The sequence below is a fragment of the Panthera uncia genome, chromosome B4 (genome assembly GCF_023721935.1).
Source record: "Panthera uncia isolate 11264 chromosome B4, Puncia_PCG_1.0, whole genome shotgun sequence".
NCBI classification, from domain to species: Eukaryota; Metazoa; Chordata; class Mammalia; order Carnivora; family Felidae; genus Panthera; species Panthera uncia.
Window position 1 is genome coordinate 120,300,387 of NC_064809.1, and position 142,245 is coordinate 120,442,631.

The 142,245-nt window shown below is 41.0% G+C and overlaps 1 protein-coding gene and 1 long non-coding RNA gene across 2 annotated transcripts; both read right to left on the minus strand.

Annotated features, from left to right (window-relative positions):
* Positions 1–10,855: 10,855 nt before the first annotated feature.
* Positions 10,856–39,037, minus strand: LOC125919491 (uncharacterized). Its single transcript, XR_007456805.1, has 3 exons — positions 38,968–39,037; positions 15,985–16,043; positions 10,856–10,951 (listed from the first exon to the last, which is right to left on the minus strand). It is a non-coding gene; the product is annotated as an uncharacterized LOC125919491 (long non-coding RNA).
* A 105-nt stretch (positions 39,038–39,142) lies between these two features.
* Positions 39,143–121,197, minus strand: CB4H12orf42 (chromosome B4 C12orf42 homolog). Its single transcript, XM_049626717.1, has 5 exons — positions 121,095–121,197; positions 43,915–44,236; positions 39,610–39,775; positions 39,399–39,521; positions 39,143–39,333 (listed from the first exon to the last, which is right to left on the minus strand). Exons 1-5 carry the CDS (start codon positions 121,195–121,197, stop codon positions 39,295–39,297), a joined length of 753 nt encoding a protein of 250 aa, XP_049482674.1. The 3' UTR covers positions 39,143–39,294.
* Between the last annotated feature and the right edge of the window lie 21,048 nt (positions 121,198–142,245).

Sequence of the window (142,245 nt, forward strand, 5' to 3'; positions counted from 1 at the left end):
CCTGGTGAATCATTTTCTATGTAATGATAATTTTTTTTAATGTTTATTTATTTTTGAGAGAGACAGAGACAGAATGTGAGTGGGTTAGGGGCAGAGAGAGAGGGAGACAGAGAAGCAGAAGCAGGCTCCAGGCTCTGAGCTGTCAGCACAGAGCCCGACGAGGGGCTCAAACCCACGAGCCGTGAGATCATGACCTGAGCCGAAGTCGGACGCTCAACTGACTGAGCCACCCAGGTGCCCCTGTAATGATAATTTTTTAAATAATGTTTTTTGACTTAAAGGCTATTGGAAATTTATATGATTATACCAGTTATATTTTGATTTGTAAATGCATGGCGTATCTTTTTCTATCCTTTTATATTAAAATTTTCTGCATAACTATGCCTTAGCTACACCTTTTATTTTAAAAAACCACACCTATAACTGAATGTGTGGTTGTACTTGTAGTGTTTGCTCTTAAAATCCAGTCTGGAGATTCTGGGAAGATGGTAGTGACAGTGTGGTTTTTTTTAATCTTTTTTGAATCCCCACATTAAAGCAGACACAGCAATTAAATAGCGAAACCAAAGATCCATGTACAAAATTACAATAAAATTAGCAACAACGTATGCCCTAAAGGAGCAAATGGAGACAAGCCAGCAACAGTCACAAGACACACGTGGTATTAGCATCTGTGCAGGACAAAGTAGAGGGAAGCAAATAGGGTTGTGTCTACTGTTGACCAGAACCCCCAAACAACCAACAGTTATTTCCTGGGAAGCACAGAGTGGCAATTTGGACCACCAGACACCACTGAGAATGGATTTTTCTCTCTCTAATCCCAAGTGGTTGAACGAGTTGGAGCACTTTAACCCTTATGAACTTTCAATCCTGAAATGCTCTTCCTTTCAATAAAGAAGCCACGCTGTGGAGAAACTACTAGAAATAGAATAAAGTTGAGCAATTTAAGGAAAATTAAGATGAAACAAAGAGAAGATTCAGATCCAAGTGGAGTAAGGAAGACAGTCAGGAAATCTTAGGAAACAAGGAGCCATATTTTTAGACATTACATAAAAATAACAGAAGAGGGAGCTTTGTGACATTAGAATAGCATCCCTGAATCTTGTCTCATTCTGAAAGGTCAGGATAACCAATTTCACATAAATATGAGCAACAGAGAAGTATTCAAGGGCAAATCCCATGTAAAGTTATAATAAGAAATGAGGCAACATTTCTAGAGAACATAAATGGAACATAACATTTCTAGAGATGATGAAAGCATGCCTGAAAATTATGTTCACCAACAGATCAACATGCAACTTACCATTTCAAACTTAATTAAAAGACACCAAGAAAATTATACAGGATATTAAAAAATAACATAAATCAGAATTTTTCAAGCTGAGACCTGAAATGACAGAACTCAGGAAAGTATCAAAAATAAGAGAAAATATGCTTTAAGAAATTAAGACCAAAATACAAGGATACAGTGTAGAAAAAATACACAGCAAATGAATGAAAGGAAATAGAAAATGAAAACTATTTTTTTTTTAAATCAGGGGAAATAAAGATACTACAAAGCTTCAAGAGAAAGTGACAAATACAAAAATGGACAAAGAAGATCTAACATACAGATACTAGGAGTCCCTGATGAATAAAACCAGAGCAAAAGACTAGGACATGTGCAGATTTTTTAATTAAAAAAAAAAAAAACCTGAAATAAAAAAAACAAACAAACAAACTTGTCACTACCTGACACTATTGGCTTAAAGTGACCACTATCAAGAAGAATCCTAGCAAAATCAATAAACTTTCAAGAAAAAGGGAAAAAAATCCTTTGGGCATCTACTAAAAAAGATCATGTGATTTATAATGGAAATAAATTAGAGTTATACCAGACTTTTGACAGGAAAGTATTTTATTCCTAAAGAAAATAAATAGCATCACTAAGGTATTTAAAGGATAAAAGTATGAGCAATGGTTTTCATATTTACTAAAAAACTGACTTTAAAGAATACTGGACACAAATGAACTGTTACCAACATGCAAGAATGAATGGAATACTGGGGCGCCTGGGTGGTCAGTTGGTTAAGCAGCTGACTTCAGCTCAGGTCATGAGCTCGCGGTCCATGAGTTCGAGCCCTGCATCGGGCTCTGTGCTGATGGCTCAGAGCATGGAGCCTGCTTCCGATTCTGTGTCTCCCTCTCTCTGACCCTCCCCCATTCATGCTCTGTCTCTCTCTGTCTCAAAAATGAATAAACGTTAAAAAAATTAAAAAAAAAAAAAGAATAAATGGAATACTATTCTAAAGGGCCCTTCCTGAGGAATTTACTACAGAATAAGTTTCAAACAACCTAAATGAATGAAGGACTAAGACTAAATATGAGCTTGAGGGAGAGAGGATATTATGTAATAGATGGATGCTCAGATAATGTAGATATCATAATGTAGATTAAAATGTGATCATAATGGCTAGAACTATGTCACATACCAAGAACCTGGAGCAAATGTTACGTTTCGTGACAAAACATTTAATTTGAAGTCGTGAACAAGTCAGAGGTGCCCCATCACCACTTCTATTCACTATCACGCCAGGGCTCAAAAGAGGTTTGAGGTTAGGAGGAATTAAGTAACTCTCCCAAGATCAAGGTCAATTGGAGAGTAAGTAATGGAGTTAGGACTTATATCTGCATCTGCGGAACAGCAGCACCTGGTCTCTTACTTACTACTCCACAGTCTCTCCATAAAATATTGTCATTTCTCTGGTTGAAACTGAGATGGTATGTTTTCACCTTAAAATCAGAGTAAAGGAAAAATTATATAATCTGAATAAATTCAAAGCAACCAGTTATCTCTCCCAAAAATATCATTCTAGAACTAAACCAACATCATTGTAATAAACATTTCTAGTCTGCTGCTAAGAAACTCACAGGTGACCAGCAGGCACTTTCAAAACAAAAAAAAAAAAATTTTTTTTTAAGTGTGAGAAACTTGGAGACTGTGCTGTGTCCTGAAACATGAGTAAGCCCCTAATGCCCCATTTATGGAGTAGGTCTTGCATTGACACATGAAGAAGTTCTTTTAATTAACTGGATAGGAATTTAATATCTTCACATATGCAAGGCAAGTCGACTTGCCCAAGCAACCAGATACGCCAAGCTTTGTATATTAATTCTGCTCTTTGGCTTCTGAGCGAACTTTCTAAGTCATGGGCATTCAGAGTTGTCTTAAGTAATTGATTTTTTACTCAACTGTTCCTTGGAAAAATTAGGATATGCTAACCAGTGGCAGAGAGCACAAGGTGACCCAGTGAATGAAAAACTAGTAATGATAATAATAATAATAAACCACAAGAGCCCAAATAAAAATAGCCAGGAAATTAATTTGCTGAATATCATGTGGTCCTTACTAAATGTGGACAAAGACATCTTGAGAACCTTGCCAACAGGTGAAACTCGCAATTAGGATACCCTGCAAGTGCATAGCTGTTCTTGTACGACTTTTTCCGAAACCATTTCCAGGGGTGCCCATACTCAGCTAGTTTTTGTGTTCATCTTAGGGGTCCCTTGAATTCTCAGTTTAACAAAATTGAGGACATTTTTTCCTAAAAATAGAACATTATTTCATCTGATATTTTCCTTGAAGAAATTTAAGAGTGTCACACTTAGGATACACAGAACACTTCCTACAACATTTCTTAACTGTATCATTTATACCTTTAGCATTTTATTACCACTTTATTCAATGTATTTCACTAGGGTCACAAACTCTGTCTCTGTGTATGAAATTATATAACCCTAAGAGTAACTGTCATAATTCTGATTTGTTTGTAAATTATCTCCCCATCAAAATTCATTTATGATTCTTTATGCAAAAGCGCTACAAAACTTGTCTGCTTATATTCCTGTCTTTCGTAAAACTTGACAGTGATTACTATCCAGGGGAGACTTGCAGTAAAATAGTCTTTGAGTGGAAATAAATTTGTTTATTTTTTTAAGATTTAACTCTGCTTTACATACTAAATTCTGTAATTTTGATTTTTCCCCTCATTCAACAAATGTTTATTGAGTCTGTACCGTGTGCTGGGAACACGTTAATATTCTATTCTTCGTAAAGCAATTTTTTCACAGAATTACAAAAAACAAGATCACAGAATTTCACAGATGGGAGGTGCCTCGGGTTACTCATTCAACACACCGATTTTAGAGAAGATGAGGGGATTTCGCAAGAGATTGCAAAAGTAAGTTTGCAAAAATAGTGTGGAGCCTAAGGGAAATTAGCGGGTTGGTGCCGCGATGGGACTGACCCCCAGATCTCTTGACTTCGGTGCCAGGACTTCCCCTGTCATGAGTGACTTCTTAGAATTTCTAGGATGTTTGTAGACGAGAAGGCCATCAGAGCGTGCCATGTACTGCGCCTGGAAACGGTTACTGGTTATTTCTGGTCACAGTGCCTCTACTTCAACAGAAGAGAAATAAATCCGCACGAAGAATGTTTATGATCACAGCCGAGAAACTTGAAATTGCGTGCACGCGTTGATTCAATAATTCTACTTTTAGGGGTGTATCCTAGGGAAATAATGAGAGATACACACAAAGATTCATGTGCAAGTTTATTATTGCAGGCCTTTTATCAAAATGTCCCACCGTAAGTTATGTGACACCTATCCAGTAGAAAACAATGCAGTTTCAAAGGATGTGGGGTCGTGGGGCAAAATTCACTTAGTGTAATGTTAAGTTTTGAAAAGGTACATTGCCTACAGTCTAATTTCAGTTTAATAAAATGAAATTGGATGTGCGAGGTGGTACCTTTTGGTCTGAAAAAAGTAGACCAAACTTGTAAGTGTGATTATAACCACACTGATGAGTTCAGTCTGTTTTTTGAGTAATAGAATTACCAGTGTTTTTAATTTTCTTCTTTTATTTTTTCTGCATATCTAATTTTATAAAACAAACACATATGCACGTATAAAAGTAGAGGGAAAAGAAATGTTATCTTAAGAATACCTTCTATTCAAGGTACACTGGCCAGTGGCCAAGCTGAACAGCCACCCACAAGAAAACAAATTTGAGTTAAGTGAAGCCATGATACCCCTCTATTTCAAACTTTTGGATGGTCTCTTCATGGCTGGTCTGCTGTAAGGCTGTCTTTCCTATCTGGATAGAAACGGGGGCAGGGGGCACCCACAGAACCATAAAGGCTTCAAGAAGATAACCCTTGGCAGCCTGGCCACGTGGTCCCTGCAGGCAGCTGTGCCCTTCCTGCTCCACACGCTCTCCGCCTGCCCGCCCTGGCCTTGAGACCACGAGGCTAATCCCATCATGCCCTTGCATACCTGGTTATGACCCCAGGTCCTCCCATGCCACCCTGACTCTCACCCCTATGCATCTCTGTGCATCCCCTAATCTGACCCAATCTCGCGTGCTCCTTCATGACTCCAGACGCTTCTACTACAGCCTGGGAAAGGCTGTTTGGTCAGCGGCAGCATGCCCTACATTGGCCACCTCTTCTTTGAGCGTCTCCTTCACTTTTGTTCTTTAACTGAAGCCTGACTGTCCCCTGGAGCCATCCTTTAGTTGAGAGGGACTGGTGTTTTTCTTTTAATTTTTTTGAATACTTATTTTTGAGAGAGAGACAAAGCACACGCAGGGGAGGGGCAGAGAGAGAGAGGAAGACAGAATCTGAAGCAGGCTCCAGGCTCCAAGCTGTCAGCACAGAACCTAACACGAGGCTCAAACCCACTAACCGTGAGATCATGACCTGAGCCAAAGTCGGACACTTAACTGACTGAGCCACCCAGGCGCCCCAGAGAGGGGCTGTTTTCTCATTCTCTACCACCGGCTGGAGGGTGAGTTACCTCTGTGTTTCTCACTGTGGCTTGTGAAACATTGTCGCCCTCCACCCCCTCCCCTCCAAAATACCAATTCCGGTGGAGTTCAGCCATCAACATGTACCCTGTCTTGGGAATATATTTCTTTAATGCGCAGCATTGTTAGTTTCAAACCTGATGGCATGACAACGCTTCTAAAACACGTACATCGAGTGAACCCACACATGAGGCCTCCCCACACTGTAGGTCCCAGAGCTAGTGCCACCGTACATCAAGTTGTGCCATCGTAGCCGGGGTAAAATGAAACCAATCATACTGTTGAAATGGTTGAAAGAGGAAAGGGTTTAATGCAGAGCAGACTGCCCCACAGTCTGCTGGGACTGTGACTACACAGTCTACTGTGTCCCAGAGGATTCAGAAAGGAAATGAGCGGCTGTCCCATCAGGAGTGAGCCAAAGAGAGAGCCCTGGGGACCTCGGCCCCCGCAGTTCCCGATGGCCCAGGCACACAGCAGACCCTCCACACATGCTTATCAGCTGACTCAACAACGGATTTCAGTGCCACTCCACACAATTTAAACTAGTTTAGCCTACAAATTCCTAAAGGCTGACATTTCCCGTTCACTAATTCACAACTTAGCAGGTCATGTGATCTTTGTGTGCAACTAGTTTACTTCAAGACTGGACTGGGTAGGGTCTGTCCCAAAGAATAGAAAACAGATGGACTTAAGAGCTAAGAAATGATTGTTTACTTATAACTCCCAAATTAAAGTCTAAAGCAAAAGCACACCCTGATCATATGGTACTTTCATCCGATTGGATGACTGTCTCCATCTCTTATGTTTCTCCTCCTCTCCTTTATTTATCTGGCTACCTGGGCACACGGAACCAAGAACATTGCCACTCGTTCTCTACAGTACTTGCTGTCCTCCAGCAAATACTTATCAAGTGAGCTCCATGTGGCAGGTGCTATGGGAAGTGTCAGGGATGTGACAATAAATAAAACTGATTATGTCCCTGACCTGTTTACCTTTTACCAAAGTGGCAGATAAGTGCCTCACAATATTTTGATTCTATTTCTTATTTTTTTAACTAATTAATTTATTTTGAGAGAGAGAGTGTGTGTGCATGTGTTTGTGTTGTGTTTGTGTGTGTGTGTGTGTGTGTGAGAGAGAGAGAGAGAGAGAGAGAGAGAGAGAGAATCCCAAGCAGGCTCCATACTTTCAGAACAGAGCCCAAAGTGGGGTTCAATCTCATGAACTATGAGATCATGCCTTGAGCCGAAATCAAGAGTTGGATGCTTAACTGACTGAGCACCCAGGAGCCCCTATTTTGATTCTATTTCATCCTGTTCCATTTTAATAGATTTAGAGTTACATTAAAAAGTGATAAAAACCATTTTAATAATAATTGAACATTAACAAAGTAGTTTTACACCCAGTATCTTATTTGACGCTCAAAAAAAGTCCCATGGAGTAGGAAAGGGGAGGCTAGTTTTACTGACACCATTTTACAGATGACACAGGCAAAGCATTGAACAGAATGATATTAGCTGGAGTCATTCCGAGGGTACATAGAAACTGAAACACACATCGGGTGGGGGGCATGGCAAGTGGGAAAGGGAGAAGACAGGGGTTAGCATCTGCTAGAGAAAATACAGTCCAGACGCACTGCCTGCCATCACCCTTCAAAATTTCTTAGACTGGTTTGTTAGTTGATTTGTTTGAGTTTTACAGGACTCATGCCATTGTCACATGCTATTGACCTCCATGCCTGAACATCTTGCCTTGGAAGGTCTGTTGACCAAAGCTACCTTTGATCATCCTTTTTTAATATTTCGTTTTATTTTTTTTAATTTTAGAGAGACAGAGAGAGAGCACAAACGAGGGAGGGACAGAAGAGAGGGAGAGACAGAGAGAGATTCCCAAACAGCCTTCACATTAGCCCACCACCCTGCAATCATGACCTGAGTGGAAATCAAGACTCAGACGCTCAACAGACAGAGCCCCCATATGGGCCCCTACCTTTGATCACCCTAAACAGATATCCTCTCGCTGACTTTTGGTGGGAGACCCCTGGTAGGGTGTAATCCATCAGCTTTACAAGCAGAGAACAACATGTTTGTCCAGACAAGTTTGCCAACATCCTCTGAGTTTACGCTCCTTGAATACAGACACTGTGTCTTCCTTCTATTAACTCCCACCAAAAGCTTCTAAAAGCACCAAACAAGTGATTACTGAAGAGGTCTCTTTAAGATCAAATCACCATAATTGAATACAAAAATATATTTTCATTTGGAAATGATGCCAAAGCTCTGAAAACTAGACATCCAAAATAGAAGGAAGAAATCTTATAAAACTCAATCTGCAGGGCTGGTTGTATTTATGTGTGTATCTTTCATGTTGCAGGGCAGATGGCCTAGTCCTGGACCGTCCAGCTGAGTGCTATTATTCAAGAGAACGTGCATGCACTGTGTTACCAGAGAAGTCGGGGAGGGGAAATTTCTATTAGATTATCTAGTCTGAGCAGCCCCTTCTGCAAAGTTCTTTTTGTCTGTTGTCAAAGTGGCTGTGTTTGTATCTCTTTGTGGTTTTTAAATTCTAAAGAAATTTAAAAAAATAATATAAAGGAAAGCAAAGGAACGTCAACTTGGTTAAGGTAAGCGTGTGCAAAAGTGGGGCCATCTCTTCCATTCCTGTATAGATTTGGGGTGTAAAAACATCAGTCAGTCGGAACCCAGGTTAGTCTTGAATGTTTCTTGCTTACCTTGACTATTTAAACTTTCTAAGTTGGTTCTTTTCTGTTCTTCATCTTTTTTTAAAAAAAAAAAAGAGTATTTTTAGATTAAAGAAATAACATATTTTGTGAACAGGTGGGGAGCTAGAAAATTCCAGTCACCAGGTGTCACACTATCAAACAGCAGGTGTAAAAAGTGGAAAAATAACATTCTAGGGTATCTGGGGAAAATTCCAAGAAAGACCAGACAGTTATTATCCTAACCCCTGGCAGCCATTTCGCTTTGCAACTTAACTACAAAGAAAATATGACTATTAAAAAGATATATGCTAATTAGGAGCACCTTCTAATCCAAACCCAGGGAGAAGCATATAGAGAGCAGAGTAGAAGCACACAGTGCCTGTTTCCAGCGTCCCCAGCTTTTTTCTAAGGTTATTCTCAGAGGCAGGGCCCGTCCATCGTTCACTCGCCTGTGGAAAGACTTCCAGTCTCAGATAGAATGTTTTCACTTCCAGAAACTGTCCTTGGTTCCAGTCAATTCACCAACACTGTTTCAGGTAGTAAGGGATCGGCAACAATGAAAATAGACACTGGCCTCATATTACTGAGCGTCTAATGAAAAGATAGACAACACACATTCAACAAACATTCATTGAGTGCCTACTGTGGGCCAGGCCCTATTCCCGTGATACACATTAACATGGTACATATCAAAACCAGGTACTGAGGAGGGAAAAGAGGAGTTGTAGTGTGTGTGTGTGTGTGTGTGTGTGTGTGTGTGTGTGTGTGAATTTATGCAAGTTACAAGCACATAAGCAGTATCACAATTGTTCATAAATTGGATTCGAGTTATTAAAAAATAATAACAAATGACATTTCAATCATAATTTACAGTCTACGAAGCACCTTCACATCAGGATATTATCGGATGCTCAAAGAAGTCCCTTTGGATGGGGAGGACAGCTAGTTTTAATGACTTCTTTTTTTAAAATTTTTTAAATTTATTTTTGAGACAGAGAGAGAGGAACACAAGCAGACGAGGAGCAGAGAGAGGGAGACACAGAATCCGAAGCAGGATGTAGGGTCTGAGCTGTCAGCATAGAGCCTGACATGGGGCTCAAACTCTCAAACTGTGACATCATGACCTGAGCCAAAGTCGGACACTTAACCAACTGAGGTGCCCCTTAATGACTTCTTTGTACAGATGACAAATGCAAAGAATCAGTAACTGGCATAAAGCTATAAACACATGACCTGGAAGGTACAGCAAATTCAGCAAGGGGCTGCCTCTAGGGAGGGAGGAAAGATGAGGCGTGAGGTGGGCAAAAGGAACCAAGGTGACTTGAAGTTTGTCGGCAACGTTCCATTTCTTCTATTTAAATGAAATCTGAAGCTGAAGGGGCAAAAAGTGAACTTCAGTTAATTCTTGGTGATGAGTAAACAGTTCCCCTATGTGATACTGCTTTTCTGCATTTTGAAAAAAAAAAAATCTTTCAAATAACAAAGAAGGAAAAAACTATGACAAAAAGGGAATTGATAGCATTTTAAGAATGCTTACACTTCCCTCCCTGTTGTCACCATGTACTGCAGGAATTAAATGTCATCGAGAAGTGGAGTTTGTAGCCTGCATTAGTATTGGTGATTAGCATCTAATAAGCTGTCTTTTCTTTTTGTTTTCTTTTTCATTTCCTTTCCTTTGCTTTTCCCCTTCTTTTCTTTGTCCCTACATTCAGCAAATACATTACTCTGATTTATATAACCATTACAGCAAGTAGTTTACAGGTCTTGTAATCCTGATTGTAATCTTGAGCATCCTGAATGCAGGTCTCCTGTCTCAGTCACCCTTGTATATTCAAGGACTGGCACCATGATTTGTTAACAGGTATGTAATAAATGTTTGTTGCAAAATACACACACACACACACACACACACACACACTCACACACCACAAAAACCACCAGTAGGGATCAAGCTCACCATATCTTTTAAGTGTGGCTGTCTTAATTATAAGTCCTCCCAAACTTGTAAGCAACATTGCGTGGCATTATAGTTGGAGAAAAACGAAGACTTGGTATTGATTTTTTCCCCCGATCCGAAGAGAGTGCAGGTGTTTAAGCATTTATGAAATTGATTGACTCCTCCTAGCAGCCAATTGATAATACGTTTAAGCTTCGGAGTGAGGCTGTAAAAGGTTTGATTATATTAACAATACTAATAGTCATGGGTTCATAAATCTTAAGAGAAGGGATGCATATGTCACATACACTGCATGAAAAAGTTGTCCTTTTATCATGGATAACTCACTATTGTGTGGAGACCTAGTTGATCAGCTCTTCCATTATTTGAATAAGTATCTGATGTCTTGTTTTCTTTCAAGAAGGCAGGTGCAGGATGAAGCAGGAAGCCTGCCAAGAAAGATGATAAATTACCATTTGGTGCCTGCGACCAGAGCCCTATGATTGCAGGCTGCCAGGAATTAAGAGGAAAGTAACCAGAAACTAGGAGGGAAATGACTTCTGACTACAACTCCAGAGGTGTTTACTTTCTGTCTTCATGATCTTTGTGGTATTTCAAGGGTCTCTGTTAGCTTTGTAACCTACAAATGAAGGGCTGTTTTAAAACAATCATACGCTACCACAAAATGCTATGTTACACCTGCCAAAGTCAAATAAAAAATCAGAGTTGAGAGAGAACCGGTCAGTGAAAGCAAATAAATGTCCTAAGTAGGCAAATGACAGGGTAAAGCGAAGGTGAAGTGTGGCTGGAGCTTTGTTTGAGAGCAAGCATCTGGGCTGGCCTCGGGGGAAGCCTCTGGTGTGGCTGCTCCCACCAGTTGCACTGAAGAGGGGCACACTCATTTTGTGTTTCATCTTCCGAAACTCAGAAAAAAATTAAGAACAGTAAGTAGCAATCGCAATCATGGTCTTCGGAATCAGTCTGCTCCATTCGCATCTGTCCGCCCACAGGTTATCTTTTCTGTTATCCTATGACAAGTTTATAAACCAGTTTTTAATATTCATGCAATGACTATTGGAATCACCACGGGCAATGGCTGTTCTTCGTTGGTTAAATTCAACAAGGATTTATTGAGCCTCTAAAAAGTGCCTGGCGCTCAGCTGGGTGCTGGAGATACATGGACAGAAGACCCAGAACTTCCCCTGAAGTAATGGTGTGGTGGGGGAGAGACAAAGTCAATGCAATATGATCAGCATGGTGGTAATGGTACCAGGGTGTCATGGGAAAGCACGGAAGTTGTACCTTGGGAACCAAGTGAGCTCAGGAAAGGGCTCCCAAGAGTGGTGACGTTCAGACGTCCCCTGGCAAAGGGTGGAGGAGGGGAGGTCCTCTGGGTGCTGGGGAAAGAATGAGCTAGAGATGTCGACATGAACAGCATAACCCTTTTTAGCATCTCAGCTTTATGTCTGCAGCTCAGGATAAAAGTGTGGATGGTGAGCTACAAAGTGAGAGCTTCTCAGGGTTTCATGACAAAGGATTCTGGATTTCAGACTAAGGACTTTAGACTTTATACTGAAATTAAGAAGAAGTCCCTAAAGGATTTGAGCAGAGGAGCCATGTGGCCCATAAGCATTTGGCAGCAAATATTTATAATACAATATGGTGGGCACTGTGAGAGAAACACGATCGAAGTACTATGCAAACATTAAAAAGCAGCTCTTTGCCCTGGGGGTGGAGAGAGGTAGAGCAAAGTAGTTACACTTCAGATGGGTTTTAGTGGACCAGTAGGAGTATACCAGACACAAAGGGAATGGAAAGAATTTCCAGTAGATTGGGGTGGGGGTGTTGGGGAAAGATTAAGAGAGAGAGAGAGAGAGAAAGGGAGGGAGGGAGGGAAGGAGAAAAGGAAGGAAGGAGGGAGGAAGGAAGAGAGGAAGGAAGAAGGAAAGAAGGAGGTGGGGAGAGAGGGAGGGAGGGAAGGAAGGAAGGAAGGAAGGAAGGAAGGAAGGAAGGAAGAAGGAAAGAAGGAGGGGGGGAGAGAGGGAGGGAGGGAAGGAAGGAAGGAAGGAAGGAAGGAAAGAAGGAAAGAAGGAAGGAAGGAAGGAAGGAAGGAAGGAAGGAAGGAAGGAAAGGAAAATTTGTAGAGAGCTGTGAAAAACTAAAGAAACCTCTGATTAGATTATGATTCTTGGTTTTCTGTTCTCAATAATCTTACAAAATTTAGGTCTTAAAAATGAAAGCAAAATCCCAAACATGTCGGCTTGATACATAAAAGGAGCTGTAACCAGTACTCATTTTATTCAAACTGAGCCTATTGGTGTTCTTTAGTTACAGCAGTAGCAAAAGTGAGATCATTTTGACAGTTTCCTGGAGTAGGGTAGGAAAGAATTGTGAAATAGAGGACAAAAGCAAGAACCCAGAAATGTGGATCCTATTATTTCCTCTGCTGGGGACAAAGCAATAATTCTGTAAGTGTTTGTTTTTTTCTCAGCTCTAAATTAGCCAGAGGGTACCTTGTTGTGTGTCACAAAGGGCTGTGTAACTTTCACCAGCCCCAGTGGCCTCCCCTGCAGAGGGGGAGGGAGGGCGTTGGAAATACTCCTCTCCGCTGGAGGGCTCAGCACCTACCCTCGGGGTCTGCACTCGAAGTTGGAAATCACTTGTTACTACATTGAGTACACTAATAGCCTAACCACAGCAACCAGACAAACAAGCCACTTTGAAATCATCGTCCTTGGGAAAATACAATGTTCAGATGCAACTTTCACACAGCGCTGAGACTGACTGTGTCTCACAGGCAGCCCTAGAGAGTGGCTTTGAATCCGAGGGAGAGCAGGAAAGTGAATCACAGAGGAGCAGAGACCCATCCTCTGTGATCCTGGGTCTGCCTCTGTGCCACTTGTGGGACTCAGCAAGACACTCCGTTTGAGTCTTAGTTTACTCTTCTGTGAAATGGAGACACTGATGCCTATTTCCCTGGGTTTTTATGAGGAGATAAAGAACTATGACCAGCATTTTAGAGACTGTGGCGTAAATAGAAACTCTGGGTGGATGACGGTGAGGCTGGATTGCTCACACCACGATGAGTAAGAACGAGGGCACTAGCCATCGAAGGAGTCAGTCACTCTGAGCCAGTCTTCGCCACTGGCAGGCTTCAACTGACACTTCCTTCCAGGAGGTTCCTTTAATGGTCTCACTTATTTCTGCCATGTTGCTAGCTTTTGATTATTATTTCAGAAATAAACACAGCACTGATGTTGGCCACACTGCTATGACCAACATAATTTTGGTTCTACCACCAACTCTGTGATGTTGGGCGCATCTCTGAACTGTCCTGGCACATTTTCTCATCTATGAAATGAAAGATGAGCACTCTTTAATTTCATGTCTGTCCATCTGTCAACTTTACCAGTATACAGAACTCGGTGACTAAAGCCCTAAGAGGTGAGAATAAAGAGGTGGTGTGAAATTGGATGACTAAATTAAGCATGACGTTAGCGCCATGGAAGAGGAACACGCTGTCCTGGGCCGTAACATTGACCGTGACTGTGTTATTTCTCCTTCTTCAGCACTGACTCAACGGTGTTGACCTTAAAGAGACACTCATGCAGTCTGCTGAGCTGAACATGTTTAGAACGAGTAAGGAAATGACCAGAACACTCAGTGCCTACTATGTGCCCAGCACTGTGTGAAATCTCTGCACCCTCCCCACGGCCCCCCTGAGCCAACTGACCAAGGACCACAGCGATTTCACACCTTGATAACTGGGAAGCAGCTAATCGGTGATGGTACCAGGGGTCTGCCTCTGGTAGACCTTATGCACCAGTCATTAGGTTGAATTGCCCCGGTGGGAAAACTGGATTTCATTTACTACATTTTACATAAAGAGCACTTTTGTTTTCTTTCATTTTTTTCTTTTTTTAAAAAAAAGAAAGAAAGAAGAAAAAAAAAAGAAAGAAAAAAGTTAGTCAACATAGTGTCATAATGGTTTCAGGAGTAGAACCCGGTGATTCATCACTTACATACAACACCCAGTGCTCATCCCAACAAGTGTCCTCCTTAATGCCCATCACCCTTTTAGCCCATCTCCCCCATACCCCTCCAACAACCCCCAGTTTGTTCTCTGTATTTAAGGGTCTCTTATGATTTGCCTCCCTCTCTGTTCTTATCTTGTTTTTCCTTCCCTTCCCCTATATTCATCTGTTGTGTTTCTTAAATTCCACATATGAGTGAAATCATGTATTTGTCTTTCTCTGACTGATGTATTTCACTTAGCATAATACCTCTAGCTCCATGTTTTTGCAAATGGCAAGATCTCATTCTTTTTGATCGCCGAGTAACATTGCATTGTGCCGAGTATGTGTGTGTGTGTGTGTGTGTATATATATATATATATATATATATATACACACACACCACACCTTCCTTATCCATTCATCAGCCAGTGAACATGTGGAAAGAGCACTCTTCTTTTCTTTTTTTTTCAATATATGAAATTTATTGTCAAATTGGTTTCCATACAACACCCAGTGCTCATCCCAAAAGGTGCCCTCCTCAATACCCATCACCCACCCTCCCCTCCCTCCCACCCCCCATCAACCCTCAGTTTGTTCTCAGTTTTTAAGAGTCTCCTATGCTTTGGCTCTCTCCCACTCTAACCTCTTTTTTTTTTCTTCCTTCCCCTCCCCCATGGGTTTCTGTTAAGTTTCTCAGGATCCACATAAGAGTGAAACCATATGGTATCTGTCTTTCTCTGTATGGCTTATTTCACTTAGCATCACACTCTCCAGTGCCATCCACGTTGCTACAAAGGGCCATATTTCGTTCTTTCTCATTGCCACGTAGTACTCCATTGTGTATATAAACCACAATTTCTTTATCCATTCATCAGTTGATGGCCATTTAGGCTCTTTCCATAATTTGGCTATTGTTGAGAGTGCTGCTATAAACATTGGGGTACAAGTGCCCCTATGCATCAGTACCCCTGTATCCCTTGGGTAAATTCCTAGCAGTGCTATTGCTGGGTCATAGGGTAGGTCTATTTTTAATTTTCTGAGGAACCTCCACACTGTTTTCCAGAGTGGCTGCACCAATTTGCATTCCCACCAACAGGAGCACTCTTCTTTTCTAATGAACAACTTGGGACACATACTGGGGGGACTGCAGTGGTTTCTGTTTCCTACAGAAAGTAGGCTCGTAGAAAGCAGCGTAAGACCAAAACAAGATAGAACTGTCCACTTGGAACTGTTGAAGGTCTCTTTCTTTAGAGAGAATTTAGGGACCGGTCCATCTGAACCTTTCCTTACACCCAGGAGAAAATAGCCCCGGGACACGTGGCTGGTGAGAGGCAGAACCACTCAGGCCTCCTGACTGGCCTGGGACCCGCCTTTCTCTGTTTCTTGACTGTCACCCAAGCGTACTTTCTGCTCACTATTTGATCACGCTTTCCGCTTCCACGAAATCACAAGTTCATCATACTCACACATGAAGTCGAGTTTTGCTCACTTGTTCCAGCTTATTCTTAAGCTCCCCGTGTGTTCCCTGTTAGACACAAAGCAGAAGAGTATTTTTAATGCAGGTTGTTTTCTTTCTTACATCTTAACACCTGCTGATGTTTAGCTGTCAGGATATTAGTCACTCTTTCTATGCTGGCGTGACTCAGTATCGGAGCATCTGACAGCTCAAACTCATGTTTCCAGCCTGGATCCTCCAGGGACCCAGCGGGTGAAGCCTTTTTAACCTTTTAGCCACTGAGGTTAAAAAAAAAAAAAAAAAGGTAATAAAAGAATAAGAATGTGTTGCATGTACATAATTTACTACCTAGTGAAACGATAAATAAAATGTTGATGGCTGTAACGATTGCTTTTAGGAATTATTTTAAAAGCAGACACATCATTGAATATTGGCCACGTCCTGCCGTAATGGAGGGCGGGAAACCTCTGGGGACGTCATTTTAGCTTCACCACCTCTGTCGTCTTCGGCACATCACTGAACTCTCCTGGCGCATGTTCTCATCGATTAAATCAAAGGTCTGGATTCTTCATCTATTTAAATAAGCTTCATGCCCAGCGAAGAGCCCAATGCTGGGCTTGAACTCACAACCCTGAGGTCAAGACCTGAGCTGAGATCGAGAGTCCGAACTTAACTGACTGAGCCACCCAGGCGCCCCAGGTCTAGACTCTTTAATTCCTAATTTCATGACTGGAAAATCTGTCAAGTTTGTTAATATGCAGGATGCTGTGTCTAAAGGTCTAAGGAGGGGCGCCTGGGTGGCTCAGTCGGTTAAGCGGCCGACTTTGGCTCAGGTCATGATCTCGCGGTCCGTGAATTTGAGCCCCGCGTCCGGCTCTGTGCTGACAGCTCAGAGCCTAGAGCCTGCTTTGATTCTGTGTCTCCCTCTCTCTGACCGTCCCCCATTCATGCTCTCTCTCTGTCTCAAAAATAAATAAACGTTAACAAAAAAATTTAAAAAAATAAATAAATAAAAAATAAAGGTCTAAGGAGTAAGAATAAGGAGGTGGTATGGGAATAGGACCAGTAAATGAAAAAACCAGAAACTGGGGAAAAGTAAAAGAGAAGAGGGGAAGGGGGTGGAGGCAGAGGCAGAGGGAGGGTGTAGGAAGGAGAAGAATAGAAGCCCCAGTGTATACTTGATTTCTGAATTGGTCTGAGGCAGCATTGACATGTCCACAGTTTCAGAATTGACACACTTGTGCAATGTCTCCCGATACTGGTTCTTTTACTTTCTAGTTAAAGTCCAAGAAGGGAAAGCAGAATTGTTAAGTAGTCAGTGTGCTGTCTAGGGTCAAGAAAAATCCTCCCAAGAGCATCCCTATGCCCTCCCCTGCTTCCCCATTTTGTCCCCTTTCCAGATTCACAACAGGGTATTACCGAGGCCTTATTCGGGGACAGAAACCATTCCGAGTGCTTTACATGCATTCCTCCATTTAATCCTAGCAACAACCCTAGGACGTAGGTACTGTTAGTAACTCTGTTTTACAGACCGGGAATTTGAGACACAGAGAGGTTGAGTAGCATACCCAAGGCCACACAGCTGTCAAGTGGTAGAGCAGGGTTCAAAGTCAGACAGTGTGGCTGCGGTGTCTGTGCTCGCAAATGTATACGTGGCTGTCCGGAATCAGACCCTCTTGGGCCCTCACATATGAGATGGTTAACCTCGGGTGCATCTTTAAACCAAGACTCATCTGGGCATAGAAACAGGTATTGGTTCGAGCATCTGGGTGGCTCAGTCAATTAAGCGTCCAATTTCGGCTCAGGTCATGATATCGCACGCAGTTCGTGAGTTCAAGCTCCACGTTGGGCTCTCTGCTGACAGCACAGAGCCCATTTCAGATCCTCTGTCGCCCTCTCTCTCTCTGTCCCTCCTCTGCTCATGCACATCCTCTGTCTCTCTCAAAAATAAGTAAACATTAAAAGAAATAGGTATTTGTTTGTCTGAGGTTTGTCAGTGTATGTGTGTGTGTGTGTGTGTGCACGCATGCACACTGTGTAAAACCATATTTTCATATGTACTGAATAAATGAATCCTTCTCAAGTTTTAGCATTTGCTACTGGGAAAAAAAGCCCCAGAAATACAGCTTGTTCAGATTTAATAAGCAGAAGTTTCCAGCTGTTATTTTTTCGAGCTAGCCAAACACTCCATGCTCAATTTGAAATTTGTTTCCTTTAGTTTCCAAGGTCCTGACTGATATGCCAGAATATCTCTTTCCTCCTGATATCTTAACTACTTGGTTCTATGTACAGTTAGGACATTTCAGAGTTTCCTTTTGTGAGAAAAGAGACAACATTTGGAGAAAAAAATCACTCCTTTTTTTCTCATCTATGGCTTATTTAAAAGACTTAAGTGAATGCCTTACCTAAGTTCAGCTGAATTTTAATCCTTAATTACCAATTCTGCATTTTCATTGGTGTATCCTATATCTCCATTTTCCTATGACTGACTTCTGGAAAAGAAGACCCTTACTTCTGGGAATAATTCATCTAGAAACATTGGGATAATAATTTGATTGAAAATAAATTCATTGAAAATTAAAAATCATTTAAGATGAAAGAAAAAAAGTTGATGGAATTAGGGGAAAAAGATATAATAGTTATCTTTTATACTGTAAAAGAATATCATGAAAAACCTTACGCCAATAATTTTGAAATCTATATTAAACGCATTAATTTTTGGAAAAAATGTAAAAAGTCTGTACTGACACGAAGAAACAGAAACCTTGAATGCCCCACCTATTAAAGATAATGAAATCATATGCATAAAATCCTTTCTCTCCCCTCAAAATAAAGTTCTAGCATTCAATTTATTATATCACATCTCATTTAGCTTCTGGAAAATGAAAGTAAAAAAATAAATAACTCTTTGCAGTGCCTGGGTGGCTCAGTCAATTAAGTGTCCAACTTTTGATATCTGTTCAGGGCATGATCTCACGGTTTGTGAGTTCGAGTTCATTGTCGGGCTCCACACTGACAGTGCAGAGCCTGAATGGGATTCACTTCTCTCTCTTTCTGCCCTTCCCCTGCTTGCGTGTGCATGCTCGTGCGCGTGTGTGCACACACACACACACTCTCTCTCTCTCTCAAAATAAATAAATAAATTTTAAAAAATAAACTTAAAAAAACTTTCTTACTATAATTATGAAAATCATTTTTATCTTGCAGACTCCTTGAAAGGGTTACAGGGACCACTAGAAGCTTTCCGACCATACTGGACAACCAGTGATAAATAAACACATCTGACCCTGATCAGGATAATTTTTAACTCTTTTAAGGGATGCAACAAAGGCCTGAATAAGATGGAAAATAAATCATTTTCATGGGTAGATTGACAACATTGTTTAAGGTAAATTTCTGTCTCAAAATTGCTCAATGAATACCAAAAATTCCAGCAAGATTTTTGGGGTGGGGGGGGTGAAGTGGGTGAGGGAATTTAATGAACTCATTCAAAAATGAAAATATTAAAATAGAGGTACACAAATAACAAATTTTTAAGGAGAGCAAAAAAATTTTGTTAAGACCACGTAGTTTTATTGAAAACTACTAATTTTTATGTTAAAGTACTTTGTTCTCATCTTATCAGAATGTAATTCTACAAAGTTGTGAAACTAAGAGTAAGTGATAAAAAATATTGACTGAAGGGGTTGCTATGGAACAACAGTATTTAAATTACAGTGTCATTACCACCAGCCTTGGCCTCCAAAGACAGAAATTGAACAGTGGGAGCAGGAATTCTCTAGTGCAGTACCATTGGGATGGATAAGATAAAATGGTTTTCCAGTTTAAACATTTCTTCTTTTACAGGGAGCCTGGGGGGCTCAGTTGGTTAAGCGTCCAACTCTTGATTTCGGCTCAGGTCATGATCTCACGGTTTGTGAGTCTGAGCCCCATGTTGGGCCCTGCACTGACAGCATGGAACCTGCTTGAGATTTTCTCTCTCCCTCTCTCTCTGCCCTCTCCCCACTTGTTTGCACATGCCCGTTCTCTCTCTCTCTCTCTCTCTCTCTCTCTCTCTCTCAAAAATAAAATAAAATAAAAAATAAAATAAAATAAAATAAAATAAACTTTAAAAACTAAATAAACATTTCTTCTTCGAAAAAGTCATGTAATATTAGAGACAGGGCATCAGAACATGACTCTGATCTCCTCAGATTTCTGACTCAAACAAAGCTGTGAAATCCAGTCACATCCCTCAGCTGAGGGCGTGGGACACCCAACTGGCTCCACTCAGTAGATGCTGGAGAGGACCCACACGGCTTAAGCAGTACTCCATCAACAGTATGACCTGATGAAGAGGGAATTCTCATTGGAATTCCAGAAGGTTTGCATTGGCTCAGCAAGCATTCACTTTAAAGGCCTTTCTTTAGCTGTTCCATGGGTCCCTCCAAAGTGACCCCACTCAGTGGACACACGGGGGAAATAATCTCTCAGAAAAGTTGGTTCAGTTCATCTTCAGATGTATCAGCAAATGAGGGGACAGTTTTCCTCCTGATCACCAGGGCCAGCTCCCACATGTGAGACTCCCCTTGGCTCTGATGGACATCACCACTTGCCCAAGAATTGACTTGAATTCAGTGTTGTCTTTCACCAGGAGTCTTAAAATGTATCAATACTGCATCAACTAATTTGTGTAACATACTTAAGATAATATTTATTCATTGAAAGACCAAACATATTTCTATGCAAGATCACTTTTCAAGAGCAAACCACAACTTTTAATTACACTAGCAAAGTTCATAACTATAATTGTTGTCTTTTATCGTTGCCAGAAAAGAAAAGAAAATAGGCCAAACCATTTTCATTTTGTCTTTCATTCTTACAGATTTGAGTTTGAAAGCCATAGGGTCAGGTGTTGATTATTACCCCTGTGTAACCCAGACATCCACGTGGGATGTGCTATTATGTGCTATTCCAATCCCTAGCAAAATGTAAATCTCAGCCCCTCTTTACTTTCCCAGACAGAATCCACTGCCCAAAAGTATAAGTGATTGATAGAGATTTTACTCAAGATTGTAATGAAAAACAGTAAAATCTTTGACATCATACATTCCACAGGAGAGCACAACCTCAAAAATAACTGACTTGTCTTTTCTCCTAGGACCCCCACCTGCTCTCCCAAATAGATATTCTACATTGTTTTGCTCAACACCCTGCCCAGTCTTCATACCTTGCTTTCCTTCTTCTCACTTTCTAGGATTCCCCACCCCCACCCCACCTCCCCCCCCAGTATAGCCCTGTCTTAAACTGGGAAAATGAGTTGCATCCCATGCCTTCCAAACTTTTATATTCTTTGTCTGGGTGCTGGGCAAGCAAGAAGCTCTCTGGTGATCACAACCCACTTCCTAGGAAAACAAGGAGGATTCTAAATAATAGCTCAATGCAATTATAACAGTAACATCAACAATAACCTTACTCAATAGAGTCTCAATGAAAAGTAAATAATGGTTGGCCATTTCCACTGATTCACCCTTTCTGCTGCCAGTAGCTGCTCTGCCCAAGATCTTGCTGTACTGAGGGCAACACCAATATGCTGAGGTATGTAAAGCAGTGAGGAAAATACAAAACAAAAATCTTAACTTGGTCATTACTTTCTAGAAGCTTATTTGTTGATGAAAGTTTATACTCTTGAAAGGTTGCTGTACATAATGCTCACCCATTCAAATATTTTTATGCCTCTATTCTGATCCAGAAGCTTAAATCTTAAGGATTTTAATATTCATCTCTTAACAAAAGTCATACCTGCTATTTTTATTACTGTCATATACAGCACTCTGCCATGTTGGAAATATCTGATTTGTTAACTTACTGCCTTCAGAGGGATCAACTAACCCGGGCTCATGTAGATTATAGAAAATCCATTTAAGAGTTAAAAGGTTATAAATGTAGCACCATTAATTGTTATTTAGGGTGTTTGTTTTTGCCTGTATTAGTCAGGGTTCTCCAGAAAAACAACGAACAGGGTGCATGTGTGCACACTCGTGTGTGTGTGTATAATATCTATCTATCTATCTATCTATCTATCATCTATCTATCATCTATGTATCTGTTGCAGCTTCATTCTGTAGGCAGTCTGCTAGCAGAGTCCCCTCCTTCTCTGGGGAGGTCAGTCTTTTCCTTATAGCCCTCGATCGATTGGATGAAGCCCATTTGCATTATGGAGGGTGTTATGGTCCAAATGCTCATGTCCCTCCAAAATTCATATGTTGAAATCCTAACCTCCAATGTGATGGTGCTGTGGGGGAGGGCTTTTCTTGGGACGGTGATTGGTCATCACAGTGGCGCTCTCATGAATGGGATTAGTGCCCTCATAAAAGTCCAAGGAGGTTGCTGGATATAAAATCAACCAAAGCATCAATAACTTAATACCAGCAAAAACACACGAATGATACTCATCTCTCAAAGAGGTGGGCCATCACTCCCCATCTTTGATGTTTGGGCTGCGCATAGCAACTTCCTTCCAAAGAGGACAGTATGGAAAGGTAATAAAAAGAGTGACTTTACAGGGGAGGAACCTGACAGTGATTTCTCTCACCTTCTTTCTGCCATGTGGGGACCCAGCAAGAAGATGGCCCAGATGCAACCCAGAGAAGGGCCCTCACTAGAACTTGACCATTGGTGGCACCTTGATCATAGACTTCCAGCCTCCAGAACTGTGAGAAATAAATTTCTGTTGCTTACAAGCCACCCAGTATACTTTGTTATAGCAGCCTGAACTAAGATAGAGTATAATCCACTTTGTCCAAAGTCTATTGATTTAAATGTTAATCTCATGTAAAAAATACCTTTAAATCAATATCTAGATGTTTGACCCAATATCTGGGTACCATGGCCTAGCCAAGTTAATACATAAAATTAATCATTATGTTAACAAATGTAAAAGTGGGAAATATTTTCTATGGGAAGCCTCAGAAGCATTTTTGATTATTGATTGGATCTTTTTACGATAAAGGAAAATGGGGGCGCCTGGATAACTCAGTCTGTTGAACATCCGACTTTGGTTCAGGTCATGATCTCACGGTTGGTAAGTTCAAGCCCTGCGTTGGGCTCTGTGCCGACAGCTCAGAGCCTGGAGCCTGCTTTGGATTCTGTGTCTCCCTCTTTCTCTGCCTCTCCTCTACTCGTGCTCTCTCTCTCCCAAAAATAAATAAACATTTAAAAAATTTTAAATGGTAAATGAAATTGAAAATAGCTATTTTCAAGATATACTTCTAGAAATCATTTTTTCCCCTCCACTGGACAAAAACAGGCTTTAAAAAAATCATCTCTTTTATTCTCCACTAAGAAAAAAGAGGAAGCAAAAACAGTCCAAGTGGTAATATCACAGACGAAGCATTATGGGATTTGCAAAAATGAAGCCTGCACCGTCATCTGGAAGGAAGGCAAAGGGAGCACTGGAGGGAGTTTTGGGGACGCTGGATGGCTTGTCTCTGCTCACCCACTTGGCTCTGGCTGGGCACGTTGTATCTGTCATCAGCATGAGTGAGATGCCCCATGACCTCTTGGTACGTACTGATTCAAAACAGCAGGCAAAGACAGGTAGACGAGACAAACCCCTCTTTGGCTGTTCACATTAGCAACATGGACATTTCACAAAGGCTCTATGTGGGGAAGACACCCTGGGGAGGAGGGTCTGATGACACCTCATGACAATGGTTTTCAAGTTATTCCATAGAAACACCTTTATTATCAGAGGCAAATGACGTGTGCGTGAGTGAGTGCACAGACCCATACACGGACACCAGGAGGCAGAGCCCAAAGGATCTTGGCCCAAAACGAAAATGTCTTTGAAGTCTTCCATTTGGGCTTTAAAATGTCATATGAATGTTTCATTTTTTTTCCCTATTCTTTTTAATGTAATACAAAACAACATCTCAAACTGACGTCTGAAATTGACAAGGTTCCCCAGCATTTCATCCTGTGCCTTGGCGTGTCACCATCATAATCTGTGGGCATGGAGTGAGGTGCTGACAGAGAACACAAGAGTCAGTGGCTGTTACCAACAGAATCTGTCCACTTGTTCGTGTCCTCAACCGCCATCTGGCTTATCACCCTCAGTAGAAAATCAACATTCTCAAAAGCAAGTCCAAAGCCCTCATGGTCTGGTCCCCATCAGTGTGTCCAGCCTCATCTCTGACCACAGTCTCCTCACTCTCCGTGTCCCAGACAAACTGGCCTCACACATGCTAGTTTATCTCCTCTCCATTCTTTTTTTTTTTTCAACGTTTTTTATTTATTTTTGGGACAGAGAGAGACAGAGCATGAACGGGGGAGGGGCAGAGAGAGAGGGAGACACAGAATCGGAAACAGGCTCCAGGCTCCGAGCCATCAGCCCAGAGCCTGACGCGGGGCTCGAACTCACGGAATGCGAGATCGTGACCTGGCTGAAGTCGGACGCTTAACCGACTGCGCCACCCAGGCGCCCCTCCTCTCCATTCTTGGACCAGCTAATGTCCTTCCTGAAATGTTCTTCCCTTTAACCTTGTTTCCCTTTAACTTCTTGTTTCAACCCCCTGAAGAAGTCAATTTTCTCTGAAGCCAACAGCATTGTGTGTCTCCCACCCACTGGTGCTGAGCTCCTTCAGGAGAAAGGTAATGTCTGCTCTGTACCAGTCTGTTTCTCGTGCCTCACACCTTCCTTGACATGTAGTAGCTGCTCAATAAATGCTTTATAAATGACAGAATGAATGAGCTAGGAAATCGTTCGTCTTCTTTCAGGTCCAGTAAACTAAAGCCAAGAGAGAATAAGTAACTTGCAAGAATTTTCAAATGCAATGCATATTTTCTTAAAAGTCCATTCTAATTATTAGGATGGAAAAAAAAGTTAGCCTGGAACCTTTGTGCCAACTTCATCTAAGGCACAATTTAGGTAACTTTGGGGATAAAGAAGAAATTTGAGTGGCAGAGTCGCGTCTAAACCTTGGGACAGCGGCACCTGGGTGACTCAGTCAGTTAAGCATCCAACTCTTGATTTCAGCTCAGGTCATAATCTCAAAGTTCGTGAGTTTGAGCCCCATGTCAGGCTCTGCACTGACAGTACAGAGCCTGCTTGGGAATCTCTGTCTCCCTTTCTCTCTCTCTGTCCCTCCCCCACTCGTGTTCTCTCTCCCTCTCTCTCTCTCAAAAATAAATAACATTAAAAAAAGAAAGAAAAAAAAAACTTGTGACAGAGTATATGAATCTTTCCTGAGTTCTGACCCCTGAGTGGTCCTAATCAAAGCTGTCCCCTGAGAACATTAAATGACATGGCAAGGGCTTCTTACCTTTCCAAAATTTCAAAACTGCCGTAGATATAAATAACTATTTGGAGTTTGTGTTTTTTATTCCATCATGCCTATTTGGATGCATAGGGAAACAGAATGTTTTGCTCACGAGCATCATCATCTTTTGACCATGATCTTGTACTGGCTTGAGACAAATCTGAAGGAAAGGGTAGAGTGAACTAAAATTGAAGCATAGAGCATTCATTCAGTAATCATTCCACTGGCTTTCTGGAGATCCACCTGCCGCCTAGAGATGCAAGGAGAAGTGACCAACACTCCCCAACCACAGGTGGCTCAGGGCTTTATGGGGAACATGGGCATCATCACAGAGGCGCTAACCATCTGTGATTTGGGTCTGGTTCCTGAGCCCTCTCCATCTATTTCCTCACCTGCAAGTGACAGCACCTACCTCTTAGAATTGCTGTGGGATTAAAAAGATAATGGCCATAAAAGGCTTAGCAATACCTGGCCACAATGATTCACGTCCAATGGAATGCTTTTGCTTATAAGGGGCAGAAAACCCGACTAGTGGTGGCTGAAATCATGTAAACGCTTGTAATTCTGTTGACAAGAAGTCTGGAGGTGGGCTGCCCATCACCTGTTTAGCAATAACAGGGACATTATCCAGCATCTCTGGAACTCTCTTGACCTGCCTATCCAGAGTAAAGATGGCTGCCGCTGCCCTGAACTGGGACTTCTCACATGCCTCTCCTTTAACAATGATGAGTAGACCTTTCCTGAGCAGCCCAACAGATTTTTTTTCTGCTCCACTGGTCAGAGGTGTGGATAAAGTGCTTAGCACATACTAAGTAATCAGTACACTTCAGCCATTCATCATTATCAGTATTATTATTACTATTACTTTGGAATAAAGAGGCAAACCATCTGTAGTTTCTCTTTATGATTAAGACTCAACTTCTAGATGTTTGCCCCTCGTGCTCGCTTCGGCAGCACATATACTAGATGTTTGCCCCTCTTTTCTGAGGTCTGACATAGAGAAGAAAAATAAATGGATCCGCGAGTATGGGAGTGAATTGGAATAAAATCAAGTATTCTATGGGATAGCAAGTAGGAAGGGTGGTGCCGAATAAATGGACGTAGTTAAAACAGGATGGAGAAGGTAGAGTCGAGGGAGGTGGACAAAGCTGGAGAATGCACAGAATCATAGAAAATCAGCTCTGAAAGTCCTTCTCATTTTTCAGATGAGGAACCCAGGGCCCAGAGAAGTGAAAAAACTTATTCAAGGTAATACAGAATTTAAATTAGAAATCAGGTCTCCTAAAGCTGAGGCTTAAAAAAAAATGTAATGAAAAGGCGTTCTCGGGGTAACAGAGAAAAAAATACCTAAAACAGACTCAAATTATTTGTGGGATCAATTGCTGTCAATCTGCCATATTTTTATCCCTCCACCCTGACCCAGGAGGGGTTAATAAGCAGAAGTTTTCTGACTGTTAACAACAGAGAATTCCAAAGTTTCTTCGGTTAGTTGAGTGACACAAAAGCCCAGGGGACATAACTTGCTTTCAAAAGACTTCCTAATCTATAGCATGTGCTTTAATGACAAACTGGACTTTTGATTCCTTGCCCCTGGTAACAAAGAGGAATCTTGAATTCAGTACTCAAATAGGTGGTCTGGGTTCCAATCATGGCTTGTTTTCCCTTGAAAAAGTCCAGTCTCTTTGTCCCTCTGGAAAGAGAAACAGCCACTCAAATCATAATCCAATGATATTTAATAGTATATATTGGCTTTGTTTCCTGAGTTAGCAATTTGTCCATGGTCTGGATACATATACAATAGATGAGAAGTAAGTGATGTGTCAAATGCTATCTCAACATGAATACATAAATATCTGATCATTTTTTGGATCCTAAAAATGATGGGATAAACTTGAATATCAGAGAGAGACAAAACACAAAGAGGCACATCAGAGGCAATGGCAGCCAGAGCTAAATCCTTAGTAATAATAATGATAGCTAATACAGGATCAACACCTTCCACGTGTCAGATATTCTGCTAAGACTTTGATGTGCATTGTCTATCGAGTTTAATCTTCAGGATGACCCTATAAGGTGGGGACGGCTTTTGACGACCCCACCTGGTAGATGAGGCAACTGAAGTTCAGAGGGCATCACCCAAGTGGAAATGATAGGCCAGGATTTAAGTATATCCAATTCTATACCGTAGAAACCAGACTTCAGTAGCTTAAGCAAATGAGTATAATCTTCCTACATAAGTAGAAGTCCAAAGGTAGAGAATTCAGGGCTCACACTCCAGCTCAGTTTCCTTCTAGCTTTCAGCTGTACCATCCTTAGCTTGTGGCTCTTGTCCTCGGGGTCAGGAGATGGATGGCTGCTCCATCTCTGGGTATCGCATCTGTCATGAAGCAAGAGGGAGAAAAGCAAGGGACAAAGGACATGCCGGCTGAATCTGTTCCCTTTTCTTCAGGAAAATGGTGGTCTTTCCAGGAGACTTCTGTTTCTAACGAATTGACCAGAACAGGTTAACACAACTACTCTAGCTACAAGGAAATGCGGAGATGAGAATACTTTTAACCTAGCGTATTGTTGCCCTAAATAAAACTGGGGTTCTGTTACTAAGAAGCAGAGAATGAATATTGGGTAGACAATTAGCAGTGCCTGTCACAAATCCGGATGGCTATTGAATACTAAAGCTCAATAAATACATGTGTACATAACCTCTGTGCCAGCACAAAAATCAGATATTCTGTCCCCACCCCAAAAATGTTTGAGGCCAACTTGTCACTTGAGTGATCGTTTTTGTTACACTGCCTCTTCTGAAAACCCAGCCCCGGAGTACAGAGGAAGGGGGCCTGAACGGTGTCCAGCCCTATAATCGCCACTTGCCTCCCATACCCTTTGTCAATGCAGTAAATGACCATCAAGCCTTCTGCTCCCTGATGACCAAACACCGAAAATAATTTTCTTTGAGAAGACTTTGTTCCACCTAATTTGTGAGTAAAATTTCCTAAGGGCAGCAGTGAAAAGCCTAAGATAATGAGGAAGTCTTCAAACTCAGGGGAACGGATGAGCCCTGCTCTCAGAGTTACCATACACCATTAATCAATTGTTACTAGGCAGAGTCACGGAGCCCAGATAGAGGTCAGCAGATCACATGACCCACGGCCTGCCAAACGGCCAGTGTCCTGCTGCTCCAACGAAAGCAGGAGTGACTTTGTAACTATTCCCGCTTCGCGGAATTCACAACCCACACTGATTTCTCATCTCCACCCTTCAGTTCAGACTGCAGAGAGCCACGGAGTAAAACGAAGTAGAAAGCTAGAGGTGGGGGCTAAGAGGTCAGGGTTGGGGCGTCGCAGAGTCAGGCGGGGGACTTGGCCATACAGCTTCCAAGAAAAAAAATTGGAAATACACACTACATTTAGCACTCCATGCAATTTCATTTAACGTGTCCTTATGAGAGTTCTCGGTACTTTCACTCATTATTTTCAATACACATTCAAATTTAATCCTGCCTTCTTTTTTTCAACCCAAACCACAGATGCTAGAGTTCACCATTTTGCACAGAGCACGGTATTTTGAGTTTTCAGGCATTTTCTAAACCAGACGCCATTATGCCAGACTTGTGACAGAACTTGCTCTTCATTGACTTCTGTTTGATGCTGCTTATAGGTAAGGCACTTTATTTATAAGTATCTTTAGATGGTTCTGAAGGTAAATACATAAACATTCAGCATCTCTAACTATTTCTAACGTTAGCAAAACCTCAAATCCGAGCTCCCCGTTAGTTCATTCTTCCTCCGATTCTGACATTTTCTTAATACTAAAGAAAAATATGAAAAAATAAAATAAAAAGCAAAGAAAAATATGAATTAGAACGAAAAGTAAAATTACTTATTACAAGGAACAGGGCAATTTTTATTTTATTTTATTTTATTTTATTTTATTTTATTTCATTTTATTTCATTTTATTTTATAAATGATTCCCTCCTATCATGGTTCACCGTGTTCTTTTTAGTCATATGTGGGACACAGTCCTTGGCAACGGCCACGTTTAATGGAAATACACAAGAGAACATCCAGAGAAACAAACTGGACGATGTTAAGTTTCTGCTTCCATATCAGTTCAGATATGGAACATTAGTGCTGTTTCATTATATATTTGGAAGCTCCCAGTTTTAGTTTCTGAAGTGAGAGAAATCTTCAATTTTGTAAAAAACGTTCCCTCAATAAAGAAAAATCTATGCAGATCTAATTCACCATGACAAAAGGTGAAGAGGCAAAATGATTTAATTTAGGATCTCTGGTGTCTATCTTTGTTTAGGCTAAATCTTTTGTAACATCACCTCTTCTTGAAGTTCTGGAAGTCAGAGAGCATGTCAGATGAAACACTTAGCAATCTTTCTGGACAGGGCAAAAGATAATGAAAAGTTAAATCCTGCATGTATTTTGAACAACAATTCCACTTTTAGGAATCGTCATTACAAAAATAACCAGAAAAGTACATATAAGGATATGTAAAATATATTCATCATATTCATCACAAAAAGTATCTGCAGTAGTGAAGTTTGGAAGTCCCAAAAATGTCCTAACATAATGAATTGGTTAATTAAATTATGATGGTACAATGAAATTCCGTGTAGTATTTAAAATGGTATGATAACAACTATTTGTTGATTTGGCAAAGATAATCGCATTCATTGCAATAGGGAAAAAATCCAGACAGTGTGTGCAGTATGGTCTAATTTTTCCAAAAAATAAAAGTGCAAAAAATGTAATAAGCTAAGAAAAAGATATGAAAGGATATGCTCCAAAATGTAAACAATGGTGGTCATTGGGTTATTAGGTCATAGATAACTTCCACTTTTTCCACAACAGACCAGGCATGTCAAAGTCTGAGCATTGTATCTGACACATGGAGAGTGCCGATACATATTAGGTATTATTATTATTAGGCTTTTAGCTCTGCCAGCCATTGCCTCTGATGTGCCACTGTGTTTTTTCCCACTCCAAGTAATTTCTTTTGCCATTCTTTCCTTTTTAACAATAATGATAAAACTATGCAAGAAGTGATTTCCATTTTGAGAAAAAAAAAGCTGGGGAGAGGTTAGGGGAGAGGTTCCTGCACCAAGGCCAGCCTCCCCATCTGCATGCAAAGGGCCTAAAGGGTGAAGCGGAGGGAAGTGAGGAGGAAGGCTCAGCACACTAAATGAAAGGCAAACAGTATGCATATCAGCATCCTAAGATGTACCACTCCGCTGGGAAAACCCAAGACAAAAGAATTATCGGACACAACAGTTCAAAGCATATTGCACCTGTCAAAACGTCTGTCATCTTCTATAGAAATGCACCATTCTGCGAAAGAAAAGGGAAACTTTAGCAAAGTCACTCAGGAACAACAGCTTACTTTGTCTCCTTCCTCTGGCCAACTCCTCCATCTGAAAGCCATTTAGCGCCATGCTAAAGATTGCCTGGAAGGACCGGACAATAGGAAGGTCTCTTTCATTGTCAAGGACAGTTACACTTTGAAGATGACGCTCAAAAGAGGTTAAAATGGGTCAACAAGCAATTGTTGGGCTTATGCGAGGACATGTGAAGAGAATATTGTTAAAGTCACACACACACAAAATCGCGATCTCAAAGAATTCAACTTTAACCTAGAGGAGGTGTGGGAAGGAAGGCACTAACTTGCAATACTGATTTCATCCCAGAGAAAAATTAGAGAGAGGGGAGAGGACTTGTTAATAGTTTGGGGATGGCCTTTGCCATTCCAAACCTCTACCCACAATACGTATTAGAAATAGAAGTATAATTTGGGGCAAAGTGACAAAAATGTGAGTTTTTAAAAAAATGATACAAAATGTGCAAGGGGTGCTAATTCCAAGCAGGCTATGTTTGTCAGAATGATATTTTATGGATGCTCTTTAGGAAATATGCGTAGCGTTTAGTTGGATGACAGGTAAATGGCGGGGGGGGGGGGGTGGTGTGTATATTTAAATGGAGGTTATTACTTTTGTACAATTTCTTAGACATCCTTAAAAGGAAAGCCCAGAAACCCCTCTGAGAAGAGCTGGTCTAGAGAGAAGCGCTAGGTTTATGGCCTGCATAGGTCACGTGACTTTGGACAACAGCCCGAACCTCGCAATTCTGTTTCCACCTGTGCCTAAGGGGGTAACAACGATAAGCCACAGGAATGCCGAGAGGATTAAAGTCTCCAGGAGGAATGAACACATATGTCTCCCCAAAAACTTGCACACAAATGTTTATAGCAGCATGACTCGTGATAACCAAGAAGTGGGAACAACCCCAATGTCCACCAACTGAAGAATGAATAAATGCAGTGTGGCAGAGCCACATGAGGGAATATTGTTTGGCCGTGAAAAGGAATGATATACGACACCTGCTTACAACATGGATGAATCGTGACAAATCACATTAAATGGAAAAAGCCAGCCGCAAAACGCCACATATTATATAATCCCATTCATACTGAGTTCCCAGAATAGGGACATTTATAGGGACAGAAAGATTAGTGATCATTTAGAGCAGGGGCAAAGAGGAGGGGTGGAAGATAATAGCTGAGGGGTATAGAGTTTCTATGGGAGCACATTTTCATGTGATCACTAGCTGTGATCACGGCTGCACAGATCCGTGAATATACTAACAACCGGTAAAATGTACACTATAAGCAGATGATTTGCATGATATGTGAATTATATCTTAAGAAAGCTATTAAAAATAAATAAACAAATAAAAGGAGCCAAGCAGGAATGACCGTCAGATCTTCACGGCAAAAACAAAACACAAGAGAGGAGGGTGGAGATACCCTGTGATAAAGAAATCAGCATAGCACTTGGTCCATAGTGAGTTTGCACAAAACATTGACTATCAGTATTATTTGTATGAATAAATATGAATCATTGTGTATAGCTTTGGAAAAGAGTATTGCTATGTAGTCTGACTAATAGACTGACGTTTCCAATTTAATCTTAAATTACTCATCTCTGAAGGTTTTTTTGTAAATGCAAGTGTATCCCCTAAGATCTAAGGACAATCTATGCCTAGTCTATTTAAAAATTTTTTTTCAAGTGAAACGCAGCTTTTTCTCTCCTTTAAAGAGCCTGCCATTTAAGTATATTAAATTATTTATGATTGTCAAATCTTCTTGTAGCTTTAGAAGTTGACTAGCTACAGAATCAAACATGGGAAAATTGAGAAAGGTCATTCATTCTGAAATACACTCATAATTGGATTCATTCTTTAAGAAAAAAAAAAACCTCTTTGGACCATTTTTCAAAGGCCATGCATATTACGCCTTGATTAAAAAAAAAGAGTTTATTGTGGTTATCAATTTTCAAAATCTCAAACAATTCAAAAGGATGAAAATGGTCAAATTCACTCCTTTCTCCTATGAGAATTCAAGTCCTCTCTCTTTCTTCCTCACCAACATAGATCTACAGGTGTATTTCATTTTGTAAAATAAATGATCTATGCTTTTGGCCTTGCTCAGAGATAGATTTACTAAGAAACAAACAACACTTAAGCTTCAGGGCCTTCCATCTGCAAAGGTTCTTCCCAGGCTGTCTACCCAATAATATCCATAACTTTATATTCTTTTCCTTAAAAAGCCCCCCTCAAAATGTGGAAGCTATAGGCCCCATAAAAGGGAATCTTTTCCTGATTGTTACTTCCCATTCCATTCATTTCTTTGCTCCTTCTCCAAAATCAAAGTTCAAATCCTGCCACAGGAAGCCTTCTATGACTGTTCCAACTCAGACTGACTTCTCCCTTCTCTAAGTTGCCACTGCTTTTATCCATTAGGCAACTTCAAAATCCTTTTTCCAAAACCCTCCAGGTTGCGTTCAGGAATTTAAATGTTTTTGTACGTGATAGTGTATAAAATGCCCTATATATTATGTAATGGTGTATAAATTGTGTTTTATGTAACACTACCCATCAGGTCCAAGGTAACCCCCCTAATCAAATATATTAATGCATCTTTGTCAATATACGTTACTATTCACTCCAGTGAGACAAAGCTATACAATGTCTGTGTCTCCCTCTCTCTCTGCCCCTCCCCTGTTCATGCTCTGTCTCTCTCTGTCTCAAAAATAAATAAACCTTAAAAAAAGTTTTTTTTTTTAAAAACTGCACTTTTCTAAATTGGAGGTTCTAAATGGAATGGTTTGTTAATTTATCAACTACATATATTGTTTTTTTTTTAACGTTTATTTATTTTTGAGACAGAGAGAGACAGAGCATGAATGGGGGAGGGTCAGAGAGAAGGAGACACAGATTCCGAAACAGGCTCCAGGCTCTGTCAGCACAGAGCCTGACGCGGGGCTCGAACTCACGGCCGTGAGATCATGACCTGAGCCGAAGTCGGCCGCTCAACCGACTGAGCCACCGAAGCGCCCCTACATATATTGTTTTTTAATGCACAATGTCTATAAGCGTGGGTACTGGAGGCAGTCATCATTGCGGCGAATTGGCTTCTCTGTTTCAGTTTCCCCACCAGTAAATGGGATACTATGACTTACCCCAAGCGCTGTGATGAAGGTACAGTACTTCGTAGAGGGACACGATCACATGATCACCAGAAATAGTACTCCCTGGCAGTGTGAGCAGACGTTGGATGAAAAGTCCTTAAATTAGCCCTGAAGAGGGCGCCTGGGTGGCTCCGTCGGTTGGGCGGCTGACTGGCTCAGGTCTTGATCTCACCCTTCATGAGTTCAAGCCCCACCTTGGAATCTGTGCTGACAGCTTGGAGCCTGGAGCCTGCTTCGGATTCTGTGTCTCCTTCTCTCTCTGCCCCTCCCCCGCTCACACTCTGTCTTTCTCTCTCAAAAATAAATAAACATTAAAAAAAAAACTTAAAAAAAAAATCAGCCCTGCATAACCAATGATAGTGTTGTGCCAGTTATTGTTGGTATTGGTCACCAAAGAAGGACTTGCGTTTGCATAATGTTCTTACTTTTCAAAATGCCTTGATTTGATAGAAAACTTAACTCCCGAAATCACCTTTGCTGTAAACAAAACATGTCATCCCAAATTCACAGTGACGAAAGTCCTGCCAAAGGATGGAGTGACACTGAGTTCAGGTTCACGTATGCCAGAATGCATTCTTGGTTCTCTGGATCCAGGGGGATCTCAGCACCTTAGCTCTTCCTTAACTCCCCGCTCTGCAGCACCCCATCCCTTCCACAAATCTGATGTCAGCTCCAGTAGCCTTGAAAAAGTGCTGCCATCTTTAATGAGCCTCAAAACCACCTTCTCTTCTTTTATTTTCTGAGCCTTCGTTCACAGAGATGGTGTTTCAAACAAAAAGAACAATGTGATAATAGTCTCAGACCCCACTTTGCTCTTCAAAGTGTTGAAACATATTATATGTCATCAACCCATAGTTACCAACTCCCACTCTGTACCTTGTTATCAGGAGGAAAGGGATAAGCATAGACTTTCTATAGTTACCTCACTTAGGCACCCCTATCATGGTATATTTACAGATTTATAGATGCTGTCTGTTGTAAGTGGAATACACACACATATGCACATATATGTCAACTTTAATAATACACTATATAATAATGTAGCTTTGTATATGAAATAAATTGCATAATATATAACATTAATATAGTTTTTATTTATTTATTTTTATTTTTTAAAATTTATCTTAGCAAGAGAGAGCGAGCTCATGAGCCGGGGAGAGGGGTAGAGGGGGGGAGAGAGAGAGAGAGAGAGAGAGAGAGAGAGAGAGAGAGAGAATCTTAAGCAGGCTCCACACTCAGTGTGGAGCCTGATTCCTGACGTGGGACTTGCTGTGGGGCTCGACCCCACCACCCTGGGATCATGACCTGAGCTAAAATCAAGAGTTGGATGCTCAACTGACTGAGCAACCCAAGTGCTAGGTGCCCTGCAGAGCTAATATATATATATATATATATATATATATATATATATATATGTGTGTGTGTGCGCGCATATATGTGTTTATATACCTACACATACATATATATGTATCTTACAACTGCTAAAAATAAAGCTTCCTTTACCCATGAAACAGATATAATAATGAGTACTTCATAAAGCCATCGTGACTAGATGAATTAATATATGCTAAACACTTACAACAGTCCCTAATACATAATAAACACTTAATAAATGCCACCTGTCATTATAATTATTTACTTTATATATTATCAAAGGATTCCTCGTTTGTAAACATTATTCACTGAAGAGTGTGTTAAATATTTAGTTTCTTCAATGCACCAATTTAAAAAATTTATCAATATCTATTTTCTTTTTTTTAAGTTCATTTATTTATTTTAAAGAAAGAGCAAGAGCAAGCAGGGAAGGGCAGAGAGAGAGAGAGGAGAGAGAGAGAATCCCAAGCAGACTCCATACTGCCAGCATGGAGCCCAACGTTGGGCTCAAACTCCCAAACTGTGAGATCATGACCTGAGCTGAAACGAAGAATTGGATGCTCAGCCAACTGAGCTACCCAGATGCCCCATCAATATCTATTTTCTAATGCAAGTTTCAGTAAAACATTTTTTGCTAAAGTAGCATATCATCTTCCTTACAAGACACTTACACTATATGGTAAAATGTACCATAAGTTGAATCACATACCCCTGAAGAAATATAAGCAAGTTGTAATTCAGAACCTTAGTAACAATTATTTTAAACTATAGGACTTTTTTCTATTCCTCAGTGATAGTACTATAAATAAATACATATTATTTATATCCTAAAAGCAATTCATCCTCAATTATGGTTGTTTAATTCAGCATTGTTTTCAGAAATAATGGCATTGAGAAAGATTTAACTGCATTTACATTGGGGCATTTGTGTCTAAGTTCTAATAAAAAAGTAGTCGCCATTCAGAACTAGAACACCCACAGCCCATGAGTGTCACAGTCAAATTGAAAATGTCCCTCATCCATCACTATCAAAGCATGGTCATGGATGGACTGACCAAACTTCTCCCAACCATGTGTATCCAAAATGAGAAAAAAATAACTGGAAACAGTTTGTTACATTCCTCCAAGGAAGAATGTGTTCCTGGAGGTATTTATTAAGGGATGCTTTCTTTCTTTTTTTTTTTTTTTTAATTAATTTATTTTTGAGAGACAGAATGTGAGCTGGGGAGGGACACACACACACACACACACACACACACACACACACAGAATCTGAAGCAGGCTCCAGGCTGTCAGCACAGAGCCCGGCATGGGGCTTGAACTCACGACCTGAGCCGAAGTCTGATGCTTAACCAACTGAGCCACCCAGGCACCCCAAGGGTTTCTTTCTTTAGTTCTGATACTTTCTTTACTACCTTGAAAAGAAATCCTTAATCTGAACCTTACCAGTTTACATGAATTCTGGTATATTTAGAATAGAGTTTAAGCAAAGTTTTCCCACCTGTGTTCCATAGGACACAAGTGCTACAAGATATCGATAGGTGCTATTTAAAAATATATATATTGGGGCACATGGGTGGCTCAGTAGCTTAAGCATCTAACTTTGGCTCAGAGCCTGGAGCCTGCTTCGGATTCTGTCTCCCTCTCTCTCTACCCTCCTGTGCTTGGGTTCTGTCTCTTTCTCTCTCAAAAATAAATAAACATTAAAAATGTGTGTGTGTGTGTGTGTGTGTGTGTGTGTGTATACACACAAATGCACACATAAATCAGGATTTGCTGACCAAAGTAAATTGAAAAACACTGGGCTAAACAGAGTTATCAGATTTTTTTATCATGCTAATTTCTGGGGATCCTTAATATGTTACTGTGCTTCTCCAAGAGGGAGCATGCTGGACAACATCCCTCACACGTATTTATCTATAGACTCCCCATCTCACAAAGCGTCTTTGTAATTCCAGTGTTCCATGGAACACACTTTGAGAAACCTCTTTACAATATGGTATACCACATATTTCACATCTTTTGCTTGTATCCCTTTTCTCAATTATGAATAGAATTGCTTCCTCTGTATTGTATTTTTAGTAAATTCATTTTTTCACTTCCACAAGTGAATCTATTGATGATATCAAAAACATTCTCCACCCTTGTAATTAACGATTATAAATTTTTGGTTAATTGGGGCACCTGGGTGGCTCAGTTGGTTAAGCAACCGACTCTTGGTTTCGGCTCAGGTCATGATTTCACAGTTTATGAATTCGAGCCCCCAGTCGGGCTCTGCATTAATAGTGCAGAGCCTGCTTGGGATTCTCTCTCTCCCCTCTCTGCCCTTCCCCCACTCCCTCTCTCTCTCTCTCTCTCTCAATAAGTAAATAAACTTTAAAAAAATTTTCTTGGTTAACTGTTTTATAATCACTTAAAGCAATAGTTTCTTGATCTGAAAAAGTTGTACTAACTCATCATTAGATAGCAAATTAAAATATCCCAGAATCAAGGGATGCCTGGATGGGTCAGTCGGTTGGGTGTCCAATTTCGGCTCAGGTCATGATCTTAGAGTTCGTGGATCTGAGCCCTGCATTGGGCTCTGTGCTGACAGCTCAGAGCCTGGAGCCTGCTTGGGATTCTGTGTGTGTGTGTGTGTGTGTCTCTCTCTCTCTGCCCCTCCCCGACTCGTGCTCTGTTTCTGTAACAAAAATAAATATTAAAAAAAGTAATAATAAAAAATATCCCAAAATCAAAATTTTACGTACACCCAGGAGTTAACCACACATTTGTCTCCAACCAAATGGCATGAAGTTGAACTTATAATTGTCATGTGAACTCTGGTGAGCAGGTGCCACTATCCCCTCAGGAAACAATAGCAACCACCACTGATAACCCATATGCTCTCTTACAATAAGGTCATGTTAATACATAAATACTAAAAATAAAAAATGTATTTATTATAAAACCATAGTCTGGAAGAAGGTAAGCTCTAAAGTTCGGGGATCCTTTTTTTCCTTTAAAGCGCATTACCCCTAGCGAATGCCAGGAAATCAAATCTTCCTCAAAGGACTAAACAGACTTCTAAATGTTAAGCAGTTACTGGTTATTACATTTCATTCCTATTAAAATTTGAGACGTAAATTTGGACGTTAGATTTGATAAGCCTTGAATATAGGCATATTCTACATACTAATTTGAAATGAAGGGGGGGTCAGAATGCAGGAGGATTTATGAACTCCACTTATCAGACTCTCTGAATACAAGCCTGGGGGAGGAAAACAGCAAGGAACTTGAGTGCAAATCTCCATAGGGATGTATTGGTCTCATTGATTTGCGTTTCTCTTTCAATGCTGAGAAAAAGAATACTACATGTAAAAAACTGAAGTAAAATTAAAATCATTTGATAGAGTCAGTCTCCGCATTAAATCATGGTGAAAAGACGCTGTGTTTAACCTAAGTTAACCGAAGTAAAAAGTAGTGCCTAAAATGACCGATTTGATCGAATGTTAGCTAAGGTTCTCCAGCGTTTCTTTATCACCAATAAGAGAACTCAGTATGTCTTTTGCATTAAACTTAGTTCCAAGAGTCTCGGGACCTCAAGGGAGGATCCAGCTTCGGGTTTCTGCCATAAAGACCTTAATATGGTCTGAAGAATTCCCCTAGGCACCTCAGGAGTAATCAAATTTCGTGTTAACTATTAAATTACAGACATTCAATTATGTGTCCCAACCCTCTGTTTAGAAATTCAAAAGGCCCTTAGAAAACATCCCTAAACCACAGCTCGAGTTGGCAAATGAAGCCGTTTACCTGCGAGAGCCAAACAGAGAGGGGTCCTCACAGTCCCCGCAGGCGCGGTGCGAAGTGGCACGCCGCGTACCCCATCCCCATTGTGAGGCACAAATTCTTTGTGACACCGGGAGACGCCGCAGAACAGAAATACTATTAGAAATGCTTCAAAAGGAACATTTTGGGCGGCGATAGAGACTTTTGACATTATTTATTAGGTTCAAAACTGCTCCACAAAAGCCGAACAATGGTTCTGTGGAAACCAGTACATCTGAGGCCCTTTCTGTTGTTCTGGGCAGGCATTGATTCCAAGATGGGCAGCACTCGCGGACAATTCCCTCGCAGCGGTCAGTGTAAGGGAGCATTCACCCTCGGCCTAGGAGGGGCCTGTGAACAAGCCGTATGGAAACGCTGGGGTGGGCGGCGGGGGGGGGGGGAGGAGAAGAGCAAACCTTGATTAACCTCTTGGAGGGAAGGTGGGTGGGAGCACCGACGGGCAGAGGAAGGGGCGCCTCTGCCAGATTGCCGTGGAGGGAGGCTTCCGCCTTGGGTCCCCTTTTCTCCCCCCTCCCCCCCTTCCCCCGGATGAGGATGCTTGGGGAGCATCTCCGGTGCCATGGCAACCGCGCCCCCCCCCCCCCCCCCCCGGACTTCCGGACGCGCCCCAGGGCCGGCTTTGGAGAGGTGGGTCAGCCAGAGCGACGACTGCGTCTGCCACCCTGTCCTCCAGCTTGGGCTCTGGGGGACTCTGGGAGACCCCCCGACGAGGCCGACGGGGCCTGGCTTCTCCTGCAGAGGCCTGTGGCGCCGGGAGGCCTCGCAGGGGAACCTGGAAGGCAGACAGGGAGGAGTGGCACTGAAATGGGTGGAATTCACCCGTCCCGCCGGGACTTGCAGAAGGTCTCCGCTGATGACTGGATGTTTGAGAAATCAACATTTGCAATGTGCTGAGAGCGAGTGAGAGAGCGAGAGCGAGAGCGAGAGAGAGAGAGAGAGAGAGAGAGAGATCCCTGGCATTACCTTTCATGGTTCCCCACATTGCTTTAAGAAAACAAAATGCCATCTATTCCTTTCCTGCTGTTTGAAAGCACCCCTCCAGGGGAGCACGGTGGCTTAGTTGGTTGAGCATCAGACGTTGGCTCAGGTCAGGATCTCAAGGGTCTTGAGTCTGAGCCCTGCCTGGAGCCTGGTGTCAGGCTCTGTGCCGACAGCTCAGAGCCTGAAGCCGGCTTCAGTTTCTGTGTCTCCCAGTCTCTATGCCCCTCCCTTGCTCCAGCTCAGTGCCTCTATCTCTCTCAAAAATAAACATTAAATTTTTTTTAAAAGCACCTCCTCCAAAAAATAATTTTTACAAGATCCTCATAAACCTTGTTAATTCAAGGAAAACTGTTCAAAACTGCTAAAGAGAGGGGAAACAGAAGAATCCATGACTAAAATAGAGCCTCCAATTCGGAATCAGGGAAAAGTTTTTGCATGGAAAACTAAGTGGCATCAGAGAACATACAAAACCAGTGGATCCACAGCCCATGTAGACTTCCAACTAGTAATTTAAACATCCAAAAGGCAATACTCCCTAAGTTTTATTAGAAGTTTCAAACCATGGGGCTCCTGGGTGACTCAGTCGGTTAAGTGTCCGACTTCGGCTCAGGTCATGATCTCCCCGGGCTCAGGTCAAGATCTTGTGGTTCCTGGGGCGCCTGGGTGGCGCAGTCGGTTAAGCGTCCGACTTCAGCCAGGTCACGATCTCGCGGTCCGTGAGTTCGAGCCCCGCGTCGGGCTCTGGGCTGATGGCTCAGAGCCTGGAGCCTGTTTCCGATTCTGTGTCTCCCTCTCTCTCTGCCTCTCCCCCGTTCATGCTCTGTCTCTCTCTGTCCCAAAAATAAATAAAAAAAAAAACGTTGAAAAAAAAATTTAAAAAAAAAAAAAAAAAAAAAAAGATCTTGTGGTTCGTAACTTCCAGCCCCACGTTGGGCTCTGTGCTGACCGCTCAGAGCCTGGAGCCTGCTTCAGATTCTGTGTCTCCCTCTCTCTCTGCCCCTCCCCTGTTCATTCTCTCTCCAAAATAAATAAAAACATTTAAAAATTTAAAAAAAAAGAAGTTTCAAACCAGCTGAAAATTAAAACAATCCAGGAATTCGCTGATCCAGATCTATACAACACCTACATACACACTAATATTAATAATAAATTCAGTGATTTTCTTTGCCCAACCAAATACTTTTTATGTAAAAGATATGTTTACAATACAGCCAATACTGAAAAAGAATATATACATATTCCATCTGATTTCCATGTATATCTATTTTTTCCTATGTAGGGTTTTTCCCTGAGAAATTCTGCCCATTTTCCTAATAGCCTAATTCTTCAGTAGTACAGTGAGATAAGTTATGGGTTTTAAACCACTTCCCACAAGTTTTTAAAGGACATTGAATAGCGTGTAGATGTACAGAGTATTTGGAACCACCTATGGGATCATTCACATTTCAAAAAATATGCATGAGATTAAAGTGCACAGTACCTTCCTTACAGTGGGTGTCCAAGAGCCAGTCTATCTCTCGGCAATTCAATTAGTTCATCGCATACTGTGCCCGGTATGTATTGGGCACCTCCCACTATACACTCAACATACCTAAGCCAAACACTGAAAAACTTCTAGTGAATTGGATTTTTCAGTGTGAGAATTATTTCCTGGAAATAAAGGTGAAATGGCATTTCTCTATCTCCAGGTAAGTAAAAGCTTTTAGAATGCCGGACATACCACTTTCCGAAAACTAGATGCTTAATAACCATTTGCAGATTTGGACTTGCAGCCTTGGCAGATAACTAATTCGTTGCCTTCAAAAATCAGTGCAAGGGAATTCCACAGAAGAACGTGGATGTGGCTCTGGAACTTTGCGCAATAGAATATAACCTAGACAGGTCAAGACACATCAAGGCATAAGCAAAGAATAGGAATTCCTTCCCTGAATGCAATGCGGTAATGATGCATTTTGTAACAAACTGTCTTACAGAGAAGTGTGGTGTCATAGAAGAAGCAAGCCTTTGGTGTCAGACCATCATAGATCCAAATCCTGGCACATCACTTGCCCTAAGCCTCTTTGTCCTTACCTGAACCATAAGGGTTGTATTACCTACTTCAAAAGGTCACTAATAGGATTAAATTTGTTCATTCATTTGTTCATTCACTAAGACTCGTCTGTTATATGCCTGCCAGTATTCTAAACATTAGAGATACAGAAAAGAATAAAGCAGGAAACATCCCTGCACTTATAGAACTTACACCCTAGCTATGGGGAGAGGGGGTGGGGACGGGGAAGTGGACTACTTAATAAGCAAATGAAGAAATGTGTAAGTATCAGCTGGTAATAAAGCCAAAGCAGAGAAATAATGCGGGAAAGGGGGTTAAGAAATGTCACATGTAGGTGACAGCTTCAATAAACACTTGAAGGAAGTGAAAAAGCAAACTTGTTAAGTATCCAAGAGAAGAACATGCTAAAATTAAAGCATCTAGGACGTAGTAAGTGCTCAATCCCCAAGAGCTATTATTGCCATATTCAAAATAAACAGAGGTATACTCTGACCTGGAGTCGAACTGGAGGGCTTGAATCCTGACTCCAGCCCTAAAGTTACAGAATCTCCACGGGCCTCAGATTCTGCATCCAAAGCACGGGAAAATAGCAGTTCCTATCTCAGAGGCTGGCCATATGGATCAAAATTGAAGACGTATGTTCAGAGTTTAGCACATTTCCTTACACGTAATAAGAGAAAAACATGTTAACCAACCAGTATCCTCAGCATCCCATGTGCAAGCCCAGCTTCCCAGAAATGAAGAAATCTTTGAATCAGCATCTTTAGTAGAAGGTCTAAAGTGGTAAAGGAGAAGGTGCCTCCTTTACCACTTTGAGCCCAAGCAGTACATTCTCCTCTAGTTCAAAGAAAGTTCTTCTTTGTACTGAGTCAAAATCTGTTTCTTTCTTCCATTGGTCAATTCCAGCAAACTATAAACATTTGAAGCGAAATATACCAAAAAGATTTTCAAAAAAAAAAAAAAAAGCTATGTAAGACTACTATAATCCTTCTACATGACAGTTCTAGAGTGTCTAGAATATACATTGTTTCCTCACATTTTCTCACCTCCTATCTGAACAACAGCCCCATAGATGCCACCACCACCATCACCACCACCATTCAGTCCCTGCTGTGTTCAGTGAACTTCATTTAGAGCAATCCTCTAATTACATCTCCTCAAGGAAGTAATTGTCGTTAGTTAACAGATGAAAATACTGGGCTCAAAGAACATTTATAGGACTTGATCATGGCTACAGAACTGAGATGGGACAAAGCAGAGTTTGGAGCCCACGTCTCCAAGGTTTCGAAGCTCATTCCTTCTGGTCTGTTTCCTTACTTTTAATCATTACTCCCATGAGAATTTTTGACAGGATAATATACATTATCCTGTGCTATGAATTCACAGTTTCATTATCTGTAAAATGGGGATAATAACAATACCTGCCTAAAGGTGTTATATGAGGCTTTCATAAAATAATGTGAAATGCTCAGCACAGTATACGGCACATGGTGAGAGCTTGTTAAATGGGGGATGAAGCGATTGTGATAGTAATAATTGTCATTGTCATTATCACTATCATTATCATTATCAGGTGCAACACCTGAATCATCACATTACTTGTCATCAAATCACACTTGTTCTCTCCTCCAATATGATACTCGGCAACAAGAAGACTTCCATTCAAGACTGACTGATACAGTTCTCATAGAACCTTCTAGAATAAGACCTGCCATTGGGTCAGTAGCTTTGCTGTTTGTATGAGGTTAAAAACAAAATGTGACCAATTGAAAAAAAAAAAAAAAAGGAATTAAAAGCCACAAGGTGATCCTTACCAAGTGGGGTGGAATCGCCCCTGGAATCGAAGGAGGGCTGATTCTGAAGCCTCATGCGTCTATTCCTGTGTGTTCCTGCAGCCTCTAGATGCACAGGAGTGACTGTGACTGGGTCTAATAGGTTTTTTCGTCATGGACTTTTCCAAAAGTGGACGACTCCAGGCCGCATTGGGTGCTCCTCTGGCTCTCTTTTTCATTTCTTGTCTGACAGCAAAGATCAATCGGGTCTCATCCCATTCACTGGATGGTGTTTGGGAGAAACTGGCCTCTCCATGGCTTTCCTCTTCAGAAAAAGCTGTACTTACAGCAGGAGACCTGGGTATACTGTACTGTTGAGCACAAAGTACTCTTCTACATGCCCCTGGAGTCTGAACCTTTCCTGGAAACACTGCAAAAAACAAACACATTCATTTAAAAGAATGGACTTCAGTATTACCTACTAAATTAATGATGGGAAGGATGAAATTAAGCAATATTTGATTTTGTTTTTTTGTTTTCTGTTTCTATACTGAACAAACAGAAATGACAGAGAATCCAAAGGCCAGGGTACCAAAGTGGAAGAAGCGGAGGAGGGAAAAGATACAGCAAATGAGGCAAAAGGCTGAACATGCTTTTGCTGTAAGCACCATGTGAAGACCTGGACAAGATGAATCAGTCCTCACAAGAACCATGTCTCACAGATGCTATTATTACTCCATTTTACAGGTTAGAAAACTAGTTTGAGGCTAATGGGTTGAACTGTGTCTCCCAAGAAGGTATATTGAAGCCCCAACCCTCTGCACCTGTGAATGTGACCTTATTTGGAAATAGAGTCTTTGCAGATGCAATCAAGTTGAGGCTGTTAGAGCGAGGCCTCAACCCAATATGACCAGTGTCCTTATCAGACACAGGCACACAGGAAGAACACCACGTCATGACGGAGGCAGAGACTGGAATACGGTATCTCCAAGCCAAAGCACGTCAAGGGTTACGGCAACCACCCACAGCTAAGAGAAAGGCATGGAGTGAATTCTCCCTCAGAACCTTCAGAAGGTGCCAATCTTGCTGACCCCTGGATTTCTGACTTCTGGCTGTCAGAACTGTGAGAAAGCAATTTTAAGCCATCCAGTTTGTAGTTATTTCTTACATCAGGCCTAGGAAACTTGGGGATCCACAATAGTTCCAATTTACCCACGTTGCCCCTGAAGAGTTATTAACAGTCTGGGGGGAAAAATAAGGTGTTCAGATTTGGGGAGTAGAAGGTAGAAAAGAGGAAAAGCCAGGAGGTGTGGAATGGGAAAGGGAAGCGAGTCTATTTCCACGAGTTCTTCTGTGTGGCAGAAATGGTGCCAGGGCACACAAATTTTTACAAGATTCCTATTCCCTGTTCTCAAGGTGTTTGTCAAGTGGCGAAGAGGGCGCTGGCCGTGTTAGGTACCAGGAAGCCCTCCTCTTAAACCACAGCCTTGTCTGCAGAAGGAGGAATCAAAGCAAATGTCCCTGCAAGGGGACTTCCAGATAACAGAAAGGGGAGAAAGGGCCAAGGAGGGGGTACCCTGGAAGTACATGCCATACTTCCACAGGGGCTGGCCACTTCTCAGACCTTGTTTTATGTGGCCATGAGGGCATGTGAGCCCAGTCTAGACGGATTGTTCTGGATTTTCAGGAGAAGCAGAAGTATATTTTTTATTTATGTAAAAACTTCTGATTTTTAAGTGTTGGTAACTCACTCAAGTTTTTTAAAAAACGCAGCGTGGGCTCCACAAAACACATCTGCTCTCTGAATCACCACAGGCCATCAATTTGCATCTTTGGCCTATGGCCAGCCCTATAAAAGTCACAGTATCATTTGCTTCTGTTCAGAATTCATATTCATATTTCAGAATATGATTTTATAAGTATTCAGCTAGGCACCATGGGAATGCGTATGCAAGCTTTGTGCATAAGCAGATTTGAGGGTTCTAGACGTTTTGTCTACCTCCAACACTTTAGGAAGATTGAAGCTTTAATTTTCATTTTAATCGATTGCCTCATTTCATTTTGAAGTCCAGAATTTGAAATGGTGCGCAAATCCGTCAGGCTTTCCCGAATGCAAAGAACTATCTAGAATATTTCAAAACAGTAGCTCCGGGACTCTTCGATCCCAAAGGAAAACCTACAAAGCTAGAACCAGTGGCATTTGATCTGCCCTTGTTCTGTTGTTCAACCATCAAGAACAGGAGGGAAGTCTCAAAGGCTCTCTACACACCTTCACATCCTAAAAGTTATGAGTGGAAAGAGACTTTATAGATTATCTAAAGTTCAACCCCACCACCCTCATCAACCACCTCTGCTTAATTACTTCTAGGAGCCTGAATCTCACTATCTCTGCATCAGGGATTTCATCTTATTAGAAGGTCAAATAAGTAACACTGTATTTGCTATATGATAAGTATATATATATATATGTATATATATATATATACATATATATATATATATACACACAAACACACACACACACACACACATATATATATATACATGGTTATATATAATACTACATACGAGGAATAATATTAAAGCCACCTTGGATGATGTTGGGACAGGTGGTGACTATGCTTATTTAATTGAATAACCAATATTTATTGAGCTCCTGTCATGTACCAGATACTAATCCAATGACAAAAGTTTACTCAGGCCAACAGAATTGATCATTTTGAGACTAAATTGACTAGCTAATATATAGCAAAATGGATTTCAGCACAGAAACCCAGAGCCTCTCAGGTTTATGGACACCAGAGCAAATTTCAAGTTTCCTCTATGACGCAACTACCAGGTTGCCTGAATCACATAGAACAACCAGTTGTTTTAGCATTAAACAACCGGAGACTGTGGAAAATGGAAGGCCCTTTCGCAAACTCCAGTGGTTTCCAGTCTTTAAAAAAAAAAAAAAGCTTTCAAATTTATCTACCAAGACAGTGACAGAACTGGAGCCAAAATCCACTGTTCATGATTTAAAGTCCAGGGCTCTTTGTTAGGTTACACATCTCTTGAGTCTAATGCAGTATTTCCCAATCCTGACTGCACATTAGCCAATGTTGGGCATGCTTTAAAAAATACAGATATGTGGTCCCAGGACCCCAGGACCTGTGGCTTCGTAAACCCCGCAGGTATTATATTAAGCAATCAGGGAAACACTTGTCTAATTCACTCATCAGAAATTTCAGGTACTGTTATAAATACTATTCAGTCCAAACAATCATGAACGTGCCAAAGCGTGAAGTCGAAAGTGTCTCTCTCCGCTCTCTCTGTGGACAAGTCTTCATTTCAGAAACCAGCGTTCTGTATCACTTTGCAACTTGTATATTCCTTTATATGTTATGTTTTCCCATCAGTAATCCCACCTGAGCCTGACAATAACCCTCCTCCTTCCTCATTTTCCTGAGGAGGAAACTGAGGTCAGAGAGTAAACACCTTGTCCACGTCACTAGCCAAACATCAGAGAAGCTAGGGTTGGGGACTCAGGTCTTAGATTTTGAGGGGATTTTTGTTTTTCTACTACCCAATCAGTGTCAGCATTGCCAGAGCAAACTGTCATGAAGTGGGTTTGGCAAAGGAAGGAATATAAATGCCCACCATAACAGCTAGCAAGCTGTGGCACTTGACCATGGACTTGGCACTGCCCTGGGACCCATGCCTTGGCCCATAGTAAATGCTATCGGCAGTGCTTCTAATGTGCAGAGGAAGAAAGGGCATCTGCCTGTGGCCCAATGACTGGAATCAGCTTCCATGAAAGCCCGCATTCTAGCCGCTCTCCCAGGCTGCCCCTCCAACTTTTCCTATACTTGGGGTCTTTGTTTTCTGGAGTGTTGTTTGTTTAAAAAAAAAAAAAGTTCCCAATATCCCAGTTTTACAAGTTCTTTTCATGTGTAGGCGACTCTGCCTGTCATCTCGCAGCTCAGCTCTTCCATCCGTTGCTAATTTCATTTGAAGTAATATCGTGGCAGACAGGAGATTTCAAGGTACAATAAAATAAGCCTCAGACCTGAATGTATTTCACAGAAGCAATTTATCTTTCTCTCAGGCAGCAAAGTAGTTCATGATAAGTCATGACAGATTCTGATTTATTCATTTTATCCATTTTCTGTTCATTAGAAAATAACAAATATGGTGGGGCGCCCGGGTGGCTCAGTCGGTTGAGCTTCTGACTTCGCCCCAGGTCACGATCTCGAGGTTAGTGAGTACAAGTCCCGCATCAGGCTCTGTGCTGACGGCTCGGAGCCTGGAGCCTGCTTTGGATTCTATGTCTCCCTCTCTCTCTGCCCCTTCCCCACTCACACTCTGTCTCTCTCTCAAAAATAAATAAACATAAAAAAGTTAAAAAAGAAAAGAAAAGAAAAGAAAAGAAAAAAGAAAATGACAAATGTGGTAACTCCCACATGTTCAGCCCCTCTAGATGCCAACAAGGAAGGTGCTGCCCCACTTTGTGCCCATGCCCGGCAGCTATACCTCAGCATATGACTTCTATGTGTCTATATCCTCCCCCTCAGTCTCTTCACTTTCTTGGGCTCCTCACTGGCGTGTTCATGTCATGGGAAAACTAGAGGCAGCTGTCCTGGAAGGATTACTGAAACCCAGGGACCATTAATTCCCCAAGGTTCATTTTGCCCTTAACTGTTGGCACCAACTGGGGCTAAAGCTAATTGATGTCATCTCCTATGTATCTAAAATCAAACACAACCCTTAAACAGGTCTTTAATTAATGCTGAGAACTCCAGCGATACACTCTTTAAAAGGATTTTTGACCACGTCGTGAACTTTAATGGAATACACCACCTTACACTCAGCATGTCTTCTAGCTGTGGACTGAGTCATTTTTAAGCCAATGGGGTTGAGCCCGCGGTAGGAGTCTGTGAAGCATCAAGCCCTGAGCAGTGGTAGAGCTCAGAGGCCAAGTGTACAAGTTCTGTGCCCAGACTCCTTGGGTCAAAGAAATCTCTGTGTTACCAGGCCAAGCTGCCCCACTGCCTTCTGTCCTCGTTTCCACACTCATAAAATAGCAGTAATGAGAACACCTACCATATGGGGTTCAGATGCAGAGTAGGTTAATAAACAGCTCAGAGCAGTGCCTGCCACACAGGATGTACCCAGCAAGCCTTAGCTCTTATTATTATTGTTGTTGTTATTGACAATGTCCCTTCATCTCTCCTTCTATAGCTCCTGAATGGCCTGTTTCAGCAATAAGGACTCGAAGGATAAAACAATATCTTTTCCATCCATCCAGAGTTTGCCTCATTTTATTTGTTCAAAAATATTTATTGAATGCCTTCTCTGTGTCTTGCCCTGTGCTTGATCCTGGGAACACAGCAGAATAAGACAAACGTGGCCCCTGACCTCATGGAGTTTGCAAGCTCCTGGGGAAGATGCCAAAAATAGGTCACAACTAAGCGATTACAAATTGTAGTGAGTGAAGGCATAGAAAATACAAGGGGCTGACAGAGAGAAACATGGGTGGGGACTCACGAAGGCAACATTTACTCTGACACTGACCCGAAGGTTGAAAAGGACTTAGTTGTTCAGGAGTGGGGAAAAGAGCATTTCAGCCTGACAAGGACTGAGTTGTGTTCCCAACACTGCCAGCCCCAGTGGCTGAATGGAAGTCAGCGGGAGCGAAGGAGCAGGCGAGGTCTGGAGGCTGCACAATGTACGATGGAAAGCTACTAACGGTGTCACATAAATGAGCCATGACAGCCACACTCACCTTTGGAAAGATCTCTAAGGGAAGGTGGGCAGGAGGGAACAAGAGTGGAAGCCAGTCAGAAGGCAGCTGACAATCAGCCAAAGGTTGCAGGGATGGCAACTTGGACGCGAATGGTAGTTTATATAGCAGTTCAGAGCTAGCCAGTCGGTGTTAGGTCTGTCTCATCTGTAAAATGGGGATGATGATCATAAAAATGGGGGAAAATACAAGAAATGGACTTCCAGTCTCAGCTCCAGCATGGAAACAGCTTGGAAATTGACATTCTTATCCTTGCAACAAGAAAGAGCTAAACAAAATAAAAATCAACAACTTCACTTGAACCCAGAGAACTGAGTTTGCAGGATAAACTGGCACCCCACCTGGAGACACAGGTGAACCCAGAGAATCAAACCAAGATCAATGTACCTAGAGTAGAAGCCTCTGAAGCCATAAGTGGTAGGATCATTTAAATGGCAATTTTGATGAAGCTGGAGGCTAAGCATAGAGCAGCTTGAAAGCGAGAAACTCCTGAGGGCTACAGTTTTATGGGGTCTCTAGACTTCAGTAGGTTTTGCCTAAGAATCCTGTCTCCCCACCCCAGTTTCTCAAGCTGAGGATCTGAGAAATATTCCTTCACAATTCTGACACAGGAAAAGGGAAGAAAAGTCACTGCAAAATATGCCCAGAGCACTCTCCATAAGAAAGGCATACCAGAGCCTTATCCCAGCCAAGGGAAGGGCATTTGTCCCACTATAGCCCCATTTGGCCATCTTGCCTCACATAAGGGGGAGAAAAGAAAAGCCAAGAAATACTTGGGAAGGTCACAACCCAAAAACACAGACCCACTAAAAGACTGAGATTTAATCATAAAATCATAAAATACTTCTCCCCACCCACACCTTATCATTGCACCACCAGGTCTCCAGTGCAATAATAATGTATTACAGCTGGAAAATCTGAAGATGAAGACTCTCTCTGAGGAAGAATAGTGAGGGAAAGCCCAAGTCCAGAGGGGAGACAGAAGCAAGAACACTGAAGAAGTATGGAGCCTCTGGCATCTACAGCTACAACAAACATTAAACGTGGCCCACCCCCCAGCCCGATTAACATAAACACCCCCCCCACCACCGCAAAGATCAGATTATCTCAGTTCCTATTTCCTCATCTATCAAGATTGGCTTTCAATAAAAAATCATAAGGCATGCCCAAAGGCAAGAACAGAAAACGCAGTTGAAGAGACAAACCAAGCAAAAGAACCAGACTCAGCTATGACACAGCTGTCGGAATTATCAGAGAAGGAATTTAGAATAACTGCAATTAATATGTGATGGGCTCTAATAGAGAAAGAAGACAACAAGAAAGAGCACATAAGTAAGTACCCAGCAAGCCTGTTTCTCTCAGAGAGACAGAAACGCTAATAAAGGATCAAAAAGAAATGCTACTTGATTTCACTTAACTGTGGATTCCAACAAAGTTCAACACACTGAAGCAGGGACAGAGAAGTGGGGGAAACGAGGAGATGTTAGTCCAAGGGTACAAAGTTGCAGTTATATAGGATGAACACATGTAGAGATCTAGTGTGCAGCTTGGTAAGTATAGTTAACAACACTGGAATACTGGAAATTTGCCAAGGGAGTAGATTTCGGGTGCTGTCATTACACACCAAAAAAAAAAAAAAAAAGGCAACTATGTAAGGAGATGGCATGTTAGTTTTAAAGCAGTAATCATTTCACTGTGTGTGTGTGTGTGTGTGTTTGTGTGTGCATGCATCAAATCATCATGTTGTACACTATAAATATATACAATTTTTATTAAAAAATGAAAAAAAAAAACAAAAATGCAACAAAAAAAGAAATGCTGCAAATACAAAACACTGTTACAGAAATAAGGAACGTACTTAATGGGCTCATCAGTACAATGAACATGGCCAAGGAAAGAGTCAGTGAGCATGAAGAGAGGTCAGTGAGAACTTCTGAACGAAAATTCAGAGAGAAAGGAATGGGGGAAAAAATTAAAAATTTAATTTTTTTTTAAAAAAGAACAGAACATACAGGAAGTAGGGGACAATTTTATAGGATATAACATACATATCCTATTTGGAATACCATAAGGAGAAAAAAAAGACAGTGAGACCGAAGAAATATTTAAAGTAATGGCTGAGAACTTTCCAAACTTAATGACAGACACCAAACCATAGATCCGGGCTGCCCAAAGAATATTAAGCAAGATAAATGCCAAAAAAGAAAAAAAAAATTACATCTAACTATGTCATGTTCAAACTGTAGAAAACCAAACACAAAGAGAAGATCTTGAAAGAACAGGGGGTGGGGGAGGCAGGGAGCACCTTTTAGAAGAATAATGATGAGAATCAAAGTGGATTTCTCATCAGAAACTATGAGCAGGAAGAGAGTAGAATGAAACGTTAACAAAATATTGGAGGGCACACACACACACACACACACACACACACACACAAACACACACACACACACCAACCTAGAGTTCTATATCCAGCAAAATTATACTTCAACACTTAAGGAGAAATAACTTTCTCAAATAATAATTTAAAAGTGGAGAAAATTTATTGTCTACAGACTTGCCTTACAAGAAATGCTAAAATCTGTTCTCATTGAGAAGGAAAACAATAGAGGTCATGAACTCAGGTCTACATAAAGAAAGGAAGAACTCAGAGAAGAATAAATATCTTAAATTTTTTTTATTTTAATTGATCTAAAAGGTAACTAACTGCTTCTAAAAGAAGCTTACTCCCCATTTCATTCCAAGATGGCCTCCCGACTTCCATCATGTCTCCTTTCCCTGTTTGATTTTTATTCAGTATAACAATAGTTTATATATCTAATTGTTTTCAAGTTTCTGCCAATCTTCCTGGCTAGAATGTAAGCTTTATGAGGGCAAGTACCATCTCTGAATCGTTTTCCACAGTATCTCAAACACTAGGCAGATAGTGCACACTCAGAAACCTCTCCTAGAAAAAACAAATGAGTGAATGAATTGCTCACCCCTCCAATGGATGCTCTTTAGTGTTATAGCATTACCCTTCTCCACGTGCAGATCACCCTCCATCCTCCCCTTCAGTAGACCTGTATGAGGGTAACCACTTCCCTTTTCTTTCCTCGGGGGGAAAGAAAGAGCACATAAGTAAGTACCCAGCAAGCCTGTTTCTCTCAGAGAGAGAGTTCACCACAGTCACCAGCTCCAGAGCCTTGTCCCCAATCGAAAGGGCAAACAAGTTTCATCTCAAACACCAGAAGCCCAGTCAGTTTTTAAAGGGAGTTCCAGGTCTGTGCCTTGGTTCATGGGGAAGTTGCTGATACCCACCATGGATGTGGGACAATGAAGTGGCTACTGGAGGAGCAGGCACCTGTCACAGCTCAGGTACTCTGCTGAGTGTGCAGGTGCCTGTCCCTGCATTCTGGAGGAGGGATGGTCCTTGTCCTGGTGTCGCTCTAGTGAAAGGACACAGAGTCCACCTTCCACTTCTCACCACACATCAGAAAGTGACTGAAGGGCATTCAGACGGAACTCACTGTCCTCCCATGACACCACCTCTTTTCCCATGATACTTCAGGCTTACTCGGTTTTTAAGTACACAGAATCACAGAAACTTTTCAACCTAGGGACATAGAAGTGGAGTGGAACGTTTTGTCTTTAAACGTCTAAGTTAGACTACAGATCCTTTCAAACATGGAGTATAATTTGAGAGTCAACGCACTTGGTTGCTGATGGATTCATTGAATGAATGTTTCCAGACCCTGGTTTCCTCACCTATAGATGAATTAAAATGATCTATAAATTATCTTCCAGGCTTCCAGTCCTATGAGTCTCTGAACTACACTAAAAATGTTCTTCTTTATTTTTAGAACACTGTGTTACCATATGCAATTGCTATTTTGTAGGACAAAAATGGCCAAATGTAGGCCATTTCATATTTTACCACTCAATATGCCCACAAGAGTATATGTGACATATACACATAGTTTAAAGAAAACAAATAGCCACAGACCAACCCAATTTCATTATATAAATATCCACTATTTATTCATCCATTTTCACATTGATGGGTGTTCGGGTGAAATCCAGTCTTGCCTTGTTTTCCAATATTACAAACAAGGCTGCCGTGAACATTTTTGCACATGTCTCTGCTGCGTGTATTCTAGTTTCTCTAGGAGTGGAATAGCCAAGTTACAGGGTATGCACATCTTCCACCTTATTATATAATACCCACTGTTTTCCAGAGTGTTTTTTACCAATTTACATTCTCACCAGCTTCTTATTGTTCCACAACCTTGCCAACACTTGCTACTACTTGATTATGTTTTTCAATCTTTGCCATTCTGGCAGGTACAAAACAGTACTGTGTTGTGGTGTTAACCTGTATTTTCCTGATAAATAATGAGCTTGAACATCTCTCCTCCCGCCAAATCTTTCATCTGAATTGCTTGCAAGCTTTATAATCATGGGTTGAGTTTCAGCCCCTTTGCCTTCTCCTGCTTTTCAAATTCTAGCCAGCTGGTGAACAGTGACATAGCCCTGGAGGACACAGTGGGGAACACTTGGATAATCCACCAACTTGATAACCTGCCCTAAATAAATAACCAGGAATTGACCCTCGGGGATTGTACTCACACAATTCAACTGCCATGACCCAGTGTAATATTTCATGTCTTGCTAAAACTCTGGCCCGGCACGATTTTGCATGCAACTAAGTACTTGGACAATTCTTTCATCTGAGTGATGAGCTTATCTCAGCCACAGCTTGCTTGAGACACAAAAGGCTTGTGCTACCTGCCTGTGGTATCGCTCCAGATGGCACCTTACTTTCTAACATGAAATGTTTTTCATATCTTTCACCCTTCCCTCGGGGGATGTGTGGTTTCCCAATGACCCTTTTAAAATGTGATACTAAGACTGGAAAAGAATGGTGATTCAGTAGCACATATTCAGGAAAGGCAACCTTCATGACAGTTATTCTGCTAATAAAAAAAAATAAAAAGTAAAAGTGTTTTCCCCTCAAGCTAGAAAATGCCACAGAAATGGTGATCTTTCTTCAGTGATTCTGTGAATAAATAATTCTGACAAATAAAATGAAGGAGAAAGGTGGGGGGAAAAAGTCACACATGGAATCAGGAACAATTGAAAAAGGAATCCAGGCTACCCCTAACCCCGGCCTTTGTTGACGGGCTCACCAGAGATCTATGTAGATATTATTTTGAAATTTAGAGCTTCAACTTGTATGAACATGAATGCCCATGCTGAGTTTCTGCGTGCCTCTGTGAAACAGCAAAAAGAATCCGACAGACCCTATTCTTGCATTAAAGCAACACACTGTGGAAAGCCTGAAAATAAACCATCTATGCTTGATTAATTAGGTTTGTAAGTATTGTTTCAGAACCAAACAATATTTCTAAAGATTTCAATGGTTCAAAGATTGCCCTATGGCCGTCTGGCCAATACATCTTCCAACACACACAGTTTACAAGCATTTTTCTTCCCAATATGTTGTCTTTGGTTGGTGCGACATTGTTTGAGTGCAGGGCTATTTGGGTCATAGTGGTTTTCTCCCCTGCACAGCAGTGGTGCTGAGCACAGCACTTTGACCATACATCTTCCATGTCATTTCCATCAAAGGCACATGATACTTCCCAGTGACCAATCAGGAGTGGTCCAGCATCCTAACAGAGGGCATATTGGCAAACCAAGCTTTCTTAATGACAGCCATTGTTTGAGGCCAACAAAAGGGAGGTCCTGAATATTAACATGTGGCCCTGTGTAAAGGTCACCGGTATGGCACATCCATCATATCTCACAACCGAGAAAGAGAACTTTCTAAGTTCTGTCAGAACCCACTGTTGTCCAAATAAATGTATTAGCCTGATGGCTGACACCAGCAAGGCAAGTGATTTTGAGTGATGATCTCCTCTTTTAACAAGTATCCTTCCACTTCTTTGAATCAGCAGAAGATAATTATGGTGAGAGATCACGTTAAAGAAATATACCTTGAGGCCATAGGGGGTTAGAATAACCAGGCAACCCAATTAAAATATTAATTTAATAACATGTAATCATTAAGACCGAATGGCATCTCCTCCTGACAGGCATAACCTTCCACACTGAAAAGAGAAATCACTTATTTTAACATCTCAGGGTCTTGAATGGTCTTCTTAATAGTAAACACCAACAAGTCCATGAAATTTCTATCAGTGAGATTTGATAAAGTTGGCACAAAAGAACTCAAAGATCTGGGTCATTGACAACACTGAGTCTTGGTTAAAGGCGATCCAAAGTGAAGCGTGATGGCAGAATTGAATAAAGCTAATTGTATCACATGCATTTATTACTAAACCCAAGAGCACATTGCTAGCTTTCTTATTTGACAGTCTTGGTCAGAATCAGTTTTATGTTCAATATTAGAAATATGGGGTTCTGGTTATTAAGCTCCATCTTAGGAAGGAACTGGAATTTATTTCAAGAGATCTGAAAACAGTGTAAGAGAAAAAAATAGTGAATAAGCATATATCTCTCAGCTCTGTCTCTCTGACCTTAATCATAATCATGGTGGGAGTCAGAAAGGAGAGACAAGAAAGGGAAAGAGAAAGACGACAGAGAGTTCTTTTTAGTTCCTTGGATACATCATACTTCTGACACTGTCTCCCGACATTCAGACATTTTTTTTCTATCTGGCATTTCTTCCACAGACCCTATTTCTCTGACCAATTTCTACTTCTCTCTTTCTTTTTTTTCTTTCCCCTAACTTCTGAACTGCTTAGCTCCTTCTTCTGTATGTTCTCATAGTTCCTTGGACTGGCTTTATAATAACAATCAACCCCTGAAATTGCTTATTGAATTATCTTGTCTTCAAAATTACTCCAACCTTCGTAAGGAGAGAGACTGGATATGTCAATTTCATCACTGTAGGTGCTCCATAAAACTTGTACGTAAATAGCAACTTTCAATAATAAAATAGGATCAAACTCTCAACATACCACCTCTTGGCTCATAAGTTTCTGTTAAATAAAAGAAGTTTTCATGCTCATGAAGGAAGGAAGGATTCAGCACTGGAGCAATTCTCCTTTATTGTACTGTAGACAAGACACCCACTAACTGCAATACAGCTTCACAAATTCATCAGAACAGGGATAAGCAGATAAGGAATAAAAGGAAGTCAACTTTTGAACTATCTTTATATGGGGCATTTTCTAAGCAAAATAACTGTGTACATAATATATCAGGTACAAAGTTATGCAGAATCATGGTGTTTCAAAACACTCAGCCCCTTGCCTTGCCATTGAGTCCTCCTTTCCACCCCTGTACATTGACTCCACTTAGAATGTCTTCCACTTGGAATACTGTCTACCTGTCTACATCCTATTAGTCTTCAAGGCCCAGGAGGAGTACCACTCCTTTTACGAAGCCTTCGCTTGCTGTGCAGGCTCACAGTCCTTTGCCAATACTCAGAGAAAGTGGTTCTAGTTTTTCCTGTATTCTCACTGGACACTAACCTCTTCCTGTATTCTCACTGGACACGAGCACATTGTAATTCAAAGTCTTAGGTGAGTATGCCATTTTTAACCAAAACAAGTTGTAAATTATTTCAGGAAAGAATCTGCATATTTATGCTTCTCTGAGTCCAGCCCAGTGCCTAGCATGTTGTACTCTGTGAGGGTTCAAGAGGTGTTTTCTAAATAAATGCATTAACATACAAAAGTCATTGTTCTAAGTATTTAAGCAAATTCATAAAGAAGAATTTCTGTTGACAATGTGTTATTAAATTTATTTAGTAATCATGTTTTATTCTGTCTGCTCACACACACACACACACACACACACACACACACACACACTTGCTTTAGGCCAATGATCCTAGGAGTCAAAGCAGTTTAAAGAAGAGCTTCCTTATTTTTAGAATATTCCCTTCTTAACTACAATGGGAAAATCATCCAAGTTGGTGCCACACTCCCTGCACATGGTTTTGTGCAACTGCCTCAAGCTTGGACAATCAGATTCTCTCAACAGAGTTTTGTTCTTAGGACCTAAAAGACCACATCTCTACTCCTTCCCAAAGAGAGATACTCTGAAATATGAGCTGTGAGTTATTAGAGACCATGTTTTCATCCTCATTGAAGGAGCTACTCTGAGGAAACAAAGGCAACATGCAGGAAGAATGACAGGTACATGATGGAGGGTCCTAGAGACTCTCAGATTCCCTGGTTCAGATCATCCCTGAGGCTTCACCCCAAATTCCATTTACTTTAGAAAAATAAGATCAATGTAATTCAGATTGATACCCATGTCTACTCAAAATACCTTGAATAAAACTAGCCAGTATAACCATATCACATTAATTATAACTGCACTTCTTTTTAAGTTTGAACTGGTCTCCATCACAAGTGTCTCAATTCATAAGAAAGCTATTAAGCTCATCTGATAGTTCTCTTAAATAAGTGGAATGCTTACAAAAAGATAGATAAGTTATGAAGACTTTTCATACTCATAAATATAGTAAAATTTATTACCATCTCTTAATAAATTCAAAAGATCAGAGTGATATTGACAAGGTACCAGGTAATGATCTGCATAATTTCCCACTTCCCATTGGAAATACTGCCATGATGCACTATAAGAAAATTAAATTTGCTCTGTTCCACTCGAGGATGACAAAGAAAGAGTTTTAGAGAAGCTGAGAGACGTGTGCAAGTTTGTCCAATTCTTCACTGGTAGAAGAACCTTCTAGGCTCCATTTAAAGTGCCAAACGCCATGTCTAGCAACCGACAGGTGCACCTATCCATCAGTTCTTCTCCATCAATTTTTCTTCCCAATTCTGGCCTTTCTCCACCACATCACTCCTGAAGACTGTAGGTATTCCTGAGGCTGACTTCTACAACCTCCCTTTCTGACTTAGGGCAACCTCTAATCCTCTCTGCCTCTGCTTCTCATCAGAGGGAAAGAAATAGTTACTATGTTCATCCAACAAAAAGGAAATTAATGGTTGATTAGATGCCTGTTCAACACACTGAGGATGAAAACCAGTCTTCATGGTGAATTATTGAATTAGGGGGCCAACTTACAGTGAGGCTGTGTCTACACAAAGCCAAACATCCAGTCAATTCAGCCCCCAAAAAAAAATGGTTTAGCGGCAGGAAAAAATGAAATTAGTTGATCAGGACTGTGCAGACAAAATAAAACGAGAAACAAATGGCCCTACAATAGCATGGTAAACGTCCTGGCAGAATTTACAAACTTAAAGGCAAGAAAAGTAAGAGTGAGACTGCTGAAGCTGTCAGAAAAATGAAAAGGTCTTACTGAACAAACAAAAATAGACTCCTTAATTTTGTGTGGAGTTTTACGTTCCTCTGTTTCCTCTGTTATTTCTATTTCATTTTCCACATTCCAGTTGAAGATGGAAATCAAGAAAAATCCAAGCCAGTATCCACAGATCTGAGTCACATATTAGTCCAGGATATTAAAAAGAAGCGCTTTCCTACAGTAAGTCTGGCATATGACATATCATGATGCAATCACTCAATGTGATTCCGTTTCATATCTGGTGAAGTAAATATTCCCTTCATTTTCGACCGGGCAAGAAGTATACTGAGATGCATATTATCTGTGGAGAATTCTGAATAACAAAACTCATTTGATGTTCCCACACTGATTTTCCCAAGTCATTTTTAATACCATGGCAACAATCTGACAATCCTCAGTAAAGCGCGTAACTGTTTTGGTTGACTCTTTAGGTAGTAATTGTTGACTACTCAGTATTAGTGCTGTATGCGGGCTGGGCTTTTAGGAGGTGTCATTTTAATGTCCTGTGTCACTTTTAGAATGATGTTTCCATTACGAGGGCTGTGTTATCACTGTGCTCTAGTATCTACATCCCCTAAGCTCCAAACAGGCTCTAAAACTGCATGAAGTTTTCATAACTATTTCATAACTATTGATTATCACGTAAGGTAGAAAGAGACATAACATATGAGTAATTTCTCCCTTTGTCAAGAATGAAATACAATGAATTAAAATGGTAGGTCTTAATTAATAACTTACTGCATTTAACTCTCCCCCAAACCCTAAAAGAATTAGCCCCAGGAGTTAGACAAAGGAAGCATTCTTCAAGACAAATTGGAAAGTACAGTTTTGTGGACTGAGTCCTGAACCCCAGGAATGAACGCCAGCAGCTGCAACATGAGCTATTTTCTGTTACCTTAAATACTGCTGGGCCATATGGAGCATTTCTGAAGACCTTCTATTTTAAAACGTTCTGTTCATATTTTATGCTTTTCCATATGTCTCATCCTTACTTAGAGTTTCTATTCATTTCCATAAAAATAAGATCTTTGTTTTACAAGAGTTCATTTTTCCCTCTCCCCTCATCCCTATTATAGCCACGAACCTCTACTTGGGTTATTACAGCCACTCTAGGACCCGCTGATTGTGGCAAGATGAATAGAGAATTATTTGAAAGAAAAACAGCAGTAGCAGATGATCCGTGGGGCTGCGGAACTCCTGTTTCTTTGCTCCTTCCAACCGACCCAGGACAGAGGATAATAGACCTGACGCTGGTGGTGAACTGCTTCGAAATGAATAAAATGTTTACAGAAATCGTCGCCGGAACCCTGAAGGCAGAGCTGAAGGAAGAGATCATTTGGTTAACCGAAAATTAACCAAAATGCGCTCTCTGAAAAAACCGAGCTCCCTGTAGTTTGGGGTTGACTTCGAGCAATTATCCAAACAAAACAGTTGGCGCCTGTGCTGGTGACAAAATAGTGTTTGCATAAAGTAGAGGGAGAAGACAAATATGCATGAAAATTAAATTTAGGCCTCTGGGACTCCCCTTTTCGGGCCATAGAAGAGCTGATTACATGTTCACAGCTGGAATTGGTGTTGGCAGGCAGGCCTTATTCATGGACAGAGGGAGGGACTCCCTTTTTGAGCGCCGCTCCTGTGGCAAAGCAAGAATGGCAGCGTTAAAAGCATCTGATGTTTACAGACCTCAAGGCCCCATGGCCCTGAGCCCTTGAGATCTGGCATCAAGCTGGAGGGTTCTCCAATGAGGAATCAGCTGGCCGAAGAGCAGGCAGCTGCTGGGACACAGGCTCTCTCTTCCACACCTCCCATCACGCTATCATGCACCCACACTGCTGTCGACAACTTCTCCATCCAGAAGGTAGCGACTACAGCCAAGAGAATAGCCAGCATTCTGGACAGCAAGAAAGCTGAGTCTTGCTACGCCAAGGTTGAAGGTCACAACATGATGCTGAAACCGTCTTGAGGCAGGGTCCTTTGGGCACGTGAGTGACCAGAAGTGGGTGTCCTGGCAGCATTTGACAATAGTTCTCTCGGCATGTCTGGTGGTAGATTGCACAAATGGCCCTAATTCTCCACCCTTCCTCCGCAGCGTGACTTTGCCCCATGTCAGGATAGAGTGTGTTTCCCCACCCCTTAATCTGGGCTGGTCATGTGACTCATTTTGCCCACAAGGATGTGGTTAAAGTTAGGAAAGGCTTCCTGTGCCAACTCAAAGCATGATGGATGAGCAGAAATTAGCCTGATGGAGGGGAAATGGACAATAGTGTCCTAAGGCAAAAAAGAGCATGTTATGCTCAATAATGGTCTCTAACATTTATTGGGCGCTCATGATGTGCCAGGAACTGTTCAAAACATTTTCCTTGTATCAACTAATTTAATTCCCCACAACAACTTAATGAGGTAGGTGTAATTATTGCCCTCATTTTATTCAAATTAAGAAAACAAGGCCCAGGGTAGTTAAAAATCTTGGCCAACATCCCACAGATAGTAATTGACCGAGCTGGGATTCAAACCCGAGGCCATTTGGCTTCGGAGCCCATATTCTTTCACCATTATACTGTGGTGCTCTTGAAAAAACTGGAGAAAGATCAGCAAGACAAGAAGAGGTTGTCAAAGGCAAGAACCAAAACTTTGCCAATAGCCTCGCAACCAGGGTCCAGTGTCCATTCTTGTGCTCTTCAGTTTATTCTCGTTAGAGCCACCAGAAGGATCCTTTGAAAAGTTAAATCAGATCCTGTTTTCCTCACTAAAACCCTTCCAATCGCATCCCATTGCATTTACCTAAAAAATCAAAATGTCTTATCACAGTCACAAAGCCTTACACAATCTAGGCCCCTCTCATCTCTCTGCCCACATACCTTGCTACTCTCCATCTTTTCAACTCCATTCCAGCTTCTTGACCACGCCAAACTTGTTCCCACCCAGGTTCCATGCCTTTGCTGGTGCCTGTCCTTTAGAATGTTATTTCTCTAGACCTTGGTATTGGCTCAACCTCTTGTCTCCTCCAGGCTCTCTGCCCCCTCTGAGAGGTCTTCTTGAATCATTTCCTCTAAAATGGCATCTCTTAAAAATAAATAAATATAAATAAATAAATAAATAAATAAATAAATAAATAAAATGGCGTCTCTTATTTCTATTGCTTTCATTTTTTCTTCACAGGACTTACCAGTTCCTGAAATTATGTTATGAAATATTTATTTGTTCACTTATTTGTAGTCTGGCTGTCCCATCAGAATGTACATTCTGTAAAGTAGGATCCTTAGTGTTGTTTATTGCCTAGACCAATGCTGCCATATAAAAAACACTCAATACATTCTACAAATTATCCCAGAGCCTTGATGTTGCTTAAGATGGCAAAACTCTCTAAAATTTGGAACACTAGCCAACACAAGTATGCTCAAAGCAGGACAGGTAGGAGTGTAAGAAATGGCTAAAGAAGTGGTCCTCAAACTCCAGGGAAAAACAATGCACTTTAGTGTCAGAATCGCTAACGTGGAAAGCTCCTAGATGAATCTTATTCAGGTGATATGTGGATAAGGTTGTCAGATTTAGCAAATAACCCATAGGATGCCTACTTAACCGATAAGCAATGTATTGCAGGGGACATGCTTATACTAAAAATTAATCTGGAGGATAAACTGAGCGTCCTACATTCTATCTGAAAACATTATGTGTCACACTTAGAGAAAAACCCTGTGGTAAAGGAAGTGATGATATTCAGTCTGGAGAAAATAATTTTGATTGAGAAAGAGATGTAATTTGCAGGGATGCTCAAATATCTGAAGAGAAAAAGATCTTTAGTCTCTGTGACTCTAGAGGATAGAACTAAGACCAGATGTTGGCACCATCTTTTCAGTAAGTACAGGTGGGCAATGGTGGAACGGATTGCCTCTCATGGCAGTGGTTTTCCACCTCCAGGAGTGTGCAAGCCATACTGTTGAAAGACTTGAATGAATGTTGATAAAAGGAGTCTGTTCTGGGTGAGTGTGGATTGGTTCCAAAGTCTGCTCCAACACTAAGAATTCAGTAGGCCAGAAGGGATGAGACCAGACAGACTTCCTCTGTATTAGACGGGACTCCATTCATTGAAAGTAACCAAAATCCAACACAAATGGGCTTAAGCAAAAAACTGGGTTTGTTATTTTGCACTGAAAAAAAAAAAAAGGACATTCTTGATTCAGGAATGAGTGAATTCAGGAGTGTAGGAATTATGTCATCAGGATTCAGATCCATGTCTCAGCACTATTTTGCCCTGCATTGGCTTCCTTCTCAGGCAATCTCCTCTTTCATGGTGATAAAATGATCACCTGTGTTCCAGGCCAACATCCTAGCATGTCACCAATCTAATCAGGAGAAAAGGATTCTTCTTCTTAGTAATTTCAGCAAAATTGCAAGGACATCATCTCATGGGCTGCTTTGGGTCAGATGCCAACCCTCAAACCAATATTACTGTGCCCAGGAGAATCAAGTGCTCTGATGAGACTCTTGAGGTCATGTGCTCATGAAATTGGGAGTAGGGTCAGCCCCACCCAAATTATAGGGACTGAAAGTGGGGGAGAAGGGTGGTGTTACCAGAAAAAAAAAGGGTATTGGATGCTGGGCAGATAAAATACCAGAGAGTCCCATATTTCAAGTTCAGTCTACATCGGTGATATTAATAGCATGACACATGCTAACACCCTTTTATTAAAGTCATCCTGCTCCAGCTATGCCTTCACAATTTCAACAAGTTCTTCCTTCACACTAGGAAGATGCATCTCCCCACCTCCCCAAATCGGTCCCCTTCCCACTGTTCAGTTCCACTGAGTGAAAACAGTTCTTGAACAGGAAACATTTCAATTCTTTAGAAAGACAACCTTTCTAATAAATACAGGTAGATGATGGTGGTATAGGTTGCCTCTAAGGGCAGTGGTTTCCCACCTCCAGGGTTGTGCAAGTCATAGAGGAAGGCAGCCTGTTCTAGGTGAGGGTGGGTCAGTTTCACAGACCAGTCCAACACTAGGAACTCAGTACCTTGGAAGGAGAGAGAGAGAGAGAGATGGACCTCCTTTGTATTTCTTGAAAGTTTCTGAATTGAAAATGATTGTTGAGAAGCTAGTATGTCCCCGCTACTGTGTCCCCAAACCAGGAAGATAAAAGTAACTAAAGCATGGTTCGTGTACTTCAGACTATCCTGACCTAGTGAGGGAGAGAAAACAAAATGCAGAGATGATAAAATGATGTGATGAGTATAGTGAGGCAGATATGCATTCAAGGCTATGGCAGCACAGGAGATGGTACTTAACACAAGGGGGCCACATGGAGGGCTCTCATCTCTATGCTTTTCATAATGCAGGGGCCATATGTTTGTGTGCGAGGATTTGCAACATCTTTTAGTTTGTCACCTTGCCATTTCAATGGTTACTAAGATAGTCCAAAAGAGACTAAATGATGAGCCATCGCATCGCTCTTTATAAAACATAAAGGCTTTTAGTTTGCTAATAAAAGCATACATATTCATTGTACAAAATTTGGCAAATAAAGAAAAGACATGGGAAAAGGGGAAAAATACATAACCACTATTAGCACTCTTATGCTATTTTTATCCAATCTTCCTCCTTTCTCTGTCTAAAAATAGACCATTGTAATATACATGTATTAATGTGGTATATATAAAATGTATAATGGATGTGTATGTCCATGGAGATATATATGACACCAATAGTAATATAGATGATTTTATATTCTATTTTTAACTTAACCCTCCATCATTAGACACTTCCAATGCCAATAAATTTCCTTTGAAGACTTTTTTATGACTCTATAATATTGCTGTATGATAATATCACCATTCCTTTTGGACAGTCTTTTTGACAGAAGCAATAAAAAGAAATTGTCAAGTGAAATGACTCATTTTGGCAGGCAAAGACGTCAAATTCAAAACAGCCTGAGATTTACAACTCCAAAAAATTTAAGAAAATTGAAGTGCCATAAACTTTAAGAGAGATAAAAATGTCATTGGACTTCCTTTGCTCATTTACCTCTCCAAGTATAGAAGCAGTTATGAAATATAATTAACAAATAACTCTCATGTGATTTCATAATGTCTTCCTTCACATTTAGACCAGCATCAAAGCATTCTTTATTATATTTATAGTGGTGGGTTGGGATGAATATCAGTTACTTTTAATATTCCATTGAAAAGAATTTAATGAGTCAATCTTATTCCAGATGGACCTATATACAGAGGCTGTGGTTCTTGACTTCACAGATGTCCATGTGTGTTAAATATAAGTAATGATTTTCAGATTATCTTATCTTATTTTGTAAATTCAAAAATGAGGAGGTAGTTCCATTGGAGGTAAAGGAATTGCACCCAGGAGGGCACAGGGAGTTCTAATAGGATTAGACCCATTAGTCTCAATAAATCCCTTGGTGTCAAAGTGTGGATAATCTGTAACCATTAACTTTAAACTGATGTAGTTGGCTGCTCAGGCCACAACATAGAAACACTATTTGGATCTGAATTTATTTCAGACAGTTGGCCAAGACAAGCATGATTCTGTGGGGAAGGATGAAGGCCATTTGTCCACTGTCACCACTGTTCCCAAATCCTCATCTTCTGCTTTGCAATTGTATTTTTTTGTGATCTTTCTGTGCTCTAACTCCCCATGGGGCTTTATTTCTCATCACCTGTATTATCTTGAACTACAGGCATCGGTGTCCTTACCTGATTCTTTTGTTTGCAAGGATTATTTATGTCTTCCTCATCTATTTTGTTTCGATGCATCTAAACTTAAGTGTAGGAGGAACTCAATGTCAAGGTCTTACCAGTCCTCTCTCTTTCTCCCTTTTTCAAGACTGGACAGATTATCAGCTATAGGGATCACTGTACCCCAAAGCAGGAAAATAGGATTTATGCCTCCTGCCACACTCCTATTTTCTTCTATGCCTGCTCGTGTGTGCAGCAGGCTCACTGGTGCCTCCATTACCCATGCTATAAGCACACCGGGCCAAACTGCCACATTCTCCCACCCGGGTTTACCGTTCATTGATCAAACTGAGGCTTTGGTCCTATTCTGGCTCCTGTGTCAATTGCCAATTTGACGGGGAGAGATTAGTGACTGCCTACCTCCAAACCTCTATCACTCCCACTCTATGGAAATACACAAAGGCAGACATGGCTTCAGTGAGAGTGCAATCAGCTTCCTGTACCACACACACACATCACCTCATGGAAAGGCCTTGACCCCATGCCACACTCACTCACAAAGAGGACTTACAACTTTCAAAGTTCACCTAACAAGGCACTGTTGTCATCTACTACATGCAAGGCATTGTGCTACATGTTGGTCTTAAACCGATAAATAAATGAAGCCCAATCTCTACCCTCCAGAGGCTCCAGCCTAGAGACAGCAAGATAACTAAATAATCACCACATGGTGTGACAAAGGCTGTCATGGAAGCCTGCACCAGTAGGATAGGAGCCTCTCATTGTAGCCCTGGAATACAGAGTCAGCAGACATTAATATTCCCATTTTACAGATGAGATAACTGAGGCTCAGAAACACTAAGCTCCCCAAAGTTAAATGACACAAGATCATTACGCAGAGCTAGAGAAAGCTCTGGTCCACTGCATTTGCACTACAGAATGGTACCTCTGCGGAATCATAGGACTTCATTTATCCTGGAAAGGAAAGGAAGCTAAGATGATTGAGGACGTCATCCATTATTACCTAAGGCCTCTGTCAGATTGCTTCACCCCATGTTGATACTATGATTCTCTGAACCTCTCTTCTAGACCTTATGGCTCACGGGAAATTACCTAGCATATGATTTCAGGTTCTATTTATCCGTCAGGTTAAGGCTAGGGTATGCTGCAATAACAACCCTCAAGTCTCAGTGCTTCACAGAAAAAAATTTATTCTCGTTAATTCACAATTCATGTTCATTAGCAAGTTGGCTTCAGCTCTGCTCCACATCGGTGTCATTCTGGTGTCATGTAGAAGGAGCAGTCTCTATGTGGGATACTGCTTGTATCATAACACAGGGGAAAGAGGCCGTGGCTCTCACAGCTTCTGCTCAGAAGTGACACACTTCTGTTCATACTTCACTGGAACAATCACATAGCCAATCCTGACGTCAATGAGGCAGAGAAGCATGAACCTCCCACAATTCAGGACAGTAAATGTTTTAAACAACAACCTACTACCTGTATTCAGGACTGTAGGGGTACAACTAAACCTAGCAACAGAAGACCTGGAGGTGAATACTAGCTTATTCATGACAGGTGAACTGAAACAAAACTCTCCTAACCTTAATAATATCACACATAAAACAAAAATAACTATTGCCATCTATCTCAGGAAGTTGATGTGAGAAGGAGGTGACAATGTGTAAGAAAGTTTCTGGTAAACTATCGAACACATTGCTCTTGTTCTAACATATTGCTTCAATTCATGTTCATATTCATATTCCTACCTATAGATAAGGAGTTACAAACAGAAACATGTAAGTATGGGGCCCCCGGGTGGCTCAGTGGGTTAAGCGTCCGACTTTGGCTCAGGTCATGATCTCGCAGTTCATGAGTTCCAGTCCCTCGTCGGGCCCTGTGATGGGAACCTGGAGCTTGGAGCCTGCTTCAGATTCTGTGTCTCCCTCTCTCTGCCCCTTCCCTGCTCATGCTCGCGCGCTCTCTCTCTCTCAAACATTTTTTCTAAATTTTTTTTTAACGTTTATTTATTTTTGAGACAGAGAGAGACAAAGCATGAACGGGGGAGGGTCAGAGAGAGAGGGAGACACAGAATCCGAAACAGGCTCCAGGTTCTGAGCTGTCAGCACAGAGCGCGACGCGGGGCTCGAACTCACGGACCGCGAGATCGTGACCTGAGCCGAAGTCGGCTGCTTAACCGATTGAGCCACCCAGGCGCCCCTCTCAAACATTTTTTAAAAAAAGAATAGAAACATGTAAGTTACTTGTTCTGAAAACAAAAACTAAAAAACCTTAATATCCTCCTAGTTACACTTTCTTTCCAGTATTGTTCTCTTTCTTCCTTTCTTTTCTTTTTTCTTTTCTTTTCTTTTCTTTTTTCTTTTCTTTCCCTTTTCTTTTCTTTTCTTTTCTTTTCTTTTCTTTTCCTTTCCTTTCCTTCCCTCTCTTTCCCTTTCCTTCCATCTCTTCTTTCTTTCCTTCTATTTTAAGCTGCTTTACAAGGAAAACCAGACATATCTATTGGCCAAATTTGGCCTGTAGAACCATGCCATCAACTGTATATTTTTTATGGAAAGAGAATCAGACTAATATATCCAATCCACAGCTTCAAGTAAAGTTACTTTTTTAATATTTATTTATTTATTTATTTATTTATTTATTTATTTATTTTGAGAGAGAGAGAAAGAAAGAGAGAGCACAAGCATGCAAGGGGTAGAGAGAGGGAGAGAGAGAAATGAAAGCAGACTCCACACTGTCAGAGCAGAGCCCGATGTGGGGCTCAGTCTTACAAACCATGAGATCATGACCTGAGTCAAAATTAAGAGTCAGATGCTTAACTGACTGAGCCACCCAGGCATCCCCTCAACAGTTCTAACTTTCAGAAAATCCCTTATGACATTCATGATGTTCAAGTCCATTATCAAATAAGTACTATTTATCTTATAAAAAAAGTATGGGCAACAACCAAGTATAATATATATAAGACTCACATCTGCTAACTGGTGGGTCTTTGTTAAAAAACAAGCAAATTGTCAACATGTAAGATGTAATATATGTTATATGACATAAGAGTTCATGATAACCCTGATGAAAGCATTAGCTACTTCAACAGCAAGGAAGTAATCACTCATTTCTTCATAAAATGTTTGAGCAATCGTTATATGGAAGGAGACTATGGAAGGCTATTTCTTCTTTATGTGTGGTGGAAATACAGCAATTCTCATACAATGTAGAAAGTATGAAGATAAGGTAAGCCCAGGGAGCCAAAGGGGAACATAGGAGGAGCATGTGGCCCAGTTCACTTATTGTAAAGGGGTGGAAGCCGTCACATTACAGAGGGAACTGCACTGTGAAAGATGGAAGGCAAGAGATAATGTGGGAGTGAAAAACAGGGCCGTGAGGGGAGCCCAGTATGGGAGTACACCGTGAAGAACAAGGAGGCTGAGGAGGTGAGCAGGGCTAAGTCGTGTAAGGTCTTGGCAAATGCGTCACTAGCCTAGACATTTAGAATTAAATACATGAGTTGGAGGTAGAGATAGTTCTTGCCCACAGAGGAAGGCAGGTTAAGATACCGTGTAGCAGGATAGGCTATGAGGCGTGAAGTCCTATGGAGAGTTAGAATAGAGAAGGGTTCTGACTCCCCACAGTGGGGAGTACAGAAAAAGATGCTCAGCATTTGAGATGGGCTCTGGAAAATGGAGAGGATTTCAGTTAATAGAAATTGGGAGGGGAGAATTCTAGGAAAGACATACAGATACAGAAATTAAGAGAATGACAATGAAAGCAATTTGTGCAAAAGGAAGTATAAAGGAGAGGTAAAAGAAGAAAATGAAAAATTGTACCCTGTGGAGAAATTGTTTATCAAGCTCCTGAGAGCTAGGCTCTGGGCTTGGTACCATATGCAAGCTGGCTCATTTAACTTTCACAATATTACCATTTCACTGATAACAGTACTGAAGCTTTCTTCAAAAGTTACTTTAAGGTCATAAAGTAAGTGGTGACCTCTCTGGCTCATTCACCACACCAATTTATTCCAGACGTAATAAGTCAGAATGGTGAAATCAGTGTTTTGGGGCAAATTCCCTGAGCAATGAAGTGCAAGGTGAATTTGAAGTGTGAGATGAAGGACAGTATGGGGAGGTTGCTGACATTTAAGAGTCCTTAACTATCAAAAATCTCTCCCCTCTCCCCGAAAAAAAAAGAGCCCAGGACCAGATGATTTTGGTCCTGGTGAACTCTACCAAACATTTAAAGAAGAATCAATACCAGTACTCAAAATTTTCAAAACAACTTAAGAGGAGGGAACACTTCAAAACTCATTTTACAAGTCCAGCATACCCTTATACAAAACCAGACAAGGACACTACAAGAAAATGAAATCACAGGCCAATATCCCTGAAGAACATAGATGCAAAACCCTCAACGAAGTACTAGCAAACTGAAAGGATCATGAAGCATAGGAAACAAAAGCAAAAATAAACAAAGGAGACTACATTAAACTAAAAGCATCTGCACAGCAAAAGAAACAGTCAACGAAAGGCAATCTATGGAATAATAGAAAATATTTGCAAACCATGTATCCGATAAGGAGTTAACATTTAAAGTATAAAAGGGAATCCATACAACCCAACAGCACAAAAACAAACTGAAACAAACTGATTAAAAATTGAGCACAGGACCTGAATAATCATTTTTCCAAAGAAGACCTACAAATAGCCAACAGGTGCTCATGAAAAGGTGCTCAGTATTACTAATCGCCAGGGAGATGCAAATCAAAACCACAATGAGATACCATCCCACACCTGTTACAATGCCTATTATCAAAAAGTCGTACGATCACAAACGTTGGCAAGGACGTAGAGACGAGGGAACCCCTCTACGCTGTTGGTGGGAATATAAATTGGTACACTCATGGAAAACAATATACATGTTCTTCAAAAAATTTAAAATAAGATACCATATGGTCCAGCAATCCCGCTTCTGAGGATATTTCCAAAAGATGAAGATGGAGTGAAGATGTCTGAGAAGATACCTGCACTCCGATGCGCACTGCAACCTTATTCAGAACAGCTAAGGTACGGATGCAACGTGTGCATCGGTGGATGAATGGACAATGAAAATGGGGTATGTATGTACAACCACCTTCTGTCTTAAAAAGAAGGAAGTCTGTCATCTGCAACAACATGGATACACCTGGCAGTGTGGAGAACATCATGCCGGGTAACATGAGCCAGACACAGAAAGGCAAATAATGCGCAATCTCACTCATATGTACAATCTCAAAAGCTGAACTCACAGAAACAGAGTAGAAAAGTGCTTCCCAGGGGCCCGGAGCGGGGGGTAGAAGAAATGGGGAGACCTTGGTCCAAGGGTACTAACTTTCAATTACAAGATTAAAAGTTCTAGAGATTTCACGTACAGCATGGCCACTATAGTGGATAATATTGCATTGCATCCTTGAAATTTGCTACAAGAGTATGATTTAAGTGTCCTCACCACACATACACACACTAAACCACAACTAGATAGATAGATAGATAAATAGATTGATCGATGATAGTTAGATACATAGATACAGAGATAGAAGCTATGTGAAATGATAGCTGTGTTCAGTAGCTAGATTTCGGTAATCATTTCACAGTGTATACATATATCAAAACAGCATCTTATACTGTAAGTATATATACTTATATATATATATACCTTAAATATATATAATTTTTGTCAATCATACCTCAATAAATCTGGGGGAACAAAGGAGGCCTTAACTGACTTCCCCAACTAAAAAAAGTCACTTGAGTTCTTATATTTGTTTGATTTTCTTTATTTCTTTTTTAATGTTTATTTATTTTTGAGAGAGTGCAAGCAGGGGAGAGGCAGAGAGGAGAGACAGAGGATCTGAAGTGGGCTCTGTGCTGATAGCAGCAAGCATGACGTGGGGCTCGAACTCACGAGCCATGAGATTCTGACCTGAGCCAAAGTCAGCCACTCAACCAACTGAGCCACCCAGGTGCCTCCCCTGTTTGATTTTCTAAATAGCACTCATCCCTATCTGAAAATATTTTATGTGCTTATCTTTCTAGTTCATGGAGCGTCCTTAAAGGCAGGACTCTGTGTGGCTGATTTGTCACTTATCCTCAGTAATGCCTGTCCCATGGTGGGCACTTGTGGTTTGAATTGTGTCCCCAGAAAGCAGATGTTGAAGTCCTAACCACTGGCACCTGGGAATGTGACCTTATTTGAAAAGAGTCTTTAGGGGTCCCTGGGTGGCTCAGTTGGTTAAGTGTCCGACTTTGGTTTCAGGTCATGTCACGATCTCACGGTTTGTGAGTTTAAGCCCCACATTGGGCACAGAGCCAGACTGGGATTCTCTCTCCCTCTCTCTCTGACCCTCCCCTGCTTATGCGTGCATGCACACTCTGTCTCACTCTCTCTCTAAAAATAAATTAATTACCTTAAAAGAAAGGAGTTGGGACACCTGGGTGGCTCAGTAGGTTAAACATCCAACTTCAGCTCAGGTCATGATCTCGCGGTCTGTGGGTTTGAGCCCCACATCGGGCTCTGTGCTGACAGCTAAGAGTCTGGAGCCTGCTTCATATTCTGTGTCTCCCTCTCTGCCCCTCCCCCTGTTCACACACACACACATACACACACACACACACACACACACACTCTCTCTCTCTCTCTCTCTCTCTCTCTCTCTCGAAAATAAATAAACATTAAAAAAAAAAACACAACTAAAACAAATGAGTCAGGGAGCCTGGGTGGCTCAGTTGGTTAAGCGTCCCACTCTTGGTTTCTGCTCAAGTCATGATCTCATGGGCATGAGATCAAGCATCACATTGGGCTCTTCACTGACAGCACAGAGCCTGCTTGGGATTCTCTCTCTCCCTCTCTCTCTGCCCCTCCTCCTCTGCTCATGAAAGTACATACTCTCTTGCTCTCTCTCTCAAAATGGATAAATAAAACTTAAAAAAAAAAGTCTCTAGAGATGTAATCAAGATGTAAGTTAAGATGAGCTCACACTGGGGGCGCCTGAGTGGCTCAGTCGGTTAGGCGGCCGACTTCAGCTCGGGTCATGGTCTCTCGGTCCGTGAGTTCGAGCCCCATGTCGGGCTCTGTGCTGACAGCTCGGAGCCTGGAGCCTGTTTCGGATTCTGTGTTTCCGTGTCTCTAACCCTCCCCTGTTCATGCTCTGTCTCTGTCTCAAAAATAAATAAAACGTTAAAAAAAAAAATTAAAAAAAAAAGATGATCTCACACTGAAATAGGGAGGGCTTTTAATTTACAATGACCAGTGTCCTTCTAAGACAGGGAGAAGAGACCCAGAGACACACAGACAGAAGGTGGTTTGATGACAGGAAGATTAGAGCCACTCACCTGCAAATAAAGGAGTGAACACCTAGGACTGCTAGAGAGCACCAGACACCAGAGCCTGGTGCGAGCGCAATGTCCTGTGACACCTTGACCTCAAGCTTCCAGCCTCCAGAACTGTGAGGGAATGAACTTTGGGTAAGTCACCTGGTTTGGGCTACTTTTTTATAGCAGCCCTAGGAAATGAATACAGCACTTGACAACTGTCTTCGAAATGAATAGGGGCGCCTGGGTGGCTCAGTCAGTTAAGCATCCAGGTTAAGCATCTGACTTCTGCTCAGGTCATGATCTCATGGTTTGTGAGTTCAAGCCCCGCATCAGGCTCTATGCTGACAGCTCAGAGCCTGGAGCCTGCTTTGGAATCTATGACTCCTTCTCTCTCTGTCCCTTTCCCGCTCTCTCTCTGTCTCTCAATAAATAAATAAATGTTAAAAAAATTTTTTAATTTAAATGAATGAACTGTGAGGTGATACAAGTTGAAAGAATTGAGAGTTGAATGCGGGAATGGATGGAAAGAATGGGAAGGAGGTACATTGGAAGCATCAACAGGACTCGTTATGAAGGAACGAGTCTGAGTTTCTGTTTCAAAGTTGAAAAGTCATTCTTGAAAGGATTCACTCCCATTTGGGAAGATTCCCATTGTGGATCCTCAACTTCAAGAGTTTTAGATCTGTAGGCAGTATACCAGAATGGTTAAAAGTAAAACATTGAATGAGACAGGCCTAAGAAAAATCTGGGCTTGGTTTCTTATTGGCTGTGTGACTTTGGGTAGTTATTTGACATCTCTGAGCAGGCCCTGTTGTCTACCAGTGCTTCCTCTTACCTTTAAAAAGCAGACTCTGTTTCAGGAGATCTGGGTAAGAGGCTGCATTTCCAACAAGCTCCTGAGTGGTGATGCCCAAGCTGCTGGTCCTCAGACCATACTTTGAGCAGTGAGGGAGGGGCTAGAAAACATTTGTTTTTAAGGCAATCTCAAGGATGGATTCAGCAAACAAAAGAAGCCCGAAATGAAAAATGACCTGGCTGAAAATATGTTAATACTTGAGCGAACTAGAACACTTGGCCAGCAACAGTGCATAAATCCACAATCTATGGCCCACGGACCAAATCTGGCCCACCTGTGTCCTGCAGATCTCAAATTGCTTACTATCTTGACCTTCACGGAAAAATTTGCTGACCTTGGATTAAAAGGTCTGCTTCTGTTTTGAGAATCAAATAGTCAGGAAGCCACTCCAAACTGCATAACACGGAGCTTGAAGACAACAAAGAGAGGGATTTCGGATGGCAAGACACGAAACCATAAAATGCTTGTCTCATTGGGCCACAAAGGAAAAGTACACAAATTCGAGAACAGAGTAATGGCCTTTTGCCCAAACCTTACCAAAGGTTAAAAATAAATTTCGGAAACAGGGAAGAAACATAAGGAAGAACAAAACCCATTTTTCCTTGTTCAGCTCTAAGCAGGTACACTGTGCTCTCACTGTAAGAACTCAGAACAACTTCCCGGATGAGTTGAAAAACTCCCAGTGTCCTCTTTCCCTATTATCTTGTTGTCTTAGAGCCAAACGTGCCATGCTAGACATTCAAAATGTTAAAAAGTCAAAAGAAAAAACAAAAAAAAAAAGACCTATAATTCTTCCATTTCAAATCACCAAGTGATTTTGCTCACAAATTGTAAACCACTGTAGTTGACAATCAGGATGTGTCTCTGAGGAATTCGCTTGGGAAGTCAATCTCCAGAATTAAGACCAAGAATAATTCCTCATATTTAGGAGGTAGCAGGGCTATAACTGAAAATAAGAATAGCAGTAAATACTTTCCTGGGGCCGTAACTTTGCTGCTCTAACCGCAAGTGTCTCTTAATTAAAATTTCAGTTGCTGAGTGAACAATTTTTAGGTAAAGCTGTTTTTACGCATGTAAATGCCCAGTTAATCTCTAACTGGCAACATCTTCTCCTTCTCCCGTCTGGTTTGTTTTGGACAATGTAAAATCCAGAAAGCACCCAAGCTGTGCCTGCACGATGTCCACATTACCCCTGGCTTTCCTGCTGCACTCGATCCTCAGGAGAGGGAAAAAAAAAAAAAAATAGCCCACACTAACTCCTTTCAGGAGGTTTGAGTATCCCGAATCTAAACCAGCTCTTATCTTAACTTGCCTATGTGAGATTTACAAATGGGAAGAGAACAAATAAAGAGTAATTTAAATTTTAATTTAAAAAACCCTCTATTTTCTTATCCCTTATCAAACTGCCAGCATTTTTCCTGCTGACAATGAGCAAGTGTCATTGGCATAGGCCAGACCCTACCCACAACCAAGGAATCTCTTTCATCTAAAACCCTGATCCCTTTAATAAACAAAATACGAAAAGGCAGTCAAAATTACGCTGTGGCTTTATAAAAGAAGGCAGGGAAATCCTCTGAGTACAATCCCCTGCTTGTTATTTTCACATGCCATGTGACTCCAAGTCATTCTGAAGGATAAAGAGACAGGGGCTGCCACCAGATCCCAGCCATGATTTCCCCTCCGTTCCCAGCCCTGGTCCATCTGTTCTCCAGAGGCCACATGAATGGCATATGTCAAGAGAGTCAGAGCTGTGCAAACTGCCCAAAGAAATCGCTCGGCCAACTTCCCTTTGCTTCCACGGCTTCAGCAATTGTTGCTGGCCAACCACCATATGGCGAATAATGAGTTTTTCGACCCCACTCAAGAAAAATGTCCGCTTCATTGCCAAGCATTAGCAATATGTGTGTTAATGAACAGTGGGAGCTGAATGCCTATACATTAACAAAAGTTGGGTTTTTTTTTTCTTTTCCAGCTTCAAGCTCTGTCTCTTTCGCTCTGCTTCCTTTCAAGTAGGTGACAGTCTAGGAGCAAACTGTAATTTTTTTTTTTTTAATGAGACTCCACAACCCAACGGGAGAAGCCTAGATTTCAAAACCAAAAATCTTTCTTTTAATCAAATGGCTTTCTACTTTTTTAAAAAGTGACGAATGCAGTCCATATAAAGATTGGGACGTCAAAGCCGAGTACCCGCATGCTTTTTGCCCTTGATGCATAAGAGGTTGAATGCCATTAGTGCTGTCTCAAGCAGGATGCACTTTTTGGCCTCTTTAAATAAACACCTACCTCCTTACTCCAACAGAAAATGCACTTGATGTTCTTTAGTGGGAAGATTTAAGAACCCAGTTAAGATTTCAAGTTCACTACCCCAAGAGTAAAAGCCTGAGTAGGCAGATAATTTCTCTCAAGAGAAAAAGATCTTTGTACAGTCAGAAAATAAACATGCATTTAGTATAGATGCTGCAAGACAAAAATACCTAAGTTTGCACCCATTTTTGCATTTTCTAGGGCAACAACATGGATTTACCCCTGACAAGTTGTTTGTGTTTTTTTTCCTTTTGAATCTGACTGCTTTCTGACCTTGGCCTTCACATTCTCTGCATGCAAACATTACAAACCCTGAGAAAAAAGAAGATAGGCAATTGACATGTTCTCTAATGCAATTCTCAGAGTCCGGCTATAGGTCAGTGGTTCTCAAATATCTTCAGTTTGCAGACCATTGTACCATGGCAGAAGTTCCAAAAGATCCTCCCTCTTATTTGCAGGTAAAAAAAGAAAGGCCTTGCTGGAATAAATCACCAGAGGGGTACTGACTTAATGAGACAGTTGAGAGGAATCTCACAAGCAAACTGTGAATCAGTGCCAGACACAGTGAATGACTACTGTCATTCTCTTTTTATGTTTGTGATCTCTTAGAATAATACCTGCACCCTCTTCTAAACTATAAACTTATTGGAGACATAGATTGCTTCTTTTTGCTCATTGCTGTATTCTTAGTAGCTAGAGCTCAGTACCAGCTAGATGGTTGGGGTTACGATGGATACATTTTCAATAAGCAATCGTTGAATAAACACTTTCAATATTTTAAATCATCTTTTTTTTAATGTTTATTTATTTTTGAGAGAGAGAGGCAGAGCATGAGCAGGGGAGGGGCAGAGAGAGAAAGAGACAGAATCTGAAGCAGGCTCCAGGTTCTGAGCTGTCAGCACAGAGCCCGAGGCAGGGTTTGAACCCACGAACCATGAGATCATGACCTGAGCCAAAGTCGGACACTTAACTGACTGAGCCACCCAGGTGCCCCAATACTTTAAATCATCTTGAATATGACACCAGACGAGTCTAGGACCCATGAGCATTTTATAGATCACAGTTGGAACTCTGCCAGTGGGCACAGTAAGTTGATACTGAACATTACATCTATTTAATGGTATTGTCCTTCTGACTGCCACTGGCCTATAATTATAGTCTTCCTGTGTTTCTGCTCTAAAACTCTAATTGTAAAAAAAAAAAGAAATAAAATTAAAAAACATGCTCTATTTTGGTCAGAGAGCAGCTGATATAGTGTTTTCTATACATTTTTTGGCCAGAAAATCTAGGGGCAACAGCATAATTTGAAAGTCATATATCTCACGCTTCACTCCACACTTCACCTTTGACTAACTCCCTCTTGATTCCTCCAAGCCTCAGTTTCTCTATCTGTTGATAAAAGGTGGTAGGAAACAAATAAAATAATACCTCCTTTGTGGCATTTTGTGGATTAAAATGTAAGTTATGCAAACTACTTAGGGTGGTGCTGAACATATAGATTACAAAGCTTGGCTATTTTTGAGTTCACAATCAATGAATTTATTCTCAAAACATCAAATCTGTCTGATCCCAGAGTTTCTTATTTGAAGGAACCGCTAATAAATGCTAACTTGGAACATGAAAGGAGTTTATTATGGGTCTACTCTCTTATTTTGAGCCAAGCCTCCCCCCCCCCCCCGCCCGTAAGTTATCAACTCATAAAACACTAAAAATGCATCACTGGGGAAAGAAACAGCTTAAAGTAGCCCTCTTCATGGCTCACACAGGGCATTAGAAACAAGCCCCCTTCTGCTTCCATCTTGAAGAGAATTCGCAAAACCTTGGTCAGACAAAGGATTCTCAAATCTCTGGCATCCTACCTTCATCCTGCTGGTGGGCATCAAACCTGGTTCAAAGTTCAGCCCTTGAGGGAAAGTTGGGGTGCTTCACCAATGAAACTGCTCTTAATGGAAATACTTCTGCTGCATAACCAAAAACGTGATCCTGCAAAGTTACAGTGAAATGAGCTGGAAACTTATTAAAGCAGAGTTGCTGTTCTGATCGGTCTATAGCCGAGAAAGGTATTCAAGGAGAAACCAAAGCCAAAAGTGTCAAGTCCACTGTAACTGAGAAGATCACTGCTGGCAGACCTCCTCTGTCCTGGTGCTGTCTGCTCCTTTGTGCACAGCTGAAAAGTTTGTTCCGAGCCGGCAGCTTAGGAGTCCCTGGTGTAGGGCTGGGGACGAGGGTCTGGGACCACGCAGAGGAGCAGACAGGAAAGTGGGAGGGCCAGGGAATTTTAATGTAAGATGTGGTTTCTCCCTTGGACTGTGTCCCCCTAGCTGGGTCGCCTCTAGTAAGCCACACGCACCATGCCCCGCCCCCCACCAGTCCAAGCCCAGTCTCTTCTTCCCTCTCCATGCTCATGCTACCCAGCCTCCCCAATCCATGGTTAAATGACTGCTGTGTAAAGATGATTCTCTGAATATTCCCCTGAGGAAGACTGCCCCGCTTCGAACGAGCTGATTGGGTACATGGGAGGTGACAATCGGGGTTAATACTACAGAGTTTGGAGTGGGTCCCGACGCACATGCGGTGAGCTGACCTGTGCTCTAAGGTCCCCTTGCCCTTCCCAACATGTGTCTTAACTTGGGCTCACTAGGTTACCCTGGAATTCTTACTCTTAAATACTCATGGTCTTGGGGTTAAGATATTGCCTCTAGAAGTTCTCCATTAGAAAGCCAACATCTTATTTGGAAGGGGATGCTGCATGGGTTCCTTCTCACTCTACTTCATCTCTGTGGACTTGCCATGGTAGCCATGCAAACTTCCTCTGCTTTCCTCAAACCCAGAACCTCATCCCCAGCCTGAGCCTTACCCCACCCAGTAGACTAAGCCTTCTACCATGAACCCCTTTATGGACTTCCTCTGTCTGCCTCTACCCAGCCGCTCTTTGTCCTCTCCTCCTTGTCAGGACACAGGTGAGCCTCTACCTGGCCTCTTCCTTTCATCCCCTGCTACCTCTCCCATCACCTCATTGTGTCGACTGTCCCCATTCCTGTTGGAAATCTCCATCTCTTCTGTACCTATAGACAACTCAGATCTTTTAGCTCTGATACTGCTATCTGACCTTTCTTTTTTCCTGTACTACCAAAACTTTTGGGGAAAGGGCGTCCTCTCCATTCCGAATGCCTCCATTTTCTCACCCCCAACTTAGTCCTTAATCCTTCTATTTGAATTCTGCCTCCACTCCTGACACTGTTCTCCTGATGTCCATCACCACACCACAGTCCCCCAGCCCAGCAACCACTTCTCTGTCCTCTTCCTTCTTGTCCACCAGGCAGCATTTCACTGTATTTTTTTTTTTTGCAGCATTTTGCCATTTTGTATGTTTCTTGCTTCCACGACTGTCCTTTCTCTATAGACATTGCCTTCTCTGCTTCACCCTCCATATTTCTGATTTTCTCATTTTCTGTCTACTGGCTCTCCTTCCATCTCTGTCTAACCCTCCACCTGTCTAAAACATAAGCATCTCCTAAAGCAGCACTGTATGAGAACTTTCTGCACAGATGGAAATATTCTGTCCAATGCAGCAGCCACTAGCCAGATGTGGCTGATAATACAGGACATGTGGTTAGTGCAACTGAAGAACTAAATTTTACATCTTATTTTACTTAAGTTGCATTTAAATTGCTAGATGTTACTAGTGGCTAGTATCTTAAGCAGCACAGCCACAAAGTTCTGTCTCTTCTTTGGTATATCCTTCCTTAGAGACTTTACCCTCCCTTGTATCTTGCCCTATCTCTTCTCTTCAGAGGACAACCATACTCTCAAACAGGACAAAGAAACAGCCCCATGTTTCCTGGTTGCCTTTGAAAATCTATTAACAACTCTCTGACCAACACCTGGAACTCGACATTTCAGATTCTGTGTTTTACTGCTATACTGACGCACTTGAAACTGATGTCATCCTGGCAAAGTTCAGAGTAGCGTCTGGCTTCTGTACAGCAAGCTGTTCTAATGAGGACTGAAGCAGTGTTTCCTGCTCACTTGGGATTGCTCTGTTGCATTTAATCTTTAGAATCCTGTCCTTCCAGATTGTACAGCTTCATAAAGCCCTTTCTCAAGGTAAGAGCTTCTTCATGTGTTTCTATTTTCTTCCAACACTTTACTCCTTTCAGTTTTCAGATCACAGCTTCACCTCGTTGCCTATAGTTCTTGGGTCCTTGGCACGTGTCCAAAAGCAGAGGTGCTTGGTGGATCCTCTGGCTGATTCTCAGTTCATGAAGGCTGGTGATATATCCATTTGCAGACAGAGAGGTTGGAATGGGAAGCAGGGTGGCAGGAGTGGGGACCAGAGAGGAGGACAATGACAGGAGACATTGTGACTAACTGTTCAACACTTTTACCAAATTATTAGCTGAATCCAATTCTGTTAAGCCACCTAGTCTCAGGGCACGAACTTCTGTCTCTTTTACGGTAAAGATTGATATAAAAGCACGTTTTTAATTTTTTTTAATGTTTTATGTATTTTTAAGACAGAGAGAGACAGAGCATGAGCAGGGGAGGGGCAGAGAGAGAGGGAGACACAGAATCTGAAGCAGACTCCGGGCTCCGAGGTGTCAGCACAGAGCCCGACGTGGGGCTCGAACTCACAAACCTCAAGATTATGACCTGAGCCGAAGTCGGACGCTTAACCCACTGAGCCACCCAGGTGCCCCAGAAAAGCACATTTTTAGAAGAGCCATCTGGAATATTTGTTTGAATTAATTAATGTAAATATGCCCAAGTTTCATCATTTTCCTGATTTTTAAACTCCAAACATTACATTTAGAAGACTTCTCTTTTCTTAACTTTCACAATAAGAATAATTTAAGACATAAATATTTTTTTCCATTTTGGGTCTCTAAGGTAGGATGACATACTGAGATCCATATATTATTGGGTAAATTCAAATATACATAGTATTTGACTTTACATTTCATCTTCGTGCTTCTCTAGCAAGGATATTTATTTCAGAACTGCAAGTGATATTCAAAAGATCCACTGCACTCAAATAATTCCATCGGAATTTAAGTAAAATAAACTATCATCACATTATAAAATGCATTGAACAGTGTTTCTTGGGAAGCAGAGAAGACTTCTTAAAAGCTGTTGGGAAAAAAATTTACAAGTAAATCAGAAAGCACAGTGACACTGGAGGGGTGACAGAGACGGAGGTGATCCTTGAGACTGTCCAGCTTACCACCTTCACAGAGCCCTGAGCCTTGGCACCCTGGTGGCACCCAATAGGGGAACCTTGGCAAACAATTTGAACAGTCAATTCACCCAAGAAGATCCGTGGATAACAAATTAGCATGTGAAAAGATTCTCAACATTAGTCATTAACATGCAAATTTAAGCCATTACTCACCTGTGTGAATGGGAATCAAAACCAGTGAACCCTTGGGGGAGATTATGGAGCAACTGGAACTTTCACCACTGCTGCTGGAACTTTACAAAGATCAACGTGAAGAAATAAAGTTAAACTACCAGACAATCGAACCATTCCCCTAATAGGTATTTACCCAGGAGAAATGAAAACATATGTCCATATGAAGGTTTGTACACAAACGTTTGCACCAACTTTATTTGTAATAGTTCTGAACTGGAAACAACCCAATCCCTTTCAACAGGTGAATGAATAAACCGTGTGTACTACAAAACGCTACACTCCTGAGCAAGGATGAGGAACAAACCCCCGGTTTGTGCAACATCATGGATGAATCTCAAAATAATGACACTGAAAGACGACAGGTCCCCTCCCCCGCAAAAAAACCAACCAAACAAACAAACAAACAAACAAAAAAACACAGCACATACTGCTTGTTACACCACTGTCATAAAATTCTAGAAAATGCAAACTAGCCTTTAGTGACAGAAAGCAGACCAATGAATGGTTCCCTGGGGAAGGGAAGCATGGAGGGATGGGAAGGAGGGATTACAAAAGAAAAATGAGGAAACTTGGGGGGTGATGGATATGTTCACTGTCATGAAGTGAGCTGGAGGTTTCACAGGTGTATACATAGGTCAAAATTTATTATATTTGTGTACCTTAAATATGTGCAGTTTATTTTATGCCAATTATGCCTTGATTAAAAGGTTGCCTAGCTTAAGTCCATTTTACATTTTAAAAAGAAAGAGAGAAAAGTTCCCTTAACTAGAGGGAATGTACTTTGGTGTTATAGGCCCATCATCTTTCAGTTTCTTCCTAGTCTATGATATTCACTACCTACCATGCTAGTATAATCAATACTTCAAATAAATAAATAGATGATGATGATAAAGAAGAAGAGGAAGAGGAGAAAGAATAAAAACTAGAAGAAAGAAAGAAAGAAAGAAAGAAAGAAAGAAAGAAAAGAAGGAAGAAAGAAAGAAAGAAAGAAAGAAAGAAAGAAAGAAAGAAAAAGAGAGAAAGAGATGAAGGAAGGAAGGAAGGAAGGAAGGAAGGAAGGAAGGAAGGAAGGGAGAAAAAAAAGGAAGAAGATAAAGAAAGAAATGGCTGGCTGGCTGGCTGGCTGGCTGGACAGATGGATAAAACATCTACAACAAACTGATCAATTTGCAAGCATGTTTGCATTTCTACAGATCTCCCGGCTAGAAGGGTACTGGGTTGGATACCTCTGGCACATGATGAACCTCAAGACTCAGTAGATACTCAAAACACTTATGGGCCTTCTCAACCTTTTAACAGAAGAAACAATCTCCTAAGACTGAAAAGCTTGTAAAGAGATCAAGCAGTGGTGTCACACTTCATCTCTCATCCCGTGTAGTCTGGGATTATGGAGATCTAGACAAGGAAGGATGCCTTACCGGATCCCATTACAAATGATGCTCAAATACAGAGGTGACAGAGAAAAATGAATATATATTGAGAACCTACTGTACTGGGCACCGAACTAGGTATTCTATATATACCATCTCCAGTCCTCAAATGTACCTGTGTATTATTACCTCATAATACATGCTCCTTAAGAAACTTGAGCGAAGTTAATCTGAAAACTTGTTAACTAGAAAACACCCTTGCTCTTTGAAGATAAAAAAAAAATGCAAATTCAAAGACCACATACGCATTTTCCTCTATCTTTCTATAAAAACAAGCCCACTCTTGAACAAAACTCCACGATAGAGGCTACAGAATGCAGAGACAGCTGGATGAATTAAATTACAGAGATGACGTCAGTTTCTGAGGGTCAGCATTGATAGGAAAACCTCATTGTCCTGTCACCAGGTCTCTGCCACCCTTCCAGATGCCAGAAAGAAAATAACCAGACAAGCACCGGGGACAGATTCAAGGGCACTGCTTGAGAGCACTTTGCCTGCTCCCCTGTTTACAACTCCTACTCTGCGTCCAGAGGGCAGAGAGCTTTAAAAACCTGTCAGAGATGTTGTAATATTGACAAAAATAAAAGGAAAATACATAACTGTTAGAATTTTGGTACAAATCCAAATACAGTGATCCACTTTCAAAATTTCAATGTTTGTGGCCAACGTTATATAACAAAATGAAGTTCTAATGCTCATGAATGAAAGCAAAGCTCTTCTATATTCCAGCAGACACACAATGATTCCCCCAAATAACTTCCTGTAAAAAAAAGGAGATATTTAATATCTTCTTTTAATTTGTTTCCATATAGGCATTTGAAGCACAAAATCAATTCGAGTTGACTTCTTTTTACCCTGTGAGGGGTTGGGGGAAGATTCAGTGCCACAAAATTAAAACTTTGCTTTAAAAAGGGAAAAATCAAAGATCTTTCTCAAATCAGACTGTGGACAAAGTTCTCCATTTGAAACAGAATATTTATAAAAGTCATCATGTAGTTGAACATCTTAACAGAAGCAGTAGGGTCAGCTAAGGAATACTTCCTGAGATGCATTTTAATGGCATTTCAGAAACCAGAATTGTAGTAATGCTTGGATAGAATCACGGGGAGAAAGTCCAACATTTTTCTCCAGGGCTGCTAGTTTTCAACGTTTTTTGTTTTTTTGTTTTTTTTTTATTTATTTTTGGGACAGAGAGAGACAGAGCATGAACGGGGGAGGGGCAGAGAGAGAGGGAGACACAGAATCGGAAACAGGCTCCAGGCTCCGAGCCATCAGCCCAGAGCCTGACGCGGGGCTCGAACTCACGGACCGCGAGATCGTGACCTGGCTGAAGTCGGACGCTTAACCGACTGCGCCATCCGGGCGCCCCCAGGGCTGCTAGTTTTAATGGTGCAAACTTATTGAACTGGCACCACAATAAGCACTACCAATTAGTATATCTATGTGCCCTGAATGTACATATCCAGAAGGAAATGTTTTTATCTTTTTCATCTTTAAATCTGGACAGGAAGTAGTGGCCAAGTTCAAGCATGTTACCAGCTGATGTGACCACAATAGAGAAAGGCCATGCATCTGAAGCCTCTCCTTCAGTCAGTTAAGCGTCGGACTCTTGATTTCAGCTCGGATCGTGATCCCAGGGTCATGAGATCAAACCCCACACTGGGCTCTGTGCTGAGTGTAGAGGCTGCTTAATATTCTGTTTCTCACCCTTCCTCTGCTCCTCCCCCGCTTGTACTCTCTCTCTCTTTCTCTCTCTAAAAAAACTGAATTGTTTTTCGGTGGTTTTCATCTTTGTTATACAAATAAATAGGGAAGGTGGGGCAGCCGGGTCTTGGATCAAAATAAAGAAATCTGCCAGACCTCATCCACAAAGGCGAAAATTAATCTAATCAAATGTCCCCAAGCTGTGTTCTCATGGCACAAAGGGGGCCACTGCTGAATTGGTCGTGATGATGCCAGAGCGTGGCCAATGGACGCTGAAGTCTTCCAGGAGTCTTCACTGTGTGTGAGAACTCTGTGGGCTGATCAACAAAAGCACCAGTAGGTGGCAAGGCAGTCCTTGTCGTCTCCTTGGGAAGCTCTGAGTTTTGCCTACCTGATTCCAATCAGTAACAAATACATCACCCTCTGCTTTGCTGCCCGTACCCCTCCTGAGAGAAACAGGCCCACCACAGCCTTGTACCATGTGACCCACACTCACCCAGCGTGGGATAATCCTGGGCCAGATTGGACCAAACAGACCCTCCAGTCTCAGAAATCTGAAATCCAGACCCAGGGACTAAATCAACTGGCCGAAAAGTCTGGTAGACCCGGGGACAAGGGCACACTTGGGGCTGCCTGTGATAGTTCAAGTATGAGTGCAGCAGAGGAAGGTGGTCTACAGAAGCAGAGTGAAGCAGGTGTGCATGGAGTAAGAAGGAGAGAGAGAGAGAGAGAGAAAGCGAGTGCACGTGAGCAACCCCGGAAAAGAGGATGAGAAAAGACAATAGAAATCACAACAGGGTGCGGAAAAGGGCATTTGCCTAGGAGAAAGCAGATGCCTTCCAACCCAGGATCTTCTGCTGTTCATGAGGTAGCTCCGTATAAATCATTTGACTTTGCTCAATTCTGGTTCCATGCTGACAGTATAGCTCACAGCTAAGCTCTCTTCAGCAACTTTGGGGTCTGGCAAAGTTGGGTTTAAATCTGTGCATTGATCTTCACAAGCACTGTGACCTCAGTCACCTGACTTGTCCTCTTTGACTTCAAATACTTCACATGGAAAATTGAAATTTTACCCCTAATAAGGATTTGGGGAGGAATAAATAAAAGGTTACATGTAAAGCAGTTAGTAGAGTCAATGACATAAGGTATCCAAGAACTACCAGCTCTACAATAATAAGGAATTATTAACCTCTCTGTGTATGTTTCCACTTCTACAAAATAAAAATAATAACGATATCTAACTCACAGCGTTGCTGTAAGAACACAGAAAGCACAGAGAAGAGCGCCTGGCATAAAGTGAAGGCTCATAAATTTTATTTGTCATTATTAGCATTGTTGACATTGTTGTTAATTACTACTGCTATTATTACTGTCATCCCAGTGCTTTGCAGAACCCGGCAGTGCTTTCAACATCACCATTTTTGCAGATTAAGCTAGTTCATCAGCAAATGATAGAATTATTCTTGCCTCCGTTCAGGACTTTGTAAATCTTGGATGCTTCATTAGGGCTATTCTTGCTGACACTCCTATTAAATATGCTGACACAGAGCAATAGTTTATGTTAATGTGGTTCTTGAATTCTATCCAGGCAAGCATTTCAAAGTTATTCATGAAAGGAAAAAAATGAATAAAAGCAACCTGTTTGTCCCATAAGGGAGAGATGCTTAATTCAATGATGGAAAGCCAACGGGGTATAGCATTGTTGAACCATTAAAAGAATGGGTAAAAATGGGGGCGCATGGGTGGCTCAGTTGGCTGAGCATCCGACTCTTGATTTCGGCTCAGATCATGATCTCAAGGTTCATGGGATTGAGTCCTGCATCAGGCTCTGTGCTGACAGCATGGAGCCTGCTTGGGATTCTCTCTGCCCCTCTCTCTCTCCTTCCTCTGCTTGTTCTCTCTCTCTCTCTCAAAATAAATATTTTTTTAAAAAAATATGAGAAAATGTTTGTTGGACAACACGATGAGGCATTAGAGAAAAATGATGTGATGGTAAATTAGGGCAGAATATATACAGCTTTACATTTTCTATGATTGAAGTTCTGGTAATACCTACACATATGGGGAAAGTCTAAATAAGTCTTTGAAACAATGATAAGTTTTGTCAAGTCAGGAGGATCTGAAAACTCACTGCTTTGGCCATACTTTCTGCAATGACTTTTTCATAATAATATAAATAATTATATTGTGATCTATTAATTAGATTCTTCCAACATTTAATGATGAAAAAGTCATAGAAAACAAGTCCTGTTGTTTTCAAATATAGAGGAAGCTTATGATAATCCTCCATAGTTTTTTTTTTAATGTGTTGCTTTTTTTGAATTTTTTTTAAGTTTACTATTTTGAGAGAGAGAGAGAGAGAGCACAAGCAGGAGAAGGGCAGAGAGAAGGAGAGACAGAATCCCAAGCAGACTCCATGCCATCACCACAGAGCCTGATGTGGGGCTTGAATCCACAAACTGTGAGATCATGACCTGAGTTTAGATCAAGAGTTGGATGTTTAATTTAAATGTGCCACCCAGGTACCCATTCCTCCATAGTTTTGACAGTGATCACTTTCCTTAATTACACTCCATTAAATGTTAAATTAAAATTTGTCAAAGTTTAAATCTTTAAATAAATAATATGTTATTGCTGATATAACTGTGGGCTAACTCACCTTAATTCATTGCAGCATATAACTGTGGTGCATGAGTGGATAAACATTATAAACACTAGCACTTAACTATATACAGTTAACCCTCGGACAACTTGGGGTTAAGAGCACCAGCCCTTGAGCAGTAACTTTTGACTCCCCAAAAACTTAACTGTTGATAGCCTACTGTTGGCCAGAAGTCTTACCAATAACATAAGCAGCCGATTAGCACATATTTTGTATGTTATATGTATTATATACTACATTCTTACAATAAAATAGACTAGTGCAAAGAAAATGTTATTAAGGAAATCATAAGGCAGAGAAAATATTTTTACAGTACTGTATATTATGTTTTTAAAAATCACATATAAGTGGACCTATGTGGTTTAAACTTATGTTGCTCAAGACTCAAATGTACAAAAGAGCTTTCTTTTTATAAATCATCTCAATGCCATGCTAGAAAATGTTGAAATCAAGTAAGCCTCTAACAGATGTAGTTAGCAAAGAAGAATTTTCATTCCTTCTAGAAGCCTCCGTGTGACTTCAGGAGGCACTCCTACACAAATGCATCGGTTTCCAGTGGCTTGGCCATCCTGGGCAGAATCCCTCAGCAATTGACATGATTTCACTAAGTAGGCCTCCTGTGTCCAGATGCTCTGTGACATTGCTCCTGTGAGATCTGCTGTCATGTCAGGTAGAATCTTGGTAGAGTCACAGGTTGAAGCAAAGACTAGCTCACAAGGTATTTATGAATGAAGACAAGTTTCACTACATAACGTCAAAAATGCATTCTTGCTTATCTGTGTAGTCTCATTCCAAGCCTTAATGGTGAGAGAAAGGGGCGAGAAGCTCAGTGTGAAAAATGAAGTGATTTACCAAGCCATGAGAAGTATGGAGGAGCTGTTGTCAGCCCATCTCAGAGCTGACATCACGGAGTCACGGACAGCCTGTGCCATGTAATTACCACTTTTGTGGATGCTATAAAATGAGGTTACACAGCAAAAGTTCTATCATCTCAACATTTCCGAGTAAAAATCCATTATTGGAAGAACAGTGTGAACTTCTGGCCATCATTCCCCGGTACAGCCTCTCCTCACATTTTGTGAAAAGCTAAGCCTGTGAGACACTGTATGATGAATTCTAAGAGCATTTTTATGAAGAATGAGATGGAGGAAAGAGAGCAACTGCCAATGCCATAGCCTTACTTTGGAAGATTAACAAAGGAGCCCCAGCTAATGGGAAAATAGGAGGGAGATATTTCCCCCACCCAGTTGTCCACCCAGCCCAGCCCAGATAACAAGGGTCTGTGGGCCAGAAAAAAAATAAAAACAAATAGTCACCTCTATGTACTGCACACCGAGATTTTGAGGCAGGCCATGTATTTCTCTGATCCATGCCCTAACACCGTGCTTGAATCTATGAGGGACAGAGGAGAGTAGCAGATGCACAGCCTATCCCAAAAGATATAGATCCTATATGTCAAGTGTTAGGACAGAGGCTAGCTTCGTGGTAACGATGCTTGCTGGAGTTGTAATCCCTCTTACAATCTAGGAGTACCAGAAAAGCAGGCAGTGGGTGGGAGGTCCCACCTCACCTTGGGAAAGCAACACCAGGTGGAGGTGTGGTTAGGGGTACGATGGAGGCTAAACCCTGGGAACAGGTCCGGCCCTGTACCATCAACCTACTTATCAGCAGTAGGCCTGAAAAAGATTCTAACAGCTTCCGGGTGGATAATGAACAGAGGCAAATGGCACTTGTACATCATGTCTTCTAGAAAGCACCAAGGACCCCAGACGGCTGCTCACTCAAAGATGAAAAAATATGACTTTATATACTGCTGTATAAAATGGAAATGTAGTTACATACGGCAAAAAGAAGGCGAGAATGAATCATCCTGAAGGCTCACAAAAACACCTCCTGCAACCAATCATTTGGGGAATTTGAAAAAACAGAGCTTGGAGATGTAGACACAGACTGGTCTTCCTGGCCGGCGAGAGGCAGAGTCCTGCAAGCAGGACCTCCTTTCACAAACTGGAACGTGAGACTGGAAGTCAGCGAGAGACCTTGAGGAAGAGAGAGATGACGTGAAGGGTTTCGAAGGCTCTATGGAGGCGGGCTTTCAGGGCTGGCTGGAAGACGTCTGCGCTTGCCCAGTTCAACGACGGAAGATGAGATGGTACATCGCTGTCAAACTGCTTGGATGGTCTTAGGCTCAGGGCAGGAAATGAACGTGAAGGGAGGCACCGTTGCGCTGGAGAGCGGAAGAGATTTCCAGAGAGGGGAGCTGCGAATTCGGAAGGAAAATAAAAGTGTCTGATGGAGAAAGATTAAGTAGGGTTTGAGTCAGGAAAAAAACAAATGAACAAACCAACAAAACAGAGCTCAGCGTCCTTAATGGGAAGAACAAAGCCTTACTGAATAAGATCAGAAACCTGCAAAAGACCAGGATGAGACGAAAGCACAGGAGCACTCGGTGACCAAAAAACAACAGGATGCCAGGCAAAGCTAGTAAGCAGAGACAAGACAGAGCAGGCTGAGATAAGGACCACTTCCAAGTAAATTAAGTGTCCAATAACAACATCAAGATCTTCTTGGGACGACTAAACGGAATCACCAACATTACAAAAACAAAACAAAACAAAACAAAACCCCCAAATTAATAGTAAGGAAAATGCAGCAGACGCTGTTGTGAAAACAGCTACAGCATGCATGACACCAGGTTGTCTGCAAACAGAAGCCACCTTTCTTTCGGGTAGCCACACCTCTGAGAAGTAGCCTGACCCCCAGTCTGAGGAAAAAGCTCTGTTAATGATAATCACATTCTGTTCACCGTGATTGGCTTAGAGGAGGACACGTGACTTAGTTAAATGTGATGAGACCTGCAGGCAAGTCGGCTGGGGGCTCCGTAGAGGAGTTTGCTCAGGAAGATGACCGCACCCGGAAGACAGCTCTTCTTCTAGAAGGTAAGTCTGTCTTACTAGGGGGAGGGGAACTAATTTGAAAGCAGGCCCCCACACTGCGCTTGGCAGGCTTCTGCTGGTTGGATTTAAAAGAATTCTGGTATGGAGGACAAACAGGAAGCTCACGCCTTGTGAAATAAAAAAAGAACAAACCAGGGGCACCTGGGTAGCTCAGTCCGTTAAACATCCAACTTTGGCTCAGGTCACGATCTCATGGCTCGTGAGTTCAAGCCCCGTGTCGGGCTTTGTGCTGACAGCTCAGAGCCTCGAACCTGCTTCGGATTCTGTGTCTCCCTCTCTCTCTGCCCCTCCCCTGCTTGCACTCTGTCTCTCTTTCAAAAATAAATAAACATTTAAAAAAAATTTTAAAAGAACAAACCAAATAAGTATACTCCTTTAAAATTTTACTTGATAGTGTCCCTAATAACCTGAAAAGTTAATCAAGAGTAAGAATTAAAAATGAAAGGTGGGGCGCTGGAGTGGCTCAGTATGTTAAGCTTCCAACTTTGGCTCAGGTCATGATCTCACAGTTCGTGGGTTCAAGCCTGGTGTAGGGCTCTGTGTTGACAGCTCAGAGCCTGGAGCCTGCTTTGGATTTTCTGTGTCTCTTCTCTCTCTCTCTCTCTCTCTCTCTCTGCCCCTCCCCTGCCCATGCTCTGTCTCTCTCTCTCTCAAAAATGAATAAACTTTAAAAAAAATTAAAAATCAGAGTTAGCAGAAGGCTGAGGGTGAACACAGAAAACAAAATGTAAGCATAAAAATTGGTTTTAAATGATTATGGTAAATAATATGGTTCAAACACATCAGGGGAGCTATATAGTTGAATTAAAATCAATGTACTTATAATTAATTAAATGAAAGATTTACTTTAGTAGATAGTAATCCAAGTTCTAAATGACATAACTACAGACTGGGAAGTTAAGGGGCACTGGGAATAAGCATGGCTTGCTAAATTCCTTGCTTATGAAGGAAAAGTCAAAATACACTTTTTGCATACATTTTCCATCCTAGAAATACATATCGAAGAATATTTCATAAAATATTAAAGATTGCCGCTAACATAAGACCCTATTATAATCTGAGTGTTACAGTAGGAGGAAAAGGTACAGACAGATTAAAATCTTCCCTCAGGGGCATCTAGGGGGCTCAGTCGGTTAAGTGTCCGACTTCAGCTCAGGTCATGATCTTACAGTTTGTGAGTTTGAGCCCCGCATCAGGCTCTGTGCTGACAGTTCGGAGCCTGGAGCCTGCTTCAGATTCTGTGTCTCCCTCTCTCTCTGCCCCTCCCCTGCTCATGCTCTGTCTCTCTCTCTAAGATAAACATTAAAAAAATTGTTTTAAATTAAAAATAAATGAATAAAATCTTCCCTCAGAAGAAAGGATAAATGAATGTGCCATTCCTCTCAAGATGGGCAAGACCCCTCTCTGCCTATTGTCCCTTTCACTGAATTATTATCTGTGAAACCCTTGAATGTGTGCCAAATATTTCTTGCTGTGCCCTTACTAATACAACCAGTTATCACTTTTTCTGTGCCCTTAAAACACTAACTTTTCACTTCTTAAAAAATTATTTATTTATTTATTTTGAGAGAGAGAGAGAGAGAGGCAGAGAGAATCCTAAGCAGGCTCCCTACTGTCAGCCTGGTGCAGGGCTCAAACTCACAAACCATGAGACCATGACCTGAGCAGAAATGAAGAGCCAGATGCTTAACTGACTGAGCCACCCAGGTGCCCCCAAATCTGTAAATTTTAAAAATTTACACCAGGCATTTAAGGGTAACAGATCATGGTGATTTTATCTTTAGTTTTCAGAAGTTGAATTTGGATGTGTCTTTATGTGGATTTCTTTGAGTTTATCTATTTGCAATTCTCATAGCTTCTTGAATGTGTGTGTTTACATTTTTCACCAAATTTAGCACATTTCCAGACATTATTGCTTCAAATTATTCTTCAGCCTCACTTCCTCCCCCCTTTCTGGGCTTCCAACAATAAACACTTTGGTACCTGTTCCACATAACCACTAGAACGTTCTTTTCTTTGCAGTCTGTTTTCTCTCTTCTGTTCAGCTTGGATACATTCTATTGATCTTTCCGAAGACTTTATTTTTTTTTAAAGAGAGATGTGAGGAAATCTTATTAAAAATATACTTCCTAGGTCTTGCCCTAAAAATTAGTAACATACTTTTCTTCCCCGAGCTCTTCATGTAACTAGGTCCTCCTTATTTTTCTGATCCAGACTTAACCGTCACTTTTGCAGGGAGTTGTGCCAAGTTTACTTCTACTGTGTGTTTTTGCACAATCCATAATTATGTTGCTTATACATTTTAGTGGCTTCATTTGCTGCATCCTCTCCTACAAAGCCAGTTCTGAAATGTCAAAGACCGTGTCTTGCTTGCTACTGGTTGGCACAGAGTGGGCACTTGGCAAATACAATTTTGAATCAAAAGTAAAGAGACCAGCTACCCCATATATGCACAAAGAGAGACAACGGGCATGCCCCCTGTATCTTAGTGAGGGTGCTGAAGCTGGACCAAGAAAAAGATGGCACATGTACCCACCACCCGGAGATTCTAAGATGGGTAGCAGGTAGCTCCTAAAGGGGGAGCCCACCTGTGGCCCCCTCTTGCTTCGGTGTGCCTAGATGACTCAATAAAATAAATTTATAAAACATTTAAAAAATTTTTTTAAAAAGGGAGCACCTGGGTGGCTCAGTTGGTTAAGCTTTGGACTTCAGCTCAGGTCATGATCTCACCATTTGTGGGTTTGGGCCCTGCATCGGGCTCTGTGCTGACAGCTCAGAGCCTGGAACCTGCTTCAGATTCTGTGTCTCCCGCTCTCTCTCTGCCCTCCCCCACTCATGCATGTGTGTGTGTGTGTGTGTGTGTGTGTGTGTGCACATGCGCGCTCTCTCTCTTTCTCTGTCTCTCTCAAAAATAAAAATAAACATTAAAAAAATTTTTTAAAGAAATGTTCAGACGAAGCATAGAAATCTATCTACTGGATGAAGGCACCATTAAACAAGGCTTAAACGAACCAGCTCTAGGCAAGGAAGTACCACTGGTTAGGATCTCAGCTTGGGAGAATGCTGGATCTCAGCCTTCTCTCAGTTCCACCCCGCAGCAGTGGCATGAACTCCAGTCAGATACTGGACATTGCTGGTCCCAATTACTGTTTCAGAATATAGAAATAATACCATGGCATCTCATAAGGTCTCTGAGGATTAAATGAATACTTCAGGTGTAGGCGTAAAACAACGTCTGGTACCACAGTCCCACTCATCGAAAATTAGTTGTTGTTCATTTAGACCTGGGCTGAATGATCTTATCCCAGAAAACAAGGCGGCTTGCGTTTATGAAAGTTAAATAGGTTAAAACAGAGTCGAGACCAGCATACACATTCCTAACCGAGCCCTTATCTAGTATCCTTCACCATGCACTACATGCCTTTAACTTAGTCATTGTTCTGTAATGTGCTACTCTTCACTCACAGCAAACTATGCAAAGTGTAGGGTCCAAAAGACACCCTGGGTTTTCCCCAAGGCACAGAGGTTGGTATACAAGCTCAAACAAGGGTTCTGCACACTGAGAAACTCAGAGAGCCTACCTTCTAGGCGGGTTGAACCGATGGACCAATGGCCAGCATAGAAAATGCCTCATAGAAAATGAGAAATTTACTTATAGAAAATGCCTTTTGTTCCTTCAAAGTTCCATAGAATTTTTTTTTCCATAGAATTTTAAAAAGCAAGGCGGTGGGGGAAAGGCAAGTACAAAGGCCAGGAGGCACCAGTGAGTGGAGGCGACTGTGTTTTATTAATCCATGCGATTAATCCAGCATGCTAAGGAAGACTCTTTAGAGAATCAAAATTTGTGTGATTTTCATCCACACAGATTAGAAAACACTGTTGCATTCACTTGCCAGTGCCTCCTTTGCTTTGTGCTTGAGTTGTATTCTTCAGAGTCCGGTAGGAACAAAGGAGAGAGAGCATTTATATGAGGACTAGCAGAACAGGCACTTTGACAAATGTCCTTCTCCCCCTCCCTTTCTGCAAAACACTTCCTGAATTTCCCAAGAACTAATCCCTGGATTTGTATTTGCACCGTTTCCTCTCAAAAGCCAAATGACTGGAAATTGCCCCCAAATGCAGATTTCTGTCAACCCATGAAAAGTGGTTTTCACCAAGGGATGGGTGGATGGCAAGTCTCACCCCAAGCTCTTTGCAAGAAAGTGGTGAGAACCGTACATTTAAGGTTCCAGTGGGAGCCACCATTTCCTCACGAGGGCAAGTGACCTGAAAGAGTCCTGTCAGAATCGGAGAGTTTTCTCACAAGTTTTAGTAGGAGAGGAATGAGAGCCTCTGGATATGACAAAGAAAGAGCAAGAGAGCTTCAGGGACACAGACCCTGCAAGACCCAATCAGCTTCATCTGCCCTTAGTCGGCTATAATGTGATTCTGAGAACTGGCAGGAGATATGTCTCCTTATTTTGAAGCCATTTCCTCTCTTATGGGAAGAGCAGAAATGAGTCTTCCCCAGGAAGCCTTTGTGGTCTTCAACACAGGGGTCTCCAAATTTGGTGAGACTTTTCCAGACAATGAATTGTGGTGAGGCTGATATCAGTGCCAACAGAATAGTGGAGCAGGGTAGTGATCACAGAAACCTTCCCAAAGCACACTTATGGATGTGGGAAGTGCTACCCTCTCAGTTCTGAAAAGAGAATGGTGGCTTCCCAGTGAAACTGGGTGAGTGTAGGAAAGCAAGATCCCAGCTTGTTCCCCCCATCCCAACCCCCATCTTCCCATGGTTCCCTTACTCTACTGCAAAGACTGAGGCCAGCAGCAGACCTCCCAGGTGATATGTTGAGATCACCTGGTGACTATCAATCAACGTACCTCATAGAAAAAAAAAAAAAACAGAAAGTTTATGAGACTTCTGATTAGAAATAATTTTACACTCTCCTTATTTTTCTCAGGCCTCTCTCCCCAGTACCCAGCACAGTTGTTAACAGAGCATTCAATAAATATTTGTTGAATTCTATCATAGATCTTATTACCAGTCAGCTACCTTGTCTTTGGTAAATTCCTAATCATCCCATTAAATTATAAACTCTTCAATGACAACCATCCTAATGGATTTATCCATGTGTCCCCCAATATCTAGCAGAAAACCCAGAACATGGTAGGTTTTTAGTAGGTGGAGGGTCGAATCTGTGGTCTGTGACATAATCTGCTTATGTATAGTCTTGTTGTATGGGTCTCAGGACCACAATTTGTGTTTGTTGGTGCACACATACATGAATGCACTCTCGTATGCATTTATTACTATATTGGCATGTATGTCTGGCTCTGAAAGGAGCAGCACCAAGGAAAATGAGAAGTGGGGAGCCATAAACTTTGGCTGGTCATCGACCCTCCCATCTGAAAAATTTTTTAAAAATCACTTCTAGAACATTTTGCTGACTGACCATCTGAATTCCCATTGGTTGACTGACAACATTTCAAAATGTAGAACAGATCACCAAGTCTCCTCCTCCTCCTGCTTTATAGCAGAGAAGACTGATCCAGAGAGTTTAGGAAGCTTGTGCAAGGTCACACAGCCAACGATGGAGCCAAGCCTGGATCACCAGAAGTCTCATTTCCTCCTTGAGCCTCAAGTCTCAGCAGCCTACTTTGAGCTCTATGACTCTGGGAAAACTATTCTTGCCAGTGTTCCCAACACATCTAGTTATTAGATCAAATAAACATTCTTAGTGTGTTTCTTACTCGTTTTTCCTTAGTATTTGATGACAGATAGTTTCTCACTCCTTGTTGAAACCCATTGCCTCCTTTAAGCGTCATAACAATAATGCTAATGATTACTGGGTATGTACTATGGGCCAGACACTGTTCCAAAAACTCTAACTATATTGTGATATTTATCCCACACAATAAACCTTAGGAATAAACCTTAGGAGTTAAATATATTAGTATCCCCCCATTTTAACTTAGGAAAGTTAAAGAAAAGAGAGGTTAAGAAACTTGCCCAACATTACACAGCTAGTCATTGGTTACTCTGGAATTCAAACTCAAAAATCTAAATATCAATTGGGTACTTCAAATCGCCATGCCTCTTGTTGGCTTCTGCTTCTTCCTCACCATTCTAGATCTTGCCTTCTCAATTCCCCTCCCGTGCATACCCCTTAAATACTATTTCTTCGAGATCTGATCTCAGCCCCCAGATTTTCTTCCCTTTCTTAATCAGGTCATCTGCTCCCAAGACTTCCTTACAACCTTCTCAGGACTTCACAATATTTTCCTCGAGTTCAGAGCTTTATTCTAAGTCACAAACAAATAAAACATCTATAAATATGCCCATTTGAATGTGTCTGTTCAGTTCCATTAGATAGAACGGTCTCCTTCGCTAACTTCTGCTCAGCTGATAAGAAAATAGGTTTAGCTTCCTTTTTCTCTTCATGCCACTTGGGTTTGGTTCATTTAGAGCAAAAATAGCACTCTAATTCCTTCTTGTTATTTAAGTAAATGTGCATTTGTTGCTTTTAACCAAAAGGTTAGGTGTGTTACAAGAGGCACATTCCATCTGTCTGCTGAAGGGAAGATCCTGGTTGCTTAGTAGGCCAATTGGGACTCCAAAAACTCCTTCTTTGACCATTGCCACCATCCTGGGCCTGGCATCTGACATTGTGATCATAGCCCAGGAAGGAAAGTCCAAGGCTAATGTTCTATTGATAACGTTAGCTGGAGTGACAACTTCAAGTTTCGCATCATCCAGGAAGTTAGGCTGAACTCATTCATGGAAAGATGGAAGAGTTTCCTTCAGTAAGACAGACAAGCCTCAATGTACAAGTACTTTTCAACATTCTATTTATGTCATGTTTTCTAAGGTTCCAGTGGCCAGAATAAGTCATTTGGCCAAGCACAGATTCAAGGAGTGGAGAAATGAGCTTTACCTCTTGATAGGAGGATTGAAAAAAAAAAAAACATTTTAAAGAGGCATACTTTTGGGGGTGCAATGAATTATTATAGCCATTTTTGTAATTTTGTGGATTGTCCTTAGTCCACAAGAATAGAAACTTGAAAGATCCAGGGATGTGAGATTACTGGGATTATTCAAGGAACAGTGCGTTGAGAGGCAAAATCTGGGAGAAGCCATTTCAAGGGTGAATGTGATTGATCTAGACTAATCAAGATGGCAATCTCCAAAATCTCCCAAACTTTGTGACTCTCTTTGTGTCTATGAGGGAAATAAGATCTTATTCTACTCTTTACTCTCCTCCCTAAAATGAATCCTCACTAATTCTCCAACCAGGCAAGTGACAGTACCATCATCCAGTTGGTTCAAACCAAAGAAATAAGAATCACTCTGGATCCCCTTATCCTCATATCCTAACCATCAGCAGGATTATTGGTTTTATCCATCTACAACTTATTTCTAACTCCCACCCACCTGCTCCCATCTTACTGCCATAGTGGCCATCTGGTTCCCCTTCATCTTTCACTTGGACTTTTACTGTAGTCTCCTAATTGGTCTCCCTGCTTTCGCACTTGTTCCCTTTATAGTTAATTACCCAAATGACAACACTGAGATCATTTAAAAAAGGAAATCAGAAGATGGTACAGCTCCACCCAAAATTTCCAATGGCCTCCCATTACATTTAGGATAATATCCAAAGCTCCTCACTGCGACCTAAAAAGCTCTTCACAATCTGCACTTTGCTTGCCTCCTCATCTCAGTTTATGCAACTCTCTTCTTTATTAACTATATTCTAGCCACAATGGTCTCTTTTTCTTTTTCCCCGAACACATGAAATATACAAGTCATGGGCAGAATGTAAACTCTTCATAGACAGCTTTCCTGACCTCCATATTTTAAATACCCCCAGCCCTCTGCCATGCCGGTTATTCTTATCCATTAATCCATTTTTCCTTATCTTTTTCTTATTTTTTTACATTTTTGGTATACAAGCTTTTTTCATGTGGGTTTTACTGAGGCGTGATTTATATAAAGTAGACCTCATTCTTTTTAGTGTCCAGCTGTATGAGTTTCATCAAACACATACAAATTTGTAACCATTTTCACAGTTATGCATATGGCATTCTAGAAAAGGCAAAACTATAGGAACATTAAATAAATCAGTGGTTGTCTCAGACTGGGGTAGAGGAGAAGCTGATTGTGAAGAGGCATGAGGCAACTCACCCATCTTGCTTATTTGTTTACTTGGTAATTTCTGCCTTTCTCAAAAGACACATCCCAACAGGACGGAAACCTTGTATGTCTCCAGAAGCTAGCATGGGGCCAGTCACCAAATAGGTGCTCAATCTTCCTTTGTTGAAAGGCTTAATGAATATATAACCCTCCCCAACTTGGCCCTCTCCCTCAGTCTTCATCTGTAATCCATGGTCACGTCCTATGGATGTTACCTCTTAAATGTCTCTCTTGGTCACTCTCTTTCCTCTAACTCCCCTGCTGTGTTTCTGCTCTCCTTGTTCCTCACTTAGATGATTGTAATCGCCTCAAAAATGGTTTTCCTGGCTGCAAGCTCACCCCCTCAATCATTGCCTATGGCTGCTGCTAGGTACAATTGAATGACATCACCCCTTTGTTTAAGAAAGAAAAAAGAAATGCTTCCCCATTGCCTCGCAACCGAACCAAACTAGCTCGACCCTCCTCTGCTCCCAGGTGCCTAACACTAACTGCCCTCCTTGCTACTTACAGGGCTCTGCTCCTATCTAGATATGGTTCCCAGGACCAAAGGCTGCTGCTCATCTGTGCTGTTTACAGCCGAGTAAGCCCCTCGTCTCTGCAGAGTCCCTGCTGTCTTCATATACCCCTCAAGGGGGTGCCCCTTCAATCCCAGCATGCCTGAAGACTTCATGTCCCCAAATTTAAGACAAATATCAACATGGCAAGGAATTTAGAGCTTTCAGAGCAAGCCATGTAATTGTTAACCATGATGTTTCTCAAAGGTATGGTTGCCCATCAAAACCATCCAATTCTAGTATACCAACTCTTGAAGCCACACACTTTTCAGAGACCAGTAGTGGCAATTATTTTCCATCCTTTCATTGTATTTTGAAAATAATTAAGAGGTTGGAATTGAATTACATCAGTTGGCTGGCACTAAGCCCAAATTACTCTCTATAAAACTAACAAAAGTGGACTGGGTCAAAAATCTAAATAATTTTTAATTTTATTTTATATTTTATTTTTTTATAAATTTTAATACATGCCATCAAGGCTCCAAAATATGAAATCCTAATTATTTCGTTGGGATTGGGGAATTGGGGAGGGGAGAGAATGAGGGGGAATCACCAGGGTCCATCAAGGAGACTGGCTAAATTAAGGTATATTCTTCAAATATGTTACTCTGAAATTGTAAGAAAAAGAAAAAGTAAACTCTCAGTGTACTGCTATGTATAGAGCCCCCAAGTTATTATGTTAAGTGAAGACAGCAAAGTCCAGACTGCTGCAGCTTACCTGCACGCTTTTATTTGCTCATATATACATGTTTATTTGCTTAGAGAAAATGTGGAAGGATTCCCAAGAAACCAGGAAAAGTGGCTTCCTGTGGGGGAAGGGGAATGAGGCAGACTGCAGCAAAGGGGAACAATACCTTTTTATATTTGGGGTTTTGAACCAGGTGAATATATGTCTGCCTTCCACTCAGTTTCCTAACGTGTTGTTAAAAAAAAAAAAAAAAAAAAAAGAGTTTGAGTGGGCATCACAGTGTGATTCTCAACAGATCTCATTCAAATTGCATTACTCCGGGTCTTTGAAACTATCATTAAATAAACAAAACCTTTCAAATAATCCTGGTATCTACACATAAGCAACAGACTTGTTGCTATATAAATACAAGTAAATAAATAAATACATTCTAAAATGATACATTGTCCAAATGAGAGTGTAACAATTATCAGCCTTATCAATTGCCCTAAAAACTTATTTTCTCTTAGGTAGGAAACTGGACATGTAAATTCATTTATCTTTTCAGGTCAGCGAAATGGTCCAAAGTTGTCATAATACTTCAGGTGGCCGCATTGTATAGAATATAACTAATGCATGTATGTATCATTTTGGCTTGACACAAAATGTCAAAGTAAAATGTCCTGTATCAATTTATTTGGGGGAAACTATGCCTCCCACTGTCCTCTCCACCCACCCACCCCTCATACACACATGTATTTTGTGTAATTAATGCAGCCATCAAGGTTAAATGCCAAAGTACCAAAAGTTGACCGGTGTGCTCTATTCTCCCACAAACCTGATTGCTCCAGAAATGAACATGAGACTCAAGTCTGGCCAAGCAGAATCACTGGGTGGGAGGTAGGGATTGTTAAAGATGCAGAGCAAAAGAAGGTTTCTCTGCTTTTCAAATTAGAAGCTCTAAGGATTTTATAAGCCTGTAGCTGCCAGGACCCATTATTGCTATCCATTCTGAAAATAAACCCAAAGTGAGAATTATATCAAATGGAGATTTAAAAAAGAAAGAAAGAAAGAAAATTATGATAATATCAGTGAAGAGTGGATCCAGCCATGCTTTGAGCCAGTCCGTCCCGTGGATTTACCAACTTCATAAGCCAATGAATTCTTCATTGTTGCTATTTGAAACATTTCAAATGCTCCTCAACAAAGTCTTTATGCTTTTATTTGTACATATTCTAGAGTTTCTAAAGAAATTCTGGTCTTTCTTGGGATTGTTTCTTAATTTACCTGAAAATGCAGAAAACATAAACTTCTAAGTTTAAGAGATTCAGAGAAATTCTTCATGTGATCAGTGAATCTGAAGGAAGGTAAGCAAGTTCTCTCATGAGAAGTGCTGGGCTATAAGGTAGAGGGGAAATATACAAAATAAAATTAGGTCTCTGGTTCCTAAAATAATCCATGCCATCTGCCATTCTTACTTCCATAAGTAAGTGATATTTTAAATTTTTTTTGCTTCTTTATCCTTTAAATAAGATGATCCTGAAAGCAATGAACTTCCATTACCTATACATGCACATCCTTCCCATATATTTTATTCATGCAGCTAATTAACTTACTTATCTGTCCATTCAACACATTTTTACTGAGTTATACTACATACTAGACATTATTCTAGAAACTGGTAATAGATGAAGTCTCTGTCCTCATAAAGTGACATTCTAGTGGAGATGACATAAAAATAAATACATGTATAATATATCTGATGACAATTGTTTTATTGCTAAGAAGAAAAGCAAGACAAGGTAAGGGGGATGGAAAAATGTTAAGGATAGTGTACTAATTTATATACAGAAATAAGAGATGCTTTCTTGGACAAGGGGGCTTTAAAGCAAAGATTCGAAAGCAGAGACGGGGTAGCCATGTGATTTCTTGATGGGGGTAATTCCAACCACAGTCACAGGGCACAGGGAGACACAGGCCATAGGGAAGGAAAACAGAAGATTGAAGCAAAAGGAGGTTTCAGGTTGGGCTTTGCCATCTTGAAATAATATTATAAAAAATAAAAATGGAAAATAAAGAGGAGAAAGGTATCAGATAATTAACATGAATAAGGTCATAAATTAGGACAATCTGATTCAATTTTAAATAAAACAATTCAGCAAACATGTAGTCAGTTCTAACTTCCTATTAATGTTTGTGTGTGAGATTGGTTGCTTGGATATGATTGGGTATTATTGCTTGGATGCTGTATGTTTAAGGTGGTGTTAACCCAGTGGATCTATGAGTCCAAACCACTCTTGCATGAGGAATAGGATCTTACCTGAAAGGTGAAGTTTTCACCCCACACCCATACTCCCCCAGCCCATCCATTCCCTGAGGAAAAGGCTTGTATTGCAAGCCAGAACCTTTACACCGAGAAGGAGGATCTTAGGAAGAAATGAGTAAGAACTCTCCCTTGGCCATGACGACAAACCAAGGAGCAGGACAGACCTGCAGGGATGAAATTTAAGAGGACACATAATCTGTTAAAAGGTGGGAAGAGGGCCAGGAACCGAGTACCCCAGGCCAGCTGCCCCAGCAACAGGGTGTGAGAGATTAACTGAGGCAAGCTCAGAAACCTGTAGCTTATAAATTTCCTCCACTGCCAGCACTTTTTCTAGCAGTATTTGTTCCATCTTAAGTCAAGTCTTTCTGAAAATCATCTTAGATGAGCTAAGGGAAATGAAAGGGAAGGGCTTTCTACAGTTGTAGAGAGGCAGGGGTAGCTCAGGGGTGAAGTAAGAAACCTCGAGAGAACGTGAAATGAGAAGGAACTTTTCATAGCTGGGTGAGTACCTCTGACTACCTGAGAGCATCTCTCCGTGGACAAACCTTGGAGCTAAACGTTCAGAGCGGGGACTGCGGAACAGTGAAGGTCCATATGGAAACCTCACCTCCACTCCTCTCCACCCAGGGGAGCTGGGACAACTCACCCTCCCCACTCCTCCATTTCTACCTTTGCAAAATGGGCCTAATATTACCTCACAAACACCATCGTCCATGTTTTGCTGATGAAAAATGAACTTGCCAAGTCTGTGTAAGTAGTCAGCGTTAAAGACAGCATCAAATCTACTCTTTCCCACTCCCCAGCCCATGTTCTTAACCCCGCACCCCATTGCTTCCCCATCTTATTGGCACAACCAGCAATTTAGACATCCAAACCAGAACCTAGAAGGTCACTGTGGCCTCCCCCAACTTTCTTGACCCGTAGATCCACTCATAACTGAATCCTGTCAGCCTCATCGCTTCTCGGCCTTTTGGCTAAGATCAAGCGTGAATCCTGTCAGCCTTACACTCTCAGTATCCTTCAGACCCATCCCCCCTACAGTCCTGTCTTAGCTTCTCCACCCATTTCCTGCCTGTGGTTCACCTCACTGGGATTCCCTTTACACCTTCTCTTTCTACAATCCAACATAATAAATACAATAATAAACAAAGCACTCACCTTCCTAACTGTTCAATGGTTTCCCATCAACTAATTGATGATCAACTAACTTTAGTATGCATAAATATCACCTGGAGAACATGTTAATGCAGATTTTGATCGGGGTGCCTGGGTGGCTCAGTCGGTGAAGCCTCTGACTCTTGATCTTAGCGCAGGTCATGATCACACAGTTTGTGAGATCAAGCCCCGCGTCAGGCTCTGTGCTGACAGCTCAAAGTCTGCTTGGGATTCTCTTTCTCCCTCTGTCTCTCTGTCTCTGTCTCTGTCTCTCTCTCTCTCTCGCAAAATAAGTAAACTTAAAAGTAAATAAGGTGCAGATTTTGATTCAAAAAGTTGAGAAGGGGGCCCAGGAATGTACATGGCTAACAGGTGTCACACAGGTGATTGGTACAATAATATGTGGATTCTTCTTACTCAAAGTGTGTCCATGGACCAGCATTATTAACATCATCTGGGAGCTTGTTAGAAATGGAGACTCTGGGGGCGCCTGGGTGGCTCAGTCGGTTAAGCGTCCGACTTCGGCTCAGGTCACGATCTCGTGGTCCGTGAGTTCGAGCCCCGCGTCAGGCTCTGGGCTGATGGCTCAGAGCCTGGAGCCTGCTTCCGATTCTGTGTCTCCCTCTCTCTCTGCCTCTCCCCAGTTCATGCTCTGTCTCTCTCTGTCCCAAAAATAAATAAACGTTAAAAAAAAAAAAAAAAAAAAAGGGGGACCCTGTGGCCTGGCCTTAGAATCAGAAACTGAATTTTAACAAAGTTCCCAGCTGATTTGTATGCATGGTTTTTTTTTTATGTTTTATTTTGTTTATTTTTGAGAGAGAGAGAGAGAAGGAGACAGAGGGGGAGGTGCAGAGAGAGGGGGAAAGAGGATCCGAAGTGAGCTCCACGCTGACAGCAGGGAGCCCAATGTGGGGCTTGAACCCACGAACCTTGAGATCACGATCTGAGCTGAAGTCAGACACTCAACTGACTAAGCCATCTAGGCAGCCCTGATTTGTATGCATGTTAAAGAAGTAGACTACACGTTGATCTAAAGAATCAAATATAAAATCTTTTCCATGGTATGAGAGGCCAGTCATGACCAGCATTCTTGCTGTGATCTAAGTTTGACACACTGGGGAAACTGAGGCACCAAAAGCAGCTATCTTCTTCACCTTGGTCACCCCAGTGCATAGCACACTCCCTGCGGCAAAAGACATGCTGCTTTATTGATACACATGGAGTCAAAGTGAACTACATTAACGCATATTTTTAAACAGATTTTGAAGTACAGTAATACAGCCGTATTGTATCTTCGTCAAGGTCTGATTTAACTGGAGTGAAAAAGAATGGAGGGAGCAAAGACGATCAGTGTCACGAGCCAGATACATTTTATTCCTTACAACGCTGAACGTGTCGTCACTGGGCGGGGGAGGGGAGTACTCAGTTCCACCTCTGAAGTCCTTGCTATTCGCAGTTGATTTACTGCCTGAAGTCAAATCCATGCTCTATATATTAAGGCACAGCCCCCACTTTTTTTGTGTTTTGTTTTGTTTAAGAAGAGCAAACTTTCCCCACAAAGATACAAGAACAGTCAATATTGATCTTCTTGACGGATGGTGCACCTCACGCCACAGGCCTCTCGAGCATCTGCTCATTACCACCCAGCCCTCCCCTTTGTGGGGGAATAATGCCAAGTGGCCTCCTGTGCTATCGGCCGCAGATTGCAAATATTTAAAAGAAATAAATTTCTCTGAATGAAAAGCACCTTTCATTGTTCTCCAACCCCCTCTCCTCCCAAGTCATGTTGATTTTGGGGCAGTGCCTACTGCCAGCACCTGTACTGTTCAATTGTTTGCTTGCCAACATCACTGTGGTTTTCTTGCTTGGGCTTAGGAACCATTCTAAGTACAGTAGCCAATGACGGTGACTTTTCTTTCTCTCCTGGCAAAATCTATAGGGGAAGCATCAACTTCAGGACACCTAGCAGCAACTGTAATTAGAGACACGGGAAGAGAGGAACAGAAATTGGGGCTTCTCTGTCTGAGTATGTGTCCCCACATGATAATGAAAATGGACCACCGCTGCAGTCCGGAAAGAAAGGTTTGGATTTCCTCAATACCGTAGTATTTGGCAGAGAGTGCTTAAACTTGATTTTGGGAAATCCAAAACCTTCCTTTAACTGAACGTGAAGACCCACAGTAAGAAATAAGGATGGGATTTCAGCAAGAGGAAATTTGAATTGTGATTGAAAATAGCCACTTAGAATATTACCCCGGGGGTCTAAATATAAATATAGAATAAAAAGATTATTTCTTCTATGTGAAGCATTACCCACCATTTGGTGAAGTAGGATCATGCCCTGTGTGGTCTTAATCACTGCTCTTAATCTCTTCCCACTCAGCATTAGAGTAAAATGCACTGCAGCCAGTCACTGTGACAGGCCAACGTCGATGAAAAACTGAGTGTAAGGACAGTCTACGTTTAAAACTTTGGCCCTTTCTCTAGCCCAAAGCTGACTTCTCACTCAATGAGAGGGGTACAGCCTCCATTACCATCACCCCTGGGGAAGGCATTTGTTACTTTTCAGACTCTACATACTTTTTTTCTACTTCTAGGAACAAGTATTTAGGCATCCATGTGACTCCAAATTTTTTTTTTAAGTTTATTTATTTATTTTGAGAGACAAAGAGAGCAAGCAGAGGCAGAAAGAGAGGGAGAGAGAAACCCAGCCCAATGCAGGGCTTGAACTCACAAACCATGAGATCATGACCTGAGCCAAAACCAAGAATGGGATGCTGAACCGACTGAGCCACCTGACTGAGCCACCCAGGCACCCCTACATGACTTCAAATCTTGATCCGTGTGGTTTACATTGAGTGATTCCCCCCAGACTTCAGGGATAAAGCAAATGTCCACATCTGATTACAATAGCCCGTTACATTTTGTTGGCTGCAGGGATTGAAATTCAGAACCAATGGGATGTCATGAGGTTTTGTTGAGACTTCCAGTATCAAGGTTTGACAGTGGGACACTACAGACTCCGGGGCCACCACCGCCACCTTACCAATGAGGCAAGCACCTGTTGGCTTTGAATTGCTTTTTGCATAGGACGGCTTGAGTTGGGTGAAGTGCACTCTCCTGACTGTTCTGCCTGGTGCCCAGGGGACCTGTTTGTGATATGAGGATTCCGTGGTCGTGGAATGGTTTATTTCACTCTTGGTAAAACTGATCAATTCTGATAAAGACAGTACTGATACTGATAAGGATGAGGCCCACTTTGCCTTAGTTGACATCATTCTCCAATTAGCTGGGCCCAAAAATCCTAGGTCATTTCCTTAGCCCCCAAATGAAAAAGATGATATTTGCTACAAACCCTTACAACTAAAATAAAGGGGTATTTTTCTGTTGTCGATATATGGACTGAACCACAGTGTAAGGAGCTAAAACCAGCCTCCTTACGTGCAGTGAGGTAGGAAGATCTACATGGACTTGCATAACAAGTGTTTTGAATTATATGAAAAACATCAAGCCACTTTTAGTTTCTTGTAAGACCTTCACAAATTACAGAAATGTCCAGAGGAAACCTGAAAATACCATTGTATAAATTTAAATTTAAAATTAAATTCAGATTTACACAAAACAGATTTGTATGAAGAGTTAAATATTTTTAGAAAAATTGTCTGCAAAAATCAACTCTAGACATACTAAAATTTATATTTCAAAACAATTTATCATAAATGTGTCCCAATGTTGTCACCATCTCTAAAAATACTCTTAACAGCTTGAGTAACAGTTGCATCAGCATAAAAATTCTTCTGAAAATTAAAAATTATAAAAACTTATTTGCGATTTTGGCTATCCATTGGTATTTAATAGTAAGGCACTACAAGCTATCTGCAAACTCTAGATTCACTTGTTGATTACCCGGCTTCACTGTTGCATCACAAGCAGTGAGCTTGACTTTCCCATGACAGATCCCTCAAGGTCAGAATGTGAAGGGCATTTCTCTGGTTTCTCCACAGAAGAATGCTCCAGGAAATATTTGTCTGGTTGATCGAATTCTGGGGATAGACCAGGAAAAAGGGTCTGAAGTTCCCACAGACTACCACCTAAAATTTCAAGAAACCCCTATTTGGAGAGTCCACCTCATCTCTGAGCCCACTGTCCCTGGGTTGAGAGCCACTCTACCTTAATTTTGCCAGAGAATAAATCCTTGTCTGACTCTGCAAGGGTGAGCAAAGGAAAAATGGAGTTCTGGATCCAGACTGCCACCAGCCCCTTGTTTTAAGCCCCTTGCTCCTTTCCTGCTTTAGACGCTATGTGAAACCTTCAAGTCCCAGGTTTCTTGGTGGTAGAATGAATTGATTCACTTCTCCTTGTAGGACTCCCATGTAGACTTGTGTTGGGAATCACTCCATTCTCTTAGGTCAGCGACCACATTTTAGCCAACTTCACAGCTTTCAAAAGAATTGTTCAAATTGTTCACTTGATGTTATCTCCTCTCTTTGTTTTTCTTTCTGGTGAGCGAATGCATTTTGTTTAAAAGCGGTGGTTCCCAATTATTTTCAAAATCACATAAGACAAAAAGTAGATGGCATTTGTAGGGAACACTGGGGTAAATGGATAAGACTATTCAAGGCCAAGGCCAACTGGTCTGACTTTACTTGCTATCCCAGCCCTCATAACACTATCAAGAGGACTAAATAGATTAATATCTCTGCCCACGTGTGACCCATTTGCAGCATACCATCTGAGAGGCTTTGTTCTGTTGCTAATTCTGCGGCGTTTGGAGAGAGGGAGAGGAGATAAGTAGATGTGGTCAGTCTACCATGTTTAACCAGCCACCCCTCACTGCTCAGTCTCCTATATTATCCAGGTTAGATGGTATTTTTCCCCCTGTGGTCATCCATTTCATAGTCCTGGAGGATCCATCTAGCTTTTCTAAATGGCATCTTTCTGATACTTCCTGCCAGGAGCGCCATAGGCACTTAGGATTGCTATCCCAGGAAGTAGTAAAAGCGATGCTTCTTACCCCAATACCTCCATCTAAAGCAAATACCTAGCTCCATGATAACTCTTAAATCACAGGAGCCTGAACTCTAGACAAATCCAATCCAGTCTGGTCCCTGGTAACTGGAGAAAGAGGGCATCTAGCCCAGCCAATGAAATAGAACTGCAATGAAGACAAAGGAAATAAACCAAAAGAAACTAACATACATACCATTTGGTGGGACAGTACAACAGAGTACTCAAGATCATGGGATTTGGAATTAATGGTATCTGTGTTGGAATCCTGCCTCCACCATCTACTGGATATGTGATCCTAGGAAAATTATTCTATCTTTCTAAGCTTCAATATCTTCCTCTGGAAAACAGATGGAAAAGTAATTCCTGCTGCCATGAATGTTTAGGTGATGAAGCAACTACAAAGCACCTATAGCACAGAGGTCATGAAGGAATGAGTGGGGAGAAAATATTAATGAGGGGTTGAAAGGAAAAGCATAATATTCACAAAGAAGAAAAGATAGGGTCTTGGAAAAAAATACCATTAAACGGAGAATGAAAGGGATCAAGGCCACAGTCTACAAACACGCTGATACTTAGGACCCCACCAGCCACAGAGAAGCAGGATATAGAGAGATATGCTATGTATAAAATAGGACATATGTGTATATATGTGCGTGGGATGTGTATGTGTGTACACATTTGTCAACAGCACTGAGGTCCTTCTATGCAATAGAAGTTCTGGGAATTAGCTTCCCGATGCTGTTTTCCAGGAAACTAACAAAGTCACCATCTTCACTTAGTTACTGATTAGCCCTTCAAACAGGGTCAGGCATCCTGGCCTTCTTTTTACATGACCATAAATAAAAATACAACTGATCTCTCATTTTATCCTCAGATGCCAGCCCACACACTATTCTACGTAGCACAAAGGGCCCAACGTGAATATTTAAAACTAATACATTGAGGGAGGTATGTGTATGTGTACAAGGCCAGACCATCACACACTTACAACTATGTGCCCTAACTTGTCAAACAAAACCTACTAAAGTGGAAGAAAATAAATAAAAGGTCAACACCTCCTTGACAGCTATGGGTACATACATTATTAAGCCTAAAGGTGTCACATCTCAAGGAAACGTAAACTGAAGTTCCTTTCAGGTTCTCCTTAGGCTTGGCCCTAAGGAGCCAAGCGGGAAGCTAATTCCTAGAACTTCTATTGCATAGAAGGACCTCAGTGCTGTTTTAGATTGTACTCGGACAAAGGAATCATAATTCAATTATCCAAAGATTTATTACAAAACACTTTGCCCACACTGGATATTTTGATGTGTAAACATCAGAGTATTACACTCCCTGTATCCCAGGCTTCACATTTCAGATTTCATTAGCCAATAAAGCCAGGTTTATTGATAATAAAGTTAAGCCCTTCAAACCACTGACCATGGAAACCAGATTTTGAAATAATTCAGATTTGTGTTTCTGTTCTTTCTAATTAAGGGTAATATCGGGAAGCACAGACAGTGGGTAGCATTGTTCGAGCACCATGGATTTAAGCAAGAAAATCTGATTATCAGCTCATGTCAGAAGCCAAGCGATAATGCAGCTTAGCATTCGTTTGGGCTTTTTCTTTGGCCAAAAGATAATTACCGTTCGTGAGGCCTTACGTAAGTGTATCTAATATCTAAGGCCCTAAAATTTATGAATAGCAAAGACACACAATAGGCAAAGAAGAATTACTGTATTTATTATTTCTATGGCTTGTTCCACCATGATAATTTCATTATCTAGCAAAGTCAAACCTCGAAAATCAAAGTATAATTTCTTAAAGGACAAGAGTTAAATACGCTGGCAAGGTTTTTGGCCCAATTTCCTCTGGTGAAAGTTATTTCTAACAAATAAGAAGTAGACCAGCCAGAATTCTAATAGGAAGTTTACCAAAGGGGATTCAGAGTTACCTATTGAGGTCATTGCACAAACAGATGGTAAGCTTCTGCCGTGAGATATTTTTTTTTCTTTCATAAGGTGTTATTTCTTAATCCTGTGCTGTTGAAAATAAATACAATGCTTCCTACCAAACAATACCAAAAACCTGAAGACTGAAAAGCACTTCTTGGCAAAGCTGATCGTGTCAGAGTGAGCATTGCTGTAATACAAGCAAGCAACCTGAGCATATATCATGCAGAATAAATTTGGGGAACTCAGAGGGAAATAGTTATTTGAAATAGGGGTTAGAGGTTTGATATATAAACCCATATCTAATGAAGAGGATGAAAAGAAAATCAAGTTGTGAAATTTCGGAAATTTCAAAAATTTCTAAATTTCTAAAATTTCAGACAAGAATGTTGAGATCCTCCAAAACATGAAGAGTCACCTGCTTTTTAGAAGAAAAAGCATGCTTGTCCTTCTCTATAGATTTTTATTTTTTTAGGAGTAGCTTTTATTAATGATCTACTACTCATTATAAACCAGTAGCAACAAACATTTTATTGAGTACCTGGTATAGACCAGGCATTGCTTTAAATACTTTAGACATAGGAATTCATCAAATCCTTATGGCAACCCGATGAAGCCAGTACTTTCCTCTCCCCATTTCACAGAGGAGGAAAATGAATCACACAGAGGTGCAATAACTGCCCAAATGGCTCCCACTGTTCCAAACACACACATACAAGTATATCTAACAAAATCGCAATTTTAGTCATCTTCATAATTGGATTTGGTTTTAGATATTAAACTTCTAAACTTTAGCTCAAATAATTTTTCCCCTGGGGCTTCCAGAATTTATTCTGTGTGATTTATACCCAGGCTACTTGTATTACAGCAGTGCTCCCTCTGACACCATCCTGAAGCCAAAGGTTCCTTAGGACTGACCAGTCAGGGTAGTTCTGTGGGCTCAGGCCTTAACAATGAGCTCTCCGACCTGGGGCGGATCACTAAGCTCTCTGTTAAACAGAAGTCAAATGGGAACAATGGAAGTAGGAGAGGGGATGATAAGAGAACTTGACGGAAGGAGACAAGTGTCAGTACCTGGGCCTGGCGGCCCTACAGCCTCCTGCTGCCAGACTCACAGATCCACCAGTAAGGAATCATTGGTGCTTCAGGCTGGATCCACCCTGTGGACTTCCTATTTTCTATGTTTGCTTTGATCACTTTTTGATTGATTCCCCATGCCTTAACTTTTCCTCTTGAATTTTTCTTATTTTTTTCTTTTTGCCTTACACTCTGGGAAATATTTTGCAACTTCTTCTTGCAGTCTTCTGTTAAACTACTTACTTTTAGCCGGCATATATTTGATTCCATGAGCTCTTTCTACTTGCTCCGTGCTTCTTTTTCAAGGACAGAGCTGTTCTTATTTTATAGATTTCCTCAGCATTCCCCAGAAGGCGCTAATTAGGTATCTCCTAAAGTGAAAAGTTTCTTCTGGCTTCTTAATTATGTCAGTTTCTTCGAATGTCAATTTCTCCATTGGGTCTTCTTGGTCCTTTTTGTGCAATTGGCTTTCCTTAAATTCTGGTAGTTCTTGGTAAAGGCATACCTCACTTTATAGCATTTTGCTTTATTATGCTTCACAGATATTATATTTTTTACAAATTGAAGTTTTGTGGAAACTCTGCATACAACAATCTATGGGCACCATTTTTCCAACAGCATTTGCTCACTTCCTGTGTTCGTGTCACATTTTGGCAATTCTCATAATATTTCAAACTTTTTAATTATTCTTATGTTTGTTATAGTGATCTGTGACTGACGATTACAACTCACTGAAAGCTCAGATGGTTAGCATTTTGTAGCAATAAAGTATTAATTAAGGTATAAACATGGGGTTTTTTTTAGACATAATGCTTTTGCACACTTAACAGAGTATAGTATAGTGTAAACATAACTTTTATATGCACTGTAAACAAAAAAATCCATTTGACTTACTTTATTGTGATATTCACTTTATTGCAGTGGTCTCAGACTGAACCCTCAATATCTGCAAGGTATGCCTGTATTGTGAATAAAAGCCTAGTTGATGAATTTCCTTTCTGTTTGTGCAAATGTGCTTCTCTTATTAGAGAATTCGGGGTTTCTTCCCATGACCATGAGCTTGGTAGAGGCAGCCAAGACATGTGAACTGACTGGCTTCACTTCTGGGTGGGTGGGTGGGCTGGCTGGGGCTCCTCCAAACAGAATGAGAGGGTTTCATTCTTTTTTTTTTAAGTTTATTTATTTTTGAGAGAGAGAGAGAGAGCGAGAGAGAGAGCAAGTGTAGGAGGGGCAGAGAGAGAGGGAGACAGAGGATCAGAAGTAGGCACTGTGCTGACAGCAGAGAGCCTAATGTGGGGTTCAAACCCATGAACCATGAGATCGTGACCTGAGCCAAAGTCAGTCGCTTAACCAACGGAGTCACCCAGGTGCCCCAAGAGGGCTTCATGCTAAGACACCAGTTCTTATATGAAGAGTCCAGGTCCTCCCCCATTAAACCTCTCAGGATTTTTTTTTAGAAAAAAATATGCTTCAGTTTTATACTGGAGAGAAGACTCTGCCTGAAAAATCACCCCTGCCTTTTCATCGCTCTCTACAGGTGCAGTGACCTACTTGATGGAGGAGTTTGGAGGAAAGAATTGAGCGTGGTTGACTCCGTTCACTCTCCTTCGTCTCTGGGGTCTACAGAAATCGGTTGACTCCAGTCTGCCTTTAGTCATGAGTGAAGCTTGTCAGGAAGTGTCCGTTGTCTCCCACCCTTCAGGGGAGTGCTGCCATTTCTGAGAGCTATCATCTTGGTTCAGGCAAGGCTGCCATTCTGGGGGTCTGAATAGAAAGCCCATTTTGGCCACACACCTAAATCACATTCCTAACCTATTTGATATTTCGATGTCCATCAGCCAGCTACTCTGTCTCTCCCTGGTTCAAAATTATGCAAAGAAAAAATGAGAGCTGTGTATTGATCCCAATATAAACGTGTCTGGTTTGTTGTTGTTGTTGTTGTTGTTGTTGTTGTTGGCGGTGGTGGTGGTGGTGGTTGTTTTGTTTCCTGGTCTATTCAGCATCAAACCAATTCTTCGCTATGTCAGGAGGCAGCACCCAGCAGAAATTGAAGAGACAGACCTTCCGTCATCTCCTCAACCCTTGGCAAATATCTTTGTTTCTCAACCTATAGAAATGCCTTCATGCTGTTTTCCAAACTCAGCTTCTAGATCCACTTAGATGCTATGAACCCCTCAGGTCCTTTCTGCAATTTGAAAATATAAAGATTCTCCCTGATACACTCCCTAGAGCCATTGTGAAGAATTAAACCCTTAGTGGTTTAGTTACATCTTCCTTTTGGTCTGTGCACTGCTCCCCTTCCAATAAATCTTGGTGCAATTGTTTAAACTTAAGATAGGCATCAGAAGCAGTTTTCTCCACAATCTTACATACTTAAAGCCTTTAGAGGCAAGAAATATAACTGTTGCTTGGGGCAGCGCCTCCTCTTAATATTGCTATTCCATTTACCAGAAATAAAGTGGTATCACTAAAATACACATATTTTTTAAAATTATAAAAGTAATGAGTGCTCCCTCTAAAAATCTTAAACAGTATAGATGAGTATGACGATCCCTCTACTCTCAAGAAGTCATTAAAATTACAAAAATGTTCTTGGGTTGCTTTCAGAAAGTTTTGATGCATATAGAGTGCCATTATGCACATACATTTTTTTTTACACAAATGAGAGCACGATGGAACCCAGATAAATCTGTTTTGTCGTGGTCCATCCACTTCAGCATGGGTGCCACACTCAAAAGAAAGCAAGGCCAGGCCCTACATCCAAAAACTAGTAGGAAAGCAAGTTAAAATCTTCACATCAGTATTATAAACAATCAGTAAATAAAAGAAGTATTGCCTTGCATGGCAAATAGCAATGTGTTCTGAAATTGTGTCTCACATCTTCCCCTTTCTCCCTAAGGTCCTGCTCTTCACACCATGATAGCTTTCTCTTTCTCTCTCCTTCTCTCTCTCTCTCTCTCTCTCTCTCTCTCTCTCTCTCTCTCCTTCCCACCCACCCCCTCTGCCTTTTCCCCTCTCTCACACCCTTTGTCCTCCCTACTCAAAACAAAATCAAAAAACAAAAAACAAAAACAGAAACTCTTCAAATTTTAATCCATGCTAGCTTTAGTTTTTCCCCCTTTCCTCCTTCCTCTCCTGAATATACTTTTATCCCTTCACAGCTTTAGCTCATTCCAAAATCGATAGTCTTCCTAGGATTCTTTTAGTTCTTCTCTAGAGCCAATACTGGATGAATCCAATGAAAAGTTGGACATGGCTAGTGGGCCCAAGCAGCAAAGGCACTTTTCTCTTCCAAACGCCAGTGGAGAGGTCAAGGTTGTGAATACACACACACATCTTGCCCTTGTCCCCCTTGTCACGGTATGATACTGTCTACAGTTTGCTTCTTCGACTTATGAATTCATCACAGGCATGTTTTCTCTTCAGCCCATGGTGTTCTGCCTCATTCTTTTTCAAAGGACATGGTATCATATAGTGTTGAGAATGCATTTAACCAGTCCCTGCTGGTAAATATATATGCTGTTTCTGATTTGAGACTACCTTAAGGAATACTGCAATGAATAATTGTTCACATATTTCTTGTTCACATATTTCTTGATACATGAGGGAGTGTAGATGTGCTCTTGACAACAATTTGACTTGTGTTTCTCTGGCTCCACTTCCTATGATGTAATAACAACTAATACTCATTCTTTAAATGAATGAGTGAGTGAATGAATGAATGAATGAATGAATAAGTCAGCAAATAGCTAGGAATGTGGTAATAAACCACAACCAAGGTAAATGACATACCAGTGGGCTTATACAATAGGATTTAATCTCTACTTAGCCATTCTTGAATGCAACTTTCTTCACCTGTAAAATGGGGACATGCTTTTAAATACTGTTGAATGATTAGATTAAATGACATCAAAAAGCTGCTGAACCCAGGCCAATGTAAGCTATTATTGAACTAACATCATATGTCCACATAAAATGTTTAAGTGGAGTCTGGGTGCCATGACCCTTTCATGGATACGGAAAATCACCAGAAGTGTTTGGTGCAGAAAGAGCTGCCTCAATCCCTGGAGGACATGTTCATGCCTCCAGGATTTTGAGTAGTATTCACAGCCCTGTTATGGCCATTGTTATGTCCTTTGATCTTCCAATGACAATTTCAAAAATTAATTTTTTTAGGTGCACAGTTTCTATTCTTAGAAGAAATCTATAATGACAGCTATAAAGTATTTTAAGCCTTAGGGAATTGATATGCCATCATAAGCAAAAACATTTATTAAACCATTGCTTATATGCTAGCTGATATTTAAGCCATTGTATTCTTGACCTTAGGGGATACAAAGAAGGCAACTAAATATTGTGGAAAGATCTTTGGAGCCACATAGACCTGAGTTCAAAGCCCAGCATTCAATCGTTCATTCAATCATTCATTCATTCAACAAAATTTAAGTGGTTTGAATGGCAGACACTTATCCTAACTTTTAAGTAAACAAATCTCTTTCATTGTCACTTAAAAGATATTTAAACCTTATCAAATGACTTAGCTTCCCAGGGTGCCTGGGTGGCTCAGTCAGTTAAGGATCCAACTTCCGCTCAGGTCATGATCTCACAGTTCATGGGTTCGAGCCCAGCCTTGGGCTCTGTGCTGACAACTCAGAGCCTGGAGCCTGCTTTGGATCCTGTGTCTCCCTTTCTCTCTGCTCCTCCCCCACTCACGCTCTGTCTCTGTCTCTCTCTCTCTCAAAAATAAATAAACATTAAGAAAAAAGGTTTTTAAAAAATGACTTAGCGTCTCTTTTTCTAGGGTGCAATGTCAACTTTGTAAGTTTTTCATAAAAGTAACACATATCAAGTGTAAAGCACCGTGTAGTAAGTGTTGGTTTCTTCTATTCCTTCCCAATTAAGGGCTAAAGATTCAAGACAAGCCAAAAACATATTAACACCCTCACAGAACTTAATGAAGACAATATTAGCACATAAGAAAATAAAGAGCAAAATAGTTACATCAAAACCAAGTCTGAGAATTTCAGAGATCCCAGAGCCTCAATTAGGCACATAGTGAATACTTAAAAATGTCTATCGATCGGGTGTACTAATCAAGAATTCATATAATTAGAGTCTCACGTTTGACAAGAGGCAACATAGCACACTAGGAAAAGTTCTGGCACAACAATTCAAGGCTCGGGTTTGAGTCTACAAAGTGTGGTCTGCCAGCCGTGTTTCCTTGGACAAATCATGACCTTTTCCAGACTCAGTCTTCTCACTTGGGGAGCTAGAAGGTGAAGCTGCATCCTTTCTAAGGTACCAATAATTCCAGGTAAATAGTACTTGTCAAAACTTCAGAACACCACTTTGGAGTTTATTTGCTCAGACTGAGGGTGAACTGCACGTGGGTCCTCCAACCTCCCAACACCTTCCAGATATGATTGGAAGGGCCCAGAGAAGTGGCCTTTATCATTATAGCTCTGTTTTGTTTTTTACTCTGAATTTTAAAGTATAGACCAGCGAGTTAAGAAACAAGTATCACTGAAAAAAAATCCATTTTAAAATCTAAAGACTAAAACTTAACCAGGCACGTCATGTTTTTAGCAAACACACTTACCATTGTGTGGAGTTTTATTGTCCCCGCTGGTGAATAGGAGCCTTTAAAAATGTATATGCCTAGAACTGAATACCGTGTCAAATCTATTGGCACTGCGTGTTTAAACACCTGCATCTCATCATTAGCCCTCCATAATATTGTTAAACAATAATTATACTTATGATGAGTAATGGATCCAAATATATCTTTCCTCGAGATGTACTCTTTCTTGTGTGATAAGTAACCCATTAACAGAACATGCAAACTACTCAGACGAAACGGGATTCATAAATACATCCAGATCATACTCGATAAAGTTTTTTAATGATTATAATGAACTGTAATGATGTCACCTTCTATATTAGAGAATCTTTGCCTTATTTTTCTTAGGATAATTGATGTCATCATTTCTGTTTACCGAGGTTCTAAATTTTACCTGTCTTGTCAGATTTAAAAAAGTTTTACCTTGAAATTTGACAAGTTTGGTTTTATTTTCCTCAAATTTGAAATGAAAATGAAAATTTGAGACAAAGGCTAAGCTTGGCTTTATTTATTTTTTTTTTTTAATTTTTTTTTTTTCAACGTTTTTTATTTATTTTTGGGACAGAGAGAGACAGAGCATGAACGGGGGAGGGGCAGAGAGAGAGGGAGACACAGAATCGGAAACAGGCTCCAGGCTCCGAGCCATCAGCCCAGAGCCTGACGCGGGGCTCGAACTCACGGACCGCGAGATCGTGACCTGGCTGAAGTCGGACGCTTAACCGACTGCGCCACCCAGGCGCCCCTGCTTGGCTTTATTTAAAACCAACAGTGTTGGCTGATAGACGTGCAGAGCCCTCCCCAGGAAACAACCCACCTACTTCCCCAAACAGAAAGACGACAGCAACCCCCATCACAGTGATCGAGATGGGCCAGTCTCAAAAAACCAGCCTTCAATACATTAGTCTATAAGACTCATTATCAGTTAGCGTGAGTCAAAAAACAAAAGGACAACAGGTTTATTTTTTTTTTTAACATTTATTTGATTTTGAGAGATACGTTGAATTCAATTCCCACAACAACATTCGAGGTTGGTGCTAATATCATCCCATCTTGCAGATGAGGAAGCTAAGACATAGGAAGGCAAGACCTACCTCACAGAGCAGAAAGCAGCAAAGCCAAGACTGACCCCAGGGTTTGCTTGTATAATCACCACCCTTCACCATTTTTTCCATTTGCCACCCAGTCTAGCAATAGCCATCTGAAAGCAGGTGCCAGCATCCTCAGCATCACATTGCTAAGGAACCTGGAATACAGGCAAGAGCTCGATGGTTATTCCAAACTCTACTCTGGAAGTGAATTGGCCTTTTGGAAACCCATCTTGTCCTGCCCCTTGGTTATCTCTGGCTTATTTCATCCTTTCTCAATACTCTAAAACCCCAAAATCATCTGAACAATGTGACATCCACCATTAGTGAGGGAGGCTGCCACTCACAGTCTTCCTGAAATTGTTGTTAATGTGAGCCCTTGATCCTCAGGCATAAAGTGTATCACAGAAGAGAGTTGACATGATCCCAATTATAGCAACCCATCCTGTACTATGGGATTGCTTAAAAGACACAGAGCCGACTGAAGTCACCCTCCTTCCCTCAAAAGCAACGCATCTTTGAAGTGGGTTGAACACCCTCAAGTAGGTACCCTGGAGTGTTGACTGAGGCTCCAGGTATTAGACCTGGGAGGATGTCTTGAGAGTCTGGACAGCTCCCTGGGAATGCTTCCTGCAGAAGCCCCCTCTCTTGGGGGGAAATCCACACCTGCTAGTTTGTCTGTCACCTCCAGAAGTCAGATGAACGGTCCTGTTAAAGGGAAATCATATCCTGCCACTCACAGCCCCCCAGCGGCTCCTCACCTCATTCAGAGTACAATCCCCAATGGCTTCTTACTGAACTTACTAGGACTGGTACCTGCACACACACATACAGACAATCTGAACAGGATCTGGCGCACACATAATGACTTTGACCAATTCAGTGTGTTTTTTAGCATAAAAGGGGAGCCTACTAATAATTATCCTGAAACAACAGGCATAAACCTGGACTCTGCCGGGCAAAGAGTGAAGTCCTTGTTACCTCTCTTACTTCATCTACTACTCTCCCCTCGGGACTCTACCCCAGATGCTTTGCTATTCCCTCAATATCCTAGACTTGTTATTGTCTCAGGACTTTACACTTGTCATTCTTTCTGCCTGGAACATGCTTACTCTTTATGTAGTGACCTTCTTAACTTGACTGTCCAAGGACCTGTTTACCAGCTCCATTCTTTCTCTTTCCATGAGTGAAAACCACAGAACTGCCCTTGAGTTCCCCTCTTCTTTCTACCCAATGTTTATGTGTTCATTCAACAAGCCACCCAATTAGTTCCTGACCTTGGGGCAACGTGTTGCATGTAAGTGTAATCATACAATAATTTTCACTCAGGGGATGCATGGGTGGCTCAGTCAGTTGAACACCCAACTCTTGATTTTGGCTCAGGTCATGATCTTATGGTTCATGGGATCGAGCCCCACATTAAGCTCTGCACTGGCAGCATGGAGCCTACTTGGGATTCTCTTTCTCCCTCTCTCTCTGCCCCTCCCCTTACTCACCCTCTCTCTCTCTCTCTCTCTCTGTCTCAAAATAAATAAATTAAAACAAAAACTTTTCACTTAGCATAATGCTTCCAAGTTTCATCCGTGTGTTAGCATGTATCAAAACTTCATTCCTTTTAATGGTTGAATAATATTCCATTGTTTGTATACATCACAGTATGTTTATTCCCTTATCTGTTGATGATCCTGAGTTGCTTCTATGTTTTGGCTATTGTGAATGGGCTGCTCTGATTGTCACACACATATCTGTTTGAATCTCTGTTTTCAGTTCATTTGGACATATTCCCACAGCAGCTATACCATTTTACATTCCTGCCAGCAATGCACAGGGGGTTCCAATTTTTTTGTATTCTTGCCAACATTTGATATTTTCTGTTTTTCTAATAATGGTCATCTAATGGGTATAAAGTAATATCTTACTGTGGTTTTCTTTTTGCATTTCCCTAATGCCTAATGGTGTTGAATATCTTTTTTATATGTTTATTAGCCATTTGTATAAGTTCTTCAGAGAAGTGTTTATTCAAGTCCTTTGCCGATTTTTTAATCAGATTATTTGTTTTTTGTAGTTGAGTTGTAGGAATTCTTTACATATTCTGGATATTAATCCCTTATCAGATAAAAATTTGCAAATATGTTCTCCTATTTTGTGGGTTGTCTTTTCATTCTCTTGATAGTGTCCTTTGATGCATAAAATTATTTAATCTGATGAAGTCCAACTCATTTTTTCTTTTATCGTCTGTTATAATATCATATTTAAGAAGTCATGGCCATAAATATGGCAATGAGGGTGAATAATGAGGATTTTTCCCTGTTTTATTCTAAGAGCTTTACCTTTTTAGCTCTTACGTTTAGGTCTTTGATCCACTCTGAGCTAATTTTTATATATTGTGTAAGGTCCAATTGCATTCTTTTGCATGTGAATATCCAGTTATTCTAGCACAATTTCTTGAAAGGACTGACCTTTCCACATTGAATGGTCTTAGCATACTTGTCAAATATCAATTGACCATATCTGGGAGGGTTTATTTCTGGGCTGTCAGTTCTATTCCTTTGGTCTTTATGTCTGTCTTTATGACAGTACCACACTGTTTAGATTATTGTAGCTTTGTAGTAAGTTTTGAAATCAAGAAGTGTGAGCTCTCCTAATTTGTACTTTTTCAACATTGTTTTGGCTATTTGGGGTCCCTTGAGATTCCATGGATTTTAGGGTGACTTTTTTCTATTTCTTAAAAGAAAAAGTTGAGATTTTGATAGGGTCGCATTACATTTCTCGATCACTTTGGATAGTGGTATCATATTAGTAATGCTAAGCCTTTTGATCTATGAATGCAGATGCCTCTCCATTTATTTGGGTCTTCTTTATTTCTTTCAGCATTTTCTAATAATTTTGAACATATAAAACCTAAGCTTCCTTGGTTAAACTTATTCCTAAGTATGTAAATGGATACATACGTAAATAGAATTGTTTTAATTTCCTTTTCAGATTGTTTATTGCTAGCGTGCAGAAACACAACCGGTTTTTTGGTTGATTTTGTGTCCTGCAGCCTGGCTGAAGTTGTTTATTAACCCTAACTTATTTGACCCTTTTTTTTTTAACGTACAACATAAACACTTTATTAACAATCACAGATCATCCCTGTGAGCCAAGTGGTCAACCCAGACATCCAGGACCCAGCCACAGGTTCGTGCAACCTCTGAGCTGCTCACTCTGGCTCCAAAAGGGTGAGCCCATATCCCTCACACATGGGGCCTTTCATGTTGCAGATGATGGAGTGTCTCCTGTCGTCCATGAACTGCATGTGCACCTGCGTGCACTGTCCCTGGAAGCCGGTCCTGCCACACATCCTTGGTGACCCAGGCCAACTTGATAGGCTGCACACGGCTCATGACCCTGATGGCGGTGCAGCGGTGGTCGGGCAGAGAAAGCCCTAACTCTTTTGATCTTGAAATAAATCTGACTAACCGACACTGTCAAGGCACAGACACTGACAGCAGCAGCCAGACTCATGAGCTAGTAACATGCAAAGAAAGGGCAGGAAGCTCTTTCTCCTTCTGCTGCAAGTTAGAGTGTTGCATGGAAGTGATGGCAGTGCGGTCTGGGCATCTGGTTCTCAGCTGTGGAGGCGTGGAGGTGACAGCAGATTATCAGCTCAGTTCTGTGCAGTGGACTTGGAGTCACTGTTCCTGGAAGCTCACCCTTGGATCTGGTTCCGTAGCCCTCCTGAAGATCCTGTAAACCACCCAGTTTCATTTTGCTCACTCCCTTTTCTGATTAATTGACCAGAGTTAGCTTTTCTTGAGTGCAGATAAGAATCCTATCTGATACACTATCAACAATGGCCCATGCACCCATTCTCTGGTCCTACTTTGTCTCTATAGTACTTACCACTGTCTGACCTGTTGATGTACTATCTGACTTTCACACTGAAATGGAATCTCCATGAGGTCAAAGTCTTTTATTTTGTTCACTGCTAGCTGCCTAAAACCATGCCTGGTACATATTTCACTTAATGCAATTTGTTGGATGAATGAAACATCTAACTCTTGTCAACTCATTTAACACTGACAACAACTCAGGTCTGTTAAAAGGCAAAACTGAGGGTGTTCATTCGGTTTCTATGCCAATGATTCCACCCTGCAACGAAACTCGTACCCTATGAATCCAGGCAGAGACAGTTCCTGGACACCAGCAGAGTCTCTAGTGGGACCTCCTCCAGGGATGCAGATAAGCTCCTTGTGTCATTTCTGTAGGGCACTGACTTGCCAGTTATCATCTGGGCCAATTGCTATTGGTTTTGGGTCTAAGTGAATGGACATTCCTCTCTTTTCCTTTCAGACTTTTAGTGGATATTAGAAAAGCCAAACATTTCTAAAATCATCCAGGGGCCACACTTAAACGTCTGGAGAAGCACTTAGTTGAATATAAAAGGTGTCCCCAGACCATCTCAGACACAGCAGGATTAATTTCCTGCCGAAATCACACAGGAGATAGAGAACAAGCTTGCTACCATGGCATGCTGAGATGAAGACACTCCACTTCTCAAATTACTCATTCACAGAAGATCTGAAAATGTCTTCCTGTGCAAATCTGACTCACACCTGCTGAGAAACTGATGCTCTTTTCTAGGTCACAAGTGTCATGACCTGCCCTACATTTACCTTACTTCTCGCAGCCCTCAGCTCATCCACGGCATACCTACTTCCTGGCTCATTCCTAATACTTGCAATGGAAACAATGCATTCCAAGTTACTAACCTGTTTATGACCAACTCTCCTCCATGTTTTCCCATTCGAAACCACCACAGCTTGTATTCAAGCCTTGAATTGCACATAACTTTAAAATATGTGCTTAACGTGCAATCACTGATTTGGCTAAATGTTGAAAATGTGGAATCACTTGAAACCATACTTTCCAGAAGGCAATGCAATTTTTTCCACAAGTACCAACAGTTGTATCCCAACAATGCTATGAGGAAAAGCAAGCATTGGAAGGATGGAGTTGGTGGGAAGCTCTTTGGATGGAATCCCCTTTCCATCCCCATGCCTTGAGGAGGGACGCAACAACTGAGGCTGACTCCAAACCCTGTAGAACAATCCCATCCAGTGTGGGGTTACATGCTGGGAAACAAGACCAGTGGAAGTGGTGGTACAGATGGGGGAGCTTGCAAAGCAAAGCACGGTCATGCTAGAAACAACAGCTAAACACAGCAGTAGAAAATCAGGGACCAAGGCTCACCAGACTATCTCTAGCACCAGCAGAGTGCCCAGCTCATTCACTCATTTATTCGGCAAATACCAACTGAGCATCTAATACGTATCAGGCATCCAACCAAAAGTAAGGAGATACAACCAAAAGTAAAACAAATAGCCTACACCCTGCCCTTACAAAGTTTACATTCTAGCACATAGCAGGCCTTGAATCAATATTTGTTGAATTAATCAGTTGAAGAAAATGGCTGTGTTAGCACTTCTCTTTTTTCTAGTATAATGTCTTCATCCACCACATTACAGGGTAAAAAAAAATGATGATCTCAAATGGGTTGTCAAGAAGTTGGCCAAAATATTTGAAATTTAGTAAGAAGACTTACTGAAGACTTTATATAAAGATTTTATATCCTGTTTTAACAATGACCCTTGTGTATAATATTTCTTGGCATATTAATTAAAAGTAGTATGAAATGATCATGATCAGATATGAAAAAATAATATTCACTTTGACTTTGGTCCCATTTATTTTGAAATTTGATGGGATACGTATTTTATAATATATTTATAATATAGTTATAACATTCCAATGAATGGAGTAGAATATGTTACATAAATAAATATAAATATATTGGAAATGGGAACTTTTCTTTCATTGCTAACAGTTTGCAATTAAAATTTGGACACAGTTATTTTAGATCCTTGGGCACAGACTAGCAGGTGGGTAATTTCAAATCCATTCACCGAGGAGAGCACCAGCCCTGCATGTCCCTCCAGACCAGGCTCCGCTGGTTCTGAGGCAAGTGGGGCCAAGCCCTGAAAGAAGGGAGGGAGCAAAGTGCATTCCAGGTAGACAGAACAATAAGTGCAAAGGGACTAGGAGGGAAGTATCCATGAAGGGCTGAAGTCGTGAATGGCTGGAGAGAAAAGGGTAAGTGACAAGGTCAGGAGGGTAGTGGGAACCAGACTGCATAGCGTCTTGGAGTCATAATAAAGACTTTGGATTTTATTGGAAGTGAAATCGAAGACCATTGGCCATTTGTGAACAGAAGATGATATGATCTGTTTATATTTTGGGAAACATTAATAAGTCCTTAAGTCCATCTTTGACCTGGAATATATTTTTACCACCATCTGTCTGATTTGTGAGTCTACATCTCAAATGACTCTGAACTGGGAAGGGACAGCAAAGACGTATAAATTTATCCCCCAAATGACAGTATCTATCACACTAAACATGGAGTTAATTCTATAACTTGATTTTTCCACTCAGCATTAGGTTATTGAGATTTATCCCTGATGATATATGTAGTTTTCATTCATTCCTCTAAGCTACTTGCAATAGTCTACTGTATAAATAGACCACAATGTATTTGTCCATTCTCCTGTTAATGGACATGTATGTCCTTTCAATCTTCTATTATCAAAAATCAATGCAACAGAACTATTCTATGTGTCTGCTTGACTACACTTAGTCTCAAATTTCACACTTGAGGGGACATGGTTGAGTCAAAGGTGTTTGTGGAATATACAACTGTGTTGGATCCTGAAAACACTCTCCAAAGTGATTCTGCAACAGTGGGTATGAGCATTTTTCTACACCTCTGCCAACACTTGTTATCAACAAACTTTTTAGCTCATGTCAACTGATGAATATGAAACGATCCTTAATTATGGTTTTTATCTGCATTTCCCTCAACACTAGCAAGCATGAGCATTTGTTTGCACACTTATTGGATATTAGGTTTCCTCTTTGTGAATTGTCAAATATCCTTTGCTCATTTTCCAACCTCATTACCTACCTTTCTCTTACCAACTGCTAGAAATTCTCCATAAATGGTAGATACCAATCTCCTGTTAGTATTTGCTTTCCTAGTATTTATCATTAACTTATAACTTGTCTTTTGGCTTTTATTATAAATCTTGGTGAATAAAACATTTTAATTTTAATGTAGTAAACATATCGATGTACTTTTAAAGTTTGTGCTTTGTATGTATGCCTTGTTTAACAAATCCTTCCTAAGGGTTTAAGGTCACAAAAATGTTTTTTATTTTCTTCTAAAAGTTATTCCTTTCACGTTTAAGTCTTAAACTCATGCCAAATTTACTTTTCTTTCTTTCTTTCTTTCTTTCTTTCTTTCTTTCTTTCTTTGAGAGAATGCAAGCAGGGGAGGAGTAGGGGAGTGAGAGAAACAGAATGAGAGAGAGAGAGACAGAGAGAGAGAGAGAGAATCCCAAACAAGCTTCATGTTCAGTACGGAGCCCTACACAGGGCTCGATCTCATGACCCTCGGGTAATGACCTGAGCCGAAATCAAGAGTCAGATGCTCAACTGACTGAGTCACCCAGGAACCCTCCAAATTTACTTTGCTATCTAGTGTGAAGTAGGGATTTAATTTCACTTTTTTTGTGTAGGAATGGTCAGTTGTCCAGATCCATTAATTAGGTAGTACTTCCATTCTCCATTAGTCTCTAATGTCCCTTCTTTCACACATCAGAATTATGTATTCTATTATATTCCATCAACTTATTCTTGAGCCAATAGCTCATTGTCTTATTGTAGCTTTATAAAAAATTTTGATATCTGGTCAGATAAGCTCCCATATCTTATTCTTCATAATTCTTTCTTCTCTTAGTCTTTTATCTTTCATGTAACTTGTAGGATCAGCTCTTTAACTTCATCAAAGTACCGTGATAATCTTTTCATTCATTAGCATAGCATCCCTTCCTGTATTCAGACCCTCCATTGTATATCCTTAAGTAATGCTTTGTACTTTCATCCTTGTATGTCTTACAAACATTTTGTTAGGTTTTTTCCAAAGTAATTTATACTTTTGGTTTTAATAATTTATAAGTTTTAGTAATATGAGTATAATTTTAGATTTTGAGGGTAAATAATAGATATTATCTTTTTTTCCAAAAAAGTCTTACACCTCTTTTTTTTTTTTTTTTTTTCTTGTATTTCATTGCCGTGGGCCCCCAGGACATTTTTGAATAGAAGCAAAGATAGTAAACATTCTTGTTTTCCCTTACTTTTTTTTAATTAAATTTTTTAACGTTTATTTATTTTTGAGAGAAAGAGACAGAGCCCGAGAGGGAGAGGGAGACACAGAATCAGAAGCAGGCTTCAGGCTCTGAGCTGTCAACACAGAGTCTGACAAGGGCCTCAAATTCACTATCAGTGAAGTCATGACCTGAGCTGAAGTTGGATGCTTAACCAACTGAGCCACCCAGGAGCCCCTTGTTTTCCCTTACTTTAATGGAGATGTTTCCAAAAACACACCGTTAAATCTAATTATTTTTTCTGTAGATTTTTATAGATTTTTTTTCGAGTTAGGGAGGTTCCCTTCTATTTCCAGTATTCTAAAAAGATTTTTTTCCTCTCATAAATTAATGCTGAAGTATCTACTGGGATGGTTCTATGACTTTACTCTGTAAGTCTATTAATATATATTTCACGAATTGATGCTTTGACATGAAACTATTCTTGCATCCCTAGAATAAATTCTACTTGGTATTTTATTGTATACATTGCTGAATATAATTTGGCTAGTTCTCAATTTAATATTCTTCATAAATGAGATTGAGCCATAGTTTATCCCATTTTATTTTAAATGTTTTGCTAATTTCAAAAATTAACTTAGGGGGCTTTTTCTCTTTCTCCAAATAAGGATGATCTCACATTTGAAATTTTAATAAAACTCGGCTACAAAACTCTTAGCATGCTATTTTTGAGGGTATGGAAATTTATGAATATTGACTCAGTAGTGTGTTTTTAATTGTTGACACAAGTTATTTATATAGTATTGACTCTGGATTTTATAAGTCTCCATTGTATTTGTACTTATATCTGCCTTTTCATTCATAATATTGTTTCTCTTTTTTTTCTAGACCAGTCTTGCTTGGATTATCTCATTTATACACCCCTTCCAATAAATAACAGTCTTTTGGCTTTTTAAATTATCTTTAGTTGCATTTGTTTTCTATTTTGGTGAATTTTTCTTCTTACTTTGATTAGTTCCTTCTTTCTGCTCCCTTTGAATTCATTTTGTTGTCTGAGTAACTCTTAAGTTGAATGCCTCACTCTTTAATTTTCAACCTCCATTCTTCTCTAATATGACATTTAAGGCATAAATCTATCCCCTAAGAACCACTTTAGCTACATCTCACGTTTTTAAAAAATTATTATCATTCAATCCTGAGTAGTTTCCTTCTTTTCCGTCATTATTTCTTCTTTGACCTATGAATCATTCCGACGTAATTATTTTTGGAAGCCATATTGTGGGTCATATTTTTATTATTTATTTCTGGGGCAGATACTGTTAGGCACCTACCCTCACATTCTTTCTCTGCTCTCCCTCTGTAATAGAGCACTAGTTTGAAGCCACAATGTGCCCAGTTAGTGGACATTCCCTCACCTCTCTTGCAGTGAGGTCTGACCATGAGACTAAGTTCTAACTAATATGACATTAACTACTAAGCATCTCAAGCTTAGCATTCTCCAAATGCAACCACTGATGATTGCCACCAAAAATCTATTCTCAAGATTCCTACCACCTCCACTATCATGCATCCTTTTTTTGAGGCAAAAATTCAAAAGCCTTCCCTGATTATTCTTTTCTTCACACCCCACATTCGATCATATGTCTTATTAGCTCCACTACCAAAATATTTCTCAAGTCTAACCACCTCCTCCAACTCATTCAACTGCTACAAACCTAGTCCTAGTCACCATCTCCCCTCTCTGGAATATTCCAGTAACTTCTTTATTGGATTCAAGGTCTCTTATTTCCCTAAAATTCATCCTGTATTCAGTGCCCCGTGAACTTTAAGAAGTTCAGATTATTTCTTCTCCTGCTATAAAATAAACTCTTATTATGGCTTCTGCCTTGCATGTAGAAGACAAACTCCTTTCATCGGCCGTGAGGCCCCGTGTGATCTAGTGGCTCCTGTTACCATCTCATCCACTCCTTTGCTCTCCACTACAGTGCGTTCACATCCTGTCCACTCTTCAATGTGCTAAGCCCAGTCTGTCTCGGGTTGCTCTTTCTGCTTTAAATAGTGTGCCTCCAAGAACTTTCTGCCAACCAGGATGTCACCTGGGTGTCTCTCTCTCATAGTTCTGGACGAGGCTCAAATATCACCTCTTTGCAAAGTCTACCCAGACCACCTTACCCTCGCTAAGGCCACATCCTCCCTGCCACCCATTTAATCTTTGACGTGATTACCCCAATTTACCCTCTTCACAGCATTGCAGTTTTCACTCCCTGCAATTACTTGATTTATTTTTTTTGTTTGTTTGCTAATTTTCCATTGTTTATATTCCTCCTTATCTGACAGGCTCTTAGAAGGTAAAGAGTTTTTCTTTATTGTTGCTTTCAGAACAGACTCCTGACCAAAGGCAGCCAGTATATGTAATATATAATGTGTAAAATTAGAATACACACATACACAATATGGACCATTTGATCTAAAATATATGGCCATATATTAGACAGGATGCCCAACCTATTATATAAGGTATGTTATATATAATATATAATGTGCAACGCACAATATAGAACACATAATATATAATAGGTAACAAAGCATATAATAGTCAATATAAAACAGACAATGACAAATAATAGGAAAATCTTTTAAAGACACAAATCTTAAAATGTTCTAGTCCTATTCTAGAATTCCTCTGAAGTCACACAAACGTGGAAAGAAAAAAGGGGAAGAGAAAAAGAGGGGATAAAACAATCTGAAAGAGGATCCAGCTGGTGCCAAGCCCCTGACCTCACGGTGGCCCGGTGCTCACTTCAGCTGCAGGAAGAAGAGGGCGGTATGTGCCCAGGTGGCACCTGTCTGTAAGCTTGAGAGGCATTACGTGTCTGTACTATAAGCTAATTAACAACCTCCGATCCTCACTGTGACTTGCGTCACTGCTTGTCAAGTGAATGGGCCCGTGGTCCCCTCCCACAAAGCTTTGCCTTCTTGGAGCCTTAAGGTACTAGTGGTGGAGTGACAGCAGTGCAGGGACTCTCTCGGGGTCTCTTCCGTCCTCAACACAGTCCATACTGGGACTCATGGAATCCTTTAGTTGCAAAGATTCTTAAGAGGTCAACTGCCTGAAATTCAAATGGAAAAATAAGGGATGAAACAGCATACTTCAGCTGCCTTATTTGTCTAGATCCCTGTGCTTGCAGTTTAGTGGTGTATAAGAACAGTTAGAAAACCAGGGCATGTTTTTCAACTAGGTTATGTTTCTCCCCTTCCCTCTGGTCTTTTTCCTTACTCCTAAAATATGATGTCCCGCATCCCTGGATTTCTGCCCTTGAATCCTATTTGCAGTCCCCATATGCTACTTTTCAGCAAGCAGGAATTCGGAGCTTGGGATGTCATCAGTGTCAGTGAGCTCTGTGGTCTTCTCCAAAAGACATTGCCATTCCCTCCGTGGTAAATAGGAAGGAAAGGAAGGCAACTGGAGCCCCTCGGATGTAAATTTAAGTGTTGACTGAAAGGTTCTTTCTCTCCCAATCCTGCTTTTGTAAACACAGCTCTGGTAGGATGAAACCTGGGAAGCTACCACAGCTCCATGACAACTGGACAGGCCAGCCATAGCGACCATCTCCATGTGCACACTGCAGTCATTTATAGACATGCATAAGCACGCTGTAGCAACACTCACTGTGGCTCTCACCGTGAGGAGAGCGCTAGGAACCAGTGGGTACAAGGTGGGATGGGGGAGAACATCACTGACCAGTCAGCCTTTTGCATGATGAATGAACTCAATTGTTTATTTTTATTGCTTATTTTAGATAGAACTCTTGTCCTAGTTTCTGCATATTGTGCCACGGACAAGTACTGCACATACACCTGATGCACTGTGATTCCTAGTTGTTTGATACAAGCCAGTTGTTTATCAAATGAATGCTATTTTCTCAGGATACATATCTGTGTATACAGGATAAAAAGGTAGTGTAAATTCCAAACAGAGATCCAAAGTTCCATAGGATGTGTTTCAATATTCTCCTTATTTTGAAATAAAAAAAAAAATCCTTTCCAGCTAAAAAGTAAAAAAAAAGAAAAAAAGAAAAAAAACAGATATAAAGGAACATATTTTCCCATGTATCAAGCAACTGATCCCCAAACAATTAAACTCCACAGTCCCCCTCTGCTAACTCACATCTGCATGGGAGAGGGTTGCACGTCTCACCATGGGAATATAGCAAAAGAGGATTTCTGAAAGATTTGCTACAAGGCACTTAGTATCACTTCAGTAATTTTCACAAAGATATATTTCCATTCCTGAGATGATTTTTAGGTAGATCATAAGCTAATTCATTTGAACAATGGTTCTTCATTTGTTGAGTACTTGATATTGTCCAGAACACTGTGCTAGGGGCTAGGGGATCAACCATGAAGGCAGACAGACACAAATCCCTACCTTCAAAAGTCCAGAAGTGAACACAGGTAGTGGCTAAAGAATAATACAAATAAATGCAAATTTTCAACTGTGACGAATGCATGAATGAGAAAGACAAAGTATTTTAAGAACATTATACTGTATTAGGATGAAATAGATTTAAACATTTACATCCTTTGCCGGGAGGCTTTGAAGTACTTCCCGCTTGAGTAAATGAAGAATGTTTCTTTGTCTCATTGATGTGGAGCTAAGCCCTGTGACTTGCTCTAGCCAGTGAGATGAGCAGAGGCTTTAAATGCACTTGCAGAGTTTGCCTTGGCCTCTTGTGTTTCCGTCTTAGTGAGAAAAAAAAAACATGCCCGAAGTAGTTACTCTTCCTAGACCCAGGAGACAAATGTAACAGACTAGACCCCAACCCACAGCCCTGAGGCGATCCCAGCTGAGCCCAACAGAGCCAAGCCCAACATGCAGACCAGTGAACATAAATAAGAAACAAATGCCTCATGCTGAAAAATCGCTGATTTTGGAGTTGTTTGTTATGCAGAATGATCAGAGCAGAAACCTGACTGATACAAATATACTCGCAATAGGTCCACTCAGGAGTCCAAAGAGGTACCCCTGAGGATATGACAAAGGTAGGGAATCTTGTAATTTTAATATTAAAATACCAAACTTTAATAAGATAACATCAGGATTTATTTTCATACTTTTGCTCTTCAATTTGATACTATTTTTGTTGAATTAGTCACAATCTTCAGGGTTCTTCACTTTTTTGGGGTGGTTAATATTTGCTAAAATTGTGCCTCAGTCTTTTATTGGCCTGAGGAGCCTGTTGTCATGACAACAATACCTTAACAGACCTATTACCAGGACACTGGCAAATGTCTAGACACCATAAAAGCAATAGTCCACCACTTCCTTTCCTTGAGGAGATTAGAGTCCAAGGCAGAAGCTAGAACCCAAAGAACCACACGAAATTTCAATACTACTGGATGTGATGAAGGAGAGCCACGTGGAGTACAGACATGCGTGCAGCCAAGGAGTGTGGATTATGCAGATCTGGCTGGTGGAGAGCAGAACCTCAAAAAGAGACAAAACCGAAAGAGACAGGGATGTCTCTGAGATCAAAGGACCACGACTAAAGGAAGGTGACAAGAGAAGTAGAAGAAGGTTCCAGATGGAAGAAGAAAGAAAGAAGATTGAAAGAGACTGGGGAGCATCACAAGATTCCAGAGCACTGACAATGACTGGTACTGTGTGTCACACTTGTACTTCCTGGCAGGTGTAATGGGGGGCATCGGGCCACACTTGTTTGTCTTCCCACAAAGCCAGGATCCCTGGCATCAGCTCTGTGCCAGGCACACGGGAAGCATCCAATCAATCGTTTTAAAGAATGCAGATGGACTTTATTACGATCCCAAAAGGAGTCACAGAGCACAAGAGCTAGAAGGAATACTACATCTCCAACATCCTTATTTGACAGATGAGGAAACCACACGAGTCCACCTAAGCACGTAGAGACAAAAGTCTGGGCTCTGTGTTTAGGTCCACACGTAATCCCCCGTTCAGTAATCAGCACACAAATGACCGTCAAAACCCAGAAGTCAAGTTTTCTTAGGAAGGTAACCCCACATCTGTGGGGAAAGGAAGGGGTCTCACAAAACAAGAATCACCAGGTGGAGAGTAAGGCCCATCTCCACGATGTGTACCTCCATTCTCCTCCTCAGTGGACTTCTTATCACTCATTCCAACCCTATCTGGTAGTCTTCTGAGTAGAGATAACCCTTGTCCACGGTGGTCAGCACCAAGCACTAAATGCTGCCCCAAACCACACTACTACGCACACTTCTTATTTCAGTGGAGATTTCTTGTATCACTGCTCTGAGTTATATGGTAGCACAAGTAGGTGGCATCATTCAGAGTGTAAAGCAAACGATACCTCTTAAGGTTGTTCAGTGCACCACCTAAACACCTGTACACAGTAATCCTGAGATTTTTGCTCTCCAAACAATAAGGCTTCATGATAACCAACAGGCTATCTGTGACAGTCCAAGGAAATCATGTGCATTCTGACTGTTCCATTTTATAGGAGACTCCTTCTAAAGGGTAAAGGCACCCATAAGCAGAAAGAAGAATCAGGGATTGGGGTTATCTGATTTCTTAGAAAAGCTTTATCTTAAAGTTTTAAGCAAGCCTATAATGCAGGTAGGATTTCTTTGTAAACAAAAACACTATTGTAATCAACAAGCAAAAAAAAAAATGTCTTGAAAGAATAAAGGAGCTGGGATATTCATTGCCAGTCATTAACCTGATTTTCTAATGAATATGGCATTAGGCATTCATTAACAATCATTTGTGTTTATGTTGAACAGTGGATGTATAATGAAGGTTGGAAAATGAAAGCAAAATTAAACCAGGGAATTTTGGACAGTTATAAAGCAATTAACTTGTTTGGCAGTAATTACACATTGAAAGCTAAATCAAGTGCATTTAGAAAGCCACAAGAGTCGCCACATAAACCAGAGGTGCTTTGCTCTAAAATAATAGAAAAACCTCTTTTTCTTTCAAAATGAAAGAGAAAGGCAAAAGTATGGTATAAATGACAAACAAGGCCCAGGTCTAATGAAAAGAAATACGGTTACAGCCCATATGTTAGGGAAGAGGCAAGTTACTGAAAAATAGGACAGCTCAGCTAATTAAAAGAAAGAAAGAAAACCCTTTCGTAACAACAATGATGTGAAAACAGGTGGTACGTGCTGGAGAGTTCAAGTTTTTGTTCTGTTTGCGCACAGAGGCATGCACATAGATGCACACGTACACCCACACACCGTCTACATAATTGAAATAGCTATTTGATGTGTGAACAGTAAAACCTGAATCCACAGTCAGGTTCTTGGACAGCCACTACATCTCAGGAGTTACCAGGTCTCTGTCACTGACAATCTTGCAACTTGGTTCCCCCAGCGTTTGACTATAGTCCTTTATTCAATTTAAAGGTCCATCATTGAATGCACTCAGGAAAGAGAAGAAAAATGAGGTTCAATGGTAGGTATAATGAATGAACCGCCCCAGGGGAAAATCAGGACTGAACTAGGGAAGAGACAAAGCAAGTAAACCCAAGATTCCATGTGGCCCCAACACTCATAATGAGAAACTTTGCTCCAAAACTATATTTGGAATCCAATAAAGCTTTCAAGATGAATTTTCTCAGAACTTTCGATCCTATAAGAGTTAGCCAAGACATACTACAGAGGTGTTGTTTGGTTTAGTTTTTTCTTTCCAAGGGCTACAATCGATGACTAGGCTGGAGGACCTAGTCTTCAGATGAGCCCAAAGATCTGAGCCAAAGCAAAAAGTTTTCCAGACTGGAGTCTTGAACATGTTCACGCAAAAGATCTGAAGATTCATGAGCCCTTCCCATATGACAAATACCTTCGCAAACAGGGGTTGTGGGCGCTTGAGGGTTAGTAACCAAAAGAAAGGTTCCCAGGGGGATCTATAAAGGGCAGCTGGCTTTGTGGAAACATTTGCAAAGTGCTTGGGTATCAACTATGCTAAAAGCAAATACTTGCTTTGCCTAGGGATTGGAACAGAAAACGGAAACTAGGAGAGAGCTCTGAAATCTTCACTTAGATCATTTAACTGCTACCAAAAAAAAAAAAATGTGTTTGCCACAATGGGGTGTGTATGTTTCTCCCTAGAAATGTGGCCTTTCTTTAAAAATGTAAACATGTTATTTCCAAGCATAAGATCAAGACATTAAGCTGAAAAATTCATTTCTCACTTATTTGAAACCATTTAAAATATTTAGATTGTCTGCCTTGTTCTGATCTAATATGGAGTGTTTTATTTGAGGTTTTCTTGGTCACAGAATTACTTCCTGGTTTTGACCAAGACCTCATTGATCTATCAGTGTCCTATCTCATACTCTTTCCAACAATCCTAATACCTTTTCCTGATTCTTCATAGACAAATACGTTTATATAAAGGATATTCAAGGAATACACTGTTCTTAAAGGCACTTGCTACCAATCGAGCGCTTCTTACATTTTATAGCATATTGAAATCACTTGGGAAACTAGTTAAAATGCAGATCCTGACTCAGGAGGTCTAGAGTGGAGCCTCAGCCTCTGCCTTTATAGTAAGCTCCCAGGCGATGTTGAGTTCCATTCAGCAAGGTGCTGATCTACTCAGCTTTGTAGTAGGTAACTGGTTTGAAAAGTTTGTAGGATCAGGACCAGAGGTAACTGAAGCCTTGGAAATAGGTCAGTTCCTCTCCAAGAAGAAACCTGGAAAGTTTAATTGTCCAGAAATTAAGAATGAGGAACGAATACTTGTTAGAAATGAAATATGCAAGGAAAATGGTTCAGTCCCCACTACTCCATACTATGCGCTTCCCAGCTGCCATAGCTGTTTTTTTTAACATTTCTCCAGCTGTTGAAATCCAGACAACTGAGTTTACCAAATAATTATCGAAATGCTATGCACTACATTAAGCACCCAGGATGTAAACGTAAATGAAGCATAACCTCCACAAGTGTCCCCCAGGGAGATTACAACACAGCAGGATAAAATCTATGATAAAAAAGATGCTTAAGATACCAGAGGAGCAACTAACCCAGAGCTAAGAAGAATGTTTAGTCAGGTCGAAAATATCAGGAGACAATTCTTGGAAGAGATGTTGAATCCTGAAGCTTGAGCAAAAAAAAAAAAAAATCTAGTTGAAGAAGAGGAAGTAAGAGTATCACTAGCAGATAATCAGCATGGGGAAACGTCTCCATTGTGAGAATATCCCAACTCCCCACAAGATGGGAGGTGAGTCCCTCCAATAGCTCCCCTAATCCTCCACCAAAGAACTACGGAGAGGCGCCTATTCTTATCATTATTTTGTAGAGGAGAACTCTGAAGCCCAGAGGATTTATGACAGCCCAAGGCCATATCACTAAGTGGTGGCCCTGGGATTCCAACATGGGTCTGCCTGGTCGTACAGGCTTTGTTCTTTGCCTGTGCTCTGAGGACTTCAGCAACTGGGCTGTGGAATGGGAGGCAGGATTGATCTGATAAGGAATTGACATGGCATTTTTTTTAAGGATTCCAGCCTTGATTTTTCCCTCCCTCAACTAGAATTTTGCTCAATAAACAGAAAAATGACCCATCCAATCCCATGGTGATTTAAGATTTTAACAACCTTGGGCAGGATCCAGTTTACAAACAAATTTTGTCCCCTTAAAAAACTAATGATTTCACTCTCTCTTTTTTTTTCTTTGTATATTCATTCTTCTACTTTATTTCCAAGTTTTGGATAATTTTCTCTTAACAAAGGTAACACAGACTGTCTTCTTCACAGAAATCACCACTACTAGCTGGATCCATGGTTCTGACTGGCAGGTCACATACAGGACTATGGCATCTCACAAACCCGTTGCTAACATGCAATCAAATATTGCACAAGGTTGAACTTTCTTTTTCTTTCTTTTCTTTTCTTTTTTTTTTTTTTTTTTTTTTTGAGCTTTGTTCCTTTACTTTTTTTTTCAGGAATAGAATTTAGTAATTCATCACTTAATATATAACACCCAGTGCTCATCCCAGCAAGTGTCCTCCTTAATGCTCCTTGCCCATTTAGCCCATCCCCCCAACGCAACACCCCTCCGACGATCCTCAGTTTTTTCTCTGTATTTAAGAGTCTCTTATGGTTTGTCTTCCTCCCTGCTTTTATCTTATTTTTGTTTCCCTTCCCTTACATTCATCTGTTTTGTATCTTAAATTCCACATATGAGTGAAATTATATGATACTTGTCTTTCTCTGACTTATTTTGCTTAGCATAATAGACTCTGGTTCCATCCACGTTGTTGCAAATGGCAAGATTTCATTCTTTTTGATCACCGAGTAATATTCCATTGTATATATGCCATCTTCTTTATCTGTTCATCTGTCGATAGACATTTGGGCTTTTTCCATACTTTGGCTATTGTTGATAGTGCTGCTCTAAACATTGGGGTGTATGTGCCCCTTCAAAACAGCATTCCTGTATCCTTTGGGCAAATACCTAGTAGTACAATTTCTGAGCCGTAGGGTGGTTCTATTTATAATTTTTTGAGGAAATCTCCATACTGTTTTCTAGAGTGGCCACACCAGTTTGCTAATGATTTCACTCTTGATCAGATACTTATTTATTATCTTTTTAAAGGCCTAGATTTGGAAGAATAAGATCAGACAGGAAAGGCTGAGACTGGGGTCAAGGGAATTGTTGACAAAGCCACAGCTAGCACCATGGAGCCTTTGGGCAAAGTACAAAAAAACCCAGAAAATAAAACGCTGACCCCTCTGGACTGTTACATCCCTATGACAGGGTTTGGTGTGGCCAGGAAATGTCTCTGGATTTCAGCCTCCACTTAGCCCCTTGTCCTGGAAAGCTTGTGTAGGATACTCACTTCCAAACTTACATGGTAGCCCCAGTGTTGGTGACTGCAGCTGGGGTACATAGTACATGGTACATGGGTGAACACAGAAACTAGATTCCGGAGACACAGTGATCTGGAAAGAAAAGCCATGGGTATAACACATACTACTTTCAGGAGTTCAACCAAGGGTATTAAACAAGAGATGATACAGAAGCCAGACAGGTCAGCGGGGTCAAGTGGTGACTTCCTTCACCCCCTAAATAATTAGAGAGACCTGAGAAAGCTCAGAAACAGAGGAAGGGGGTGTGAGTTGAGGAAGTGGGCTTAACACACACAATAGTCAACTTTAAATTCAAAAGCACCAATTCCTCATTCTAATCCTCTCTTCAAGGAAAACAAAATCATGTGGGATTAAAAGATTCTTTGAATCTAAGACATAAACCTGATTCCTCTCAAAATAAGCACCAAGACACAACTTGAATAAAATAGTTTACTCTTTCTGTAGGTCATGATTATAAAATTGATTCTCCAATTCCTCTGGTTTCAGAAGCCCAAGAATAACAATGGGAAAATGGATTTTAAGCCACATATTTATGTAGTTATTGCTTTTTATTGATGTGTAACTTGCAGATGAGCTTCTTATCAACAATTACTATACATGAGAAATTGCTTGTAACCAAAAACTGTTCTTTCTCAACACCTCTTGTAACAGTTTCCTAACAGAAAGTACTAGAAATACATCTGCTGGCAGTTCTTCTCTTCCTCTGGTAGCTGGAGAATGCGGGAGATGGACAAGTTATATTTTTTGTGGCCAAGTATTAGCAACTACATTATAAATCTAAGATCATCATTTTTATTTGAGCATAAACAAACCTAGTAAAGTCTTAAAAGCATTAACCTTCACAATAATTATCAGGAATAAGAAGAGTTAGGGTTTTAGCTCTTCATATGCTTTATCTTTTATTGTGGGTCCCATTTCAGAAGACTCATTGAATTTTTTAGGAACCCGCCAGGCTAGTCAAAAGAAAATCACAAATCCTTAACTAACATATGCTAACTTTTCTTTGAGGAACAAAAGAAGCATCTTTGTTTGTTCCTCACCAGCAAACACCAAGCCATTTAAAAGGAGTCTTTTCAGTGGCAATGTTAGCAGGGAAATTCAATTGTATTTAATTAAGTTCTTCCCCCAAAAACTGCACACAGAAGCACTGAAGAGGTTATCAGAGGTCAGATGCCTGTCATGACTTTCTGACCCTCCCAAAATGCAAAATAAAAGATAGCGGTATCCCTGCTGGTAAGATGGGCTCCCACATTTGTGCCTCTCTCTTTCTGCTTTAATTTTATAGCAATCAGCACAATATGGCTGCTTTTTTCTGAACAATAGGACAGGCGGAAGTTAGATTTACAGCACAGGAAGGGGAAGGTGGGAGAAAAGAGAGGCTCACTATGGCTTTTAAGGTTCAATAAGAACAAGACTGTGTTATCCATTAAAAAAAAAAAAACCTTGAAAATCTACTTAACATTCATTGTTGTCAGAAATGGACAGATGTGCACTTCTGAAATTTCGTATTCTAGGATTATCTCAAGTTGCCAACTTTCTTACACAGCCTATTTAAAAATGGTATTTAAGTGAGTAAGATTTCTTCCCTACCAAAAAGAAAGTGATATCTGGTCATGCATTCAGGAGCTCCCTGACTTTAAAACCATGAGGTACTGACATAGCAATCCTTATTTTCCAAATCTCCGTTTTCACAAGTCTGCTAACAACGTTTCCATGAGCAAATGCACTGACATGGTCAGAAGTGCTAACTGTGATTCATGCAACCAGACAAAAGCTAATTAACCCAAATTTTATTTAGAGTCTTGCATGGCTAATTACAAATGAGCCCCAGACATGGAAGTTACTTCCTGAAATGTTTCATGTTTAGGAAATTGCATTCTTCAGGGACCCTGTTAGGAGAATCTTGGAATCTGGGGCCCGGAAGACATATTAAGGATCATTTAATCCAACATCCCAGCTGATCTCTGAGCCCCCCTCTAACACTCCCCTTCTCTGTCATCCAGGCTATAGCTGGACATCCCACAAAGACTTCCGAATCACTGTTTCCTGCAGCCATTCATTTGCAGTGGGACAACCTTTTAATAAGCAAAAATGTGAAAATTTAGACTGAGAGGAGCCTTAATTTTGAGATCAAGAGCCCCCCAATTTTAATCCTGGTTCTTCAACCATCTTGGGATTTTGAGCAACTCATTTAATTTTATTTTATTTTATTAATTTAATTTAATTTAATTTAATAAGCAAAAATGTGAAAATTTAGACTGAGAGGAGCCTTAATTTTGAGATCAAGAGCCCCCCAATTTTAATCCTGGTTCTTCAACCATCTTGGGATTTTGAGCAACTCATTTAATCTCTCCATGCTTGTGTAAATAAAAGGTAAAAATATCTGTGTGCCCATCTCTGAGTCAAGATCCTTGTGCTCAAATTTGTATGCTGTAAATTTTTTCCTGCAGGGCTGTTTGGTCAGCACAAAAAATCAGCTTCAACTTGAACATCAGCTCAGATCAACTGGCAGCGGCTCCCTGGAATGTTACCAGTATGTTGAGCTTTCCCAGGGTTCTTGGGAAAGAGCACCATGATTATCATGGGCACAAGCAAGTTCCAGGATGGATGGGGAAACATATGCCCGTGTTTACCATATTAGCCCTAAGTAATGCCTAGAAAAGAGCTATGAGGAGGACATCTGAGGTCGTAACTTTGTCCAGCAAGAACAGCTGGGAGACCAGGGCACGTGAGAATTATTCCCAGAGAAGTTCTTGTTCTTAGAGTTCAGAGCAACCTTTGATCAGCAAATCAGGGCTAAAAGTAAAAGAGCCTCTAAGCTCATATCCATTCCCTGTCTTGAAAGTGAAGCACCAGGTTAAGGAGAAAGTAGGATCAGCAGTGACTGAACACATCTCAACAACCCTACAGAGTAGGTATGACAGTCTGTCTCCAGGTGAGAAAACAGAAAGATTAGCTGGCAGTCCCAGGGATACTCAGCTACTAAATCAGGTGGATTTGAATTAAGATTTTTCCTCAAAATATACCCCCACTAGCTTTCACTATTGTTTTATTTCCCTTCAAGATAGAAGTACAGAAAAATACTCTGCTGTGTCGCTCCCATACTCTCCCGTCTATTCTAGTGCATTGCACAACTACAGATTCCTTTACCAGTTGTATCCATTATATCAAGTGAATACGCAACTAATCAACTTGCTACATACCTAAAAATAAAACATCAATCTTGGGGCACCTGACTGGCTCAGACGGTTGACGATTTGACTTTGGCTCTGGTCATGATGTCACAGTTCATGAGTTCAAGCCCTAAGCTGGGCTCTGTGCTGACAGCTGGGAGCCTGGAGCCTACTTTGGATTCTGTGTCTCCCTCTCTCTCTCTGTCCCTCTTCCACTCACTCTCAATGTCTCTCTCAAAGATAAACATTAAAAAAAAATTTTTTAGATCAATCTTTTATAGTAATAACACTATTCTAACAAGGATATATATTGGACCCTATTAATCTTTCTTAATAAGCAAACACTTTATTTATTTATTTTAAATTTATTTATTTATTTTGAGAGAGAGAGAGCGAGCGAGATCACCAGCAGGGGAGGGGCAGAGAGAAGGAGACACAGAATCCCAAGCGGGCTCTGTGCCATCAGCTAGAAGACGAATGCAGGCCATCAGCACACAGACCACAAATCCGTGAGATCGTGATCAGAGCCAAGGCGCTTAACCGACTGCCCCAATAAGCAAACTAATGATCAAGGAAGACTTACTTGTCGATTTTATTATGCAAAACTATAGCAGTATATTCTTCACAGAACCCTCTAATTTTCTTCCATTTGATATAGCCCAACCAGGTACTATAAAACGGAGTTCTATCCAAAAGTAAAATTACAGAAAGTAAATTTCTGATAAGCACAATTGGAAAGAGAGAGAGAGAGACATAAAACTGATTGTTGGAATTCCATACCCTACTCCTACTCTAAATATAAGTCATGGAGGAGCCCAATAGTGTTTCCCCTGGTAACGGCCTGAATGACCAATGCAATGAGACCTCACAACTAACTAGGGTGCTCTGAGTTTGTAGAGCATAATTAAGTAGATGACACAGAAACACAGGTGCCACAACTGGACTTGTTACCAAGGCAGCAAACGCCATCTGATACCCCAGCTTTATAAAGCGCATGTTCTGGAACTCTTTCTGCTCACTAACATTTTAACTAGGTCCAAATTTTCAACCTTTGAATGAGCACGAGTAAAATGTCGTACGTCAGAATCAAAATGAGAATACTTTGAACATCAAGCCCTTTATTATTAAGAGCCTTGAAGCTAAACACTGAGATTCTTTTCCCTCAACTAAACAGTGATAACCAAATAAATATGATTGTAATACAAACACGTGCTGTGGTGTTTATCAGATGAGCCAGAACAAAATTTGAGAGATACTAATCTTCCATATCAAAGAGTGAACTTGGCTTTTCTGTTCACAGGAGTGGCCGAGTTGTGTGTGAGGCGGGGAAAGCCTGGGCTCTGGAGCCTGACATGTTTCATTTGTCTCTTCCTTCCTTTGCTGGCGCTGTGATCTCCAGTGACTAATAACAAAAGCGAGCATTTATCAAACACCTACGCTGTGCCAAGCATCTACACCAGTTAGCTCTTTTAATCACAGTCTGATGAAGTAGATGTTAGGGAATTCATGTGGTAAATAAAACTTACCATGACATATGTGAATGTGATCAAGTTAAAGATGTATCTGAGAAATTAACTTTAATAATCTGAGGAAACGCCAGGCTTCACCAAGCACAATATACAAGGGCAGTGGAAACCTACGAATGTCAGACCGAATGGCTCTATAAGATGTCAGGAGCACACTGGAGTTGTATGTACCCGGTGTCACCCGAGAGAGGGCTGCATGGCCAGCAACGAAGGTAGTCCAGGCACCATAATGATAGTGGTTATAAAAACGGTGATGAATCCACCTCCTTCGGTCAAAGAGTTAGACAGCCCTGTGAGACTCCCCTGAATGAGGCGGGGGGTACTTTATGGAAATCAAGAAGAAGCAATAAAAACAAATCAATATTTACAGGGGAGTAATTGTTTAAATTGTAAATTCAAGCATGTGTGTCTAAAAATGCCTGGGTGTCAGGGACCCCTTTCCTTTCTTGTAGATTCTGGTCAATGAAATTAATACGTTCTATAACCTCACATTCACGTTGTCTCACATGTCCCTCAACCCACTCAACCCTGCTCCTGGTAGAAAACCACAGACTGAAACACCACAGCCATTAGGTGGCCTGTTCTTTTTTTTTTTTTTTTTTTTTTTTTTGAAA

What these genes read in the sequence shown, in the direction of transcription:
- CB4H12orf42 (XM_049626717.1), bottom strand. Translation starts at nt 121,197, where the DNA reads ATGTGTGGCAGGACCGGCTTCCAGGGACAGTGCACGCAGGTGCACATG. An exon ending in TCTCCAAAGCCGGCCCTGGG is followed by an intron (nt 39,522 to 39,609) that starts GCGCGTCCGGAA and finishes ATCCGGGGGAAG; the next exon opens with GGGGGGAGGGGGGAGAAAAG. An exon ending in CCTCCAAGAGGTTAATCAAG is followed by an intron (nt 39,334 to 39,398) that starts GTTTGCTCTTCT and finishes GCTTGTTCACAG; the next exon opens with GCCCCTCCTAGGCCGAGGGT.